At 40.1% G+C, this 144,179-nt stretch overlaps 1 protein-coding gene and 2 long non-coding RNA genes across 8 annotated transcripts in view; 1 reads left to right on the top strand and 2 right to left on the bottom strand.

The window, feature by feature from the left end:
• MGMT (O-6-methylguanine-DNA methyltransferase) overlaps positions 1–20,457 on the bottom strand; it is a 308,225-nt gene extending 287,768 nt beyond the window's left edge. Inside the window, exon 1 of one of the 2 annotated variants that reach the window (XM_039481178.1) lies at positions 20,270–20,457. The gene's annotated coding sequence lies outside the window, so the exon portion shown is untranslated. The remainder of the gene's footprint in view (positions 1–20,269) is intronic. The other variant, XM_039481180.1, reaches the window with a different exon arrangement.
• A 24,747-nt stretch (positions 20,458–45,204) lies between these two features.
• On the bottom strand, positions 45,205–68,711 carry LOC120368733. 2 transcript variants are annotated; one of them, XR_005582751.1, is made up of 4 exons: positions 68,668–68,711; positions 62,423–62,566; positions 50,604–50,732; positions 45,205–45,303 (listed from the first exon to the last, which is right to left on the bottom strand). It is a non-coding gene; the product is annotated as an uncharacterized LOC120368733 (long non-coding RNA). The 2 variants fall into 2 exon arrangements; XR_005582752.1 differs by lacking the exons at positions 45,205–45,303; positions 50,604–50,732 and adding an exon at positions 50,781–50,909.
• A 4,541-nt stretch (positions 68,712–73,252) lies between these two features.
• Positions 73,253–107,367, top strand: LOC120368728. 4 transcript variants are annotated; one of them, XR_005582746.1, is made up of 5 exons: positions 73,253–73,698; positions 83,896–84,087; positions 85,102–85,259; positions 100,428–100,530; positions 106,936–107,367. It is a non-coding gene; the product is annotated as an uncharacterized LOC120368728 (long non-coding RNA). The 4 variants fall into 4 exon arrangements; XR_005582745.1 differs by lacking the exon at positions 83,896–84,087; XR_005582747.1 differs by lacking the exon at positions 83,896–84,087 and having other exon boundaries at positions 73,256–73,698; positions 85,102–85,159.
• The last annotated feature ends 36,812 nt before the right edge of the window (positions 107,368–144,179 follow it).

Below are 144,179 nucleotides of genomic sequence, written 5' to 3'. Positions count from 1 at the left end.
GGGCTCCTATTAACTCTGTTGTCCGCAATGGATGAAAAATTTTCACAGTTCACTAGGAGGCCTCGCCAGGTGAAGAGAGGTAGAGCATATTCTAAGGTTGCTGCTGTCCTCCACTGCAATCTGCCTCTGATCAGCCAGTCATCCAAGTAAGGGTAGATGTGAACGTCTTGTATTCTCAAGTGGGCCACTACCACCACAAGGCATTTTGTGAAGACCTTTGGCGTTGTGGAGTTTCTGAATGGCTGTATTTTGTATTGGTATTGGCCCTACTGTGAATCTCAAGTACTTCCAGTGGGAAAGCATGTTTTGCAAGTTGAGAGCCACAAACCAGTCTTTAGCCCGAAGAGACAAAATGATGGAAGCTAGCTTTACCATCCTGAACCTGCAGCAGTATATATACTTGTTCAGTCTACTCAGGTGAAGGATAAGATGAAGACCTCCTTTCTTCTCCAGAAAAAAAAAAGTATCAGAAGTGGAAGCCTCTTCCCTTGGACTCCCATGGAATGTCTTCTATGGCTCCTAGACAGAGCGAGGCCACTACTTTGTAACTGGCTCTCATGAGACATAAATGAATGGAATAGCCATGGGCAACCATGGCTAATAACCACCATGTCTAGTTTGTCCAAGGTATCACCTGATGGAACAGGGCAAGGCTGCTCTCAAAATTAGCTCCTGATCTGTCTGAAATGATTCCCAATATCCCCATCAAATCAAGTGTCTGGATGACTTGTTGAGGTGAGTGACAGACACGATTCATGATGGGCACCTCCTTGAGTACTGCAATCATTTCTGCAATGTGTACGCTGGCTGTTTGCCCCGACAGTACAGGTGAGCTCACTGTTTCTGTAGGGTTCTTTGTAAGTGAATGTCTCCCCAGGTCTGAGGTGACACTCATCGATTGCTCGAGTAAGTGTAGTTTCAGCTGTATCCCCCTCAACTTGTACTCAACAAGAAGGATTTACATACGGAACACGGGGCGACATGGCTCAGACAGAAAGGCATTGTCTATACCAACTAAGGAAGCAAGTCCATTGCATTTCAGACAGCTTTTAAATCCTGAAGGTTTAGAGTCTGCCATGGGAGTTGGCTTGAGGTGCCTCACTATACTGTAGAGAAGAGTGTATTGGAGTCTTTCCCCCCCCCCCAGGAACATATAAAATAAAGGAGGGTGAACGGTTTTCCTTCATGAAAATTCTCTAGAAGATGAGTTTGATGCTTGGAGAACAAATAGTGGGATGGACACTCACCAGGTTCCATCTGATTGCCATGGGTGGCATTAAATATTTACCTTTCTAGCAATATATATTGTTAAATTCACAATAAGGTGAATTTATTAAGTGATTCTAATCAAGGTGTATTTCAGTAAGTATGGGACAGAAGAGCATAGGAGTACAGTTATAAAATCACTAGTAGTAGTGACAATGTTGAGACCTGCTTATACAAAACTGATAATTATTGTAAAAAAGTTATTTATCATTTGGTGAGAAACTATTTGAAAGAGGACTATTTTTGTGTATTGTAGAACTCTTAGTATACTGGCAGTTCTAAACAAATACAACAATCTGAATAAAAAAGAATTGCAAGGTGACAAACTAGTTGGAAGAGAAAAAAATAATTTGAAAGAATGAGAATCAATTTGAAGAAATTTTACAAGTAACAAATGGCGAAATACAACATTAACATGCTTTTAGTTAACTATACATCACTCTGCAAGATGAGAAACAGAACTGTCGTCTGTTTTCACGGTGCTTGAGCTAAACTTCATTTAAATTAACTCCTAAATTAAGTTTTGATTTATACTTACAATAAGTGTTAAAAAACATTGTCACTACACTTACATTAGTGTAGAACTACTACGAAACTAGAGCATGCCTATTCTTGCTCAGAACCTCTCCTTACAAGATACTCTTTCAGTCCACAGAAATGTGTACATCTTAGCAGGGAAAAAAATTCACACTCTTTCCCCTCCCTGCACTCAAATGTGGCACTTGAAGCTGGGTTACTATAAAGTGGGAACTTCACAGAGGTCAAGTGTTGGATCTCAAGTGATAGGAAAGGGTGTTCTTTCTTTCAGCTCTCCTGCTGACTAATCCAGAGAAAAGCATTGTTTTGCATTCTAGTAAGATCCACTTGCTTCCCTATCTTCCCATTGGGAAATAAAATGTTGCAGAGACAGCAGCTGCTCATGGCTGAATGAAGGGCTGCTTTAATATGTCAGGTAAGCTAGACAACAAGCATTCATTCTGACTGAAGAAGCTTAGAGCTGAACAGATAGCTCACAAACAGAAGTGTATGGGCCAAATCTATTCAGGAAACAGTTAAAATCCTTCTAACAGAAAACTTTACATATATTTATTAAAATTTGAATTACAGCATGTCCACTTATATTAATTAGATTTACCTGCCTCTCTCTCAGCAGGCCAGAAACCTACATCAAAATATGATTAGCAAGAAACAGCTCAAGCAGCAGCAAAGTACTTATATTGATATCTAAACACCTCAAAATCTGAGCATTATACATAATTAAATGGATCTCTGATTCTCTTTATCCATGCCCCTGCCACTTCTTATGATATTGCAAAAAAGCCAGAGTGAAGATGCAGATTTACATTTTTGTTCTGAAGGAGCTAAGGCTTGTAGTCATTCTAATTAACCTCTTTTGTCAGCAAGTTCCACAGCTACTGGGAAAGCTCCTTTTCCCATGTACTGGGACAAAACTTTTTGTTTCAAAAAGTTGATACAGTAGCCAAAGAGACAGCAATTTTAGGCTTGATTCTGACCAATAGTGAAAACTCAGTAGCAAATCTGAAGGTGGGAGGCAATTTGGGTGAAAGTGATCATGAAATGATGATTTCATGATTCTAAAGAAAGGAAGGAGTGAGAGCAGCAGAATAAGGACAATGGACTTCAAAAAGAAGTAGACTTTAACGAACTCAGAGAACTAGTAGGTAAGTTCCCATAGGAAGAAACCCTAAGGGAAAAAGGAGTTAAGGAGAGGGGGCAGTTTCTCAGGGAGACAATATTAAAGGCACAAATGCAAACTATCCTTATACAAAGAAAATACAGGAAGAATTGTAAGGGACAGTATGGCTCCATCAGGAGCACTTTAATGACCTGAAAATCAAAAAAGAATCCTACAAAAAGCGGTAACATGGACAAATTGCTATGGAGGAGTACAAAAGAACAGCACAAGTATGTAGGGACAAAATTAGAAACACTAAGGCACAAAATGAGTTACACCTGGCAAAAGGACATAAAAGGCAATAAGAAAAAAGTTTCTTCAAATACATTAGGAGCAAGATAGACGAAGGCAAGTGTAGGATCTCTACTTAGTGGGGAAGGAGAGCTAAAACTGATGACATCAAGAAGGCTGATGTATTTAAGGCCTATTTTATTTCAGTATTTACTGAAAAGGCTAATGATGACCAGATACTCAATAAAATTAATATTAATAACAAGGAGGAAGGAACACAAGCCAAAATATGTAAAGAACTGGTTAAAGAACATTTAGATAAATTAGATGTATTCAAGTAGGAAGGGTCTGATTAAGTTTATCCTAGGGTACTGGAGCAACTAGCTGAATCAACCTCAGAACCGTTAACAATTATCTTCAAGATCTTATGAAGGATGGGTGAGGTTCCAGAGGACTGGAGGAGGGCCAACCTAACATCTACCTTTTAAACTTCAATACCTAGAAAGAACTGGAAAAAAATTAAATAATTATAAGCACCTAGAGAATAATACAGTTACAAGGAATAGCCAGCTTGGATTTGTTAAGAACAAATAATGTCAAACCAGCCTAATTTCCTTCTTTGACAGGGCGACTGGCCTAGTGGATAAGGGGAAGCAGTGGACATGATATATCTTGATTTTAGTAAAGCTTTTGACAAAGTCCCACATGACAATCTTATAAGCAAACTAGGAAAATATCACAGTGATGAAATTACTATAAGGTGGGTGCATAACTGGCTGAAAGACCATACATCAAGGGTTCGCTAGCAAACTGGGAGGGTGCATTTACTGGGGTCCTGCAGGGATCTGTCCTGGATCCAGTACTATTCAACGTTTTCATTAATGACTTGGATGCTGGCGATATAAAATCTGCAGATGTCACCACCTCAGAGAGGTTGCAAGCACTTTGAAGGCCACAATTAGAATTTAAAACAACTTTGACAAATTGGAGAACTTATCTGAATTCAACAAGAAAAATTCTATGAAGACAAATGCAAAGTACTTCACTTACAAATATAAAAAGTGGTAATGCTGTTGAAAAGGATCTGGGAGTTATAGTGGAACAAAAATTAAATACAAGCCAATGAGGGTGATGCAGTTGCAAAAAAGGCTAATATTCTGGGGTGTATTAACAGGAGTATGTAAGCAATGGGAAGTAACCCTCTGCTCTACTTGACATTGGTGAGACCTCTGCCAGAGAACTGTGTCCAATTATGGGTGCCATACTTTAAAAACAGAGGTGAACAAACTGAAGAGAGTTCAGAAGAGAGCAACAAAAATGGATAACAGGTTTAGAAACTGATCTATGAAGAAAAGTTAAAAAAACTGGGCATGTTTAGTTCTGAGGAAAAGAAAACTAAGAAGGGACCTGATAGTTTTCAAATATGTTAAGGGCTGTTATAAAGAGAACTGTAATCATCTGTTTTCCATGTCCAGTGAAGATAGGACAGACAAGATGTAATAGGCTTAATCTGCAGCAAAGGAGATTTAGGTTAGGTATTAGGAAAAACCTCCTAATTATAATGGTAGTCAAGTTCAAAAAGAGGTTGTGGAATCTCCATCATTGGAGGATTTTAAGAACAGATTGGACAAAAATCTGTCAGAGATGGTCTAGGTTTACTTGGCCTGCCTCAGTGCAGGAGGCTGGATTTGATGACTACTCAAGGTCCCTTCCAGTGCTACATTTCAATGATTCACTCAAGTGATTGCAAGTGCCATTGTTCCAGAATAATATAGCTGTTATGGGAGGTCACCTGCAAATAAAGCGAAGAGAAATTGTAGGTATCTTGGGCCAAATCCATTAAAGGCTTTGGAGATCATGACGAAAGCTTTAACTTCCATTCACATTCAAATATCACCCACAAAACTTCATCAGGAAGCCAACCTGATAGTTCCTCAAACCAACACGCACTGGGTTCAGGGTTTTAATAAAGGCTTTGTGTTCAGAAAGCAATACACTGTCTAAAATAGTTCAGTAGGGTGTGATTCAGCATCCATTATGGAAAAGTAGAATCTCTTAGCTTCTGTCAAAGCAGAGACTTATAAGACTTGCTTGTGCTAAAGTCTGTATCTGCTAATTTTTTTTGTCATTGGTATTTCAAATCTTCTTTCAGGCTTTTCATGTTCCAGTTCACCTAAAAACTGCAGAATCTGCAAAGACAACAGGCAGACAAGGATGTCTTGGTGTCAGATGATTGATTGCATCAGTCAGTGAGGGGTCAATGTCTCACAAGGTCTCCTTCTGCTTGGCCTCATGGTTAAGTATAGTTTTAAGGATATTTTAGTAAATCATGCAGAGGCCACAGCTTCAGAATCAGGTATCTTTGCCAAACCAGTTGAGATTGAGTGCATTCTCTGATCGCTAGATCAAGGAATGGTGTTGGAATCCATTCCAAAGCAAGCTACAGTTTTGCTTTCACAGCTGGATGCTAGAAGTCACAGTGGCAAGTTAAGTGAGATGTGTGTGTGGAAAAGAGTGGTAAATAAGGTTAAAACCAGAACCCACTTCCACGCTCTTGAAAACTTCTCAAGACATATTATCAAGCCATCATTAAACTGCCAGTTCTGGTACTTTATCTGTTTTACCTTTCATTTTACTGCTCCTTAATAGAAACCATCTCCCACAGACCCAGCTTTCTTATTGTGAGTATTACATTCAATGACAGCATTGTGCAGTATTTGAGACACCACAATGCATAACCATAGACTACAAAACAAGGTGATGTATTCTTTTGTATAAAATAAGTTTTAACAATTAGTGAGAGGGGAGCTGGGAGCAAACTTTATATTTAGGTTGCCTAGCCTTTCCATTATAAAGGGTTATTATGACCTTTATTAATAGTTTCAAATGCCTTCACTTTTTACAGCAGGTCTTTGCAATTAAACAAGGAGGTTGCTTATTTTACCATCAAGACAGAGCATAAGTATGTGTATCTCATTATGCTAAGAACCCTTGTGGGGGTGATCTGATGAGCAACCAGGTTATCCTGTTAGTGTGCAGTATAGCGATAATGCCTGCCACCATTACTAATTTAGAGAAACTATATGCCATTAGTTCTATGCTCCTCTACTAAAGAGGCTCCCATTGGCAGTAGCATGCAGAGCAGGGCAAGCATCTAGCTTCTAAGGCGAAGGAAGGATTCTTCAGAAAGGGACTCAAAGCACATAGCTGCCAAATTCTGTGCAGCTCCGTGCATGACATTTCAACAGTACTAAAGAAATATGCACTGATTTCCCCTTCAGGGACCACCTGAATAACAAGAGGCATGGAAAAGTCAGGAACTTATTTCTCTTGCCCCTCATTGAGGATAAAAGGAACAGTTAGAACTAGAGTACTGGACTAAGGCATCGGGGGTTGCTAGAGGAACAGAAGGAGTGATACACCCTGGCACTTCTTTGGGAGGGTGATTGCAGCTAAGTCTGGACTGGGGATGTTGAGCGTGTGTAGTAGCCTCCCTGTTGCGGGGTTGGTACACCCCGTCATGGGTGCCGGCTCACGTATGGTGAGAAGAAGGCACAATTTCTTAGGCCTGGTCTACACTCACATCTCTGAGCACTATAGCTACCCTGATCTAATCCCTAGTGTAAACGCAGCTATGTTGATGGAAGAATGCTTCCATCAACCTAGTTACCATTGCTTGGGCAGGTGAAGGTCCTACAGCAAAGAAAAAAACCCTTCCATCACTGCAGGAAGTGTCTACAGCACCGATAGTGTGGCCACAGCCTTAGAAAGAAAAAAAAAAAGCAGCATGCTTCCTTCTTTGCATCTAATCAGCTCTGCTGGCCAGTGAGGGCTGGAAGGGCCTGCTTCCTCAGTTTCCAGAAGAAAGTGATAAAGGAAAGCTCACGAGGATATAGCCTATAACCGTGCCTGGTAGCTGCTTTGGGTGCAGAAAGAAAGAGTTCTTGCAAAGCCTTCCTATCTGAGGGGCCAATCACAAGTTGGCTCATCTTTCATTGATCATCTGGGATACGAATAAAAAAAATTCTTAAAATCTATTGTTTACTTTTAATAAGCCAAAGTCTGTAAATCATTTTAATAGAAGCACTGTGATAAGCGCTATTAGAATAATAAAAAGGTATTTTTCTCAGTTCATCTTCTCATATATAGATGTTAGTAGTAGATTTTCCTTAAAAGGAAGTCTCAAGGATCCACAGAATTTAATGCTGTCTGATTTTGGTACTGGAATAAAAAACTATTATATCAAGTCAGTATATGAATAAATTCCATATGAAAACATTTAAAGTACATTAGATTTTTGGTCAAGATGAAAGACTGAAAAAAAAATCAAGCAATCTATTCTAATTGGGTTCCCATGGTAACTGTACAATTGGGTTTTTCAATATAACATCCCAAAGGCCCAATGCACACTTGTAAAATATACTTCAAACAGCCTGAATTGTTTTTACATTACAGCACTCCCAGGAAGATCAATTACTACACATCCCCACCCTAACTATTAGTGGCAGGAGATGTTAACACTATTGGCCATATTAACATAAAAGTCATGTAAGAAACCACCACATATCACAATAATTATATAAAACTAATCACACACTTCAGATTCATCAAACATGTTCTAAGTAATAAACCAATACTAGTCTTGTCACAGGATCATGTTTACCGAATGTAAGAAATCAACCCCAAATATATGCCAAACCATTTTGCTTCCTATATTGATTTCAAGGATAAACAGAATCAATCATTAATAATTACATTATAAGATGACCTGCAGGGTTAATCATATTCTTAGAGACTCTCACTCTGGAATTATCAACAAGCATAGCTGCACTAAAAAAAGGTAGCTGAAAAGAATTCAAATCCACATTTTAAATATTAATAGCACAACATAAAACAAAGTGCATTCACTAACATGGGACTCAGTTTTATTTGCACTAATTATAGCAGCAATCTCTCACTATTCTATTTAAGACGGAGTGTTTCTATTATAAAGCCTTATTTTCAGAGGTTGATAACTTAGCCCTGTTGGTTCCAGGATGAAATTTTTATGCAACTGTTCTACTCAAGAACATATTTCAGTTACAGCATCACAGTGTAAATAGACATCACTAGTTTAAGTTCCACCAAGTAGTTTGAGCTTTCATTTTGGAAGTATTGTGCTCCCATCTCTGCCACCTTCAACTGGAGTTGTGGATGCTCAGCCCTTCTGAAAAGATCAGGCCCGAAGTGGTAACACTTTTCTTTAATGAGGAAGATCCACACATTCTTGGAAAGTGTTTTTGGAAGAAGATATAAGCTTCTTAACTCTGAGTGCAAGCCCATCTGCTCCTACTGAAGAGCCCGCCAGTCACCTAGTCTTCCAGAGCTAAAACGGAAATGTTGACACTTCCACTCCAAGACACAGGACTCAACATCAACCTCTTTTCTTTCTGCAATTTTAACATGTTATGTTAATCAAACTGGTCCACCGTATTTTTTCATGTTCTTGAATCAACATGACCAGAATTCCTCAGGTATCAGAGTCTGTGGACCTGTCTGAAAGAAAATTCACAATTGTCTACACACATTGTACGAAGATGATCAGAGTACTGTAACAGCTCTTCTGAAGCTAGCGTGATCCAAGTTAAGAGTTCTCAAGTTATTTCAATACGAAGGCACTTCTTAACAGAAAGATTGTGGAAACTATCATGACTAGAATGGGGAAGAGATCCAAAGACCATATCCCCAGCTCACTGATGACAAATTAACAAATTTATACAATTTGTGTAGCTCATTTACAGTATTAGATGCTGTACATTCGGCCATGTAACTTCAGTCAAGTTTAAAAATAAATTAAAAGTAATTAAAGTTGCTTAATAATAAATTGGGTGTACTTTAAAATTAAAAAATAAACATTTTTATCTATACCAGGCAAATCCAAATTGCTTTATTCACATAAGTAATCCCACTCATGTGAGTAAAGCAAGCAGGATTCAGCCTGTTGTGTGCAACCACGTCTAGATTTTGCATTCAAGCTGATGGCTACAGGATACACACACATCATCCAGTGTCCTTCTTATAAAAATGGCCAGTGCAGAGGAGCTCACTCAATAGCAAGGAAACAATACATACACTAGAGTCCTGCAGTGGGATTGGGGTCCTGCAGGACCCACTGCTATAATAGCAGGAGTGAGTAAAATGTAGTTTGTTGTGGGTTGAATTGGGTGGGCAAAATAAAAAAAGAGACTGCAACATTCAGCAGAAAAACACTAAATCTCTCATCAGTTTATCATAAATAGAATTTCAGTGATATAAAGCAAGGGTTTTTTTAAAATAAAGGTTTTAATACTTAAATTTAAGCGAGGAATAGAAAGATTTGAAGTCTATTACAACACGAGTTAAAGTATTCTTTTACATAGTTTAAGCGAGACTTGTTTTATTCTTTTAGTGGTAAAAAATGTGTCTGAATTCCATTTATGTATACGACAGTAATCCTTTTTTGGTTTTGGTTTTAGTAGCATGGGGGAATCTCTCTCTCTTGCGGGATCTTAAGGTTTTTGTGGGTGGAAGCAGGATAAAAAAATGCAAGAAACAAGGTAGGCCTGGGTACTGCAGAGTGAGATTTAAAAAAAAAATAGTCCTGTGCAGGGCTCTACATAATACCACTAATAACAACTGAAAAGGTATATTGCATTTCAATGTGCTAACTACTGAAAATAATTATTTCATTGCTTGCATTTTACTGATTGATCCAGGGCACAGACAATTTAAATATAATTATAATAGCAATTGATTACTCAGCACCATCATTTACAAGGCAGCACTAGTATATGTTATTTACTAACAAGAGCTGGCTGAAGGGAACAGAGTTTGCACAGGCAGTGTGTAGTTAGCATGATTTAGAAGCCAGCAAAACAAATCTTAGTTATTAATTCCTTAGTCAAACTGGGCTGTATCTTCCTAATGCATGCTATTTTAATAAAAAATCTTTAATTCCTTTATGTGATCTGACCTTAATGCACTAAAAACTGGCTTTTGAATACTGCAATTTAGCTTCCAGTATTTCAGCCGGAAAGTGAGAAAAATCAAAACCATTAAACCAATGAGCTGCCTTAACCAAAAATTCAGCTGAATTCAGGTTAAGTTCTGGAATAGGCTTTCAAGGGTAGTTGTGGAATCTCCATCATTAGAGGCTCTTAAGAACTAATTGGACAAACACCTGAGAGGGAGGGTCTAGGTTTACTTGGTCCTGCCTCAGTACAGGACCCTTCTTAATGTCCCTTCCAGCCCTATGTTTTTATGATTAAACTATACATTTAAACAGAAAGTAGGAGTAAAAGCTAGAACATAACATGACCCCAATCCTGCAGCCAGATACATGTAGCTAAACTCCTATATCAATACAAAATTCTAATGACATCACAATCTCCACACAGACTTAGAGGTCAGTGCCTGCCGAGGCAATTGCTTAGTGTATGCATGTATGTACAGTATAACCATGTCAATGCTAAATGTTCTTGGAACCTCAATTTCACATTCTCTGACTTTGTGATACTAACCATACAGCTTGAATATTGTATTAATTTAAGGTTTTTGTTGTGCATTTAATCTGGGACTGTCAAGGGACCCAAGAGAGAAGCACCAAGATAAGAGAGAAGAGAAAAATCAATGGGATTTGGGTGCCTAAATCCATGAAACACTTTAAAACTTAAGTTTCCTTGAGAGCTTTTGTTTGTTTTTGTTTTCTTTTTAAGTGGAAAAAATAGAACTGGGGCTAATATACATTTCTGGCTTCCAGGTTACGTGGACTTAGCTTTACAAATAGGACTTGCCTTCACAAATAGGACTTATTGGTTCAAAGACTCTGCAAGTCTGCACTTTGTTATACAGAATGTGTGTGCACACTTAAACCTAAAAAAGTGTTCTTTAATCTCCAAGCTACATCATTCCATGTTCAACACTGAGCATATCTGTTTCAAACAGCCATATCTTTGTTAAATTAAAACCAATTTTTTTTTTATCGAGTCAGACTTTAAGGCCAGAAAGGACCATCATGATCATCTAGTCTGACCTCCTACATATTGCAGGCCACAGACCTTTGCCCACCCACTCCTGCAATAGACCCCTAACCTCTAGCTGAGTTACTGAAGTCGTCAAATCATGATTGAAACACTTCCAGTTACAGAGAATCCACCATTTACACTACAAGTGACCCATACTCCATGCTGCAGAGGAAGGCGAAAAAGCCCCAGGGTCTTTGCTAATCTGACTTGGGGGAAAATTCCTTCCCAACTCCAAATATCAATTAGACCCTGAGCATGTGGGCAAGAACCACCAGCCAGACACCCAGGGAAAAATTCTCTGTAGTAACTCAGAGCCCTCCACATCTAGTGTTGCATCACTGGCTGTTGGAGATATCTGCTGCTAGCAGTGGCAGATCAGCTACATGCCATTGTAGGCAGTCTCATCATACCATCCCCTCCATAAACTTATCAAGATCACCAAACTGACACCAAGATCAGTACTGACACCAGTTGGGTTTTTTGTCCCCCCTATTCTTCCAGTACTTCACTTCTCTGATGGTTAGAACCTTTGCCTAATTTCAAGCCTAAACTTATTGATGGCCAGTTGATATCCATTTATTCTTGTGTTCACGTTGGTGCTTAACTTAAATAACTCCTCTCCTGTGGTATTTATCCCTCTTATGTATTTATAAAGACCAATCATTTCTCCCCTCAGCCTTCTTTTGGTTAGGCTAAACAAGCCAAGATCTCTCAGACCAAGGAAAAAGCACCAGCCCTCAGTAAGCCACCCCCACCACTACACACATTTTCTCATCTTTTCCATAAGTCATAAACATATGCAGGAATCATCCTTAAACTGTACAATGCTAAACAATTCCAGATTTAAACAGACAACAGGTATAGAAAATTGCATCCTAAAGGCTAAACTAACTATGGTGTCTAGGGCAGTGGTCCCCAACCTTTTTCGTCTGGTGGGTGCCAGACAACGAGCCACAGAGGACTGTGTCGGCGAACGAGTATCTGCCGAAATATCACTGACAAAACAGCAACACATCAATAGGCATCACCGCCAAAATGCCGCCAACAAGTAGCGTCATCCAGAGGCGTCACCGCCGAAATACCACTGAAAATCGGTGGCATTTTGGTGGCAATGCCTCTGGATGACACAGCTTGTCGGCAGCATTTCGGCAGATGCCCGTCCACCGGCCAGTACACGGGCGCACTTAGACACCCCAGCGGGCGCCATGGTTAGGGACCCCTGGTCTAGGGTATTAAAGCACAAATATTTGGCATATGCTCCTGTTAGCCACCAAAATACACCACTGTCAGTTCTTGTGCTGTGTTCTGGTATGAAATAGATAATAAGCAGTGAAAGTTGACCTGAAAAGGATTATGGATTAGTACCAAAATGATGGTGCATGTTGGTTTTTTTAAAACTCCCGCCCCGCAATTACTTACCATCCAATATTACTCAAAGTGGAGCTGCAGGTTTTTGCCTGGAGCTGGAGCAGAGCCGAAGAACAACTCCAAAGCCCTGCTTAAAAATGTATACTTTCTAGTATCAGAGGGGTAGCCGTGTTAGTCTGGATCTTGTAAAAGCAACAAAGAATCCTGTGGCACCTTATAGACTAACAGACGTTTTGCAGCATGAGCTTTCGTGGGTGAATACCCACTTCTTCGGATGCAAGGCATGTATGTATGACTTGACTCTCTTGCATCCGAAGAAGTGGGTATTCACCCACGAAAGCTCATGCTGCAAAACGTCTGTTAGTCTATAAGGTGCCACAGGATTCTTTGTTGCTTATACTTTCTAGTTATGGTCTTACTTGAGTTCTTTTTTAGAGTGTACTTTTCAGCGACCTGGAGCAGATCATCACACAAGTAATATTTTTTGCCAGAGACTACTGGAAGAACAATATTTTGGGGAAATAAGTCAGCGCATATTAATGCTATCTTCATAAGATATAACTCAGTTTCCTGTACTTGCATGTATGTATGACTTGACTCCTGCAAAACCATGGCCTACTTTGGGGCAATAAACGTGGTGATCAATTTAATTCTCTGCTTAAAATTACAAGATTAAGGCAGCATTTTTGGTGTTCATGTTTTTAGGTGCAAGTTTGTTTTATTAGACTTTCACAAAGCTCAAATATCTTTCTGTACGGCTGTGCCAGTTTCCTTGTGGATGGTGTACTGGCGTTCTACAAGGCTGCACTATCTCCATTAGCAATCTGGTGCATCAGTAGGAAAGAGAGTTTCCAGACCTGGAAGACTGAATTTATGATGCCAGGACAGGTCAGGTTTCTTTTCTTGATGTGACTTCAGTGAAAAATTTCTAGAGAGAGTTAAAAAGTTTGCAAGAGTAACAAGGAAATGTAGCTGTGTCCTGTCACTTCCTTACAGATTTCAACATTCAAAAATTAGAACTGTTGTCCTACATTTTCCCATTAGTTACATTCTCTTCACCAACCCAGATATCTTATGAACACTCAGTGAACTAGAGAATTGCACAATCTGTCAATAAAGTAAGCGTATTTTGAACTACTGTCCATATGACTCAATTTGTCAGTAAAAACTGCCACCAGCGCTGTGCTTGCAGAAAAATGTCCATAAATGCATTATTGCGACTGGCAGATCGATGTCTATAATAAAAACAAATAGATTTAACAAGTGCTTGCTTTTACGACTTATGCTATTGGTAGAATGTGCATTCAGTTTCACCCTTCGACTTCTGGGAATGGGCAATGCAGGCTGTGTTGGATACTTGCTGACTACACTAATGTTACAAACAGGAAATATTTCTAACACAGGAAATCTTTTAAAGTATTAGGCTGAATACATCTAGGATTTAGCTCATTGTTCTAAACATTTTTTTCTAAAACCTGCATATTTAAGAACTAAAATAATGAAAAGAATTATGCAGAAAACTGAAACTTATTTTTAAAACAATTGATCCCAGGCAGAGTGGCTTACTACTTTTAAGTCTGTTGCAGAAAGACTGTATTTTTGCTCCCTAGGGGCCATGATTCAGCTACTATGCCACTAATCTAATTGAGAATAACCATGACTGTTTACACAGTTTCAACATTCAACATGTGGGCAAGGGTGTCACCTTTTATATCAGCAGCCTCTGGGGTAGCGTATTGCTTAGCTAGAGCGTGACTGGGTGTAGTGGCTGTCACAGCTTGGTTTAACTTTTAAGGATTAAAACTGTTTTAGCTCTACCACATTCTTAACTGTGCACTTAAGTAAAGGACAACATTAACAAAAAACTACCAGCTATTTCCTAAACCTGTTCTTCTTTTTGCTGTATATACCTTTCCAGACTATTAGGTTTCTCCTCTTTGCAACTGAAGTTAATTTATTCTGTCACCTAAATCTACACTTTAAAAAACACTGTTAAATCCCAGCTTGCTTTGGAACAGTCTTTCCACATTATGCAGTTTTCCCAAAATGAACTGCCCAACTCCCTGATTTTGCCTTTTAAGTAAACCCCGATAGCCTTTCCAAAGGGCACAAGCTTCTCCTTCAGGCTACTATCTCTTTAGTGATGCCATGAATTGATTCTCTACATATGTTAAGTGTTAAACAGTGGTGACAAGTTAATTATAGATTTATCAGGAGATAAAGAAGTCATGGTAACACAAGTTACAGTAGAACTACTATAGTTTCCTATGGATCTTCTGAGTAGTTGCTGAATAAATGGTGTAATTAACTTGTCATGGATTGGAATGCAGATAGAAGCTGCCAAACCCATCCTTACAAGCCCCTAAATACACCTATTTGGCTACACTGATGACAAAATCTTTGAGTAAAAGTTGCTTCTATCCTACCAAATACAAGCAAGACTGTAGGAAAGTTTTAGTGTTTAGGGTATTCCTACTTATAAATCTAATCAAGTCTATGAGCAAAACTATAGTTTTATTTTTACTAAATGTTGATAAACCTATATTGTATGGATATAGAAGGCACTCAAAAAACACTGTTGAGAAAAAAACAAAATACTGTAAATAGCAACTTCAGAACTTTTAGAGTGAGTAGCCTGTATTTCTAGGTAAGTAGGAGAAATATCCTATGATATTAAGGAAATCATTTTTTCCCCCCAACTCTAAGACTATTTAAACTTGATAGACATGATGGCACTTAAACAGGCTTTCAAAGGAAACCACTGGAAAGGCACTGCTCTAGCTAGCCAAATTTAAGAATTTTCCGCAAAGAATAAAAAGCCCTCTACATTTTCTGGAAGAGAAAAATCAACTACTAAAACTAGTAATTATGGTTTGAGACAAGATATTCAAAAGGTGTGAACACTGGTTAGGGAACCAAAGCCAAAGTGCCCCATTCACTTCTATGGTGGAGTTAATAAAAACCCTGCAGATCTCAGCAAGTAGGGCAGGAGGCAGGGCTGGATGTAAAGAACATGACACCTCTGTGAACTTCTTTCACCCTTCTCTCCAGAGATCCTGCAGAAGCACTGCCAGAGTAAGGGATTCATACACAAGGAGAACATGCTCGCCACAACTGAATTTGGTGGGACAGCTGAAAGAATACGGGTGATTGCTCTTTTAATGGACCCATTACCCTTGGGTTACCAGGGGAGGGAAAATAGACTGTATCTGAGCTAAGCCAAGGGAGAACTAAAGTGCCCAGTTCAGGTGGGGACACAGAACCACCTGGTGCATAAGGGATGAGGGCAAGGGGTATTTATACCTTGTCTCCTCCAGACAGAACTCTGTCTCATCACAAACAGCATCCTTCCACACGCCACATATCCACAGGATCAGGGGCAGCTCCAGGCACCAGCATGCCAAGTGCGTGCTTGGGACGGCAAGCCATAGGGGGTGCTCTGCCGGTCGCCGCGAGGGCGGCAGGCAGGTTGCCTTCGGCGGCATGCCTGCAGAGGGTCTGCTGATCCCCCAGCTTCGGCAGACCTCCCGCAGGTGTGCCGCCAAATCCGCGGGACCGGGGACCTCCCTCAGGCAAGCCGCCGAAGGTAGCCTGCCTGCCGTGCTTGGGGCGGCAAAATGCCTAGAGCCACCCCTGCACAGGATCAGAATAAGGATTGTGTCTTTTATGATCTGCTGTGAGTATTGCACTAGTTGCCTTTTTTCTTTTGACACTGAGAAGAAAGTTTTCCTTCACCACCAGATTGGCAGAGGCAGGATGGGTGGGTTTTGGTTTGGGATTTTTTTTTTTTTTTTTTTTGCCTTCCCCATGGCGGTTCAGGGACTCATTAGGGTAGGTCAGGAGGTTAGCTCAAGATGTCAGAACTTAGTAAGTAGCAAGTGTGCAGTGCAGATTTCATTCCATAAAGGTTTGATTCCCTTCTAAACCAGGTTGGAAGTGGATTTAAGGGAAGACATTCTCTAAGAAAGCAGGGGAATTGGCTCCTAATATTTGTACACCAGGGAGAGAAAGCTTCCTTTTTTTCATCCCTGCCCCTTAACAAGGAAAGAATAATTACATGAACTGTACAATTTACTGTTTGTTATACCCAGATGTAAGAAGTTTAAAACGCTGTGACTTAATTATACCACACATATTTCATCGTGTTTTTCTTCCTGAATGGACCAGACAAGGACTGGGTTGGTAGGAGAGGGGCATCAGCTCATTAAATCTCCATGAGAATTACTTCTGACTCAGCTGAGGAATCTGCCTCAACAGGCAGGGAGGAATTTTTCTGTGGGCAGGCACCAACAGTAGATTCCATACTATGGGTCCACTGAAGCTACATTTGCTATGCAATCAAGGGAAGACTAAAGGCCATATACACAGTTCAGCAGCATAACATTTCTATATAGTTACCTTGGTCTCCAATGGACTACCAACATTCAAAGGGTTCTCAGTCGAAAACGTTCACACTTCCACAAAAGGGTTAACCCTAGCCCCCCAAACAGAATATTCCACAAGCAATCCCATGGAATTTCTAATCTGACATATGTTTCCCTCACGCTCCTGCATTGGGACAATTTGGACTCAAGAATTAATCAACTCTGCCACTAAGTGACCTTGAGCAAGTCACTTATTCACACTGTATCTTTATTTCACTACTTGAAAAAAAATGAAGATAGTCACCTGTGATACAGAGTGAGTGAGGATTAATGCTTATAAATTGCTTTGAAGATTTAAAATACTACAGAAGTGCAGCATTCTATCATTTAATAAGGTGAAAGCAGAAACCAAAATACAAAAAATTAAAAAATGAAGAAGATGCAGAAATTAAAAATAACTACACTATGACTTGCTTGGGAATGATGAAGTAGCAAACAATGAGGATCTTTATATTTACTATCGATATTTTTACTGTCTGTATTACATACAGAGCAATAAACAAATACTCCTTATTAACCTTTATTTTGCCTCATGTTAAAAAAAAAAGGGTGACAAATTTGGCACCTTATTACCAAATATTTTCTACACAGGAAACAATTATCCTCAGCCCAGATTGAGCAGATGAGAAGTTCTGGAACATAGTTCATTTTGTCTACAATATTACTTGCATCCCTTTTTTTCCACCATAGGGAGATTTTGTATGACAGAAGTAGATATGGGGCATTTAAAGGGTTTAGTTTTGTTGTTGTAGGACAGGCCTTAAGGAGTCACCTATTTGCTTGACATAACAAGAGATCTTGTATTTCCATTTTATCTCAGATCCAAGATGATGAAAATACTAGAAGGCAAACAGATCTCCCAATTCACTGTAGCCTGAGGGAAGGGAGGACAGGGGGACCTGCAATAAAACAAGAATGAGGAGAAAAACTGAAATATTTAGCAAAAAGAACGAGGAGTACTTCTGGCACCTTAGAGACTAACAAATTTATTTGGGCATAAGCTTTCGTGGCCTAAAACCCACTTCATCGGATGCGTGCAGTGGAAAATACAGTAGGAAGATATATATATACACAGAGAACATGAATAAAATCGGTGTTGCCATACCAACTATAACGAGACTAATCAATTAAGATGGGTTATTATCAGCAGGAGAAAAAAAACTTTTGTAGTAATAACCAGGATAGCCCATTTCAAACAGTTGACAAGAAGGTGTGAGTAACAGTAGGGGAAAAATTAGTACGGGGAAATAGTTTTTACTCTGTGTAAGGACCCATCCACTCCCAGTCTTTATTCAAGCCTAATTTAATGGTGTCCAATTTGCAAATTAATTCCAGTTCTGCAGTTTCTCGTTGGAGTCTGTTTTTTAAGATTTTTTGTTGGAGAATTGCAACTTTTAGGTCTGTAATTGAGTGACCAGAGAGGCTGAAGTGTTCTCCAACTAGTTTTTGAATGTTATAATTCTTGACGTCTGATATGCCCATTTATTCTTTTGCGTAGAGACTGTCCGGTTTCCCCATGCTAATTTTTCCCCTACTGTTACTCACACCATCTTGTCAACTGTTTGAAATGGGCCATCCTGATTACCACTACAAAAGTTTTTTTCCTGCTGCTGCTAATAGCCCACCTTAATTTATTAGTCTCGTTACAGTTGGTATGGCAACACCCATTTTTTCCATGTCCTCTGTATATACATCTTCCTACTGTATTTTCCACTGCATGCATCCGATGAAGTGGGTTTTAGCCCACGAAAGCTTATGTCCAAATAAATTTGTTAGTCTCTAAGATGCCAGAAGTACTCCTCGTTCTTTTTGCTGATACAGACTACCACGACTACCACTCTGAAACATGAAATATTTAGGATTGCTCTGTTCCAACCTGCAGATTCCAGATGCAGAGGCCTACTGATACCACTAGTTTCGGAGTGCTTGCATCCTTCCACTGTAGAAAATACTCAGAGTCTGGACCCAACTCCACAGTGCTCATGAAACTAAGAACCCCATTACTAGGATTTTTTTTCTAGCTGTCTCCTTCATGTATTGTAGGATTGTACAGTGTATATTTCAGTGAGCTATTTAAAATGAGGTTTTATTTTTGAAAAGGGTTCACAAAAATTGGCACCTTCTTACTCATCAAGTCTGCTTTTGGGGTGCATTAGTCATATCTCATTATTCAGTGATGAGAATGCAGATTTTTAAAGCTGCTTCTTACTAGCTGGCCCCGAAGAATCAACACTGCTCTGGGAAAGCCTAACTTTATTTTTTCCCAGCCTCACCTAGCCACAGAATTGTTAACTAAGTTCTGCTTTTAGTGCCATCCACGCTGACCCATTTTGTCTTCAAATTATGCCCTTAAGAACTTCCCCTAGAAGCAGTAGGTTGCAAAGGTGCAGCCAAGGGCATAATTTGAGATTAGTGGGATTCTACAGGTGTAAAAGAGATTAGCATTTGGCCAACAGAATCTTTACTACTGTGAACTTGAATTTGCAGGCAGGCCTGACAGCTAAGAAAAGCTCTCTTTTTATTTGTAAACTGAACAAATGGGATCTGGAAATCACTGAGACGCAATACGTGTGGACCCCCACGATGCCTTTTTCAAAGAGTCACTTTGGGAGAAGCAGCACACTTTCAGTTTCATCTCATTCTCTTGAAAATTTCCGATTCAGAATGTCCCAGCTGGATACCACCCTACACTAGAGAAATGCACAGCATGTTGCAAAGCTTTAAAAACACCCAAACAAACAAAGGGAGGGAAGGGGAAAAAAACAAACACTTCAAGCACTTTCCCAGGCTGTTCAAAGGGGAACTGCAGGCACAGCAAAAAAAAAAAGTTTGAAGAGGGGACTCTTAAACCTGCTCTCCCTCCCCGACTTCTGTTTGTTTGTTTGTTTGTTTTTTTAAACTACACTGGGGGTTTCAATGACTTTCTAACAAATAAATATGCTGCCCAGCTCCCTTGTACGAATAATCCTAAACGAGCAGGCCCAGCTATTCTGCATGTGTCAACCCAACCCCCACTCCTAAATACGGCCGCAGCAAAGGGAGGAGCCCGGGGAGGCGCTTGCATTTGCAAGTCACTAAGGCCTCCGGAGCTTCAACACGAACCCCCTGACGTGGAGCAGGGGGAAGGAGGAGAGCGGGGGGCTGAAAACACACCAGCGCAGACTCTGCTTTGCCCGCCTCACCCGCTTTATACCGCCATCGCTGGCTCTGAAGGGGCCGCAAGAAAATGCACCAGCACTCACCGCTCTGCAGAAGGGATTTAAAAAAAAAGAAAAAGCCACCAAAAGCCCCTAAGACGTCACCACAAGAGCAAACGCAGCACCCCGCGCACGCAAGTTGGGACAGCGGCGGCGGCAGCTGCTGCTACGAGCCCGCTTAATTTCCTCCTACGCAATTTGCACGCGTTAGCTTCAGCAGCGTCACGTGCCGCAGTCCGCCTCCCCGGGCCCTGCCGCGCCCCGGCGCACCTGCCCGGAGCGGCCGCGGCCCAGGACGGTGCCGTAGCCTATAGCTGAGGGGAGCGGGAGAGAGAGTTGTTGTACGAAGGGGGAAACAGGCCACCGGGAGGGTCAGCGAAGGGCCAGGCTAAGGTGGGAGGTTTCCTGCGAAATTTGCAGGGAAAAGGTGAGAACCGCATAGATTCCGCTGCTTTTTTTAGGTCCAGTCAACATAAAGAACAAGCATCGTTGCTCCAACTGCATCAAAATAAAACCCAGACCCCCGCTAAAGGACCTTTGTGCATGAACCCTGAGGAGGTGGGAGAGGGGAGGATAGATGTGGTACCCAGATCCAGGTGGATCTTGGCACTCTTTGGTTCCAACCCCCCACATTGTACCACTAACGTGGAGAATGAGCATAGCTCCTACTGCACCAAAAAATCTGGCCCCTGATTCATCCTGGCTTACTTAACAGTGGGAAAATGTACCTGTGGATTCTGGATCCTGCCAGTTTTTAGCCCTACTATTCCCAAGTTCTAAACACCATAAAATGTAGTAGCTCCTAGGGCACCCAAAAATGCCAGATTGGTGTGCAACAGGAGCTGAATCCAGACAGCATTTGTATTCCAAACCCCAAAATTCTACCAGTTAAATCACAAATATGTCTGTGGTACTATCTGCCCCCCCATCACATCTGAGTGCCTCACAAATCTTTAATGTATTTATCCTCATAACAGTCCTGTAACATAGGGCCCTGCTGTTATTCCCATTTTATAGATGGCACAGAGAGCCTAAGTGACTTGCCCAGGGTCATCCAGTACATGAGTGCTGGAGCAGGGAATTAATTCCAGGTGCCACAAGTTCCCAGCCCACACTCTAATCTTTCCTCTCAGAAAAAAGTATAGCTGTCCCAAATTTAGTGCAAACATCCGGACTCCAGTGTATCCTTATATAATAAATAGACCCACAAAAATACAGGTTGGGGATGTAGGCTAAAAATTGTCTGGATTCAGATGCTGGGTATGAGTTCTTGTGACACTATGTCTTGTTCTTGAGTATGGGTATGAGTTCTTGTGACCTATGTGTATTTGGGCATGGACTTTTTGGGTGGATTAAAAGTAATTACACTTGTTCTTTCTTTAGGTAATAGAATTTGGATAATTGCTGCCAAAATTGGTAGTATCCAGCAGGACCCATGAGCTGGATCCAGGTTTATGCACCCCTCATATGTTGAGATATACCCAGGTTTGGATTTTCTTTGCTACAGTAAAAGAAACTAGACCTATGTTCTGTTTTAATAGCTTTTGGGATTGATGGTCAAAGACTGGCGGGATCCAGACAGATCTAGCTTCTACACTTTTCTGACTTTGTAAAGTGGAAAGATAGGGCGGAAGGGCAGGTCAGTGAGTTTATAAATAGGAAGTTTGCAAAGTGAGATGTTTAGTGTTTATAAAAGAGGCAATATGGCGTGAGGAGGAGGGTTAGGGTTAGTGCATCGGAAGGCAGGCTGTAGGGTGAGAGTTAGCTAAGTTTATAAACAATAGAGAGAAGGCAAGTAAGGGGAGGGTTACTAAAGCTTACAAGGAGGTGGAAGCTCTTATTTTTAATGAAATGCAAAAATATTTTTGGGAGGACAACAACATTTCAGTATATGAAGCTTAATCCCAAATTTATTGGGCCTAATTTTAAGGGTCTTTACATTTAGCTGAGAGATTTTCAGAGGGTGAAAACCTGGAGGCTGTCAAACAAGGGAGGCATCCACTTAAATGGGAGAGATTTTAAATGACTCCTTGTGGTATTCTACAAAATTCTTCTTTTTAAGAGAAATATGTTGTAAATAAAAATGCATTACTTTAATTCCAAAAATGGTCTGGTTCTGCGGTCTAAAACTTTCAAGCGTTTGCTTGAGTAAAGACTCCAGCATAAGGACAAGAAAGGAGTTCTTTCCAACTAGGATGACCAGATGTCCTGATTTTATATGGACAGTCCCGATATTCAGGGCTTTTTCTTATATAGGTGCCTATTACTCCCTCACCCCGTCCTGATTTTTCAAACTTGCTATCTGGTCACCCTGTTTCCAACTGACAGCACTATAATATTGACCTCGAGGCTGAGTTAAAATTTGGTAACTGCTGACTAGACTACTTCATTGCAGAACTCCCAGTACTCCTAACTTTTTTAGGAGCGATCTTTCTGAACACCATACCTAACTCTGCTGTATGCTCTCTAGCCCTTTAACTTTAAAACTGCTTAACAGGTCTGAAAGTAGCATATTTGCCATAGGTATGTTTGGCTTTCGTTCCCCTCTGGATAGGGAAAGTGTATTTTAATTTTGACTGAAGAATCACTACTAAAATAGTCATCAAGTGGTAAAAATGTCCAGATCTCCAAACTATTTCCTGCTGTTAGCTGCCACCCACAAAGAAATTGGTTTAAAATGACAGGCTTAAGTGATCTCAAGGATGAATGGCAATTAATGTAAATAGTTTAACAATATATAAATCACATCCACGGAGCTTGATGTGAACAGTTTTTTAATGAAACATTTGCCTTTGAACACAAAATACCTGTATTACAACAGAGAAGAAAAATGGAAAAGGCATTTTGTTGTTTGCAATAGGTTGTAACCAATTAGAGAAATGTGGTTAATATGTTCTGATATTTTTGTGCATTGAGAATTAATCACTGTTACTTGCCTCTGCAGCAGCCATTAATGAACAATCTATTCTTAGAATTGTGTTAATTTATTACATGAAACTATTGGAGAAATATATTTAGGCATGATAATGGGCTACACATGCTGATGAGACTGGATTTTTTTAAATAGGATATGTTTTAAGATAATTTTAATATAGCCCAGGTCACTTGTAAATGAAACGTTATTACCATTGGGTGGTCCAAAACACATTCAGGGGCCTTGTGAAATAAGTGATCTGAACTCACTTCTAACGGCCCAGTTCGGTTCTTAGTCAAGTCAGTGAAAAGAGTCCAAATAGGAATTGCAGGTATCCACATCACAGAATTGCCATCATGTTTTGACAGCAGCTGGCACTCTTATTTGTATCACAGAGAGGCTCAGGAGAGTCTGAGTTAGGCCCTGATTACTCTCATGCTTAAAGTTAAGACCATTCATAAGTGTTTGGAGGATTAGGCAGAAGATTGAACTATTGTTAAGGCTGGTCCCTCCATGTTTGAATTAAGATCCCTTGGGGATGCAGTGTGGGGGAGTCATCCTTGCTCTACCTGTTGTTCTGTAGACAACTTTATTTTCTACCCCTGTCATTCTGACGTCTTTCCCTGACATGAAATTGTGATGATGTAAAAACAATGACAAACACGTTAATATTTTTTGTTGCTGTGTTAATTGTGCTTCATTCAAAATGCATGGTTGGGGGAAATCAATGTTTTGACCAAATATAAAAGCACATTATAGTTTAAATATTTAAATTTTTATTATTGTATATGCAGGGCTTGTTCAAATGAATGGCACATACTGGATTTTCTCTGAAAGTACTGTCCACCTAGCAAACATCATTACATAAAAGCAATATACTTTTCAAAATATCTTCAAGCAATTATTACACATATTAACCATAATGCATAATGATATCCCCTATATATCTAAGAAAGTAGATTTCACAAGTACAAATACAGGAAAAGGATACCTAAACTTCATGAAGATGGGTGCCCCTGTCTTGCAATAAGTTCTGTGCAGGCAGGCCTTACACCCATGCAGAGCTCATTGCAGGATGAGTTCCCCATATTTGCACATAGAAGTTGAAAAGTATCACATGACCTACTAGAATAATTAGCATGAAATGCTTGGCCTGTCTCATTCCCTCTCATTGAAAAATTGTTTTGGTAATTAGGTGCACAATACTGTCTAAGGTAGAAGGAGCCTTAAAAGCTTTGGCCTGTTATTTTCCTATTCTTAGATGGTATTAGAAACAATGTAGAGGGTTGTTTTTTAAAATATAGAGTAGGGTTTTTTTAAAGAAACTCTTTAAACTCCCTGACTGTGTCATTTTTAAGCAACTAGAGTTCTTTGAGAAAATTAGCAAAATTATGTATGAAAGGCTTGCAAATACTTTTGATAAACAATCTCAGACTTTTGTGGAAGGACATTACTGAGCCAATGTCTTTAATTGTATTTGGCCAAACTTGCTTTCTAATAAAATTGGGCTTTGTAAGGGTTTTGTGATACAGAAGATTTATGCCCAGCTATAGTAATATAGACGTGGCTTGCTTTTTAAGTCGTATCATGGTTTTGGATCTAAAAATGACTAGGAAATAGGATTGAAAGAATTTGATGGTGGGATACCCCATGTATATTTACTGTTTTTAGAACGTAAATGAGGAAAAGTCTAATTCTCTGAGTGCAGGAATGCTTTCTATTATAGACTCATAGACTTTAAGGCTAGAAGGAATCATCATGATCATCTAATCTGACCTCCTGCACATTGCAGGCCACAAAACCTCTCCCACTCACTCCTGAAATAGACCTATCACCTCTGACTGTGTTACAGAAGTCCTCAAATCATGATTTAAAGACTTCAGGTTACTGAGGGCTTGTCTACACTGGCACTTTATAGCGCTGCAACTTTCTCAGCACGGTAGCGCTTTAACATTGCCAGTGTAGACTAGCCCTGAGAATCCACCATTTACAGTAGTTTAAAACTGCAAGTGACCCATGCTCCATCCTGCAGAGGAAGGCAAAAAAAAACCCCAGGGTCTCTGCCAATCTGATTTGGGGGAAAATTCCTTCCTGACCCCAATTATGGCAGTCCGTTAGACCCTGATCAGCTTGGCAAGACCCACCAGCCAGGCACCTGAGAAAGAATTATCTGTAGTAACTCAGAGCCCTCCCCATCTATTGTCCCATCACCGGCCATTGGAGATGTTTGCTGCTAGCAGTCGCAGATTGGCTGCATGCCATTATAGGCAGTCTCATCATCCCCTCCATAAATTTATTAAGATCAGTTTTGAAGCCAGCTAGGTATTTTGCCCCCACTATTCTCCTTGAAAAGCTGTTCCAGAATTTCACTCCTCTGATGGCTAGTCTAATTTCAAGCCTAAACTTATTGATGGCCAGTTTACATCCATTTGTTCTTGTGTCCACGCTGGCACTTAACTTAAATAACTCATCTCCCTCCCTGGTATTTATCCCTCTGATGTATTTATAGAGAGCAATCATATCTCCCCTCAGCCTCCTTTTGGTTAGGCTAAACAAGCAAAGCTCTTAGAGTCTGCTTCCATAAGGGCTCATCCTAGTAGCCCTTCTCTGTATTTGTTTCAGTTTGAATTCATCTTTCTTAAACATGAGATATCAGAATAGCACACAGTATTCCAGATGAGGTCTCACCAGTGATTTGTATAATGGTACCAACACTTCCCTCTGTCTACTAGAAATAACTCACCTGATGCATACTAACATTAGCTTTTTTCTTTACCTCATCACATTGGTGGCTCATATTCATATGATCAACCAGTACACCAGTCTTTGTCCTACTTTGTCACTTCCAACTGTTATGTCCTTAGCTTATAGCAAAAATTCTTGTTGTTAGTCCCTAAGTGCATGACCTTGACCTTTGCACTATTAAATTTCATTCCACTGCTATTACTCCAGTTTTCAAGGTCATCTTGTAAGATATTCCAGTCCTCCACTGTATTGGCAATACCTTCCAACTTTGTGTCATCCACAATTTTTTATTAGCACATTCCTACTTTTTGTGCCAATCCCATTAATAAATCCCAAGATTGATCCATGGGGAACTCCACTAGTAACCTCCCTCCAGCCTGATAGTTCATCTTTCAATATGATCCACTGTAATCACCCCTTTAACCATTCCTTATCCACCTTTCAATTCTCATCTTCTCCAGTTTAACTAATGATTTCCCATGTGGAACTGTATCAAATGCCTTACTTTAATTGAGGTAGATTAGATCTACTGCATTTCCTTTGTCTAAAAAATCAGTTATCTTCTCAAACAAAGAGATCAGTTTGGTCTGGCCTGATCTACCTTTTCTAAAATCATGTTTTATTTTATCCCAGTTACCATTTACCTCTATGTCCTTAATTGCTTTTGCTTTTAAAATTTGTCTTCTAAATCTGATATTGTTCAATGTGTTAACGAATGAATATTTTAAAAATTGTAATCTGGACATTTGCCAATGACACCCAAATTATTTAAATTAATGTAGTTAGGAAGGATTGTGAGGAAACATTTAAGCAGCTGGGTGGCTGGGTTCCCATGATGGCAGATGAAACTCAGCATTGACAACTGGAAGGCGATGTACTATGGAAGAAATAAGTTAAACTACTGAAACACACTGATGGGTTCTGAATTAACCTCTCAGGAAAAACATCTAGGTGTAATCATGAACATTTAATGAAGGTGTCTGCTCAATGAGCAGCAGCAATCCAACAAGCAAATAAAATGCTGGAATGTATTAAGAAAGAGTCAGGAAATAGCACATTAAAAAATGTAATGGCATTATATAAACTGGTGGTATAGTCTCACCTGAAATGCTATATTTAGTTATGGTTGCCTCATCTCAAAATGGACATAGCTGAAATAGGAAAGTTCTAGATAAGGGCAAGAGGAATGGTTAGATGCACAGTAGAAGGGGCTTGTATAACAGATAAGACCTTTAAAATGTGTATTCTGTGTTAGTTTGTCAAAGAGTCAAGAAGGAATGTGCTATACGTATACAGAGGTATAATAATGAATGTGGGGCTAATCAAATGGTATAATTAATTATTTAGATGTATGTCATTATACAAAAAATGCCTGGCCTTAGCTTTGCTTTGGCTTTTGCCTAAAATAAAAATCCAATTCAATTAAAAGTAGAACTAGCAGATACTCAAGACCCACAAGCCTCAAATAACCAACCATTATAAAAACCAAGACCAATGATGCTCTCCATCCCCCACACAAACATTGTCCCCTAACAAAAGTGTTTCCGTCCCCAAACATAGATAGGCTATTCTGAACAAATCTGGGCTACATCAGACTAAGGGAGCATATGTTCCAAGGCTGAGGTCTTCCCTCAGAAAACACCCTGCTGGCTCAAGTGCTCCCTCACAAGTACCTCCACTGATCACAACTTTGACAGCATGTGGAGAACACTGGTCTGTCAAGCAGACAGATCTTAAGTTGTTCAGGGCTTTCTAGGTCAAGACCAACACCTTAAATTCCGCCCAGAAACTAATAGAAAGCCAGCACAAACAGACTCCAGATTGCTAATACTGTTAAGATATGCTGCTTACTGAGCAGACTGTTGCATTTTTCACCATCTTCAGTTCTGGGTTGGTTTAAGATCTAGCCCCATGTAGAACAGGTAACCATAATCAAATCATTAGATGAAAAAGGCCTGATTCCCAGAGTTTACATTTGAAAGAATTAATCATAACTGATTACTAGCCTAGCTACTGGAGATTTTAAGAGTGACATCTGGTATCAAACCTCATGTTTATGGGGGTAACTTGATCACTAGTGGGATCCAGGAATGAATGTTTTCCCCCTTTTGGTATAGATATATACCAATTACACAATTTACCAGATACTTGAGGATTTACACAGACCTGAGAAGTACTGTGCATAGGCCACTCTTATTGCCAGTAGAGTGGATTACATAGGAGTCATGGTGCAGTAGTCCAATGGATCCCAAGTGCCTCTTTAATGTGTCTCCTACAGCTCTTTCTGGCACATATTAAAACACCATGTGATTTAATTGTTGACCAGTCAGGATGCTTATTAACCAATTGTAGTTGATAAAATAATAATACTTGGTCAGTCATTTTGCTGTGAGAATTATATTAAAAAACTAAATATTTCCCCTGTCATACTGTTTAAATATGAATAGTACTATAGTAAATGAAACAATGAATTCACATTACTGTGGTTCTTTTGGGTCATGTTTATTGCTATTTGGCTCCTCAACCACTAAGGTCTGAGTATCACTGCTTTAGACATTTCAGTCTAATGCATTTCCTCTTTAAATAAGAAACTGATGTATTATGAAAATATTGGAGCACAAGATTAAAGGAAAAGATTTGCCATACATGGATCAAATGTTTCATCCATCTAGTTTGTTATCTTTTCTATGGAAGTGACCAATACCTGATACTTCACAGGAAAGCAAAATGCACTTAAGCAGTGTTGTACATGGAGGGGAAAAATCCTTTCTGACCCTCCACAGATAATCAGTTTATCCCCTGAAGCATGAAAGTTGATTACCCTTATCATTATTTTAGCTTGTATTGTGACTAATTTTAATAGTGATTGTAAAATTATCCAGCCCTTCTTAAAATCCAGCAGCAGCATTTGCCTTGATAGCTTTTTGTGGTGGTGAATTCCACAGGCCGTCTGTATATGGCATAAAGAAGTATTTTTCTTAATTAAAGGACAGAAAATTTAGAACCAATAGAGACACATTCTCATATCAAACAGGGTGAAAAAAAAGAGCCATGATTAGTTTTCACTCTGCCCTTCAGAATTATGAACCATTCAGGTCTCCTCTAACTCTTCTCTCTTCTGTTTTTTGGAATCTTTCAAAGTTCAGTATCATTAATGTCAATACAACATTTAAAATATTTTCTATTCCCTATTCACTTTTTAAACTTCTGTGCCCTGTCAGACATCTTCATTGAGCTGGCTACAATAACTGCCAAAGGTTTTTCCTCAGAGGGTCCCACATATTGAGGTCATCAGTATGTATAACAAATTTAGTCTGGTTTTGCCAATATTACAGCTAGTTAGGAACCTTTGGTCAGATGGATTTTTCAATGAAAAATGCAGTTTCTGCAAAATCAAAATTCACATTTGCCAAAAAGTTTAAATTTTCCATTAAAAATTGAAATAATATTTCACTTTGGGTTCGTTTGCCATGAATTGGAACATTTCAGTTTTTTTAACTGACCTAAAATGTTTTATTTTGATTCAGTTCAACATTACATTTCCCTATTGTGCTGCATTGCACAGGGAACAGTGGGGATGGTGTCCCTAGTATCTGTTTGCTGGAAGATGGGAATGGGCGACAGGGGGTGGATCACTTGATGATAACCTGTTCTGTTCATTCCCTCTGGGGCACTTGGCATTGGCCAATGTTGGAAGACAGTATACTGAGCTAGATGGACCTTTGGTCTCACCCGATGTGGCTATTCTTATGTCCCATTTTCTCCTATTGGCTGTGCTGCCTGGCTGGACTACATCTCCCATCGTGGAGTACTGTCTCCACTCTCCCTAAGCTGCATGGTGCATCATGGGAGATGTAGGCCAGGACATAGGAGAGAGTTAGGGCATGAGGCTCCCAAGAAGCAATGCAACACCATAAGGAAATGCAGTTTAATGTTGAACTGACTCAGATCCTCAATTTTTTTTAAATCATCCGGAGTTTCTCATGATTTCCCAGCCTCACCAATATTCTGGTCTCTTCCTTTTTCCAAACCATCATTAATTACTGTATATTAAACAACACTTAAACAACAATGCTGACCTGTGAAGTAAACTACTTCTGTTTTTTTTTTTCCAAGTTGGTGGAGCAGCTATTCACTATGGGTTTTGAGGACCAAAGTGAAACTTAAATAATGTATAGGCTTTGTGTTGGTCCTCTACACAGGTTTGAATTTCATCCTATACCTCTTGCTTTTTAATCCATATCAAGACAATACTTATTGGTTCCCACTGATTATTTATTAGTAGTACTATTATTTATATTGCAATCCTCACGTAACATACTCTTGATTGTGTACAAAACAACAAATTCCCCCAAATCAGGAGCCTCATCAATGCAGTCTCCCCCCTACCACCATACCAGACCCACTTACTTGTGAGAACACAAGAATTAATACCAGGAGACTCAAGTGCCGCATTTAATGGAAAACCTGAACAAGGAGATGCCTGTTGAAGGTGACCAGGTTTGAATTCACAGGTATTTCTTGCTAGAGGAAATTCCAAAGGTGAGAACCAACTACTGAAAACCATCTACCTCCTGCAAAAGCCACTGCTGGGACAGACTCGTGGGCATTCCTTCCATAAGCACCACTTGACACCTGGAGCATTCCCCAAAAGCAAACAAAATGGCAGCACTAGGGGAGAGGGATATTAAAGAAAACTGGAACCTAGACCATTTAGGACTTTGTAGACATCAAATTTCACCCAAAGGAATTCTTCGAGCCCAGAGATTGGAGTACAGGTATTTTGTTTTTGCCAGGGTGCCTTACTGAAAAGATGGGCTGCCAAACTCTGCACTAGTTGAAGCATCTACATGGCCTTCAGAGGTGCATTCCTGAGGTAACCCAGGCATGGATGACTGGTGGAGCCTGCAGCAAAGGGAAAGGCACAATTGCTTATAGAGCTGAGGATGAAAGATGGAAGAAAGTAATAATTTTTTTCCAACTGTGAATCCAGGAGCAGAGTCAAGTCTAGTGAAATCCTGCAAAAGCACAAACCACTTTAACACAGATGGACAAAGTTACTCAATGTACAAAGTCAATGGTCATAGACTCTTTTGGGGGGGTGGGGGAGGGAGGAAGAGGCCAGTTTGCATCACGTTTGAGAGATATTGGCAACAAAACAAGTAATATGTCCTTGGTGCTTGAACTTCAGTGCAGGGTTTGTCTCTCCTATGAGTATACACAACACCTAGTACAGTTGGGACCCTGATCTTAGCTGAGCTTCTGTGCACCAATGATAAATAACAGTACTATGGACATGCACTTGGTGTACATATGTCTGGGTCAGATTGCACCTCTCCCTGCAAGAGCTGTGAGGTGCATAGAAACTACTAAATTGCTCACCCAGTCTACTCCAGGAACACGAATCATCCAAAACCAGGCGTGGAGGAAGCCTGGATATGGCATGCTTTAACCTTCACTGACTTATAGACAAAAGGGTGGACATTGTAGGAGGAACCATCATTCTCCCCCTACATGCTGGGGAAACATGAGTCACAATCCTGCCTGGAGCAACTGGGTTTGATGTAGCCCCAACTGCCTCCTACTCTATTGTGGATAAAAGCCACAAAGTAGCCCCATGTGAGTTCCTTTGAACAAGTAAATAAGCATTGCTTTTCACATTTATAGTAATCAATCAGAAAAAAATAGCTACAGGAAGCCAGAAACTCTGTGATTTCATTTGCCAAGACACTTTTATTTTCTGAACAGCAGGGATACATTCTGCAAATGTAAATCTGGGAAGTTCATGTCAATACATATTTAGCTATTTTGTTTGTGCACATCATGTGAGTTAATTGGTCCTGTAGGGGGTGGATGTGTGTTTGTGTAAGTGTAAAAGTACTTTGAACTTGATTTCTAAACAGTTTTTTAATAATATAAATAATCTCTTCACCTAGACTCTTTTTTGCAGCACATTATTGGGAGTTTGCCTGTACATTTTAATTGGTGTGAAGTGCTGAGCAGCGCACACCTGTGTCACTAGAAAGTATGGCATATATTTGCGTGTGTCTGGGAAATTCATAAAGAGTTAAATTTTGATGATGTGAGATATGATTTGTGTCTGCTGGCTGGGAAAATGAAAAGTGAGCACTGGGTGAGAAAGGAGGGAGAGAAGATGGGGGATGGTTACCACAGTGCTCGTTGTTGGATTTGGATGAGATGAGACATTCTCCTGAGACATTTGAAGGCCTATGCATTTAAGAATGGCCACTAGCTGTAATCACTATCTGGAGGACTGTTATGAGCATCCATATTATACTCTTGATCGATCATTAACAGTGATTTTCTACAGTGACAGATCATTTAAGAAACTTGCTACTGTAGTAATGGGGCCAGATTCTCCCTGCATTGAACCTTGTGTAGTCATTTATGCCTGTGCAGAGTGCATGTTCAACAACCAAATCATCATGGCATAGATGTGCATCACTACACAACTCGTAAGAGAGTAGAAAATCAGGTCCACAACATATATATCCAGGGTTTGGGAAGTCCACTTGCCTGTGTTGAATAGGAAAGATCAGTTTCTTCATGGCAGTGCAGGTAGCTTTCAGTCCTCAAGCTAGTAAGTGTCAGGCACATTTTTCAAGTCTTGTATAACTCAAAAGTGTGAAACTCTGATTATGGTAAGCACTGGATTATACATCTCTTCCCATGCAGTATAATCAGTAAGAGGATGGGACTGTTGTTGTAAAAGTGGAGAAACACAACAGGAGTGGGAAGTATTACAGATGCTGGTGAGCTGTGGAGTTCAGTAACCAAAACATTGAAGTTGAATATTTCTGAAGTTTAAGGAAGTTTAGATCTGGATTTGAGGTTCTTAACTTGCCACTGTCATCGTAATGGACTAAAGCCAAAACCATAGATGCAAACTCCCCTAAACTTTCTGAAAGTTTGGATTTGATTCTACATTTGAACTTGGAAGCTTGGGCCCATCTCTATTCTAAACAAAAAAATGAAGTAAGGAATCTGGAGGCATCCAGCAGGAACACAAATGACCCTGGGATGGGAGAGGAAGGAAATTGGGTGGTTTGAAGTGTAGAATTACTGGTAAATCGAGAAAATGAATTTTAGTAGGCGAACTATTTTCAGTACTTATGTTTATCCAAGAGGCTTGCATAAGGCAGGAATATCATTTCCTGTAATAGGGCGTTGGGAATTGTTTGCCAGCCACTAATGCCTTTACGGAAATCTAGTACCAACACATGTACTTTAAAGGGATAGTAGTAGAAATTAGCTTCATTTTCTGGAAGACCAAAACATAGAAAAGTTATGGTGGTTGATATTCCTTGCCTTTGGTTTGTTTGCAGTCTCACAAAATTATCTCTTGGCTGCCCCATTCCAGACTTTACTGGAAAATGCTTATTCGCACTAAAGATGAAACTAGTCATTGGAACTCTTTTATACCTATCATATCCTGTATCAAGTATCCTGTGAAAGTATCCTTTGTTTGAATTGCACAAACCCCTGTCCCCCCCCCCAATAATTTATCAGGATTTTGGTGAAATAAGGCAGGTCACTTCACGAGACTTGGAGGCCTATATCAAATGGAGCTTTTGTAGCTATTTCCAACTTCCAATAGGGCTCATGCATTTTGTACATTTGTTAGAAAAATCACTTTACGTTGTTGTTGGTTTTTTTTTTGCTGCTCACATATTAAACATATTTACAGTAGTGTATATCCTTCACAACTGGTGTTACTGCCATTATACATTGGTAGTCAGTTTGGAGACATGCCTATCTTTGTAATCTTAAAAATTGCAATTCAGTATTCTTTTTCCAAATGAATAACCTTTCATGTAAATCATATTGGTATCAAAGAACTGATTTGTTTTATTTCATTCAAAAATCTCCCTCCATTAATTACTGTGTTTGGACAGATTTGCTTCTTCCTTCCAAATGATCCTACACCTCTCATCATGGAGCGCTGAAAAATAAAGCCTGTTCATTCTTTTAGCCTTTTTAGCCACAATATATCTATATACAGCTATCTCTTTATATATTAGAATCACATACTCTAGTCTTAGAAATGAAGCTACTCAAAGTTGGTACTAACCTGCCTCTTGCATCAGTGGAAATGGATATTGTGATTGCTGTGTTGAAACATGTGCTCAAATGCATTGGGAGTTTTATACTATTTTTCAAACTGCCAAATAGATAATGTCAGAACATTTCTGAAATGGGATACTAACATCAAGATATACTGCACCAATCAACAAACATCAGGCAAAATATAGTATAAAACTACCGATCTAAGAGACTACTACAGAATTTCCATTTTCATTTCCTATGTCAACAGCTTTGTAACTTACCTAGTAGATTGTTTTATGTTTTCAGCAAATTCTCAGTAGACTACAAGCACAACATTCAACTCAGCCTTCAGAATCCAAAGAATTAGATATTCTGTAGTTTATGAAATAGTTGTTTATGAAAGTATCCTTTGTTTGAATTGTTCAAAAACAAAACATGAATTCAAACTTCGACAGAGTAAGCAGAAAATAAGAGGGTCATAGTCATATCCCAAATGTAGCCTTAACTACTGAGGTTCTCATATTGAAAATGCAATTTTGTGTCTAGATGTTTATGGATGTCTTCAAATTCCCTTTCATAACAGCCCCTCTTTGACAGACCTTTTTTCAGCTCTGAAATGTGAGAAGCAAGATTGCTGCAGAATACTGTGTATGCCATTACAGGAGGCACACCCAATGTCCCTCAGTCCAACAGTTTTCTTATGGAAGTCAATGATGACATAGGGATGAGTAAGAGGGTGGCTGACTCTAAGGCTATGTCTACACTTACAGTTGCATACACTGAACTCCTTTTGGCACAGGTATAAATGCCAGTGTAGACAGTGAGACACTGCTCAGGTGAGTAGAGTAAAGACACCATACCTTTAGTGTATATACCTTACACAGCTCTTTACGCACCCAAGCAGTGTCTCCCCCATTTACACGGCTGCTTTTAGCAGTGTAGTGTCCTGCTGCCTCCCTGGTACTAGAGCTTTCCCCTGCTGCAGGGAAAAACTCCAGCAGTGGGAAAAAGTTCTGGCAGAGGCTAGGTAGCAGGGAAAGGGAAACTCCCTTCCTGCTAGAACCTTTCCCTGCTGCCTCCCCCCAACCAGAGGCTTTCACTGCTATGTGTGTGTCCAGTGTGAACACAGCATGCTTTTCAGTGCAGCATGCACATACCTACATGTACCCTACATGTCGCCGCCTAAGATTTTGTATAGCAATGTAGGGCTTTTCTTTTGAGTTACTCTGGGCTTAGGTGCTAAAATTTGGTGTGTCTGTTTAAGGACTCAGTCTTATGAATTCTGATTTCATGAACTCTAACCCTCAATGTGTATTGAATCAGCCGTTTGCTAGCAAAGACTGGTCATGTATCACAGAACGGGTGTGGAAGCCACAAGCCACTACAGGACAATCAAAAATTTGTAAACTTGGAATTACTCTGGCCTGGTAGAACTATGCTAAAGAGAGTGGCCACCCTCAGGAAGCTGGTTCACCCAAGTTGCCTTCCGAAGTTGCAGTTGGAGCAATAGAAAATCCCCATCAGTAAAGAAGGAACAAAAAGAGATGTGTTAAAAGCTGCTGTTAAAAAGAAACCTGACCACTCAAGCTTAGGGGAGCTTGTTTTACGAGAGAGAGGGAGACCCTGGCCAGAACCTGAAGGCTAAGCAAGAGGAGAGGGGTACAGAAGGACCTGAGACCCCTGAAGGGACTGACAAAAACTGAAAGGGCTGTATGGGATGGGGGAGGATGCTGAAGGGAGAGGGGGTTGCATGCAGTTTTTGTTACTTTTCTGTAGATCTATGTATCTCTTGTGCCCTCTATGAGTAAAGTATGTATGCGTTTAGAAGTTCTTTTCCAGAGTCTGTGTTACTTGCTTACACTGTGGCATGGTTTCCAAGAAGGGAAACAGTAAACCAGAGGGTCCAAAGCATTAGTGGAACTCTGAGAGCATGCAGCAGGGAGGCTTGAGAGAACTGATACTAGTTTCAGGGCCTGGCAATCAGACCATTAGGTCTTCACATGTTAAGAAGGTTGGTAGAATGAGGGTGTGCACCTACAACATTTGCCTGGACGCCCAGAGCCAAAGAGCCAGTGCTTAACCTCTGCCCATCCCCAGCAAGCCAAGAGTATGTGGGATCCAAGGTTTGAGTCCCGTACAACAGCTTAATGAGTGTCCACAAGGGAGAGCTTATCAGGGTTGTAACATGTGGCATTGAGATGCAGAGTCATTGCTTCTGAGTCATACTGAAAGGTGGGTCTGATTTATCACCTATGCGAATATAAAGGAGATGAGTGTTTCTTTGGAACAATGGCAGTTGTCCCATTGAGTTCAATGAGAGTAGTCATATCAGTAAAGATTGCTAGATCAGACCCGTTTTATAAGACGTTAAAACCTGATCCAACACCCTTTGACATCAATGGAAAGATTCCCATTTATTTCATTGTGCTTTGGATCAGGCCAATAAATAATGAAAAAATTACTCACATTTTTTCCCAATTTCCATAGAAAAGGGCCTTTTCTAAAAGCACCTGATCTTTAAGAAACTTGATAATGTTCTTCTTATGGGTTTGTTTTTATTAGTCCTCTAAAAGAAAAAGAGATTTTCCAGAGTGCTGCAGGCGAAAAAAGCTGATATAATTCTTAATTGCTCTATAATACCTGTATTACACAAGAAAGTAAAACATCAAAGGATAGCAATAGACCAGTCCAAAGAAACATTTTGGAAGTTTGGTTAATAACATGGCTGCAAGAAGAGAAGGTGGGCACTTGGATAGTGAAGGTGAAAACGTGTAATCTGATGAGGTCCGGAGTTTTCTGAAACTTACTGTATTAGTGACTATGATGAAAATGGGAAAAGCATCAGCAAAGACAAGACAAAAGGAAGCCTGAAGAATGACAAGGGGACATACTAGTCTTAAAGAAGTAATTTGTATTTTTAACAAGCGATATTTTTATGAGCAGTTCCCAGAAATCAGGATGAGCTAATCAGCAATTGCTCAGTGTCCTAGAATTGCAAATCTCATTTTAGAAGTTCCTAATTTTTGTTCCAATGTTTTGCTGCCTCCTGTAATAGCACTGACTTCTTCTGTCATTTTAAAAGTGCCAGTGATTTATAGAAATGGAAAAGAAATATTCAATATAATTTCACACAACTTAATAGAACTAATAATTTAAGTCTTAAACAAAAATAGAACCAAAATGTCTCTGCAATACTTGAAAAGAAGTCAATAACATTTTAATGATCAATAATATTGTTGATTACTGAACAGATACAAATATTATACCTAATTCTAAGGACTATTTAAAAATCCTTTTGCTGTAAACTCAAAATATTTTCTTCCCAGATATTTTGGATTTGGGGTTTTTTTAGCTAGGTTTTTGTAAAAATGTGTATCCCGTCAATTCCTTAATATAGTCTTTTCATGTTGCCACTGAACTGCCTTGATCTCTAGATTGGAACTGATGCGCTTTAGCTTCCTTATTGCTGAACTCTGCCAACAAACATTCCAACTTATGTGTCTGTTAAGTCATAAAGAACTCTAAAAGTATGTGCAAATAACAATCATGACATGATGTTCCTAACCTGTATTGGCATGATTTCCACGTTATGAAATACTGAAAAAAAATCTGTTTTCCTACAATTTTGAGACACACAAAACTAAGACATTTTACAATTCTTCTCTAACTTTTTTCTGTCTGTCTGCTTTATTTCTTATATATAGTATTACTGTTAAATGATTAAAACAAATTTTCTAAGTACTTACACATCTAATTTAGGACCTGATCCAAGCACAGAACATGCTTCTCACCACTTCACATGGAAAGAGATATATACCTATCTCATAGAGTTGGAAGGGACCTTGAAAGGTCACTGAGTCTAGTCCCCTGCCTTCACTAGCAGGACCAAGTACTGTCCCTGATGCTTTAGTTTGGTTTTTTGAGCAGGCCAATGCTCAAACCACTGAGATACCCCTCCCCACAAAGGCAGCATTTCCCTCTTTTCCTGTACCACCTCTACACAGGTATGGGGCTCAATGTGGGGAATGGCTGGCTGGGGAGGAGGAATGGCCTGGGGGCAACATGAATTGTCCTCCCACTGACCTTGTGCCTTCCATGCATGCCCTCTGTGATGTGCCCCTTTAAATGTGTGGAAGAGCATTCAAAGTCAGCCACCAGCTTGGCAAGCCCTGTTAGTGTGAATTTTCCCTAAGATCAGATTGGCAGTGACCTTGGGAGGTTTTCGCCTTCGTCTACTGCATGGAGGGTGGCTCACAGGTCAGGATTATCTGGATATATCTGACTTAATCATTTCCCTGATATTGCAGAGGCCTTGAGCATTAATGCATCTCAGACACTTTTATTCTCTGCCTGTGGCACATAATAGTCTAGTATCCTGTGGGTTGTAATACTTTACTCTCATTTTGGTTGTTGGGTTTAGGGTGCAGGTAGTATTGCTGGCCTGTGATATACAGGAGGTCACTCAAGATAATCTAGTGGTCCCTTCTGGCCTTAAACTCTGACTCCATTGTGGGGTGAGGTAGGTGCTGGCGTCCCAGCATGGAGGCAGAGAATCCATAGGGATTGGGGTGGGGTTCATGACCCATTCCTGGTGGTGGTAAATTTCCCTTGCCCTTCCCTGGATAATTTTAGGAGGAACTTCATGTGGTACCGTATGATTGAATATGACTATTTATAGCATTAATATTACTACCCTTATTCAGTTGCAATAAATCTTGTACAAAGTACGTCATATAAGGTGTCAATGGAAAAGTTATGATTTGCTAAGTATGATTATCCTGTTTATATGCATGTATCATTTTTGTATCTGAACTTATTAATATTGGCTATGTACTGGCATCATACACATGTTGTATTCCTGGGTAACATCCACCAGGTAAAATTTACATTAAGGCCAGACAGCTATGTATTGATGACCCATCAAGGACACTTAGCTCTCAAAATGGGCCATAGAAGAAACTCATTCCACTCAGCTCTTCTTGTGGATGCCTCAGACTCCAAGGAACCAATGACTACCCCCTGTGAGTCATCAAGCCATGTAAGGACATGTGATGTGCTCAAGTGACCTTGGACTCCATCTTAGGCCAGTAACTTTCCACAAACAGTAAATTTCCAGAAACATGGCAAAATATAAAAAAGACTCCTGACATATATCCATTTAATCTCTTTCCTGCCCTGATTCTCTGGACTGTGGATTTAGGAGCATTTTGAAGCATAGACTGAGAACCTTCCAATCTTTTGGAAGTTACCAGAGAGACTTTACAAGGCAGCAGTCTATTCGATCACTGCTACAAACCTGATATAAGGATTTAGCAATTTATTTGTATGTGTATGATTTATTAACCATTATTAACTCTCTTCTTCTTTTCTTCTATTATTAAACCTTTAGTTTTTAGTTACTAAAGGATTGGTATCAGCATGATTATTGGGTAAGATCTGAGTTAATCTTGACCTGGCTATGTGTCTGATCTCTTGGGATTAGAAGAACCCTATGTTTGATTAAAGTGATTTTCAGTAACCACTCATCAGAGTCTAGTGTCTGGGCGCAGCAACCAAGGCTGAAATGCCTAAGGAGACTACATTTTTTACTTCTTGTTAATCAGTGTGATGAGACAGAAGTTTACTTCTGTTACTGGCTTAGTGTAATCTAATGAGAGAATAACCACCAGTTTGGGGTGAGTCTGCCCTATTTTTCAGCAGTTTGTCCTGAATTTGGCATTCTCAGCTGTGACCCACTGAGGCATGGTGACACTCCATGAAGGAGATTTTATTTTTTTGGCAGTTAGTATCAATCATATTATGTAGTAGCTCTGAAAAACACCCTAACCCCTTCAGAAGCCCCTGAACCATTCTCTTTACTTTAACTACTGCTTGAGCTTGCTAATATGTTTCAGGGAATATTATAAAATAAATAATATGCCATTATCGCATCATACTAACTTAAGTCATGATCTCACTGTGTCTGTGGGGGTCCCAGTCAACTGCTGCTGCCCTGTTCTTACCCAGTGGTTCACTAGTAACTGGTTGATGAGACCATGAAACCTGAAGCTACACCAGGGAGGCTTCCTTTGGGCCCTGACTGGAGGAGCAGTGGGACTGCTAATTGGTCAGGGCTTCCTACTTAAACTGAAAAAGAGGCACAGCAAGTTATCTGTATAACTGGGTGAATTCCTGGTTCGCTGCTACATTGGACTGTGCCTTCTTGCTTGACTCCTGATTCCTGACTCTGGTCCTGACCCTTGTCTTGACTCCTGATGCTGACTTTGGCCCAGACTGCTAGGTTTGACTGCCCAAGCCCTGGTTGAGATGCTTAGACCAAACCCTGCATAGTTTTGTTCTTGTGCATTTACTTTATTTAAAAAAATGGTAGTAAAAATGATACTGTGAGGTTTATGGTATCTATTGGATAGTGAGTTCATTATGGTAAAGTAGTAATCTCTTGAAACATTTTTATGCTGGTTAAACAACTGAATTCTTGTGAGTTAAGGTTTTTTTTTCTTTAAATCAGTATTAAAGCACATCCATAACATTTTTGTTATCATAGTTTCAGTGCAGCTAAATATTTTGAGTACAGTCCTCTTTTTAAGTAGTGACGGTATAGCAGTTACAGCAAAGAATGAGCAGCTAAAATCTAATCTGACTTTACTCATTGATTCACTCCCTGACCTTGGGCAAGCCTCTTGACCGCCTTGTGCCTCAGTCAACTCAGCTGGAAAATTGGGTAAAGAGCAGGGCCTGCTGGAAAACCATCTTCAATTTGAAAGAAGATTTCCTGGATACTTAAAAAAAAGAGTGTAGTGCTTCGGCACAGATGTAATGGATGGTGGAGTGTACAGCAATAACATCCTGAGCTGTGTGACCCAATTGGTGACATATCCTTTGTTGTTCAGGATCTGGGTGGTCTCTGCATTCAGAGACTAATCCCCATTTCTTGCGTTTGAAGCTTTTCAATTATGTAGCATTAGTTTCTGTCCCAGGCAACCCCTCTGTACCTGCCCTTGTTAGGAGCACGGACCAAGTACTGCTTGACTCTGAGAAGGGACTCTGAGGTAAATTGCAGTTCCTGTTGAGTTTAGGGGTTGCAGAACTAGATTATTCTGCCCTAGATTTATTGCAACCAAAGGTGGCATCAGTTGTTGCTGTATCAATAAAAATGGCATCCATTATCACCCCAGTATCCACAATCCCTTTTCACAATGTCTTTGCTATCCCAAATTGGGTTTCATATTATCAGTCTGTAGCCAGACTTTGCTTTAATTGAGTTGTTGCAGATTCACTTTCCTTTCCATACCCTTTTATCACGTTGCAACTCCTAAAAATAAGCATAAATATTAGTGTAAGCAGGGTCTGAACGAATTTTCCCCTGACAGCTTGCTGGGAGGGGGAGAGATTTCAGGAGCAAACTGTATTTACATGAATACACCTACTCTGCCAAGATATCCAGCAGATAGAGGTGTGTTGCTCAAAGTGATCAACTTTGGCTGGCGTTGGGTTACAAATCACTTTAATACTGAGTGCAGGGGTAGTGAAATGCTGTTATCAATGTTGTTGTCTTTACTGTAGCAATGAAAGGGAGTGAATCTGTGGTTAACCTGTCCCAAATGAGGAGGTTTCCATCAGCAGAAAGGACCTCATTAAGCCAGGGGCTTGAATGCCAGACCCCTGTGAAAGTAAGAGGTGTGGGGACAGGTGTCCCAGCCAGGAGTTGTGGACCCTCCCTTAGGGTCCCCGGTCTGGTTTAACCTGTTCCTCCCCATTGTTCAAAGATAGAGCTAAATAGGCTTCATTAAGAGCCTTTTGTTATTTTAAAGTGCTCAAATGCTGAAATCACTTGTGAGACAGCAGTTTTGCCCAGCCTGCAAAGAGCTGAAAATTACTAGGAGACTGATCTGCAGAGATCACAGCAAAGAGGCAGGCGGCAGCGGTGAGGTGGCTAGCTGATAGGGACGAGCGGCTGGCAGGGCAGACTGCCAGCACAAGTGCTCAGATGGTGGCGCAAGCAAGGTGCTTTCTTCCCCAGGTGGGGACCAAGGACAACGAGTGGGGTATGGTGAGGGAGCAGGGGGGCACAGAAAAGGAACTGTTGGTTGTAGAACTCAAGACCATGAGGCAGAAGACTCTGCCCCAGGCACTCTGGGCTGGGTGTCCTGCTCACAGTTTTATGGTTATGAATCCTGCTTGTGGCATTTTCCCCAATTAATGTCAGGTGATTTCTCTCCTTTCATTAAAAGTTTATTTTCTACACTCAGTCTGTGCTTGTGAGTGGGGAAATATTACCTCTCAGAAGCACCCAGGGGTGGTGTGTAATTTTCCCAGGTTATTGGGTCGGGCTCGAGCTGGTTCTGTGTTGTATTGTTGAAAAGGAACCCCAAGATATTGAACCCTGCCCTGGTTGCTGCCAGCTCCATTCACACTTTTTCCTGGTTCATGCTGCATACTTTCTGTGGTGCCCCTACAGTTAGTACACTGCTGATTGCTGTCTTCAGATACACTCATCCTCAATCTGAACAGTTTGTCCAGTCCTTCCAGTTTGCTGCTGCAGCAGCCTTTAAGTGCAAGTGTTGAAGTCTTATGGATCAAAGCCAAGGGCATGAAAATGGCATGTAGATAACCACTTGAAACTGATGTGCAGGCAGCAAGTGATCACCCACATGCACAAACAAAGCGCCATCCTCTCATGAATTTGGCACTGTATGAGCTGCTTGTGCCAGCATGTTTAGACTGCCCCGAACCTGCTAATCCATTCTGCATGACCCAAATTGGAAAAATGGCCATTTTATTTTCCTAATCCCCCATCTGCTATTTGTTTTCCTGTCTTTATCTTCCCATGATTTGGGAAGGAATTCAGGAATGCAGAGCACTACCGCTAATGTTGAGTGGCATATAGCTGATACTGCTTGCATTGTCTCAGTAGGTAAACTTGCTACATTGTTTTCACCCTCTAAATCACACCCACCCTTCTAGGTGTTCGCAACTTAGAAAATGATTCATGAGATTCCCACCAGCCCATGATGATTGTGTTTAGGAATGTCATCTCTGCCAGCTGTATAGCAACAGCAGGAAGGACCAACCTCTTCTCAGTCAAATCTAACAAATACTGCAACACCTGTCCTTTAAACAAGTCAATATTTAGACACAGTTCTCTGGATCTAAAGGACAGAAGAATAGTTATAAGTGGATACTGTAGGCAGTAACATTATATTTGATGGCTACATTATTCACAAGCAATTCTCAAGTGTTTCTTTTCCCAAGTTGTACAGGGACATGAACACTGTGCCTTAGTTTCTTTTCCTGTATTTTCAGGGAGGGTTCTGAAACATTGCCTGTTAAAATGAATCAGAGTATTGACTGTCATTATTGTTCCATGGGTTGTGCTTAACCTTAATATTTGTATTCTGCCACAAAAATCTCAAAAGGTCACCTACAACAGCTTTAATGAGATCAATAAAAAGGAGACTTTGCTCACTTTAAACTGAAAACCATTACCTTGCCCCAAATTATAGTCACAATTAAGAAAAAATATTTCAGAAATAATAATATCCAGCTCTTACATAGCGATTTTCAGCACTGGATCTCAAAGCACTTGACAAAGTAAATCAGCAGCATTATCCCCATTGTACAGATGGGGAAACTGACACACAGGCTGAGGAAGTGACTTGCCTAAGGTCACCAAACAGCAGATCCAGAAACGATCTAGATTTCTTGAATTCCTGTGCAGTGTTCTAGCCACTGACTAGACAACTAACTAACTCCCTCTAACAACCAAATTCCACACACTTTTTGAGTGCACAAACCTACCAGTAAATTATGAAGGGAACATATTAGGTGCAAATTTAATTGATTTTAGAAGAGCTTTTGACACACATTTCACAAAATCCTACTCCAGAATTATCTTGGATATCTACAAGGTAGGTTCCTATAAAAAACTGACTGAAGGACTACAAAGTTGTAGTGGTAAACATCAGCAATTTGAGTTGGGGTTGGGTTTTGGTAGGATACCATAGAAATATTAGGTCCCTACTTATTTAACATCTGCATTAATGATCTTGCAAATGGAGTAAATGGTTCATTAATTACATCCACCAAAGATACTAACTTGAGAGGTTTTATAAACACCAGTGAGGACAGAGAAATTATGCAAAAGACCTTGTTAAGTTAAAAATATGGTCAATCAATAAAGTTAATTTTTCAGGAGAAAATAATCTAGAATCTATGTATTCAACTGGGCAAAGGATTTCACCGATCAGTCACAAAGCAGGCATGTTCATAATACTTCTCTGTGTGACTCCTGTCTAGATTGCACCTGGAGTGTGTTTATTCAGTTTTGTGTTCCTCATTATCACAAAGATATCAGCAAACTCTAGGATGTTCAGCAAAGAACACCAAAAACAATTAAGAGGTGGAGGTACTGACTTATTAAGAAAGAGTAAAAACTATTTATGTATGATGTGACTAATAACTAAGGAGAGATACAGTAACTATCTACAGATATTTGATGGATGAATCACCAAGTGTTTAATAAGCATAATGGAATGAAAGTAAGAAGAAAAAAAGAAAATCTTAACCTGAATATCTGGGAAAACTTTCTATTAGTGATGTCTTGTAGATTGTTTTCCTTTGTCATTTTAAAGTTAATGACAAGGTAGTGTTTTCCCCTGAAAGTGCCAGAATGAAGGTACAGAATGTAAGTATAATGGTGCACAGAACTGAATGTAAAAAGTGGTGCCCTGACTTGAAGGCAGGATTCTATGTGCAGTCTAGCCAGAGCCGCATAAGAAGCACTACCAAACTCCCTCTTTTGCGACATGACATCTGTCCATGCATCCAAAATGTTTACCTATTTTAAAACTCATACACAATCTGCTATCTGTTATCACCCAGAGATTTCTCTTGGTATTACTTCTTTCCAGATTTCCTCCTACCATTGAGGACCTTTGTTTCAGATTATTTTTCCCTAGATATATTAGCTTGCATTTTTCAAAGTTAAATCTCATGTGTCACTATTCTGTCAGAGGCCATACATTCCACTTTGAAATACTCTCTGATCATTGAGGCCATAAGACTGGGTTATCAGAGAAACATAGAAGTTAGAGATGAAAAGTTCTATTAGGTCATCCAGCCCATCTCCCTGCCAATGCAGGACTGTTCCACGGGTCTGACCAGTTCGTGTTGTACTGACAGCCTTCCTTTGTCAAAACAGAGTCATAGTGGTATCTTGGAACAGCTCTCTTTGGACCTAAACTCAGTCTTTGCTGTTGTAGACAGATAAGTTTTCTCTTTCATGTCAGTGTGCCATCAGAAAAGAAAATTCAACACATTGATGCAATGACTCAGACATCGTTAGTAGAAGATCCTGCACAATTTCAAAAGATATTATATGTCTAAGCATCAAAGCACTTGAACGAAAATAAAAACAGATTGGCTAATTCTCTGGGTAGGATTCTTATTCTGTCAGTTTTCGGCATAGAACAAAACAAACATAGAAGTGCGTGAACTACAAAAACACATTGTTTTGTGCTTAAACATGGAGTAATCTCTTTGTTTATGAAAGATAGTAAAATGGCACCTACTCATACAAAAGTAATCAAAATTAATATTTTTAGCAGCAAATTGCTAATACTAAACAAGGACCCGATCATTTCCTCATTGAAGTAAATGGAAAACTCTGATTTCACTGGGAGCAGGATCATACTGCAAAACAAAGATTGGATTACTTGAAACTATAATTGACCCCTTTTTGTAGTGGTAGGGGTGTGGGTGGATGAGGCGGAGGGAAAAGGACTCCTAACCATCTTCAGTTTCTTGGTATATCCAGACTCAACTGTTACTACCAGTCTGTCTGTCTAATGTACTCTTTCCACCTGCTGGGATATTCTGCTATATATGTTAATAGCATTCAGAATTGCAATAAAGGCAGTCCTGGCTGATGTTCAATTAGATTAAAACCAGTGAGTTTTTAGTGCTCTTCTAGTTCTTTCCAACACGTGGGTGCTTTTTTGTTTCTTCAGGGGGAAAAAAAGTTACCTTTATCATAGTAAAAGTTGGAGCAAAGAAGAAAAGACCAGACTGGAAGGGATTTAAATGTAACTAAAAGAAAACAATAAAAAGGTTTTGTTCTTTCCATGTGTAGGTGTAACTCTTATGCAGGCTAACTGAATCTCAGCTGATATACACATTGAGGGGAGCATACGCACCTGAAACAAAAGCATTTTTCACTAGAGTCAAAGACTGTCTTTAAACAATTATGTGACATACAATAGCTCTTAAACAATTGTGTGACATTCTTTTGTTGTTCTACTTGAAATACAAACAGGCCATTTCCTACAATATCTACAGTATGGAGATTTTCTGTCTTATTTATTACTCTCTGAAATATAGTTTTTTTTTGCTGACCTAATATATTGCAAAAGGACCTTCTGTTCTTCCCCGATGGGTCTCAAGGCTCTTTGGGTCATTTCAAATACATTGCATATCTTTGACCAAGACTTTCAAAGGGTGTGCTCCATTTCAGGGAATGTTATATAACTCCATAGAAAGAAGCCTTGTCTGTAATTAAAATTCTATACAAAATAACAAGATCTTCATCAGATTCTTTATATTCATATAAAATCTGTTGCCATGGGAGCTAGCATTGAATAGCACGGTACGCAAAATCAGTAATGTTACATTACATTTGCCCTGTAGCCACTGGAGGGCCCCTTAAAATAAAGTCACCTTTTATCTCTGCTTTCGGAATAAACATAAAACTGGATTTTTAGTGCAAAATCCTGATTTCAAGGTTATTGATGCCAGACTAAATTAATACAGTCTGTGCGATAGCATACAAAATCCCCAGCAAAGCCCGGGATACTCCTGTCTTTTGAAAGCTTGACATTTGTTTTTCATCATGAACTTAAAGGTCACCAGCTACAGATGAATCAGGACACCTACTTGAGTTTACATTTACATGCATTTTATTTTATTCCCACATGTACTTTTTTATAAGATTCCTCACTGGAATAAAACAGTAGTCCTCTCTTATTACCCAGGTTTGAAAAATGAAAAGAGTTGTCATCCTACTATCTTTAAGAACAAACTAGTTGTTTTTAATCTCATTATACTGCAGTTCCAAGAAGTACGTTTTCTTTTACCTATCTGCTGATATTGCTGCTTACACCAAACATCACAAGTCTCTATAATCAGCTATAAACAATGTTAAAAAAAGTGATAGATTAAGCCTAAATCACTAATTTGTTACTTTTATAATCTCACATGATGATTGCTAAAATACTGTCAATGTTGCATTGTCAAAGTAATTGAAAATTGATCTGTGTGTACCGGTACTTGTTTAATTTTTACTTCATTTCTGGAGGGATACGTGCAATTAATCAAACTGCAGGATTCAGAATTTATGATGAATCAAAATGTAGGATTCAGAATTTTCAACAGATGTGCTCCATCTCTTCTGCATATGAACATTTTTGTTTTTGTTCAAGATAGGCACGTGACCTGTATTGCTGCACAGATTTTGTGAAACCAAATAATATTTTATATTTTTACCAAAATACCTGTGGAGCTGACAGAGCATGATGCATTCATTTTCCTTGATTTTGTAGTGAGGGAAAGGCTAGCATGAATAATTCAAAAATAATGCTGAGACTGTTAAGATTTAGTACTGGAGAGGTCATCACAGTTGGGAGAATGAGCTAGGAGACTATTACTATTCCACGATCTTTGAATCTCAAGGTGACATCATTATTATTTCTCTATATCTATAATGTGGTGCAGCAACCAACTTATTGCAGTGTTTCTCATGTAGGGTAGAAAGATCAATTACATACAGACCTCAAAATGTGAACTATAAGCATAGTGTCCAATAAAACTGTCATTAACAGTCACCACAATTTTAGCTGTATGCTTCCAGGTCAAGCTGTTTTAAAAATGATAACTGACATTGAAAGGTTGAATAAAGAGCACTCATTCTAAAGGGAGCAATTTTTTAGCCAAATAACTTAAACTCTTTCATTAACAAATGTGTTAATTCCTTCCCTGATGTTACAAAAGTATTTAATCTTTACTTTTAAATGCTCAAGGCCCCCCTTTTAAAAACAAAAAAACCCATAAGAGTATTTAGTCTACCCTGGAAACACAGAGGTTTGCTACATGAGCAACATCAATGGTAAGTATTATTGAACACAGATAAAGCATCCCCATGCAATCTGATTTAATTTATTCCTGTTTTCAACAAGAAACTGAAAGACACTACCCAAAATGGAACTTATATAAGAGTAGTGTTTACCGCATTACATTAACTATTTCCTCACCTTCTCATATATTGGTAGCTAAATCTGTTCCCCACAGAATACATGGTATCCAAAATAATTAAGGTCACCCACAAATATTCAAAAGTAATGTGTGACAGCAAACATCCTTTAGTACTGCAGAAGTCTCTCTCTTTTGGATAAACACTGATTTGTATGTTTAATTAAACATACATTTACCCTAGAGCCTATGCCTCAAGAAGCATAACTCTTCCAATCAACTCTCTTTCTATTTTTTTGTTTTCATTTTCACATCAATATTTGAATTATAAATTGTAGTTTTGAAATAGGGGGATCGGGTGGGGGATAAACCATGCCTCCAATAATGTTTTGATGTTAATAGTTTCAAAGTTATTCTAAAACTTGTGCTACATATTTAAAGCAAAGATTACATTTTGTTATTCAAACAAGCAAATCACTCTTCTCCTTCCTCATTTCTTTCATATTTTTCCCCATAGATTAAGACCAGTGTGATGATCATTTCATCACCTTTTTCTCATACTTCTTGGTTACTTTCTTCAGTGATAGGTGAGCACTGACACTTTCCCCAGACAGAAACTAAATGCCAAGTTGGGGAAAAAATTTGTTCAGTAGTTCCAGCATCTGACTCCTTGGTAGTCTTCACAGGCAATTGTGTGCTGATGCCTGCGAGTCTAACATATGGTTAGGTTCCAAATAAGCTTGTTGGCTGCTTTATACTTCTGAATTCCATCTTCCTTTCATTCATCTCGGACACTGAGCAGCTTTGGCAATTAGATGCTACACCAAAAAGTATTCATACGATGGCTCAAGTGTATGCAGGGAAGACTGATTAAAAAGAAAGACCCTTTTATCACTTTGTTTGCAAAGATCTTTGGATGAGCAGAGCCAGAAAGAAAGGAGACTGTGATTGGACCATGGAATTTACCCTAGCTAAATCAAGAGATGAAGTAAAATGAATCAGAGGGATCAAAGGCTAATAGGTATATATGCTGCTCCCATCAGAAACATAAAACAGTTATAAAACACAGAGCCTTTTTAAAAATCTTACAGGTAGACTACAGGTGAATTAAAAAAATAAAAATAAAAAGAGAGAGAATAAGATGGTGGCCTTCTAAACCAAGCTTTTTTTTCTGGCTTGACCAAACATTTATGCACCAATTTTTAGGCATGCAGAGTGAAGTTGACCCTTGTGTAGATGGCCAGCACAAGACTTATGCATGATTTAAGTCCCACTTAAGCCTCATTTTGAGAGCCTAAGTGAACTTAAATGGTGCTGTAACCCTTTTGCTGGCCATCTGTGCCGGATGGATTTAGTTCTTTAGGGTAGATGCGATCAATAGGCAACAAAGGACAAACTGCTTTGAGGATTGTTTAGGACAGTAACAGTGTTCATGGTTTCACTGTGAAAGTGGCCAAAAATGTGAATGTAGCAGCTAGTAGGAGTTTGTATTCTATCTGCAGTGTAATGAAACCCAGGTGACTACTCTCACAGGGGAGGAAAGATGGTCTTACAGTAAAAGAACTTAAATGGGACCCAGGAGACATGGGTTCAATTCCTGGCTCTGCAGTAGACTTTCAGTATGAATACAAGCAAGTCATTTAGTCTCCCTCTGCTTTAGTTCCCCCATCTAAAAAGGGGGATTGATAATACTTCCCTAGGTCACAGAGATGTGATGAAGATTATTCATATTTGTGAGGTGTTAGGCTATTGTTATGATGGGGACCATATAATTAGGTGGAATGTCTAATCAATACAGATAAAGCACAGTATATGGAGGAAGTATGGCCTAGTAGTTAAGCACAGGACATGAAGTCAAGCAATGTGGGTTCTATTCAGCTACAGACTTATGTGACCCTGAGAAAATAAAATTGTCAAATTGTGGCATAGTTACAGTAAAGCTGAAATAATTCTAACTTATCTCACAAGGTTGCTGTGGGGCTAAATTACTGTTGTAAAGCTATGTCAACTTACACTAGCTGAAAATCTGGCATAGAGTATGGGGACATAACACAGTAATAAATATGTTGTAAGCTAAAGCCATCTTGCTCTCCCTGATACCTCACTTGACAGCTAAATAACCATCATGCAATAATCAAGAGATACTGTAGGAGGAATTTGAGCTCATCCCCATACCAAAGAGCGAGGAAATCTGCATGCCAAAGTGCTCAGAACTTGTGACCTTTCTCTTTAGAAATAAACCCCCCAATTCCTTCAGAAAATGAAAAGCATGTAACACCTTAGGCAGTAGAAACACAAAAACCAACCAACCATTCTCGATAGATTTGTTCAACACCTATCGTGGAAACTCAGTTGACTAATTATAGATTTATTTTTTTAAGTGATGAACTATTGCATCAATAAGAAACAAACCTCTAGAATATGTTTATCATCTTCCACATTAAACGAAGTCCACATGACCCGATAGCTCCCCTATTACGTTTAATGGGTTGCTTCATGAGAAGCAGCTCATTAATATGAATATGAAGAACATGCTTCAACCTGCAAAGTAAATAACACAGATATGAGTGTTTACCATAGGCACATTTACTCTTTTAAAAACGAACTACTTCAATAGAAATAGGCTAGGAATCAGGTATCTTGTTTCTGTTCACTGCTGTATAGACTTGTGGTGGACATTGAGGAAATCATTTAACTGCTTTGCGCCTGTTTCTGCAACTGTTGGGGAAAAAAAAGGAAATTATAATACTGTACCTATGTCACATGGCTATTGTAAGGCTAAATAATCAGCATTAATAATATTGGGCGAGACAGTGACATTACAAGCTGCCCTGAATATGGGACAGCATGTAGTGTGAGCAGCAAACATGTGGGGCTAAATTATTGTTGTAAAGCTAAACCCCTTTCACATGCCAAGGAAAAGTAATCTGCTCCAGATCTGTTCTGGTTTCAGATTATTTCTTCGTTTGTGCTGGTGCAGCTTTGCTCAGCCAGTAGTTTGTGGGTGAGCGAAGGTCAAGGTTCCACCCATTCCTTGGCCATACCAACCTACTCCCTGCTTGCAGGAAGAGGAGTACTGGCCCTACGGAGGCTACTCTCCCCACTGCACTGTGACCTGTGATGTGGGTTACCTGCACAGGGGAGTAAAAGGGACATCTTCAGTCCCTTAATTCCCTGTGTGCAAACACAAGACAAAAGACAACCTTGCTCATTATTGAAATGTTTAGATGCCATCATATGTGCTTAGGTTTCTGTTTGATTTACTTACAGTAAGTTATTCAGTGCAAAATTAACAAAATCCCACATAATGTTACACTGAAAATTTAAACAGAAAAAGGTCTAGAAACACGGAGGTTATAGCTCTCATAGGAACATTTACCCACATTGCTCACATTGGAGTCAGTTTTTGGAAGGGCAGCTTCTTTTTTGTGAGTTCAGTTTCTGCTCAAAAATTAACATGCATTTGTGAATTGCAGGCATAGTTTTGAGGACTGGCACCCTCAGAACTTGATTTTATTCATTGTTTTTGAGTTATCAGTAAGCAAAATTCCCTTTATATATTTTAGCTGAAAGAGTTTATTCTTTCTACCATTGTTCATAAATAGCTACAGGGATTGTCCTCAAATTTTTCAGGGCAATTAATCTCTGGGTTTAGACCAATCTTGGAAAGCTTCAGGCTCAATAGTGGAAAAGAAAAGGTTAACTGAAGCCTGAACCAAAAAAAAAAAATAAAAAAAAAAATCAGGCCTGATCCTACAATGAGATGTGACCAAGTGGACTATTACACTAATGCAGTGGTTCAGTGTGGACCACTGAATTCAGTAGGGCTTTGCATCTGTTCACAGTGGAGACACTCCAATGGCAACAATCCTGTGTGGAAGAGTGGCGTTCTTTTATTGTAGTGGGGAAAATTCCCCTTTCCTTGTACTGTTTAAAGCTTAAACAGTAACAGAAAAAATAGGATTTCCCCCACAATTTCCATAAAATACAAGTCTAAAAACTTGAAGTATGTGGAGTTCCACTGAAGTCAATGGACCTCCACATGATCCCAGGTGTAGCCACATTTGAAATACAGATACATAGTCAATATTTATAACTTCAAATACAAAAATGATACATGCACAAATAGGATAATCATATTCAGAAAATCATAACTTTTCCAATGACACCGTACATGACCTGTCTTGTACAAAATGCATGATAATTATGCCATAATTGTATCATAGTAATATTACTATGATGAATATGGGATGTAGTGTCACAGCATGTGCTCTGCAGGAGGAGCTCCAGAAAGGAACTGTGACCCTCAAGACATCCTCCTGAGTTACAGTTCCTTCAGTATACCTATTTTGTGCAGGGAGGGAAATGTGCTGCATCAGCCCGTTACAGTAGGCAGCAATGCCGTCTGCAGCATGGGTGGGTAGGAGCCATGCCTTTATCTACTACACCCCTCTCTCCACACCCTCTCCATGCATTTGTTTGGGGGTGGAGAGGGAGTATCAGGGATACAGACCCTGCTCTCCCTGCTGTACCTGGATTCATGATCTATGAAGGGTCACAAGGTGTCAGGGCCTTCATTTCCTGCATCACAGTATAAGGCTGGGTCACAATAGAGGCCAAAATAAATACTTTCCTAATAATAGTTATCAACTCAACAATAGAGTTTGCCATCACGATTTTTTAAATAATTAAATATTTTGGAGTGGAATTAATTCAAAGTACTTAGAAAAGTTGGCACTGTTTTGACCTACACTCTGCTCCTTAATGCATACAAATGCAACGTGTTGGGTATTGCAATAATTTTTTACACTTTTGTTCCATTACACGTACTCAGGAGGACCTCTTTATTTCAAATTTAAAATAGTCTATGAAAATCTGTATTGACGTAGTATCTTATTAGGCTACTTGCAAAATATTCCCAGAACTAATTTTTAATTAATATAGTTCACTGAAAACTTATAAAAGATTCATACATAATATGATAAAAGAAATAAACATCTTCAATAGCATGTCATTTTACTTTTCTAATTTCTTTGTAAAACATTGAGGTTTTTTTCCTCCTGTGTTATCAGAACTAAAAAACCTAGTCTTGTGAAATGACTTACACTTGTATTTTGGCAGATCTGTCAAATCTGACATGTTATGATAAACAAAATTATATTTATTAAATCAGGGCCCAATTCTGTCACTATTACTCACATTGGGTGGTATCCCACTCCACAAGTAGTCCTATTTCTTTCAGCTGGAGTTCTTGTAGAGTAAGATACTACTCCTCAAAGGGCTTGATCCATAGCTCATTGAAGTCAGTAGAATGGATTTCATTTATACAAACTGTCTTTGGATCAGGCAAAAAATGATTAAGGATGGCAGAATTGGGCCCTTAATGTCTGATCCTGCAAATATTTACTATTGGGACTTTTCATGGTAGAAAGCACCACACCTGTAATTAAGTGTTTGTAGGATCAGGTCCTTAGAGAAATAAAAAGGGCATACTCCTGTCTTTCAGTAAGAAAGACTCTATGTGCTCTTTGGTACATTATATTTAAATTATGTTCGGACCAAGGAGTTATGCATCAGAGTCCATGGAATATTGTGAGACTGCTTCAAGAAGCCCTCTCCTTACCCCTTTTCCTCCCCCGGAGTCCTGACCAGGAGAGTATCAATATCTTGTGATATTTATTAAATTCTACTTATTTTAGTCTGCTCCCAGATTTCCAGTTTGCATCAGAGTTTTATATTACAATATTTTATGTTACTATAGAAGTTGTTGGGGAGGAAAATCTGGAGATTTTGATAGCTGAGCTGGGCAAAGCTCTGGCTTTTGGTTGCCAGAAAAGCGTAGGAAACAGTTTTGCTTTGGTGTATTTTGGAAGCAGTTGCAGGAGGCCTTTGGTGCTGAGATGGGACTTCATCTCCTTAGCCCTTCTGCTTTTGGGCAGGGGCAGTGGTGGAATTGGATTTAGGGGATGGCAATCTGCATTCCTCATTTCCCACATCAGTAGTATCTAGTTTTCCTATTATTTGCCATTACATCCAACAACAATGGATGAGCCTATTTGCTCTATGATTCTTCTAAAATGATCAGCAGTAAAATAGCTAATGTTGATATTTACATCATAATAAGGTTTCATTCCCACTGATATGGAGGAGAGAAGTTGACACTTGTCCCAAAGCTATGGTTTTAGACTGTCTGCAGACTCAGGCAGACATCAGTGTAATTTGTGTATATGCGGTGTGTGTGTGTGTGTGTGTGTGTATATATATGCGGTGTGTGTCGGGGCCAGCCCACAAAATTTTGGAACCTGAGGTGGGGAGCTCAAATGACGCCCCTATGCCCCCTCGCTTGGGCCAAAACTTTGAAAGGTCTCAATTCTGCCTTCTTCCTGTTCTTCTCTCATGGTGCTGCTCTGCTACCTACCCCAATAAAGGAGAACTAACAACTTAAAATGCCTTGTTCAGAAACTTTAAGTAACACTTAACTTTCAAATGCCTGAACAGCAAATGCAACTTTTCTTCTCTGAATAGTAAACACTGGCATTTTTATCCGTTTGAATAATCAAAGTGATGCTTTCCGTGCCTTCTTGGTTGCAAAGATTTGCACTGCTTCCTGAAGGTCCTCAGTCTGGGCCAGCTCATGCTTTATTGAGATGGTTGCAAGGCTGACCAGCCTCTCCTGTGTCATTGTGGAGCATACACGTGTTTTTATTAACTTCAGCTTGGAGAAGCTGTGTTCTCTACTGGCAACTGTTACAGGAAGTGTTAGAAGTATGCCCAGAGCAACAAAAGCATTTGGAAAGAGTGTGGTCATCTTATTTGTGCACATATATTCCAGAACAGCCTTTGGAGTTGATCCTGCTGAAGTGTTTCTTGAAAGGGCTTGCAGTTCATCATCTAAATCACTCGCATCAATATCATGCATGTCATCATGTGTCAACACTGTCTCTAGTGCCCTGCATTGCTGGTGTAGGTCTTCTTCGGGTATAGTGAGGAGTTTTGGAATATCATACAACATCCCAAATATACTGCTGTGTTCCTTGAGCTGCATGAAACATTCTGCAACTGACTGTATTGCACAATCTAGCACCTGGTTAAAGAATTCAACTTTGAATTGTTGTTTGGGGTCTCTTATGGGACCATCCTGTGCCTCGTAATCAAAATGTCTTCTTCTTCGGTGACTCTTGTATTCTTCAATGGGTGGGAAACTAGCTTCAGTGTGAAGTTCCTCTGCCAACTTCTGTGCACTCTTCAAAATGTTTTGAAATCCCTCATCTGACCGGTAAGACTATAGGTATGACTTTGCTTTGTCCAGTTGTTCCATTGCTCCAGATATATCAAGGTCAACACTTTGGAGTCTCTTGCTTACAACATTTATTTCACACAGTATGTCATGCCACAACACTAAGCCACACAGAAATTTGAAGTTATGTATGTTTCTGGTGATTCCATTTCCCTCTGCCACTGTTCTCCCATGAACAGTTCCTGTCATAGCATTATCCTCCATAATGGCAATTATGGCATCATCTATCTTCCCAATTTGGTGTTTGATAGGCTTTATTGCCTCCACTCGACTTTCCCATTGTGTGGCACTCAGTGGTTTCAGTGTCAGAGAGGATGTTCCCAGATGTTGCTTCAAACTTTGCCATCGATGAGTTGATGCAGAGAAAAATACATAAATGCTTTGAATTACATTAAAAAATTCAGCAGCCTCACTAGAAGCTTATGCTGCATCACTGACCACTAAGTTCAATGAATGAGAAATGCATGGGACAAAAAAAGCTTGAGGGTTTAACTCTCGGATCCGTGTCTGCACTCCTCTGTTCTTTCCCCTCATGTTGGCACCGTTATCATAGCTCTGACCTCTCATGTCAGCTATCGCAATTCCTGTATCTTCCAGCTTTTTAAGAAGCACATTTGTCATAGCAGCTCCTGTAGTATCATCAATGTCAATACTTTATTGAAAATGCTCTGACAGTCACCATTGCAGGGACATTTTCACTAGGTTCTGGTGTTGTTACAAAACACACCATTAATGTCATTTGTTCTGTATGACTGAAGTCAGGTGTGCATTCCAGAATAACAGAGTAATATCTTGCTGACTTCAGATCTGCCACAATCTTCTGTTTGACTTTTGTTGCCAGTAACTGTATGATCTCATTTTGAATTGTTTTTCCAAGGTAGTGGTGTTTGTACATTTCTTGGGTGGTGACTGTCCTTAGATGCTCCTGGAGTACAGCATCAAACTCAGCCATCAGCTCCACAATTTTAAGGAAGTTTCCATTGTTTGGCACATACAACTGATCTGAAGTGTCACGCAGTGCTAGGTTTTGGGTAGCAAGCATTCTCACAATGGCAATGAGCCTTTTCAGAACATTTTGCCAGTAAAGAGACTCTGATGCAATCTTCTCTTGATGCTGATCAGCTATGGTGGCCTTTAACCTTAGTTTCATCTCAAGCTCTTTCCACTATGGAATGCTCTCTGGTGATTTGCTGCCTTCTCATGGCATGCCAGATTTCTAGCCAGATTTTTCCAGTCCTTTGTTCATGTAGAACCCAATGTGGCTGGAAAATTAGACTGGAAGAGTTTGCAACATAAACAGTATGCAGCATTCTGGATTTTTGAGTACATAACCCAGGGCCTCTCCACTTTGTCACCATTGGAGATTTCACACCAGTAATGTGTTGGATGGAAACTTCTATTTTCATTGTCTTTGGGGAACATGAAGTTTTTCACTTACTGTGGCCCATGCAGTACAAGGAAGTCCTTCAGGCTACTGCTCAAGTGTGTCCACGGTCCTGGATCATCTCGACTTAAGGAACTAAACTCAACAGCATATATTTCTTGCGCCTCCACCACACTCTTCTCCGATCTACACTTTTCTTCAGGAATGTGCATGGTTACATCCATTTGAGATGGAGATATGGATGCTGCAGTAGCTGCCATGTCACCTGCACTCTGACTAACTGGAAGATCAGGCATCTCCTCACCACTCACATCCTCACTGGGGCCGGAAGGCTCACCATGAACATTTGTGTCTTTGTATCTCAGGAGAGCTCCTTCCTGCTTAGATAGAAAGCAAAGGAAGCTTTTCTTTCTTTTTCTGAATGCTGTCCCAGAGGGGTGTTTTCTTCTTCCACTCATGACTGCTGTTCTATGCCAGCTATAGTGGCTCTCAATACTCAATTGAAGGGGACAAATAAGCAGGCTGGTAGCAGAGCCTGAGTGAAGGAAGATATCAGTGTCTTAAGGGCCCAACTGGCTCCTACTACTTCAGTTGATTGCCTGTTCTCCTCACATGGGTTCAGGGAAGCAGCAGGAAATAGGAAGTTCCCCGAGAAGCTGGTGTTAATCAGTCCATGTTCCGCGGGATGCTAGAGAGGTACATAAGAGGCACCTCCTCCTTTCTCTCCTTGCAGCTGCTGCTGCTTTCTCAACTTATTCCCTCTCACCTTTTCATAGAATCATAGAATCTCAGGGTTGGAAGGGACCTCAGGAGGTCATCTAGTCCAACCCCCTGCTCAAAGCAGGACCAAACCCAACTAAATCATCCCAGCCAGGGCTTTGTCAAGCCTGACCTTAAAAACCTCTAAGGAAGGAGATTCCACTACCTCCCTAGGTAACCCATTCCAGTTCTTCACCGCCCTACTAGTGAAAAAGTTTTTCCTAATATCCAACCTAAACCTCCCCCTCTGCAACTTGAGACCATTACTCCTTGTTCTGTCATCTTCTACCACTGAGAACAGTCTAGATCCATCCTCTTTGGAACCCCCTTTCAGGTAGTTGAAAGCATCTATCAAATCCCCCCTCATTCTTCTCTTCTGCAGACTAAACAATCCCAGTTCCCTCAGCCTCTCCTCATAAGTCATGTGCTCCAGCCCCCTAATCATTTTTGTTGCCCTCCGCTGGACTCTCTCCAATTTATCCACATCCTTCTTGTAGTGTGGGGCCCAAAACTGGACACAGTACTCCAAATGAGGCCTCACCAGTGCTGAGTAGAGGGGAATGATCACATCCCTCGATCTGCTGGAAATGCCCCTACTTATACAACCCAAAATGCCATTAGCCTTCTTGGCAACAAGGGCACACTGTTGACTCATATTCAGCTTTTCATCCACCGTAACCCCTAGGTCCTTTTCTGCAGAACTGCTACCCAGCCATTCGGTCCCTAGTCTGTAGCAGTGCATGGGATTCTTCCGTCCTAAGTGCAGGACTCTGCACTTGTCCTTGTTGAACCTCATCAGATTTCTTTTGGCCCAATCCTCTAATTTGTCTAGGTCCCTCTGTATCCTATCTCTACCCTCCAGCGTATCAACCACTCCTCCCAGTTTAGTGTCATCTGCAAACTTGCTAAGGGTGCAGTCCACACCATCCTCCAGATCATTAATGAAGATATTGAACAAAACTGGCTCCAGCACCGACCCTTGGGGCACTCCACTTGATACCGGCTGCCAACTAGACATGGAACCATTGATCACTACCCGTTGAGCCCGACCATCTAGCCAGTTTTCTATCCACCTTACCGTCCATTCATCCAGCCCAGACTTCTTTAACTTGCTGGCAAGAATACTGTGGGAGACTGTATCAAAAGCTTTGCTAAAATCCAGAAATAGTACATCCACTGCTTTCCCCTCATCCACAGAGCCGGTTATCTCGTCATAGAAGGCAATTAGGTTAGTCAGGCATGACTTGCCCTTGGTGAATCCATGCTGACTGTTCCTGATCACTTTCTCCTCCTTTAAGTGGTTCAGGATTGATTCCTTGAGGACCTGTTCCATGATTTTTCCAGGGACTGAGGTGAGACTGACTGGCCTGTAGTTCCCTGGATCTTCCTTCTTCCCTTTTTTAAAGATGGGCACTACATTAGCTTTTTTCCAGTCATCCGGGACCTCCCCCGATCGCCATGATTTTTCAAAGATAATGGCCAATGGCTCTGCAATCTCATCGGCCAACTCCTTTAGCACCCTCGGATGCAGCGCATCCGGCCCCATGGACTTGTGCTTGTCCAGCTTTCCTAAATAGCCCCGAACTACTTCTTTCTCCACAGAGAGCTGGTCACCTCCTCCCCATACCGTGCTGCAGAGTGCAGCTGTCTGGGAGCGGACCTTGTCTGTGAAGACAGAGGCAAAAAAAGCATTGAGTACACTAGCTTTCGCCACATCCTCTGTCACTAGGTTCCCTCCCTCATTCAGCAAGGGGCCCACACTTTCCTTGACTTTCTTCCTGTTGCTAACATACCTGCCTGCCTGTTTTGTCCCTTGTGCCCTCCTTCCTCCAGCACATCACTCCCCTATCTCTGTGCATCTAAAGTAGAGAGAATACATATGCACAAGCAGCAGACACAATTTTCTACACTCTGGGTCCTAGTGGCACCCCTCCCCCCACCAGTCTGGCCCCTGAGGCGGCTGCCTCAGTTCGCCTCATGTAAGGCCTGCCCTGGAAATGCGGGGTGGTATTTCAGGAGGCCATACAGGACGTACATACTCTCTTGAGTGGCACAAAGCCTAGGGTGGGTGGGTGAGGTTCTGTGGCCTGTAATGTGGGGAGGTAAGACTAGATGATCATGATGGTCCCTTTTGATCTTAAAGTCTATGAGTCTAAAGGACTCCCTGCACAGCTGTGTGAAGGAGGGCATGGGGAAGTGCTGGGTAGGGTAAGGAACAAAAGAATTTCGTCCCATGAGTGAATGGATTTTAGGGCTGCAGAAACTACTCCAGCCAGCAAAGCTACTTGGTAGCCTGGATGGAAAGATTCCTCACCTTTTATCCCTACAGACATCTTCAGTGACAGACCCAGTTTCTTAGGCGGGGTGGGGGGAAGGGTGTTGCTTTATACGTAGTTTTTTTTAAAGAGCTTTAGTGACATTGTTAAAAATATTAATGATCACATCCCAGAAATCATGAGCATTGCCACAGAAGAGTGACAGGGTTTGACTCAAAGAACTATGTAGAGTCTAAACACCTATATAAGAAATGAGGTAGGTCAAAATTTGGGGGCTACCAACCTGGACAGTATCTCTTTACTTACTTCAACCAGGGAAATATTACAAAAACAACAAGACCATAATACAGTAATAATATCAGCCATCTCCATTTAGGCCTCCCTTAATTTCATTTTGTTGGACATCTTTGTCCAAGCCAAAGTAACCCAGCATCCTTTGCAGGGTCCAATCCTGCAAGGTGCCGAGCACCCTCAACTCCTGTGCTATTTTAGCCACTCAGCCAAGTCAATGTGAGTCTTTACATCAACTTCAATGGGCTTTGTATCAGGCCCTAACTGTAAACTGATACATTCTCATGTAGGTAAGCTAAAGTAATGACATTATTTATTTAAACATATATTGTCTATGGTAATGTTATTTAGTTTAAATCAATAGTACTTCCTGATCCCTATGTAGATTTGCATAGTGCAATATTAACCTTTCTACTAATGATATTGTAGGTCTGGGTTTTAGCTTATTTTAAATTTCATCAAAAGCACCATTGGGTATTCTTTAATGTTATAGGAAAGGAATGATTAATTTAAGGTTCAGGTGCAAGACAGGGTCAGGAAAGAAATGTTACTGGTTATAGTGAGCATTTCAAGATGAATTTGTGGTTTGAAGCATCCTTTTATGATGCATTTTCTATTTTGTTACCAGGGGAAGTATGATGGGTGACATGCGAGTGATCACAGTGTTTTGGTGCAATGTTCTGTGATGGGCTTTTCATAAAAATTAGCTGACAATGTCATGAGTATACAAGTAAATTTATAGCTTTCATACTGGACTACCATTCCCAAAGCAATTTCCAATCACTTGGGCTTTTTATTAAGTTTATTGTTCTTTTATTGTTCAGCGGAGTGTAAGCAGTGAGATTACAAATAAATGTAAGTTTCACTGGGTATGAAGTCAAGCTTGTAGAATTAGGAAAGAAGCAAGTGAAGGAAAGCAAAAATTAATTTGAATCATCATTGGTGATATGAAAGACCACATTTTGACTTTTCTTGTCAAATACACATACTGTATACAGCGTCTGAAGTTGACATACTGTTCATGTTAAAGTTGAAACAGAAAATTCAGAAACCAGTGTGTCATTTATACTCAAAATATATTGATGAAGCTTTTGACTTTCTTACTGAAATTCATCATTGATTTTTTTCCCAGTTCACTTCCTGCCTTCTTTGTTCTTATTTCTCACTATCACTTGCTTGTAGCATAACAGAAAACAACAAGAGAAGGACAATGAACTTTCTCACTTCAGTATCATTCTCATAGTATCTTCAGCATGAGACCTTCAGCATTTATTTCCTTCTACCTTTCCCTCCCTCCAAGAATGAATGCTTTATAATTTTGGTTAATATCCCAACTAGCAGAGCAGAAAATCAGACTTATAGCTTTGAATGACACATTTTCAACTGCAAGTTAGTAAAAAAAAATCATTTTTATGTGGGTCTTCAATACTTACACAGTTTTCAGGAAGCTTAATTAAAATGTGTGTTCTTTCCTTGTTATTACTACAGTGGACTCCACTTAAAACTAGATGCTGTTTGTCTGGACAATCAGACAATAACTGGGATCCAAAAGCAAATCGATTTGCTGTGTGGCTTGTGCTATTACTTAAGTTATAAATAAAATGATTTTTTTCCCCAGATGGCTCCCCGATGGCCTTGCAGTCTTCCCAGTACCAGCTTTTTATCCCTGCTTTAACTCCCCCATGGCTTCCCTGATCCACTTGCCCCTACAGCCTTGTTCTATCCCCTCTCTGACTCACTGAAGTCTTTCCCCAAATGGCACTTTGCTTCATATGGAAAAGAGCCAAGCTTTCAGTGGTGGAAACAAGTTCAAACACAGTTAATGCAGCATCCAAGATGACCGTAAGATTCCTAACAGATTCAGCCTCCAAAGAGATTTGCAAAACCACTATCCTGTTCCTTTCTATGACTGAACAGTAGCTTTTTATTATTGTTAATATTACACACCATTCAAGAGGGCGCTTTAGTCAGACAGCTAGATAATATTAAATGCTTTGCATCCCAAGAGTAAGGAATTTGAAGTTTTTCCTTTTTCAGTGCCAGGTAGAGAAAACTGACAGTTGAACAAGAGTTTGGTAGGAGACAATTAGTAATGGCCCACCCTGTCTCTGTAGAGGCTGTCTCGCATCTACCATGTATCTGATATTGAAAGCCTCACATGCCAATTGTGCTTACTCATGAACAGTCCCATTGATGGGACTACTCGTGATTAAAGACTACTCACCTAGAGAGCAGGCTCAGGCTGCACGTTCATCTTCTAGTGTGTTTTGCTTAACTCCATCATTTAAAAGACTGAAAGGCTGACATTTTTCTACCAGGCCTGTTTATGTCATGGGTGAATTATGCCTTCAGATATGTGGAAGGATTCCTGTTGAAATCAATGGAAACCATACGCTTGATAAAGTTCCTCCTCTACCTTGGTGGGTCCTGCGCTTATTGGCAGATTTTGCTAGCCCCAGAGATCTTCCTGTGTTGGATCAGGAGTTGGGAGGTTTTGAGGGGAACCTGGGCCTGCCCTCTACCCTGGGTTCCAGACCAGGGCCCTGTGGACTGCAGCTGTCTAGAGTGCCTTCTGGAGGCTACTTCCCCATGGCCTCCTCCCAACACCTTCTTTGCCCTCACCACAGGACCTTCCTCCTGATGTCTGTTAGCGCTTGTACTCCTCAGTCCTCCAGCAGCACATCCTCTCACTACTAGCTCCTTACACACACCTCACTAACTGGAGTGAGAGCCTTTTTATACCATGTGTCCTGATTAGCCTTAATTAATTCTAGTAACTTCCCAATTGGCTACAGGTGTCCTAATTAGCCTGCCTGCCTTAATTAGTTCTAGAAAGTTCTTGAGTGTTCTGGAATAGTCCCTGTTATTTTACCCAGGGAAAAGGGACCTGCTTAACCTGGAGCTAATGTATCTACCTTCAACCACTCTCTTGTAGCCATCTGGCCTGATCCTGTCACAATACATATACAAGAGCAGAACATGTCATCTTATCAACTCTTTATTCTCTAACTTGCCTCTTTAGGACAGCTAAAATCAGTAATTTTTATACTTTTTGTGTGTGTTTATTTTAGAAAATTGATAAGAAGTAGTCTACAATCACACAGAAATAGTAATAAAAGGAAAACAAGAAAATGGTAAGACTAAAAATGGCCCATATTTTTGCCATAAACACAGTGGAAGTATATTGAGAAGTATAAGCAAAAATCAATAAAAAGTAGAATGTAAGAGCTATAGAGTTCAAACAAAGTGCATTCACTCCCTAGTTCATAGGAGGATTTGCCGATATATACATGGAAAATTTCATGAAAATCAGACTGTATTGTCATCAGTAATAATGAAGAACTAGCTATGCTTTTTCTCTTCATTTTAGCTATACAATTCTCCATAAATATACCACCTATGTGAAGGACTCAGTCTTGATCCTATTAAGTCAACTGCAAATCTCCAACTACCTTTGATGCAGGTTTGGGCCCTAGAAAATTTTTCTTTATACATAATAAAGTGATATTTGTGATTTGATGTGAGACTGTCTCTTGAAAAATGCACAAGAAACAAAATTCCAGTGTTTGGAATTATCGGAGGTAGCCCCAAATCCCTATCAAATGTAGTTCTCGCTAGATAAGAATGGCAGTGCTCTTTTTCTGACTTGATTCTCAATTTTACGTATATCTGAGACCAGTGTGTTGTACAAAAGTTACTCAGTTGATAGATTCAATGCATATTCACTGTTTGCTACTGAAAACTGTTATTTTCTAATTTTAAATGCAGTGGAATTGGCTCTAGGACGACTCCATGCAAGACCCAGGGCCATTTTTTATTTCTCCTGTGTTATTCCTCCCTTTTCTTTACATTACCAAATCTAATTTATACTGGACTTCTCTTACTTCTTATGGTAGTTGCATCTTCTCTCTGTCTGTCTGTCCTCCTATTGAATCTGAATACCTCCCAATCCTGCATTTAATTTATTGCTAATCTTATCAGTATGTGATTTCTAGCTACAATGAAAAAAATGCTTTGTAAGGGTCTGATACAAAGCCAACTGAGCCAATGGGGATCCTTCAACTTATTTAAATGGACTTTGGATCTGGCCCTACATGCCTTTCATGAACAATGCAGTAGGGAATCCAGTCTATCTTCGAGTCTGTTAGTTTCACAATTTTTTTAAAATAAAGTGTTTTTATTTTGCTCATCAAAATATACAGGAAAGGCTAAGAATGGAGACATCCATTCTGGCTCCAAGCCAAGATAATTTGGCCAAGGAACAAGTTTCCTATAATTTAAAGATTTGCTATAAAAAATAACCCATTGTTGTTCCAGTCTTTATTTGGCTGTTTGCAACTTAAAAAAACCCCAAACCATTACTTTTTAAATTAGTTTAGAAAAAAAAATCTTCAAACTTTCTTTCCCAGAAGATAGGCTGGCTCCTAAAAGAAGTTAGTCATTACAAACACACTCTTGATACAATGGCTGGCTCCAGAGCAGCAACCTTAGATCCAGTTTTGCAACTCCTACTCATGTGAGTAATCTTTATTTATGTCCCACTCACATGTGTAAGGATTACTTATGTGATAAATGGTTGGAGGTTCTGGCATCAATGGAGGAATGAATTGAGCAACCACTGTAAAACCTACTGTTAGTGACTCTATGATGGATGTATTTTACAATTATTTTGGTGAGGTAATGATGTACAGCAATGACACTGGATTTTAATAAGTAACTAATCATGTCTTTCATTGTCTTTGGACCCCTTGTTTTTAAAATGACCATATTAATTAAATGAAAATATGCTGAAAAACTATCAAGATGGCAGAAGCAAACATTTAAATGGGTAGGGAGCATGGGATGGGGTGGGGAGAAAGTTTCATACTGTAAAATGTACCAAATATTTGAAAACTCAGGCTGATTGTAAAACTTCAAGATATTGATCCAATCCTGCAAATCTTATATTTCTTCAAAAAGGTTAGTAGTGATTGGATGTCTAACATAGTGAATGCCAGTGAAAATGAGGTAAGATCAGAGGCTAAAATAGGAAAAGAACTAGTTAAAAATTAGTTAGATGTCACAAGGGCCTGATGAAATACATCCTAGAATACTCAAGGAGCTGACTAAAGAGATATCTGAGCCATTAGTGATTATCTTAAAAAAGTCATGGAAGATGGGTGAGATTCCAGAGGACTGGAAAAGGGCAAATATAGTGCCAGTCTATAAAAAGGGAAATAAGGACAACCCAGGGATTTACAGACCAGTCATCTTAACTTCAGTACCTGGAAAGATAACGGAGCAAATAATTGAGCAATCAATTTGCAAACACTTAGAAGATAATAAGGTGATAAGTAATAGTCAGCATGGAGGTCTCAAAGCAACTAAATTGTGTCAAACCAACCTAATAGCTTTCTTTGACAAGGTAACAAGCCTTGCGGGTAGGGAGGAAGGGGTAGATGTGGTATATCTTGACTTTAGTAAAGCTTTTGATACAGTCTTGCAAGATCTTCTCATAAACAATCTAGGGAAATATGGGATGGGTGCATACCTAGTTGGAAAACTGTTCCCAGAAAGTAGTTATCAGTGGTTCACAGTCAAGCTGGAAGGGCATATTGAGTGGGGTCCTGCAGGGATTAGTTCTGGGTCCGGTTCTGTTCAATATCTTCATCAATTATTTAGATCAGCGGTTCTCAACAAGGGGTCCGCAGCCCCCTGGAGGTCTATGAGCCCTTTCAAGGGGGCCGCGGGTCCCCACAGCTGAAATCCTGATCCAGGCGCCCCGTTTCTCCCCCAATTTCCTTTCCCAGGGCAGGTTGGAGGAAGGAAGCTAGAAACAATGTAGTGGCACAAACAGCTACTTGACAGAAGAATTTCCTATCTAGATTGTACTGAGCATGCTCACCCAAACTGAGCAGGCTCAGTAGGTAACTGCTATTGGTGGGAAGTTGTGCCAGCTGCTGTTTTTCCATTACACCGGGCCATGCGGGGCAGCTGCTGCTCGGGCAGGTGCCATGGAGCAGGCAGCCACAGCGTTCCCTCCTCTCCTGCTGGAGGAAATGCTGGTGCCCCGGGTTGAAGCTGCTGTTCAGCTCCCGAGTCCCAGCCTGCTTTGCTCCCACAGAGGCAGCCAGTAACAGCCCCCCCAGGTGGGGCTCCATGGTTGGCAGATCCCTCTGGGAACAGGAACCGCAGGGGAGTCCTCCCAGCACGCAGCCCCTAGCTGCACCCTGGGCTACCCCCCCTGCCTGCACACAGCCCCTATTACTCCTCTCCTTGCACCCTGAGCTACTTCCTGCCCACACACAGCCCCTAGTACCGCCTCCCTGCACCCTGAGCTACTCCCTGCCTGCACACAGCCCCTATTACTCCTCTCCCTGCACCCTGAGCTACTCCCTGCCTGCACCCTGAGCTACTCCCTGCCTACACCTGGGCAGCCCACTCCTCTCCTGCACCCAGGGCTACTCCTGCCTGCACACACCCTGAGCAACCCCTCCCTGCACTCTGTGCTACCCCCTGCCTGCACCCGGAGCTACTCCCTGCCTGCACACAGCCCCTATTACTCCTCTCCCTGCACCCTGAGCTACTCCCTGCCTGCACACAGCCCCTAGTACCCCCTCCCTGCACCCTGAGCAACCCCCTCCCTGCACCCAGGGCTACCCCCCCTCCCTACACCCTGGGCAACCCCCTCCCTGCACACAGCCCCTAGTACCCCTCCCTGCACCCTGTGCTACCCCCTCCCTGCACCCTGTGCTACCCCCTGCCTGCACACAGCCCCTATTACTCCTCTCCCTGCACCCTGAGCTACTCCCTGCCTACACACAGCCCCTAGTACCCCTCTCCCTACACCCTGAGCTACTCCCTGCCTGCACCCTGAGCTACTCCCTGCCTGCACACAGCCCCTATTACTCCTCTCCCTGCACCCTGAGCTACTCCCTGCCTACACACAGCCCCTAGTACCCCTCTCCCTACACCCTGAGCTACCCCCTCCCTGAAGCCTGGGTTACCCCTCTGCCCACACACAGCCTCTAGTCACCCCCTCTCTGCATCCACAGCCACCTCCTGTGTGCACACAGCCCCTAGGTACCTCCTCCCTGCACCCTGTGCTACCCCTCATGCCCGCACACAGCCCCTAGGAAAGATGTGGAGAAAGTCCAGAGAAGAGCAACAAAAATGATTTAAGGTCTAGAAAACATCACCTACAAGGAAAGATTGAAAAAATTGGGTTTGTTTACTCTGGAGAAGAGAAGACTAAGAGGGACATGATAACAGTTTTCAAGTACATAAAAGGTTGTCATAAGGAGGAAGGAGCAAAATTGTTCTCCTTAACCTCGGAGGATAGTACAAGAAGCAATGGGCTTAAATTGCAGCAAGGGCAGTTTAGGTTGGACATTAGGAAAAACTTCCTAACTGGGTAATCAATCACTGGAATAAATTGCCTAGGGAGGCTGTGGAATCTCCATCATTGGAGATTTTTAAGAGCAGGTTAGACAAACACTTGTCAGGGATGGTCTAGATAATACTTAGTCCTGCCATGAGCGCAGGGGACTGGACTGGATGACCTCTCGAGGTCCTTTCCAGTCCTACAAGTCTATATTCAGCCAAAACTCTCATTCATTTTGGTGGTGGTTTACATTAGTTAGCTTTGCCTGTCTATCTGTATTTATCAACTTCTGACAATATGTTTAATCAATAAACAATATTTACACAGATTTTCACCTTTTGCTGGTTCTGCCTATGAGAATCTGAGTTACTAGGACTGAATCTCAGGAGGACAGCTTTATTTCATTAAACCTATGACTGCAAGCCATTTTGTTTCATGTGGAGTCTTTGGGAGTTCTAATATGTTTCGAGTAGGTAATGTTTCCATGTGTTGTGATCCCATTCATAATCCATTATTTGGATAATTCCTCATTTGTGAGACCTGGAGAAATTATGGTATGCACAAGCATTTTTTGAATATTTATATAATGTCATAGCAGAGCTTGGGGTATCAGTTGTCTTGAAACAAAGAGGCAAGATCCTCAACAGTTCTCACATTTAAGTGCAAGTTTGATTCTTTGGCAAAAATGCAAATTGCAGTGTTGGAAGAAAAGGCATTATTGAACATGAGGATTATATTCTAAAGCAGTTGATTTAAACAGCTGTTGTCCTTAACAGGGCATCTGAATTTAGCATGAATATAATTTTACTGACAAGAACTACTTTGCAAGTTAAAAAATTTAGCATGGTTTAAAAAAAAACACTTAGCGTCATATGAAATATTTCTGTTTTTCCTGAACCATTTAGATTAAATGTCTTCATGGCAGTTAGAATGGTTGCAAACTCGTAACTTAAAGTTGTTCCCATACATAGCAAAGATAATGGTTCTGGTATTTATAATGAAGGCTTATATTGAGCAGCAATCTGGTCTGTCTGACATATATAGTCCCATGTGGTCAAAATACAACATTCCTGGATGTTTTTCTTGTACCATTATTCATATCATACCTGAAATTCCCACTGTAGATTCAGCTGTAGAAGTTAATCTTTACTTCCATCTAAAAACTATTGAGTTTTGTTGCTGGTATAAAATGGCTGCTAGCTGAATTTCATTGGTGGGTGAATTATCCCTATATATTGTGGAATTCTTTTGTACGAAAGATCTGAATATTATTATTACTTTGCACCCATGTAGCAATTTTCATCTGAAGATGTAAAAATAATTTACAAAGCTAAGAATTATTCATCCTATCATACAGATGTGGAAAGTGAGGAACAGAGAAGTTAAGAGATTTACCCAAGGTCATACACCGAGCCAGTAGCCAAACAAGGAGTAGAACATAAATCTGTTAAATCCCAATCTCATGTTACTAAGTAGTAGGCATTTCTGCCTGTAATATAAAGTGTAAGATTATGACATAATACTAATGTATAACAATAAAAATGATTATAATAACAATGTGCCTGAATTTCTCAATGAATAAACCATTTTAGACATCCAGGCATACATCATTAATATATAATAAACAGTAGCTTCAGTTCAGAATTAACCTTAAGGCTTTTTCTTTCCTCCTGGTTACTGGAATCATGTCGTGACAAGAGAGTATTTGGACTGGGGGGGAGAGAGGGAGAGAAAGGAGAATGAGAACTATCCGCTCTGTGAACTCTGTGTTTCATTGAATTTATGAAGAAGTATTGATTTTGGAGGCCATTTGCCCTTTTGCTCTCTGGCAGTAAGATGTAAATATTATAGAGAGGCATTTTGTGGCATTCGCTTTATTAAGGTGTTGAAATATTTTATTTAATACTGGAAATATTTTATTTAATACTGGAAATATTTAAAATACTCCATTTTAAAGATGGAGGTGAAACTCAAGGGGTTTTGGGTTGGGATTATGCATAAGAATAGAGAACCCATGGTTGGATATATGTGGAAAGACTGAGACGAACAAAAGGTTTATCAGCTGATCTAATAATAAAACTTCTGCACATATTAGTAAGCAAAGTGTATTAAACTAATTTGCAGTGCAGTACAGAACATATTGGAAAAGGTCTAAGTTACAATCAGGTATTTTTCATTCTTGGTGCCAGAACATGCTTTCTTTACTCAGTCAAAGAATCTTCACCTTCAGTGGTAATTTTGCTTTGACTGATCTGAGTCATGTTAAACCCAGATTCAGCAAGGTGCTTAAGCATGTGCTTCACTTTAAGCACAAAATTACTCACATGCTTAAAATTAGGCACGTGTTTAACAGGCTTGCTGAATTTCCAGTATTGCCAGCTCCTGCTTGCATTGAAGTCTTTGGCATAATTCTGTTGATTTCAAAGGGATCAGGATTGGGTTGTTCCACTGAGGAGACATCTGTTTTTTTACAGCATAAGTTTGTTCTATGGAGCTTGAATATAAGCAAAGCAGTTTTTACGGAAAGAGTGTGATGTTGCTTGTATTGATTTGGCAACTGGGGAGACAGTGTTAGTGGGTGACCTTGAAAAATGTGATAAGTGGCAAGGGTGCTGAAAGGTTGAAGCACAAATGGGATGGTTAAAAGCAGGGATATTTCTAGCCTCTACTGACAAACAGGGGTCAAGACTTCCATGGAACTCTTCTCCATAAGAAGAAGCTTTTCAGTAGCCATGGAATATCCACCTCATTCTTCTCAGCTTCACAGACAAAATATTCACAGCTAAAGGGGGATCACGTAAAACTTTAACCAATACTACCGCTTAAAACAAAAGCAAAGAAATGAAAACCCTAAATCCAATGCCTGTATTCTCCCTTTTCTATTAAAAAGATGCAGAAGGTGCTCAGATCATAATAAAATTATTACAAAAAATGTAATAAATTTAGTGGGACTGACTAGAAACTCTCATTAAAGAGATTAAAAACTGCACACACTAGGTTGAGGATGATGTGAACAACTGTACTACATGGCAGACTCTATAGTAAGGAGAAACAGCATAAGGGAATGTTTGGAAATATTTGCTACACATCTTGTCATGTGAGATGAAGCAAACATGTCCCCACTGGTTCCAGGAAGTATGTGCATTCTTAAGTGCTTGTAGAAATGTTTATATTTTGCCAGACTGAGGCACAAATTTTGGCTGGTAGTAATTTACTACTCTCAGCGCAGCATAAATTTACTATGGTTTTTTTTGTAACTTAGTCCCTGATTCTGGAAAGAAAACTCTGTGGGCAGATCCCTGCACAGCACAGAACCCCACTGAACACAGTGGGACTCCATTAGGTTTTCTTTGCAGAATTGGGGCAGAATTCTGAATTTGCAGGGTAACCTACTTAGACTAGTATTCCTGAGTCCTCAAATATTTCTCCAGTCCATACCTCATGTTTTTGGAACTTTTAGATATTTTGCAGATTTCCTGCACTGAAACAATTTTCATATTCTAAATTGGCATGGCAGCAAACCAAATAGGAAGTTTTAGTTTGTGTGTAGAATTTGGAAGCAAGTTTTGTAGTAAATTGCTCCATTTTTCAGCGTGAAAATCATGGGAACATATGGCCCTAAATGAGGATTAATAGAGTGCATTTGCTTCCTCTTCCTCTTAAGCACCCAGTGTAGCCCACTATCAGAAACCTGGTGTGTTCTATTAGGATAATTTCTAGGTAGTGGTGTGTCATCGATAAAATAAAATAAAATAAAAGCAATGAATTCAGCCTGAAATAGCTGAGTAAAAGAGATCATGGTGAATCCACCTGCAACAGAAATGAAAACTGCTATGGTGAATGTTAAGGAGTCCATTTATCTTGGCCAGCTATTTGGGCTAATTAAAATCTAGCAGGAAGATATCAAAAGTACAAGCAGATGAGAAGAAAGCATATTTGATAGTATTGGTGTCACATTAGCAAAAAATATAGCAAATACTATAAATTTAGCATTCATTAAAAAAATTAATCTGCTACTGGAATTATTTCCATTAGAAAGGAAGGGAGTAATTCTATAGCTTTATGCACTATTGCAGTAGGAGAGTATCATCTCTTTATGGATCAGAGCCAACAAGAAGGAAACAGGAAACCTGGGGGATGGGAGATAGAAACTTCAGGAAAGAATCAGACTGTGTAACTCTTCTTGCTGAATCATTTACATAAAAGACTGTTGTTTAACTGATTTCATATGCGCTGACTCCTGAGATGACATACTAATGTTTGGACATCCTGTATTATCTAGGATGGACCCTAACTAGTCCCAGGAATTATAGGGCAGACAATCAGGAAGCAGGAACAGAAATGTATCATTGTAAGTGGTTCCTAGGTCTCTGAGAAAAACAAGACAGTTCTGCCATTCAGTAATAAGAGAATATTCTACAACGAAGACCTTTCTTCTTCTCTGTGGCCTAAAAAACAAAGGAAAAAAATCCAACTGATTGAATATTTTTGTGTTGCAAATGAGGAACAAAGCTGGCCGTGTCTGTGTACATGATTTTTAAATACTGTAGCAAAAGTGCCCTAGGAAATATCAACAGTCTTTATTTGATAGCCACGATTTTTCCATCAAAATATTTACCATGTTTCCATGTTGTTCCTCCAAAAACTCTTGTACTTCCAGTGGAGTTAAAAGGGGTGTCCCCATTTATAGCTTTCAAATGTTGACATGCGCTAGCACCTGAGATAGCCTGTTGAAGAGCTCTGGGAAATGTTTCAGATAAAACCAATAACTCTTCACAATCAACTAAGCAATTGATAAAATGTACTCTGATTTTTCCTCCCTGTATTTTAGACATCTCCTTCTGAGGGACAACCTCATGTTTATCAAAGAAACATTCTTCCTGCTAAAGAAAACAAAGAGGCATTCCTCAAAATGTTTCTTGAGAATACCTGCTCTCTAAGGGGTTAATCTCAAGAGAGTTTTTTAATAGCTGAAGGACTGGTCCAGCTTTCATTGAACGTGATGCGGGCCCTACCAAATTCACAGTTCATTCTGGTCAGTTTCATGGTTATAGGATTTTAAATATCACAAATTTCATGATTTCAGTTATTTAAATCCGCAATTTCACGGTGTTGTAACTGTAGGTGTCCTAACGCAAAAGGCAGTTGTTGGGGGAGGGGGTCGCAAGATTATTTTAGGGGGGTTGTGGTATTGCCATCCTGACTGCTGGCAGCACGCTTCCTTCAGAGCTGAGCTACCAGAGAGTGGTGGCTGTTGGCTGGGAGCCCAACTCCAAAGGCAGCACCACTGCCAGCAGCAGCAGCACAGAAGTAAGGATGGCATGCTGTGGTATCGTCACCCTTACTTCTGTGCTGCTGCCTTCAGAGCTGGGCCATTAGCCAGCAGCCACCACTCTGCAGCCACCCAGCTCTGAAGGCAGCAGCGCAGAAGTGAGGGTGGCAATACCACAACCCCTGTACAATAACCTTGTGACTCCCCCCCACCACAACCCTCTTCTGGGTCAGGACCCCCAGCTTGAGAAACGCTTGTCTCCCCTGTGAAATCTGTACAGGGGTAAAAGTACAGAAAAGACCAGATTTCACCTGGGAGGCCAGATTTCACAGTGCATGACACATTTTTCACAGGTGTGAATTTGGTAGGGCCCTAGACATAATGGCAAAGCACCCACTAACTCAGTGGGAGAGGGACGGGGCCCCTGGTTAGAAACTGCCATTTGTGAAAGGAGTTGGGAAGAGAAGGAGCTGCAGGCCACAGCAACAGCAGCAATCACAAAGATTGCAACCTGTGGGATTAAGAGGGAAAGGAGCCTCAGCAATGGGAGGCCAAAACAGCAATGGGAACAACAGAAGCTGCAGCTTGTGAGAGGAGATGTGAAGGGGCTGCAAACATCATAGCTTCAGGAGGAACAGAGACTGCAGCCCATGGAAGTGATTTGGAGAGGAAGGAACTGCCCACCACAGCATTAGCAGCATGGAACACCAGAGACTACAACCTGTGATAGGCTCAGAGAAGGAGCTGCAAGTCAGAGGAGCAGCAGGAACAGCAAGTAGTAACCAGGATTCTGAGGAAAAAGAGCTTTAGGCCTCAGGAGTAGTAGTACTGAAAAAAGGAATCTTAAAGAAGACCAAAGAAGCTGGTAATAATGAGTTAGACTTAGAAACTGGAGTTTGGGGTATTTGGAGCTGTTTTTGTCAGCTGTGTGGCTATCTGTCTGTTTAGTATTATCAGTGACTTATTAGCTGGCAATTGTAACTGAATTGTTTCTTTTCTCTCAACTTTTCAGTTTGCCAACCCCGAAGGGTTCCAAATCATAAATCAGCCCCTCCCCCGTCCCCCGGTCATGAGATTGACTTAAAAACTCACAAGATTTTAAAAAGAATATATTTCGAGTCCTTTTTATTTGCCTGCTAGTTTTTGAGCTTTTAGGGTTCATGTTTTCAACCCCCCCCCATGACTATAAAGATTAAGAATTTTCCTTTTTTTATTTTAAATGACAGCTGAGATTCTCTTGCCCTCACCTGACTCTATGAGCTAGGACTTTGAGGAAAACACCAAATAGCATGAGAGTCATGATAAAATCTTAAGCCCTGGAAACACGGTTACTTGCAGTATATTTTCATATTTAAATAAGCACTGCTTGGGCCCCAAGTAGAACATTCCTTTAAAGCTGTGTGATATAGGAGTACTATGCTTCTGGGTGGAGTTTAATTAAAAAAACAAAAACTAAAATTAATCTCTTCTAGACATGATACTTATTTTAATCCTAACCATAAGCAAAGATATGTATACACTGTCCTATTCAATACATAGCATTGTTTATTTGAAGAACTTTCATTAATTACCACTTGAATGCATGTTTTTAAAACTTCTCACTCCTGGAAATGATTGAGTTACTCTCCTCTACCTCTCTGCCACTGAATGTAATGAAAATCTCACACACAGCTATAATTTATAGTGCTAGAGGTAGGTTAAATTGAGGGGTTGAACTTCTTGGGTGCATTGCATTAGTATTTCTATCACTACTAACAATTTATTTTGAACCAAACACAAATATTAACGATGAGTGAATAAGTATAAAATGGCACAGACAAAGCTGATATAATGAGTACAGCTTTTTTCCCTGTGATGTTCTTTCCTCTGCTCTCTTATTCTGGGGTTCTCAAAAATGTGAAACTAAAACATCTGTAGTTGCCAAGGCTATTTAAAGAATTTCTATGTTTTGCACTTAGTTAATGAGAATGAGTTACTTTTCTGGTACTGTCAATTCCTGTTCATTTCAAAGCAGCATGTTCAGAATTAGTTCGGCTGTTCCTCTGTGGTGTAGGTCAATATGAGTCAATATTAGTGCTTTGTAGAACCTGTTCACTGTGTCTTTCACTTTTCATGTGAAACAGCATTGGCAGATAACAAATATTTTCCAAGCCAAATCTGAAGATAAATACAGATTTATTATTTTTAACCCCTTGATCCTATTGTGATCCTAGCTACATTGAATCTCTTTATTTTGTGGTGGTTGTAAATTGAACTCCATCTCTTCTTCATGTAGTTTTGGGTTCAGATATATCCTCACTCATATTTTAAATTATCTGAATTTAAAGACTGTAGTCACATATAAATGAGGCATGTACAGTAGAACATGTGAATTACCCCAAACTGATTTGCTTAGAAATTTAAGGGTAGGGTTTTTTTTGTTTTTGTTTTTTTCAGTTTCAGGTGCAATGGGCCTTAGATTTACAAATGGCTTAAGAGTAAAATTTCAGGTTGGAACTTTGTCATTCATGGTTTTGTGTAACTGTGCATTTAACTGAACCTCTTGCTCACAATTCAAATCAGGCCCTGGTCAGTGGCTATTCTAAGGTGAGTAGGTGGCCAGTTCCTTCACGCCAGGACAGTATTTTCTTTCCCAACTTCTTGCTAATACTGTCTTCCTGTGCCACTGTCCCTTGTGTCATCCAAAACAACTATATTCCTTTTATACCTAAAACACTGTAGAAATGTTGTTTGATTGTACCCGTTTATGACAGCCTTTTCCTGTTTGAAAACGGGGATGACATTTCCAGATCCTTCCAATGCATTTGGCACTTTGTAGAGGTTTCCCATTCACAATCCCTAATGTATATTTCCGTTTACTCAAACAAAGCAGAATCCAGCCAATTCACATCTCCATCAATCTCAAATTACACCTATGAAGAAACTGATTCTCCTTGAATAGACACTGAAATTTCAGTGGTCTTCATTCATTGTTGGCTGCATTGAAATCAGACGTTGTGTTTAAAACTTTCTTCTTTAAATGTGAAAAAAACAAGAATCAAGTGGAGCTGAAATATCTACTATCTCTTCCAATGTTTCCTCCTTCCTTTCTAGTTCATCTCCAAACCTTAAACTCTGCAACTATGCATTAAGTATGAAAGTATCCACTAGTCTCCAAACTTCCTCTGGGTCTGATTCCAGCTACCAGCACACATAAGGTCCTTGAGGCAGGAATTGTGTGTACCCATGTGTTTGTAAAACACCTGGCATAACAGGGATCAAATCCTGAGTAGGATCTACCACAATACAGATCATCAGTCATAATCATTGCTGGATTGAATCAGTATATCTGGGACAGCAATTCAATCTAACCAATGCTGCTAAGATCAGTGCACCTTCTAGGTCATCACTGTCCTCCCTTGTGGTATCTCTTACTACAGGACCTGCAGACTCTCCAGACTGTGGTGAGCTGGACACTGCTGGGTTGGTGGAATCCCTCTATTTGCTTTTTCTCTACCAGGATCTTTTTCATCTCCACAGACTGATAACCTTCAATGTTATCAGTCAACTCTGAAATATAGTTTTATTTAAACCAGATGAAAGACTGAGCCAAGAACGGAAATCAAGAAAAGTGCCAACTTTATTCTTATCTCTTGGGAGTCCTATAGAGGAGGGTAGTATTCTCTACAGTGATACTATGGCAAATGTCATGAGGAATGGATAACAACATCCAGGCAATTGTAATTTACAAACTTGAGCCTAGCCATCTGTCACCGTCACTGATACCCAAATCCTGCTCAATTTATGCAAAACTCTCACTGAAATCATGAAGGTAGAGCTACCTTTAAGAGCCAAACTCAATTTGCCTTATAATCACAAAAACTGGGAATTTTGCTCAGAAAAGCCCTAAGAGCTTGACTAGGACAAGTCCATCCATCTCCTTGAATTTGTATCTTATCCTTGTTGCATCAGGTAACAAAACCAAACCAAACTGCAAGCATTTTGGGAGCGAGGAAATTTTGAATTAAAGATTGCAAGTGTGATGGCTGCCTTCTTGGCTGACATGTGGAGATTGAACTGGGGGCCTCCAGAGTTAAAAGCAAGAACTACTACATCTTGAGCTAAAGCTCTGTAGCTCTGTTACACCTCTATTTTCTGTGAACTGGCACAGAAGGGGACTTGTAACATATGCTCACCAATAGGTTACCCAAGGATTTAGCTTTATTGGATGCTGACCCTCACCTAACATCATATACACCGCTGAAAAATGGTAATTTGCTGTTTAATGTATGAGAAATAGGTTATTACCAAAGGCGGATTAGACTTTAATCCAGCTTGTTTTATTTATGAGAGACTGTGTAACATATTACGTTGTTATGGAAAATCTGCTGGGAGGACCATAGTTCTGTTCTGAATGCCACCCCAGGAACGAATTTGCTTGTTCCTAATGTAAAACCTACCTTCTCTGATCTTGATGTTTTTTTATTTACTACTTCATCTTTTTGGAGCTCTTTGTCAATAGGTTTGCAAATACTGTCTGTTTAGTGAGGAATTCTTAGGAGGGTTTTTTATGTGGGATGTTTTCAGTTATCCTTGTACCTACTACTTAATGTGCAATGTTTATTTATTGTTGTGTTGTATGATTGCAATAAACTATTGTAGCTGTCTGTTTCTCCTGATTAAATACAGTATTTGTTAAATAAATAAAATTATAATAATGAACTGGGCCATTCTCCACACATAATGTATGGCTTTCATATTTCTGACACTTTGGAAGATATATGAAATGCTGATATGCAAGAGAAGGTTTCTAAATCAAAGGGAGCTGGAAAAGATTTTGATTTGCTTTCAGGCAGAGGGTCATCTTTACTATTACATAATCTGTGGATGGTTTTGACTTCCTTTTGGGCATAGAGGTACTGGTCTGAATAGGCAGCTGGGCCCAAGGGGTCTTCATTAACAGCATATGAAAGAGATTTTAAGAGGGATGACTCATCATCCAGGTGGAAGGATTTGTGTGTACAAATACTGGGTCAAGGTGCATATGCCCTTCAAGATTGCATGTGGCATCTTCATCCACATTGGCTTTAGTATAATGATTATTGGTCCCCTTGATTAAGGCTACAATCGAGGTGCAATGATTTTTTCCTAATCTGACTACAGACATCCTGGCAGCATAACAGTATATATTGTCATTTGTGCTGTTTAATTAAATTATTGTTTTCATTTTCATGCAAATTTAGATGTTATTTTTGCTCTTGAGTTGTGCGTTTAATAATGCCTCAGATTTTTATAGACATGAAAGTAATATGTTAACTTCAGTTGCTGGGGATGTCACTGTAGCAAAGCATTTCCAAGAGCTTCTGCACAGCAGAGCCCAGCAATTCCCACTGATTCAGTAATTCATGTGCAAGGTACTCTCATACCTCCTCTTCATTTTATTCTCAGTATTCCACAGAGCAACCTCATCTCCACCTATCAATTACTGTGGTATTAATTTCTTTTGCAGTATATATCTCTCTGACTTAGCTGTTTGTCACGTGTTTAACATACTTCCCTGAGTAGGTTTAGGCCAGAATTTAATATTGTGGGTTTCTTCATGTGCTAATGCCATAACAGGTATTTTTTTTTTTTGTGGGCTGGGGGCGGTGTCTATAGGAAGATTTCTTAAATAATGAACAAAAATAAGATTTTAAAATATTGTCAGAAGAGTACCCACCAGAAACTGTGCAAACAGGAAACCTTTTGATTATGTTCGCTGGTGCAAAATTAGTAAAGAGTTTGAAATTGTCTTGTGCTTACGGATTCTATTGTTTCAAAGAATAATTCCATCTATTTTAACATTTTCAAGTATAATTCCATTGGTAATAGCTCTTCCTTTGATTGTGAAGTACGCTAATTGAAAGGTGTGGTGCTGTGTCTGTTTTGGCAGTTATGCTTATATCTTTTGTTTAAAAACTCAAAGTGTTGGCTTTCCTGTCCAGCCTTCCTTAGTATTTTCTGTTTTGGTGATGTGATGACAGACTTACAGTGTGTTTCCTTGTGTGTATGGTAACAGATGTTTATGTGAATAACAGACTTTTTTATGAAGGCATACACTTTATAGCCAAATACTAATTAAAAATAATTGCATGTAAGCATTTTTGTTTATTCCCTGTTGTGCATCTTTAATCATTTGAAATCACCTGCAGTTGAAAATTGAGGCAAAGATTTGATACTGCAATTATAAGAGGCCATCTGACTCTGTATTAGAAAGGAACAGCAACATATTTGGAAAGAAAATTGTTATAAAATATGTGAATGCCTGGCCTCTTTGAATTTGCTCTTATTGGGTCAAAATATCAATGCATTATTGTGTTAAACTAACAGGAGTTTAAGGTATCTTATCTTCTAAACCAATGTTTCTTAACTAACATCCTGTTCGGGACATATTCTGTGCCCTAATAAGCTCATTACAAATATATTTTAATTAGATGAGTAACAGATGGTTCCGAGTAAATATGGGCAGTAGTGAATATAGTACTTTTTTTTAAAGAATAAAATATGCAGGTTCTTTTTAAAGACTCAGCATCTTACTTTGTTTAACTGAACCAGACATTATGATAAAAGCCAAAGTGGAAACTATTGACAAGGGTACTCAAATTGGTAAAAGAGCAAAAAACCAAAAACTGGGTTAACAGAGCTTTTCTGGTATATGACTGGCTTATCTAGTAGCCTACTTAGTATTGAAATGAAGCACATGTGGTCTCATGATTCAAGACTATATTAGTCTCTGCATGTAGTTGGGCAAAATTTTATTTCAAAGCTTGCCCATTGGTGAGTGACAATGGGCTTTGGATCAGGCCCATAAAGTAAATGAGAAAATGTTTATAAGGGACACATTGTGGCATTTAGCAACAGGTTTGCTTAATTGCGGTGTGGAGCCACAGTACCCGGTGGATGCTTCCTGAAGGTGAAACACCACCTCCAGCAGCCCGAAACGGAAGGGGAATTACCCACAGCTACACCCTTTCTTGCAGTACTTCACACATTGCCCAGGGTGGCAGCCCCATTCCACTTCATTCCTCCCTGTTCCCTGGGGGCATATGAGGGAGCAGTCCTCAACACAATCCTCCATTGCTGGCTCCAAATGTATGGTTCCTACAGCTATCATACACTGTTCACAAATAATATGGCAGATGCCATTTAGAAACATTAGGGTGAAATTATGGAGTTGCACCACCAGGGAATTTAGCCTAGCGATTCTAACTGAACAAGTTTCCTGTGCTTCACACATTATACATTGTGGGAGAGGAGTGAATGGAAAGGCTAGATAAGCAACTCTTTTGGAGTTTCATTGCTAAGTGAAAGATTCTATATGTTTGTGTGCTGGGAAGGGGTTGAGGAGAAGGAGACTTGGGGAGCATTGCGTGACTGAATGCATTATCATTTGTGGGGAAAAGTACCAATCTTTTGTTGACTTTGGCTTTACTTAGAGAAATCTTGTGTAATTGTGGGTTTTTTTTTTCAGTTTAAACAAACTAAAGCTAAGTCTTACGTAGCTGGAACTGTTATTTTCACTATTGAAATAAAATATGATTGGCTAAGACAGAGAACAGCATCTGCCAAGTTTATATTTCTTGCTTTGATAATCATGCTGCTGAGCTTCGGGTTGGCAATGCAGATCTCAAAACAATAGGGTGGAAGAACTCCATATTGCAAAGGAATGATGATGAGAAAAAGAAGAGCTGAACCAAACTTTCATTGACATAGTTCCACTCTTAGCGATAAATCTGCTGTGGGGCAGCTCTCAGACAGATTGATATCAGATACTCAGTAGAACTGAAGAATTATTTTGGCCGTAATGTAGAAATGTTAATCCTCTGTATACTTACAAGTTCCTATCAGTGTTTCCGACTGACTCCACCCCAGCTTTAAGTTGGGGCAAACAGATCTCCTAATGGATGCAAGACTTGCCAAAAAAAAAAGTTTTTGTTGTTAACTCAGCACTCCAAATATTTGAATTAAACTGTGCTGACATTGGATGAAATGACCATTTCAGGCTCAAAAGATATTATGTCCCTTAGAAGTAGAATAGTTGACACAACAGCCTCCTCAGCTATGGAAACATCTGTTTTTTGGCTGTTGTATGATACCTGCTTTAATATGGGCCATCTCTTAAACTAGCAACTGTAGATGGAAAGCAGTGTCATGAGTCAATACATGTCATTTAATTTACAAGCACATGCAACAGGCTATGAAATTTTGCAGCCCTTACTGCTATCTTTTGGAACCTAACATTTTGGTAAACATGACTTGCTGGAGGCTCCAGCAGAAGAATTGCATAATATTTGGCCTTTTGTGACATAACATTTCTGGAAAACTTTATTTCAGATAATCCCTCCTGGAACAATATTTTGGATTAACTATTGTGGGTGGCTCGGTTCATTCAGCACAAACATAAATGTGCTTTACATCATGTTATTGCCAGTTAATATAATATTGTCTGCATTTGAAGAATAATCACAGGCTCCATCTTATGTTTGGTAGCTGCCACAAAAACAAGCAAGACTGCAATCTTAGAGCAGGCAGAACTAATTTATCACTCACCTACCTGGCCAAAAGGGATTGTTGTAGTAACTGGATCCTCTCTGTTTTCCTGACTTGGCTGGAAAGGGAAAGAGGATAACCTTCTGGATGGCCCTGGATCTCTCTTCAGGGATGAGAAAAGAATGGAGCTTCCTGGCCCCAAACCATTCCCCATACATGGGAAGAAGGAGAGATAGTGTCTAGTCAGCCACTGAGGGAAGAGGGTGACTCACTGAGCATGTGTGTGAGAGTGTTAAAAGCAGTGGTGAGCTGGAGCCGGTTCCCAAGAACCTGTTGCTAAAATTAGACCTCCGTGGAGAACCAGTTGTTAAAGGGCCATTAGTGTCCCATTAACATAGTGACTACTTCTCCGTTTGAAATTATTTAGTGGCTGGTCTGAAAACAGGATATAATAAAAGCAATATTCTTGCCAATAGCTGATGGAGATATTCTGTTTGCTCAAGTGGTAGCTACATATATTTCTGGAGAAGGCGCTTCCTTACATGTTAACAAAGAATCATGTTGCTTGGCCAGGGCCCAGTTTTAGGTCTCGTACAACCCCTTTGTGACACTCTGGTGGTGCAAAGGAGCCATAATGATGGCTTAATCAGCTACCTAGGAATTACCCCAAATAAGAGGAATTCTTGGACATGTAGACCTGCAGAGCCGGTTTAGTGAATCTGTGCTACCACCATTTCAGTCCCCTGCACAGGGGGCATGGCTGGGAAAATGGTGAGTGGCTACTGCACCTGTGTACTCCAGCTATTCCTGGCTACCAGAGCACACTTTTGGGCCAGGCTGCTTTGAAATAGCGGTGGGCTGAAGTCCCCCCCGGGACAGCCCCAAAACTAGGTTCTGCACTGTGTCCATCTAGGCCAGACCTGAGAATTGAGACCCAGGCATTTTATTTCCACAACTAAGCTACATTATTAACTCTAGAACTGTATAGAAGAGAGATTATATTTTAAAGATCTGTATATTTTGCATATCTCTATGGCAAAGGTAGACAACATAATTTAAAAACCTTTTTTAAAATGTGTCTGATTTGTGAACTTATATGCCAATTTCCCCCTCAGTATAAATATAAATGAAAGTGTTACAGGACCCTTAAAAGTTGGGTTATTATAAGGGAAATGCTAACAAATTCTCAAGTATAGTGGCATTGCTGGTCTGGTCTTCTAATTTAAAAATAGCTAGGAATGACCTTACAAAGTTGCAGCTGTAACATTAAATGAAAGTAAAATTTGTGCCGCTATTGCAGAGGGCACTCTGCACAGTTTTGTTTATGTTGTGACCTAAATTAAAACAGCAATTTGTTTTATTTTGGTTTGTTTTCTAATTAGTCAGAGCTGGTGGGAGTAATTTTATAACAAAACATATCAGTATAACTGAAGCACAATTGCTAAAAGAAGATCTGATTGTTAAGGTAATTAAAATTTGAGGTCTTGAGGTACTTGACCATGTCACTATTCAGCCTATTTACAGCAGTATCCATGTTTTCAGGAGGAGTAATTTACACTCTTGCATTTTTGGAAAGATTTCAATTATTTTTTCCTAGCTATGTATAGGCTTACAGCGTTCTCTGAACCATGAACAGTTTAGCTGGCCCTCCTGGACTATGAGCCTTTAAGTTCCATAGCTGAATTCAGAGAAATGATGTACAAAAGCTTTATGGACGTATAGAATGTTTTTAGCACATTTAATGATGCATTGTTATCTTTTATGCTGGGTGCCATTAATTTAGTAAGCAGATACCTACCTTCTTTTCCCACCAAGAGCCATATGTACAGGAATAGATCCTGGAAAAACTTCAAGCATGTTTTTTTTTTTCTATTTGTCATAATTTCAAAAAGAGCAGAATACTTAGGATGGAATTAAAACATGACCTCAGAGGAAAGCAAAATTAGAATAAGTAGGTGCCGAGACTGTGCCTTCAGTGCTTTGAAAGAATGCTATATCAAATGTGCTTTGTGTTCCATTTAAAAACACAGGTGCTTAACCCGATTTGAAAATTGTAAATAAAAATGCAATAATATTTGAGACGATAACAGAATACGTGAGGGAGAAAAAAAACTCATCACAGCCTTGCCCAGTGGCTCTGTTCTAGTGAGGGTTGGGAGGGACCCTTCCTCCTGCCAAGGTAGTGGCCACAGTTGCAATCCTTCTGCTTCTACCAGCCACTAAAATGAGGCAGGGAAAGGCAGGATTTAGGGCTTTGAACTTCCTCCCACCTTGGCTCCAGCCAGTGCAGTTTGCTGGTCATGTGTAAGGGAGTGAATGCATCATTCACACTGCTCCTTCTTAATGCTCCCTTTGGAGCTTTGCATTTTCCCCTACACAAAGGTGTGTGTAGTGGTACAATCTGTTCCTAAATATTTTTAGTGTTCTGAGATCTGCAGAGGGAAGGTGCTATATAAACGTAAAAAAATATTGTTATTATTTAAGGAAAAATTTGCATCAAGTTTTTAGGAAAGTCAAATTTATTGTTGTTTATTGTTTGTTTATTTTTACATAGTGGATAAGACAGGAAGGTGGAGTGTTTGTGCCTCTCACGCAGAAAAAGAACATTATCGAAGACTTTTGCATAGAAACATCTAAGTCATCGGTTCTCAAACTTCATTGCACTGTGACTCCCTTCTGACAACAAAATTAACTACATGACCCCAGGAGGGGGGACCGAAGACCGAGCCACCCGAGCCCCACCCGGGTGTGTGTGGGGAAGCTGAAGCCCAAAGGCTTCTGCCCTGGGTGGAGGGCCTGTAACCTTATCCCTGGGCGGTGGGGCTTAGGCCTGGGCTTCAGACTTGCTTGGGCCAATGGCCAACCCCAGCCTTTGGCGACCCCATTAAAATGGGGTCGTGACCCACTTTACAAACCCCTGGTCTAAGTCATATGGTCTAGTTTCTGCTCCCTCACTGTCTTTTACAACCTACTTCCGCATCGGCCTAAAGTTAATTTCAAATTGTTACAAAACATATTCAATCTTGGATACATGCTTGAAATGTAGTTTTTGCAAATATCCATAAAAACAGAGCTGTTGCATAAATGTTTGCAGAGAGTGAGCAATAAAAGTTTTGATTCAGTTTAATTTGAAACCGTTTCTAATTTGGCTACCTGCCCTTGAACAGCCTTTTGCAGTCTTCCACCATCCAGAGCCTTTTGTTTTTAAGGGATGAATTTGCTTTGAAGCAAAGCTGCACTCATATTCAGCACAGCATTTGGAAAGATCACACTATGTGAAAACACTTCTCCACTTCATATAACATTTTTAATGAAATATTTGTAATATCCGGAAACAATCAGACATCGTTAAGTAATTTCCATCAATGGTATTGACATCACTGGAATTGTCAATGGGAATTTTCTGTTATGGGGAGCAGAATTGCTTTGAAGTGAACCATTGTGTAGGTCAGAAAGAAACACTTTTCCCTCAAGCCATATCCTTTTGTTTTGAACTTTGCTCAGTACTCCAAATTGCATGAATTTTTTGATATCGTTCATTTGACCAGATCTACCATTTTTAGTAACCTATTATTTTAATAACTTTTATACTACTTTGACATCTTTGTCCACATTGATACCTTTTCCGTTTGCTTATTATTAGTTATTGTAACATTATAGTAAAAGTCAGTTTTATATGTGAACAGCTTCTTGCATGTTCTATTTTTTTCCAAGCAAAAATGTATACATTTCAATCATATTTAAATTTCTCTCCTTCCAGATGTGCCCCGACTTGTTTTGTGTGCCATGTGTGGCTCAAATGAAGACCAGTATTTCAGGTTTATTTCTACTTTTGCACGCTGTTACCCATCCTAGATATTCCAGCTGTTCAGTGCATCAGTCCCCTTTTATATTTTGCATCATCTGCTTCTGACCCAGGTTTGATACCATCACTGTCATTTACTATGATCTGATCTTCATCACACATCTAATATTAACAAAACAAATGTTCACAGTGTGATAGTTGCAGTACTTACAACATTCGAGCATATCACAAGATGCTGATCATTCTCCCACTCCTTCATGGACTGAATTAGGTATTTATGAAGATATAATCTGGTATACCGTATTCTGAATATTGTTTTTATTACATAAATCTTGAAGGTGAATGCTGAGATTTGTCAGAGTTTTTGATTGCCAATGAAGTTGTGGTGAAACAAGACAGTAAGGAATATGCTTTTATTCTGTTGGAAATAAAATCTAAATGGTATTAAATTCTTCATGAATAACAGTTGGATACAAGATTGATGATTAACTCATTTGTTTTTATTATCTTATGTTAAAAAAAATGCTAGAGACTAATTTAATTGTTTAACAGTAAGCATATCATCTAATTCTTCATCAGAGTAATTATTTATCTTTGACAGAAGAGCAGTAACAGTCTAAAGCATAGTATTTAAATTTGTGTTCATAGTCATAGAAACCAGAGACGGAAAAGACCTATTTAAAGTCATCTTGCCCATCACACTGCTAGGACAGGATTGTTCCTTACAGTGCATTTTCTAATACTTTCCCTGCTCTATTTTCTAAAAAGCCTTAGTAATGGTGCTGTGCCTGTTTCTGTTAGGACACTATTACGCAGTAATAATGTGTATGCAGTATTAGTTCCATTAAACTAATATTATGCTCTGGGAAAAAATGTAGTTTTCACTGTTTTCTTCGTCTGATTACCTATCTTCAAATAAATATTATTATACTGATTTAATTCTGTTCCTTTTTCATTATTTAAGCAAAGTTACACTGTTCAAGACCATTAATCTTGCATTTTTTTCATCATACTGTAATAGCTCATGCTGCCCAACAATCATTATCTTAGTGCCACTTGTCACAGAGTTTTCTATCCATCAATCCCACTTCAGAGTTATGGGTCTGCATCAGCACCCCTCATTCCACTGGGGCTTCTGGCCTTCTTCATTTTATTTTAGTGCCAGATCTATTGGGATTCTGCATTTCAGATCACAGCCCTTTCACTGCTGTATCTTCAGTGTGTTTAAGGAAGAGCCTGAGTGAAAAATCCTAGAAATGCTCTACAGCCAATTTTCTCATTCTTCTATGCTAAGCTAGTGTTTGCTCTTCTGCTCTCTGATATTGTCACTCCATACACTGCCATAGAACACAAAAAGCCAGTGATAAGACCAAACTCATAAAATTAAGGCTTGAAAGGTCAAATACTTAGATTACAACTGTAGAGCCTAATTCTGTAAAGTACTGAGCAGCGTCAACTGATATTTAAGTCAATAGGCCAGATTCTGCCCTCATTTTCACATAATATAAAATCCAGAGTAACTCCATGGACTTCAGTGGAATTATTCCAGATTTACTTCATATAACTGAGAGCAGAATGGGGCCACTCCATCCTCTGATGCTTTCAGGCTCCATTAGTAGCTAGCAACTTCATGTGTTGGTGATGGGAATGTATTTATATTCCCATCACCAACACCAATACAGCCTCATGCAGCAAAGTATTTACAATGTTTCTTGCCCTTAACCACAGGGCCAGGGAGGATCAGACATCTCCCTTCCTTGAGATCTCAGCACATACTGGGATCCACTTGGTCAGGTCCTCCCAGCTTACTTCTTTTCTATGTCATCTTTTATACCCCTTAACTACTCCTGGGGGAATTCTGCACCAAAAAAATAAAAATTCTTCACACAATATTTTCAAATTCTGCAAAATTCTGCATAGTTTGTCAAAATAACACAATATAATCACAAGATGATTCACCAGTTTAAATGATTTTTGGTCATTTATTTAAAAAATACCTGTCAGCAAGTAAGTCTGTAACAATACCAACAACAAAAAAGATTTAGGATTTTTCTTTTTTTTTACAAATAGATTCCTTACTAGGCATATCAGTACAGAACTCTGAGGGCTGGTCTACATTAGCGGGGGAACAATCTAAGATACTTCAACTTCAGCTACGCGAATTGCATACCTGGCTGTCCTCACGGCGGCGAGTTGACTGCCACGGCTCCCCCATTGACACTGCTCACTCCTCCTGCCAAGGTGGAGTATGGGCGTTGATTCGCGGGTCGATTTATCGCATCTAGACGAGATGCGATAAATTGATCCCCGATAGATCAATTACTAACCGCTGATCCGGCGGGCAGTATAGACGTACCTTGAGTAATAATTCATTTAAACTACAATACAGAACTATATTTCCTGCACCCCTCAGAAGCAGTGCAAAGGCTTGGGGGAGTCGGGTAACAGAGGAGCTAAGGGAAAGGGAAGTAATTGCTGGGAAGGAGCCTGGGTATGAACTTGGAGGGTTGTTGGGTTTGGGTGGGAAAAGTATGGAACAGGTTTTTGGGGGGAATGGGGAGGGATTGTTAGGGAGCTTCCCCCATGCAGACCCTGGCTGACCCCTAGCCTTTCCCATTCAGTCAGGCGCATCTGCACCTGTCCACGTGTCCCACCCCCCCCCCACAGACACCCACTCCCCCCATCCCATGTGGCCCTGCACCCCCTCACCCTGTTTCCATGTGTCTCTGTGCCTCCACTCGGCCACCACCTGTCCTTATGTGGCCATGCACCTCTTTCCCCTCTCATGTGGCCCTGTAACTCCCTCCCGCCTGTGGCCCATCGCCTCCACTCCCATTCAGCCCCTGCCCCAGTCTAGTCCTTTTGAGCCTCTATCTGATCCTCCAGCAGCCCCACACTGTCTGTTTCCCCATAGCTGCTGTTTCCTGACCTGGCCTTACAGGTGCTGTGAAGAAGGCAGGCTCTTTCTCTTCCCTGGCTGGCTGGGAGCTGCTGCTCTGTCCATTCACCACAGCACCCCTGGTGGGCAAAAGGCAGAACTGCAGCAACTTTCCAGCCAAAGTTATTTTCTGCTGATGCTGCTCTGTTCTAGCATAATAGTACCCTCTGGTGGACAAAAGTGGAACTGCAGCAACTTTCTGGCAGAAGCTTTTTCCTGCACAAAAAATTTAAAATGTGCATGGCTCATTAATTATGCACATGCACAGTGGTGTAGAATTCCCCCAGGAGTACCCTCATCTGATGACAATTGGTTCATTAGCTCTCCCGGACTGATCATCTAATTAGCTGCATATCTGGAATCAGCTTCCTCCAGTGGAGCTGACTGGTGTCTAAGTGACCAGAGTGCTGGCTCACCTGTTTAGTTTCCAGCACAGGGGTGCACAAGGAGCTCTGCAGGGAGTGGTTAACATTTCACATGAGGTGTTCTCCTTTCCATACTACTGGTCTGTCAGCCAGACATCATATCAGCTTCACAGACTCTTGGCCTTTCTTTCTATTCTGGAAATTCCTTACTATGGATATTTTTTCTGTCTTTATAATAAATTTCCTAAGAGATACAGTACTGTCAACCTCAAATATTCAATAATCATGAGTCAGGCATGAAAAAATGTGAGTTTTGCTTAGAAATAATGAGCTTTGTTTTAAAAAATAATTTTTGAGCTCTCTTGGTTTTTGACTCTTTCAGGGTTACATTTTCAAGCTTTTCTCTTCAACCATAAGGGCTAGAAACTTTCTTTAAAAAAGAAAACTGAAATTCTCATATGATCACTTGCCTCCAGGAGCTGGGACTTTAAGTAAAACATTAAATATCATGATACTCATGATAAAATCACTGAGGATAGATACAGGCTATACTTTAGTATGTATTGTATCCTGTTGTGTTCTAGTCCTTACAGCACTCTTTTTTGAATTCCATTTTCTATTTCAGCAGAAAAGATACCCTTACCACAGTCAGCGATACAGAACTTTATCTCATTTATTCTGACTAGTCCTCACCATTAACTCCATAACCTGGATAAAATATATTGGAGAAATAACGCATCTCGTTGTCTTGCAAGCATCCTGCTTTCACCATGTGATTTAAGCATTCTGCTAGAAAACTTCATCTTCCCTAATTGTTATAACTAGAAAAAATATCAACACAATCTCTAGGTACTTTTGATGTAAAAGTCAAAGGAAATTCAATCAACTCATTGACTATAAGGTCATGTTTTCTCAAAGTTCAGCCACAAAACCAGTTCTTTCGTTTTGTCTTGCATCTTCTTGCACTTGCCTTGAACATCTTATTAACAATTTGTGTAAGTATCTTATCCAGAATATTATTACTATACTAGACTGTTGACTCCAATTTCATAAATGTATAAGAAGTGAGCAAATTAAGTAGTATGAACTATGACAGTCCTCTGACACTGACAGTGTAGTGTATTGGCCCACACATGCTGTACAGCATAATGATTACATTACAATCTTGTGATATTATTCAAAATGACTTCAGATGAATGATAAACTAGGGGTTATGCTTCTTTTATTACAGGGCTGATAAGGTAGCTAATCAGTGTCCAAGTATATGTCATTACATAAATTATGAACCAGAGTTTGATGTGTATTCCCAAAGAACCGGAGCCTGAGTGTCATCTGGTATAAGACTACAGGCTGAAAAATGAATTCTGAAAACAACAGCCATTTTTGCTCCAACTGTATTAATAAATTACTAATAAATAAGCTTAAAAGGTTAGGAGATGGTCTTTTCATCCATTAGCAGAATTTGTGTGTGCTAAATAACTCTAGATTAGTGTGTATATATATAGAAGATTACTTTTGCAGGCAAAGATTCTACCCTTGTGCCCACTTAAAAGGAATGATCTTTTGGATAGTTCTGTAGAGGATAGATAAACAAAGCGTAGGGATTGCTTTTCCTTTTTTTGTAAGATGTCTATAATTTTGGGAAGGCTAATTATGGCACATGCTGTAATAGCTTTATGTTCAATGTACTGCTTCTGAGTCTGACAGCCCACTTCAAGCTAACTGATCAGCTGATTTCTGAAGCAAAAGGTGACAGGTGAAAGAGTTGTAGTTGAGAATGGTTATTCCCGCCTTCTCCTCTCCATCTATCTTGTGAAGAATAGCAAGCTTAATTATTAAGCCAATATGCCAGTTCCTGGTTGATATCTAGCATCTAATAAATTGGCTTTGGAAGATGCATTTCATAATACAAATATTCACTTGTTAAAGTTTCTGTATACTGAAAATAGAATTTATTCTCATCTTGGATTCTTCAGTTTTTTTGGTATGTTCAAATGTATATATTCAGCTTCATAACATTCACCATAGGCCCGGGAACTAGAGGTGAGGAAGTGCTGCAGCACCCCCAGGGTCCCGGCTGCTAGCTTTTTGCCCCGGGTCCCAGCTGCCGGCCCTGTGCACCCGGGGTCCCGGCTGCTGGCCCTGTGCCAGGGGCTCTGCTGCCAACCCTGTGCCCGGGGTCCCAGCTGCCGCCATGGTCTAAGTTGGAAAATGATTTTTTTTCAGTGAAAATGAGATTTTTCTTTGGATTTTTTTAAGATCTTTTTTGTGTGGGGAAATGAAAATCCAAAAATGGAAAAAAAAATTGTCTACTAAAATGCAAAATTTTAAGGAAAGAGATTTGGTTTTTGTTTTTTCAAAAAAATAATAGATTTTTGGGTGATAATGTCAAAAAGGTGATTTTGGGGTGATTTTGTCAAAAAGCCATTTCCTGTATATAAACAAAACAAAAATGTTGATAGAAAATTTTCAGCAGATCGACTGAGTTTATAATGGACTCCTTAGACGAGCTTGGGGCCAGGTTCTGTGCTCACTTCTACCTGTATAAACACAGTGAACTCAAGTTTACACATTTGACGGAGAATTCAAGTCTGAGTTCAGCTGAGCTGAAATTGAGTTAGAGTCCTCAGGTTTATGGAGATTGTCAAGAGTTTACAAAGTTTTGTCAGTGTTTCATCCATAATCATACATCTAACAGAGTTTAATTTAAAGCATAAGTTTTACTGCCAACTGAAGGCAAACCTGCCACTGTGATAATAGTGCTGATCACTAATATCACAGCTTCTGTTTGTGCATGCACAACACTGAATTTACATGCCCAAATCTGAAATATGGAACTTCTGTGAACTACCACAGGATGGTAGTGATTTCTTTGAACTACCATAGACCGAATGATTCATCTTCCCAATGCCCAAGGTTTTTCTATTTGTTTTGTTAGGTTTTTTTAAAATAACTCTGAGTTATGTCCAGTCTTTTTTTCTGTGAAAACTACTACATGACTGAGTAAAATCTCTGTTCCTGTCCAGAGCCTGGGAGAATAATATGAAATGGAAATTTGTCCCAGACAGAATTTGAGCACCAAAGGAGGTAGTGCCATGTAACTGATATGGTATATGGTTCTTACGTGATTACATCAACAACAGTCATTGGAATTCCCTTCCCCACCTTTTCTACACACACACACACACACACACACACACACACACACACCCCTCTCATAGGAAATGCCTGTGTGTGCTCAGCAGATTCTCCTCACCTTTCGTCTTTGGCAGTCACCAGTGGAATAGTGCATAATGCCTAATGTAGCAGTCTGCTGCCTTCCCTGGGGAACAGTGATTATCCTTCACAGCTGTGGAGACCAGAAGGCTTGAGAAGCTTTTGTGGGCCAGCAAGCATGGAAGTAGGTTTTGCTGAATCGAGCCCCATGTAATTAAATGGTCAACATTTATCTTGTAAGTAAAGAATAATTACATGATATATGTTTCCTCTAAAAAACAACAGCAAGCCTTTTAGCAGGTCTTTAGTTCAATGAGAAAGCTAAATGAAATAAATAATCTATTGAAAAGTGGGGACATATGTTTGTCCAAGATTAATGTAAGAAGGAAGGATTTTTATTAAAATAGAATTCAAAATATCAAAAAGTACAAGCATTTTAATGTAATACTTAACTTCCACTAAATAACATCATAAGTGGGGGGAAAATCTGAGATGAGGAAAGCATATATATTAAGCAGACTATTTCAGTATGGGTTCCATTTGCCCCATTGCTAAAAGAAAGGTCACATTTTTCCTTTTTCCTGTTAAAAAATCCAATTACTGAAATTAAATCAGGAAGGAAGATCCTGCCAATTTGACCCAAGTCCATGTGCACTAGTAACCCGTGACCTCATGGGAACCTGACGACTGTCTTAGTATACAGAGTGAGGATCCACAGGGCGAGGACCTGGGTCTGTGAGTCACTGCAATATCTGCGCCACCACTGAACAACTCTTGCAGAGGAGCCATTGATGGGCTGTGAACCTTGTGCGACCAAGGATCACTGGATATGCTGCCCACAGAGGGCCTGATTGGCAGTGCTTCTATCCCTGATTAGTCCAGTCACACTGCTTAAGCCTGGAGGGAATGCCAGGAAGTTGTCTGTGCAACTAGGTGGCTCTCTAGCTCGCTTCTATGACAGACCCTATTTTTTTGCTTAGCTCTGGTTCCTGGCTTCCAACTTCAGCTCTGACCCTTTGCCCTAGTTCCAGTTTATGGCCCTGACCCTTGGCTCTGGCTCTACTCATTAGGCCTGATTCCAGCTTCAACTACTAGGCACGACCACCCACACTCTGGCTGTGAAACATGGTTTGTGCTGTAAAACAGCTCTCCTCTGTACTAGTTTGGTAGGGTCAGCTCCCTCTGGCAAGGTGTGGGCCTAGGACTTGCTACATGTGCCCTAGCACTGGCCCAACCTAGTGTGTTGTACAAACACATAGGAGTTTTCCCCTATTCCATTTCAGATTATGAGGCTTTACCCTGAGGATGGGGGGCATGGATCAGCATTCATGTTGCACTCCCTGTCAGTATCCGGGCCGGGGAAGCTAATGATCCAACCAGCAGACAAAATTGGGTGATAAATCCTGATCACATGCCACCTGAGGCACATTGCATCTATGATAAGATGACCCTGAGGATGCTCATGTGATTAAGATCCGATCTGGCACACTATCAGGGGCAGGTCACTTGATGCTGCTGCTTACCTGGATCATGCTCTGTTGGCCTACCCAGGCAGAAAATAGAGCAGCGATTCACAGACTGCATGAAATATGTATCTCTGTATTTCCAAGGAAGGCAAAAACCTGTTGGAGGGAAGAATAGAAGTTGAGTGTGTGCTGAATTAGGGAGGAGAAAACTAGCAGGAAACATCTTCCTGGCATCAGCAATGGCCAGATGTAATCTCTGGCCTAGTCCACGTGAACACAGTGTGGAGCAATAAAATGAGACAGTGAAATGTGGTACAATAGCGTCTTTCAAAAACAAAAGTCATTCACTGAGGATATCATATAGCAGCCAGATAAGCAGCAGTAATATCCAGACACAACTCTTGCATAAGGGATCTTTGCAGGGGTTACAAGACACAGGTTTTTTTTCTCAACCCTAGCATACCAGTACCAGCACTCCACACCTGGCACTTGTGCTCACACTAGTAGCAGTGAGGGTTGGCTACTTGCTCTGTATAGTCTCACACCCAGTGGTCATGCCCCTGCCTTGCCTCCAAATCCCCTCTGCAGCTGTGAAGGCTGCTGTGGAGAGAACCACCTCATATTCTTCTCCACAGCATATGTTGTGCAGAGCCCATCTGCATTTACTCTCCATAGCTTACCCCCATGATATTGCACTTTTTCCAAGGGTTAGGATGTTTTACACCTATGCTGTGGGATAGAGGCACGTTCTTCATTAGAGATGTTAAAAATCATTTGACCAGTTGTGCAAAATCTTATAGTATTTCTAGATAGTAGGCCAAATTCTTCACATGCAGCCTAGATTGTATGGGCTGGGCTGTTAGGAACTGTATCTTTATCACTCTGTGTTTAGCACCATTTGCACCAATGGCACTATATTCAAATGTTAAATAACAATTAATTATAATTAATCCTGGTGTAACTACATTGATTTAAATAGTTACTTCAGGGAGTAATTTGGCCCAGTATGTTGTCACTCATTGCATTTCTAGTGACTTTGGGTTTTTTAAACATTATTTTTTATAAATTAATTTGAAAATTAGGTTTTGACTTGCAAAGCTAAACTTTTGCTCTGAGGATTCCCAAAGTGTGACCCCACCCTTATTTCTCTGGAAACATTTATGATCAGAATGACAGAGGATGTTTGCAGTAATACAAAAGAACCATCAGAACCATGGTGACTGGAGGACAGTAATACTTTCTAAATACTGTGCTTGTTTTAAAAGATATATTGCATATGGTAGATAATATTATAGAATAAATATATAACGTGTTCAATAAGGGGCATGCAAATATGCTTTCATTTTTTTATTTTGTTAACTGGTATGCAAGGTTCTAAAATGGATATTTTTTTAAAGAACATACTACCGCTTTACAGTATTAGATCCCAGTGTACATATTTGCTAACAATCCCCCCAAAACAAACCCCAAACCCACCACTACTGTATCCATACCAGTGAAAAATCTGCCAGAAAGTAGCTATTTGATATTCCTTTTTATTACTGCAGCTGCCTTGTTTTTTCTAGTCAAAATAAAAGAAAATCACAGGATCCTTAAAATAATAGGTGACAGCAAGTAGTTACTGAGAAATGCACATCCCTGGCTCTTAACTTTGTAGCATCCATCCAGATGGCAGATTAGAGGCTGGGATCTGCGGGGTGGTGACAAATACATGGGTAATAGCATTCAGCTTGCCTAACTGTAAAAGTGAATTCACTATTCCTCTTTGATAGTAGACCTGACATGTCAGATGAGAAGGATCTCTGGAAGAACCTGCCAAAGCAACAACACAAATAAATGCCAGATACAAGTGCTGCTTGATGTAGAATTACAAACATTGTACCTATCATCGATTCAAATTTAGCTGATATGTAAAGTCTGTGTTGTTATTACATCAGGCAAACAGTAACCTTGGAAAGCTACCTGGTATGGTTATACAAAAAAAGTGTTTAAACAGAGTAGTCTCTAGTGACTTCCTCCAGTAACACAGCTTTAGCTATTGTTTTCTTATGGTGAAAGCAAAGATCTTGGATTTATATTCACAACATATAGTTTAACATGCAGTGTTTGTCAGGATCCACATATCACCCCTGCATACCCCAAACTCATTGTCAATCATTTGAATTTTGTACAAACAACATCACTGATCTCTGGCTTTTGCTGAGGGGTACAAAATGTAACGTGGGAAGGGGATGATGCAAAGATGGCTTCTACTGGCCTTTGCATTCCCTGGATCATGGGCTGACTGTGTGCTGGGGTGGTCCCCTGGTGGGTACATTATGTTGACTAATAATGACCCCAATGAGCTCATACAGCAGCTAGGAATTGCTGGGGTGCAGGGGAAACCGTAGCCTTGCCTCCTACAGTGAGTGAGTGGGGAAGGCATGGGAGCCATTAAGCCAGGTCTATACCATCAGAGGATCCCCCTGTAGTGAAGTGATCCAGCCAGGACCAAAAATGTTGGCTCTAGAATTTCTTGGTGCCAGTAGAGCAGTCCCAATGTACCTGTGGATCAGGATCTTTCTATTTCAGTTTCTAGTGCTTGGAAGAACACTGTGAACAGGGAACCATCAGCTTTCCTTACTCAAATGAGGTGAACAGGTTTTGTCCAAAATATTTCTGTGCCACTTGCTTTGGGTGAAATACCCTGCTTTAAATTGAAAAAACGTCAAAATAGGCAATCCTTTTTCCTGGTATCTTTGTATGTCTTTATGACATGACTAGCAGCACTGGTTCCCCCTCCAGTGTGCTCAGAAAGATGCAGGCAGAGAAAGCCTTTACATCATAGTGTTAATGATAGTTGCAGGTTACACTCCTACAATTACTCTAAATTCGTATTTTTTACTACTTTCTTCTATAGCAATAATTTAAAGTGATACATATGGAACTTATTTTTGAATAGAGTTTCTATATCTCTCAGGGAATATCAAGATTTATTCAACAGATGTGCAAATATGATAGCATAAAGAAGATAAAATAAATTAAAATCTATTAGTTTAAATAGACAAAATGAAAATACAGTTATATTTTTTTCTGTTTGTTTCCAAAACATCTATCCATTCTATGCTCTTAACATGACCTGTAACAATCACTCCTTTGTTATTCCATTTTACTTCTCTTTTTGCTCATTTGTAATTAATATGTCATTACTCTTCAAAAGAGTATACGGAAAGGCCAAACAATAAAAAATATTAGTCTGGCAGTTTACATTTAAAAAATCTGTAATGTAGGGATTAACTGCCAAGAGCCAATTTATAGTATATATTTCACATAAGAAATAATCCAGCTGATATCTCCTTTGTCTAGAGGAACTTCAATTTTAAAACCAGTTCTTCACAAGGTATAATAATGTCAAAGTCCTCGGACCAAATTCTGCTCTACATTACACAGGTTTAAAGATGAGAATATCCACTTATTTCTGTGGATTTAAACCAAAGTAACTAGGAGCCAGAATCTGGCCTTGCATCCATAATTTTTCCCCCTCAAAATTAAAGCTCAGCCAAGTGAGAATGAGCTTCTTTTGTATTAAACTCTTATCTCCCCAATCTAAAAAAGCTTTTGTAGATCAGGCAGAGCTACAGTTTCATCCAGGTTCCTATCAGGCTGTTCTGTGTTACTACAGTCAAAACCCTTGGATTATTATATTTAGATCAACATATTGAAAAGTAATATAAAGACATCTAAATCTTAAATCTTTTTAGAGGTTATAGGTGAATAATGAGATTATCTGTAGATTTCTTGCATTGGCAAAGTTTTAACATTTCACTCAATGTGTCTAAAGGTTATATCTATTATAGATTTATCATATCTGAAGACAGTATTTCAACAGCTCTGGTCTTACAATATTTAGGGGGCAACAAGGTTTCTTAATCACGAGTTTAGCTGTTAAGAAAGATTGATTCATTGCATACAATCCTAAATATTGTTATACATTTTCTCCAGATAATATTGATGTTCAAATCATTTTACTTATCATTGTTTAAGCTAATTATCTAATGATTTGTTTACATAATCTTGTTTATATTAAGTAGATAGCAACAATTAACTTTGTTTTAACTGTAGTTATTTGAAATACAGTAGTGGTAATATCTGCCAGAAGCAAATAAACATATTAGCAGGAAATGCTTAAATGATCTGGATAACCCTATGAGCCAGCATAGCAGGTGGTAATATCCTGTTTTTAAATTACATTTCAGCAAGTGAACATAATAAATCCTCTTGTGTTATATATTTCGCTGGTAGCAACTTATACTCACATTATTCTATTTGACCTCATTACTGCTAATCATTATCACATTTTTAATAGCTGCCACAGTGAGTGAAACAGTTAATACAGTATTTCTTGCCGAAAGAGAGCCTGTCAGGTTATTGATGACAAATTAAAATTAATAAAGAAGATCTGTGTTGAATTTGAGGGAATGGAATAACTACGAGCATCCAGATGATTGGAAAGGCCTCTGGGGTACTCTGTGAAGAATAATGTTTTTGGTGTACGTGTATTGTCTTGAAAGGAACGCTAAAACTGCCAAATCTCTGCTTTTGCCTGGAAGACTTCCTGAAATAGGAGCTGTATTCTTTTGGCCCTCATCACATGTAATTTATCCCTCAGAGAGTTATTTCCTGTTCTGTACACCTTAGCTCTGTGCTGTAATAATAGCATGTTCCTAAGGTTCTACAGTTTTATTTACCTCAGTAAGAACCTTTACAAGAACAATCATAGGCACATACTGCAGGAGTCCAGATGATATAGTAAATGAGTAAAAGTTCAATACTGCATTTCTTCAGTACATACAGTGAACCTGCTACTCAGGAAATAGAGCCTGTTACTATTTATTTTAAACTTTCTGTGGTGATATAATTTTCTTTTCAAATCACTTGTTTGTTAAGGATGGTAAAACAATTATAGACTGTCCAGGAATTCTATGTCTCTGTATTTTTATCTATGCTAAAGTGAACTAGAGACTGGAATGTAACTCACTTTATGAAATGTATACATATATTTACATATTTTATATGCTTTGTGTCTATTTTTAAATAGTAGTGTTTATTAAAGGTGCACATACCCTAGGGAACTGGGTAGCTAACTGGAGAGAGTCATTCACCATCTGGGACTATAGATCAAGGCCATCCTGAGGTCCTGAATTAATTGAATATAGTGGTATTAGTTCAGTCCTTAGTAGACAGTAGTCCACATCACAAAATCACAAGACATAATTTTGACTGTGCCCAGGAGGCATACCAAGAAGACTGAATTATCCCTTACCAAAAGAGAAAGTAGTCCTTGGAGGTCAACATTAGAGGTCATTGGTGGGTCAGAGTAGAGAAACACCAACACTAGATCTGCCCTAAAAAGTGTGTGTGGGGGGAGAGGAACATGTTCCAATTACAGTATGCAAGCAATTCATGCAGAATTTCTTTACACAATGGGTTTTTAGAGTATGAACAAATTGGCAAAGTCAGTAGCAGAAGTATGAGTTCATGGGAGTACTTAGATGAATTTTTGGAAAGGAAGAAATACAAGGTACAGCTATTAACTACTTTGGAGCAGTTAAGCTGCTAAACTACTGTATATTGCATATATATTCCTAGGTGTATAAGACGAGGCCCAGGTGGATCATACGTTCTTCAGGTCCTTAATATTCATGTATTTTTTTGGAACTAAACAGGATATTTCAGTGCTAAAGCCTAGCCATAACAAGAGAGAAGTAATTGAAAAATAATTAGGCAATTTTTTAATATTGAAGTCAATATTATTAGCCTTGTTTCAAATTAAAGATCAGAATTATCTGAATTTTAGGGAATTGGATCAGATCTGAAGCTTATAAACTTTGTCCAAAGGTTCAATAACAACAAAATAAATTGTGCTTTATGCATCTCTTATAAAGTCCCAAAGCAGAGTAAATGGCCATGCAATTAATATCATACATTTTACAGGCTTACATCTGTATGTTGAAGTGTAACCTTCCTTTCATATAGGATTAAGGGGCTGTTAGGGGCTTAAATAATTAAGATAAAATGTTGTGTATTTCACATGGTTGACAAATACCAGTCAAATTGCTCTGTATCCCTGAAATGTAAAAATGAAAATATAGAAAATAAGGAATTAATTCAATTAAACATTTTCCCACACGTATTTCACCTTTCCTCACTCCTCAAGGGAATCATTCTTGAATTGTATTTCACTAGCAGACTATTTTTACCATTATTTTTAACTTAATGAGTATACCTTACACATCAGAGAGAAAGTACAAAGGTTAAATTTTACATTAAGAGCACATCACAACATGGTATGCAAATATCCCTATGCAAATGTAAAACCACTAGAAGATAAATGTGTTATATTTTTAACCAGTTAACTATGACTGTGAAGTATGGTGTGAGATATTCAGTGGTTTCATTTTTATATCTTTCTTGTAAATAATGCATAAAGTATGTAGATGTTGTCAAAATATGATTAAGCTATTAGCTTTATAGTTTTCATAGTTAAGAATGTGTTCAGCATGTAGCTCATAATAACTCATTTCTAAATGCAGAGACCATTATAAACTATTTCTTGTTCAAGTGAATGTTATCATGTGACATAATGATTTTGCTTAAAACCACGTTAAATGAGGAGTAAAATTAAACAATATTGCATGAATTGTGTTTGACTAATTTTGTGTCACATTATATTAGCCAAGCTTTCAAAATATGTGTTAATGACAAATAGTGTAAGCCCCTAACATACTTTATATGTCTGTAAAATCACCCTTAAGTCATTAGCTTTTAAAAGGTTCATTTTGTTTGCAGTTTTTTGTAGCCAGTGGCTTTTTAGTGATTACTTTTGTCTACGAAACTAGACATGATAAAAAAAAAAGATATTTTATATACGACTTTGGGACTTATTGCCATACTGTGGAGGCATACTGTGTGCATTAAAACAATATCAAATAACCGATGAACTTTACAGTTTTGAGATAAACATTACTAAGGGCGCATTTTTAATACTGATATTGCATTTACATAAGCAGCATGCTGAAAAGGACTAACTAAGCTTTTAATCAACAGTTTGTTTCTCTTAGGTTCTGATTTGTGAATTGCCAGTCACACAAAATTTACTATACTAGTATTTAATATTCAATGTTAAATTATTTTAATTCTCTAGCCAACTATACTTTTAAAATGCCATACTTTCCTATAATAGATTACTCCTAGCTTGTTTTTATTTTAAATAAATGCCACTGGAATTCGAAAATGTTTTGTTTTTATTCCTCCCAGGCAAATATGGTTATCCGCTAGCCAAAATAGCTATTCAGGCTCAACTTTGTCAGGATAAGGATATATGAAGTGGACGTGAACTACAACATTTAACCAGCACAAGGTAAAATACGTAGTGTTTACATTCATTGCTTGGAAATACTGTTTGACCTTCTGTTGGAGGAGTGGCAACCTTTCTGTAATTATAAAGACAGTCTTCATGGGTCATACAAAAAAATTTAAAGTGTTGCAAAACTCAAACAATACTTGGTGTCATGTTTGGAGTAATGAATGTCCAAATCCTGCTGATTTGACTCACAGGAGTAGTCTCATTGGATCAACTACTTGGCAGGGAGCATGTAACTTGCAAAAGGTGAAGTATAATGTAGGGTAGCTGCAAAGCTGGTGTAAATCATGAAGGATGGTGCTAAATTTGCACACTGTGCCCACTTAGCAAAGCTGCTTCTAGAGACTCTTCCTGGGGTCCACTGAAAGTGGAGCTGGTTCTGATGGCTCCAAGTGAACAATCAGGTGATAAAAAGGGTCCTCAATATTTCTTGCCAAATAGTCTCAATATTTTGGAGAGACAGAGGGAGAGAGAGAGAGAGAGAGGGTACGTCTACACTACGGGATTATTTCGATTTTACATAAACCGGTTTAGTAAAACAGATTGTATAAAATCGAGTGCACGCGGCCACACTAAGCACATTAATTCGGTGGTGTGCGTCCATGGTCCGAGGCTAGCATCGATTTCTGGAGCATTGCACTGTGGGTAGCTATTCCGTAGCTATCCCATAGTTCCCGCAGTCTCCCCTGCCCCTTGGTATTCTGGGTTGAGATCCCAGTGCCTGATGGGGCAAAAATCATTGTCGCAGGTGGTTCTGGGTAAATGTCGTCAGTCATTCCTTCCTCCGGGAAAGCAACGGCAGACAATCATTTCGCGCCCTTTTCCCCTGGATTGCCCTGGCAGACGCCATAGCATGGCAACCATGGAGCCTGTTTTGCCTCTTGTCACTGTCACCATATGTGTAATAGATGCCGCTGACAGAGGCGATTCAGCAGCGCTACACAGTAGCATTCATTTGCTTTTGCATGATAGCACAGATGGTTATCAGCCGTTCTGTACCATCTACCATACCCTTGTAAATTGGCTATGAGATGACGGTTACCAGTCCTTTTGTGCTGTATCCTCTGCTGCTGTCATAGGTGCCCCTGGCTGAGATCGGCCGGGGGCGCAAAAGACAAGCAGAGACGGTTACCAGTCATATTGCACCGTCTGCTGCTATCATGGGTGCCCCTGGCTGAGATCGGCCAGGGGTGCAAAAGACAAAAATGGGAATGACTTCCCGAGTCAATCCCTCCTTTATAGTATCTAAAAATAGAATCAGTCCTGCCTAGAATATGGGGCAAGTGTACTAGAGAAGCAGTGTATCAGAGAACCAGAGAGCCCAGCCCCTCCATGTCAGATCCCGTAGAAATGATGAGCTGCATGCCATTCACAGGGGGTGCCCCTGCAACAACCCCACCTGTTGATTCCCTCCTCCCCCAGCCTTCCTGGGCTACCGTTGCAGTGTCCCCCCATTTGTGTGATGAAGTAATAAAGAATTCAGGAATAAGAAACAGTGACTTGTTAGTGAGATAAAATGAGGGGAAGGCAGCCTCCAGCTGCTATGATAGTCCAGACAGGACATTAAGCAGTGTGGGGGAGAGGAGCCCAGCATACCGCTGCTATGATAGTCCAGGCAGTACAGAATCTTTTCTTTACACATGAAGGGCGGGGGCTGATGGAGCTCAGCCCCCTATTGCTACGATGAAGATGGTGACCAGCCGTTCTGTACCATCTACTGGGAATGACCAGGAGTTTTTTACCCAGGCGCCCCCGGCCGACCTCACCTGAGGCCAGCCAGGAGCACTCACGGGCTGATGGTGCTGCACAATAGGACTAGTACCCGTCCTCATCATCTGCCACAAGGCTGATGATGAGGACCGTTACCAGTCATATTGCACCATCTACTACCAGTGAGGGGGAAAGAGGATACCGCAATTGAGTGCCGCAGCATCGCGTGTACCAGCAGCATTCAGTAGACATAGGGTGACATTTAGAAGAGTCAAGAGACAATTTTTTTCCCTTTTACTTCTGGGAGTGGGTGGGGGGTGTAAATTGACAAGCTATGCCCTGAACCATTGCGGACAATGTGTTTGACCCTACAGGCATTTGGAGCTCAGCCAAGAATGCAAATGTTTTTCGGAGACTGCAGGAACTGTGGGATAGCTTGAGTCCTCAGTCCCCACTCCCTCCATGAGCGTCCATTTGATTCTTTGGCTTTCTGTTACACTTGTCACGCAGCAGTGCGCTGAGTCTGTCTATGGCGTCTGTCTGGAGATTTTTTAAAAATGCTTTGGAATTTCATCTTCTGTAACGGAGCTCTGCTAGAACAGATTTGCCTGCCCATACAGCGATCACATCCGTACGGTCCATGCTGGAGCTCTTTTTGGATTTTGATTTCGGACTGCATCGCCACCCGTGCTGATCGGAGCTCCACGCTGGGCAAACAGGAAATGATATTCAAAAGTTCACGGTGATTTTCCTGTCTACCTGGCCACTGCATCCGAGTTCAGATTGCTGTCCAGAGCAGTCAGTGGTGCACTGTGGGATACCGCCTGGAGGCCAATACCGTCGATTTGCGGCCACACTAACCCTAAACCGATATGGTAATACCGATATTAGCGCTACTCCTCTCGTTAGGGAGGAGTACAGAAACCGGTTTAAAGAGCCCTTTATATCGATATAAAGGGCCTCTTAGTGTGGACGGGTGTGGCGTTAAATCGGTTTAACGCTCCTAAAACCGGTTTAAACGCGTAGTGTAGACCAGGCCAGAAACACAAAACCCTGCAGCAATCTGTTATAAAGTACAGGATTACTAGCCCATCACAAAGATGTTCAAATACATCCATAGATTTCCCCCATCCCACCTGTTTGCATCCCAGCATATCTTCCTTTTAGCTCAAGGAATGTTTGCTGTTTGGTTAGAGTTGGAGTGGGAGTGGAGGGAGGAACTGGGATTTAGCTTTCATATTCAAGGATGCAAATCCTTCCCTTGTAGCCTCCATGGTACACAGATGCCTGACACTGCAGGGATCCCATTAGGCCAGCTCAAAGATTTAAGCAGCAGCAGTACTCTGGCAGCTGAGTTTCTGTTGCTGCATCCTGTTGCATCTCTAACTTATGTTCCATTGGGACTGCAACTACACTTGTCCAGAGCTGGCTTAATGTGCCTGCTGCTCTCCACCCACCCTGCTGTGAGTAGAACTTGGGCAGTTGGCACACAGAGCCAGAACTGAAAGCAGAGTTGGAAAGAGTGGCAGGAGCTTGGCTTGAATTGCTGTCTCCTGCATCAGTTGCAGAACCTAGCTTTGTAGATTAAAGAAGAGACAGAATCATGAGGAGGAGCCCATCTGAAAGCAGGGGCAAAGAATCATAAGGTGAGGGGTGATCACTTGGGATGAGGGGAATTTGGGGTGATGAGATGAGAGGGAGTAGAGTTTGAAGGGCGGAGGAGAGATATTGGGAAGGAACTAGCAGTGAGTAGGAAGAAAAGAGGGAAAACAAAACCATAGAAAGATAAATTCCTCAACAGCAACAGGAGAAAGAGGACAAATTACAGAGTCAGATGGCATGAGGTGAGAACTCTGCCATTTTTAAAAAGTAAAAGCAGAGAGAGGCTTGTGAATACAGGTAGAAAATAACAACTGGCATTGCCATCAGTGAGACCCTGCATGGGTGCAGCAGTCCCATGTGCTAAATTGTAGGATTGGAGTCTAAGGCCCTGATCCTGCAAATATTTGGGCATATGAAAGCGTGCCTGCATGGGAGGTGGTTTGGCAAGAGTGAAGAGACAACCCCTTGTCTTTCCTAAAGTGATGGGTCTCCAAAAAAAGTTCAGAAAATTCAAACAGCAACTGATCCTGCACCACTGATGTCAATAGGAATGTTTCCACTGTGAGTTATTTTCCAGATTTTAATTAATATCATTGGGATTTTTTTTCTGTAATACCATTTCCAGGTGATTTTCATTGTGTTCGATGTTTAAGCCTTATTTGCATATTTCTTTGGTTTGATGTCACTGTTTAGGAATCCTATGTAAATTAAAATATAGCTTAATTTGAAATACGATCATGTTACAGCACTTTGGGAAAGTGCGATCCCAAATTTACTGTATAACAGCTAAACCACTTAATGTAGATGTATGGACAAAATAATTAGATAGCATGTTGCCAGTAAAAGAGAACTGTCCTCTAATATTAAAATAGATTGCAATTAAATTAAAATAGATTTAACTCTTTCAACAAGATAGCCAAAATTTCAATTTCCAAAGTTTCTCTTTTCTATCTTTGTTTTTATTATTATTGCTGTAATCTCAAATTCATACTATCCTGTATGTATCCTGTATCACTGGGATTTAAATTCACTAATTACATAGGGTCATCACCATAATGAATTAGTATGTTAATCTCTAGTAAACTAAAACAGGATGTTTTTGATTGTGGAATTATAGAATTCTTTTAATGAACAACTGTTATTAATGGCGATTTGCAACCACTCTGTGTGTCTTATTTAACTTCAGTATGCTTTGATTCATAGTATCTGTTGTTAAGTGCAGAAAGTACAGGGCTTGCCAGAATCACAAACACACCTCAGTGAAGCTTTGATTTTACAATGTGCTCCATGTGGTCAGATCCCTTAGCCTGCACAGACGTTAGTACCACGTGAATTCAGAAGTCCATCCGTATGTTCCTCAGCACAAGATCAGGGTTTATAACTTTCTAGAGCACATGATAGTAATAGTGGGTTTATTTTCCATTTCCCCCAACACACACACATGCTTTTAGCTTCCATAATTTTGGTTCTGGTCCTAGACAGGACCAACATGGTAAAAGCCCATAAGAACCTAGACAGATAGATTGAAAGCTTCCATTGAGAGGCCTTAAAATAAGAGTCCTGTTGTGTAATTTTGAAAAACATACAATAAGAAGAAACTAGATTTGTCTGTGAGATGATATATTTTTCTTGAAAATGAAGTCACATGGTTTTTTAAAGCTATTTTTAATAATACTGTAGGCCTAAATCTGGCTTGGTTTATACATATGAATTTGGTCTGATATGTAGAAATCCTGGTTGGCACAATAATTAGTATTAGTGAATTCAGTATATTATTGTTTAACTACTACATGGGTTTCTGATCTTAGTGTTTGAATGACTGACTCATGGTCTTGTTATATTTTGGTTGTGGCACAAAGCTACTCTTTACTGGCCAAACAGATGAGCTATTTGGAAATGTTCTCTGTGGTCGTTCTTATTGTTTTTCAGTCAGTCAAAATTTTGCTTTGGTGCATCCATATCAAATAATATTAAACACTTTATACTTGCAGAACGTGACACATATGTTAGCTAACAGCTCATGTCAAGTTGATAAATACCACCCCTATTTTACAGCTAGAGAGACTGGGACAGAGGTGGGACAGAGCCAAGGCCGTGCAATGAATTAGTCACAGTTGAGATTAGCTTTTAGGAATTCCTCACTGTTCCTCTGGACCAGAATATTTACACAAACCTGCATTATTCAGCAGATGAACAATCTTCTTCCAGAGGCATGTATATACCGATGCTGATATATGAATGGATAGTACTCAGCTGTGGCTTAACCCAGACCCCAATAGCAAGACTTTCTTTCTTTATTTAGCTCCCTTGCTGGAAGTACTTTTCTGTCCTTTCTTTTTAACTATTGTCATTGTGAGACTTTAAAGTTCAGAAGAAAGGTGAGCCTCTCCCACCCAGTTGGACTCTTCTGCTTTGTAGATTAGATGCCTTAAAATGTTTCACTTTTAGAAACACAAAATCCTCCTTTGACATGAAAGTGTTCCCAGTAAATCCAGTCTGAGGATACTGTGTCAACTCTTGGACCAGGGGTAGTGCTGGTGTTTTAACATGGTGATTTACTACTTCTATATATATTTAGATAGCTGAAAGCCCCGCAAAGGCTACTGTGGTGCCGGTGATTGGACAGGATGGCAATGAAATAAGGACAACAGATTGGAGTGGGGAAAAGATGCAGACACAGGAAATGCTGGGATTTCTAGTGCTCCTGTGCTCAACTCCTTTGATAAAATCTTCATGATACCCACCCTACCCTTATGACATAGAAAGCTACAGCTTTATCTAAAGCATTTTCCCTCTGGACACTTGTCAGAACAAAGACTATAGACTTTGCATATAATTTATACTCGTGTATATGAGGAGCTTGTCACATCTTAATGTTGAACCTCACCAGAGAGCAGACCTCTTAAGCACTCTGTATTCTGCAGAGTGCTCTGCATTTGGGTGGGAAAATCAAAAGTGCTCTGCAGCTCTACCCTCTCCCTCCCCCATGTGCATGCTTTGTATTTGCTGCCCAGCCACTATTGTGGTTCTGGCTGCAATCACTGCATCCTTTTCCTGACTGTAACAGTTTTCCTGGGTTCTCTTCCCCAGAGCATAAATGTGTCAAGGAGGGGAGAAAGAAGAATTGGGGGAAGCATCGAGGCAGAAGGAAGCTGTGAGGAACCTGGGAGAAGGCACATTCAGGATTCCAGTTGTGAGGCAATTGCCTGATTGGGGGCATGGGAGAATAATGCACATTAAGTGGGACATTTTATACATTTGATATGAAAATAAAAATAACTAGATAAATTCAGATTTCCAGGTACTTAGCAATTGTTGCAGGAAGGAAATCATAAAGGACTAAGTTATGGCATTATAAAGCTAATTATTGTTCCTCTGGCCAGTGCAGGAGGAATGGGTCCACATCCTCCCCCTTCCTTGTCCAGTTTCTGTATTGCCAATCCCATATGTTCAAAAGTTATGAGTCAGACCCAAAATTCAGAAGACTGGATTATAATCAAGAGTTTTTGAAAAACAATAAATATGGGATCTTTTTATTTGCCTTTAGGTTTTTGCTTCTTTACGCTGCACATTTTCAAGCTGCGCCTCACAATTATGAGGGCTAGAAACTAGGGGCAGAGCTCTTCTTGACCTGCTGCTCACAAACTGGGAAGAATTAGTAGGGGAAGCAAAAGTCGATGGGAACCTGGGAGGCAGTGACCATGAGATGGTCGAGTTCAGGATCCTGACACAAGGAAGAAAGGAGAGCAGTACCTGGACTTCAGAAAAGCAGAGTCAGGGAACTGATGGGCAGGATCCCTTGGAAGAATAACATGAGGGGGAAAGGAGTACAGGAGAGCTGGCTGTATTTTAAAGAATCCTTATTGAGGTTGCAGGAACAAACCATCCTGATGTGTAGAAAGAATAGTAAATATGGCAGGCGACCAGCTTGGCTTAACAGTGAAATCCTTGCCGATCTTAAAAACAAAAAAGATTTGTGGAAGATTGGACAAATATTGCTCAGGCATGCAGGAGTGAAATCAGGAAGGCCAAATCACACTTGGAGTTGCAGCTAGCAAGAGATGTTAAGAGTAACAAGAAGAGTTTCTTCAGGTATGTTAGCAACAAGAAGAAAGTCAATGAAAGTGTGGCCCCTTACTGAATGAGGGAGGCAACCTAGTGACAGAGGATGTGGAAAAAGCTAATGTACTCAATGCTTTTTTTGCCTCTGTCTTCATGAACAAGGTCAGCTGCCAGACTACTGCACTGGGCAGCACAGCATGGGGAGGAGGTGACCAGCCCTCTGTGGAGAAAGAAGTGGTTCAGGACTATTTAGAAAAGCTGGATGAGCACAAGTCCATGGGGCTGGATGCACTGCATCCAAGGGTGCTAAAGGAGTTGGTGAATGGGATTTTAGAGCCATTGGCCATTAGCTTTGAAAACTCATGGCAATTGGGGGAGGTCCTGGATAACTGGAAAAAGGCTAATGTAGTGCCCATCTTTTAAAAAGGGAAGAAGGAGTAGGATCTGAGGAACTACAGGCCAGTCAGCCTCACCTCAGTCCCTGGAAAAATCATGGAACAGGTCCTCAAGGTATCAAGTCTGAAACACTTAGAGGAGAGGAAAGTGATCAGGAACAGTCAGCATGGATTCACCAAGGGCAAGTCATGCCTGACTAACCTAATTGCCTTCTATGATGAGATAACTGGGTCTGTGGATGAGGGGAAAGCAGTGGATGTGTTATTCCTTGACTTTAGCAAAGCTTTTGATACGGTCTCCCACAGTATTCTTGCCAGCAAATTAAAGAAGTATGGGCTGGATGAATGGACTATAAGGTGGATAGAAAGCTGGCTAGATCGTCAGGCTCAATGGGTCGTGATCAATGGCTCGATGTCTAGTTGGCAGCCGATATCAAGCAGAGTGCCCCAAGGGTCAGACTTGGGGCCGGTTTTGTTCAAGATCTTCATTAATGATCTGGAGGATGGCGTGGACTGCACCCTCAGCAAGTTTGCAGATGACACTAAACTGGGAGGAGTGGTATATATGCTGGAGAGTAGGGATAGGATACAGAGGGACCTAGACAAATTAGAGGATTGGGCCAAAAGAAATCTGATGAGGTTCAACAAGGACAAGTGCAGAGTCCTGCACTTAGGACAGCAGAATCCCATGCACGTCTACAGCCTAGGGACCGAGATGCTAGGCAGCAGTTCTGCAGAAAAGAACCTAGGGGTTACAGTAGATGAGAAGCTGGATATGAGTCAACAGTGTGCCCTTGTTGCTAAGAAGGCTAATGGCATTTTGGGCTGTATAAGTAGGGGCATTTCCAGCAGATTGAGGGATGTGATCATTCCCCTCTATTCGGCATTGGTGAGGCCTCATCTGGAGTTCTGTGCCTAGTTTTGGGCCCCACACTACAAGAAGGATGTGGAAAAATTGGAAAGAGTCCAGCAGATGGCAACAAAATTGATTAAGGGGCTGGAGCACATGACTTATGCGGAGAGGCTGAGGGAACTGGGATTTTTGAGTCTGCAGAAGAGAAGAATGAGGGGGGATTTGATAGCTGCTTTCAACTACCTGAAAGAGAGTTCCAAAGAGGATGGGTCTAGACTGTTCTCAGTGGTAGCAGATGATAGAACAAGGAGTAATGGTCTCAAGTTGCAGTGGGGGAGGTTTAGGTTGGATATTAGGAAAAACTTTTTCACTAGAAGCGTCGTGAAGCACTGGAATGGGTTACCTAGGGAGGTGGTGGAATCTCCTTCCTTAGAGGTTTTTAAGGTCAGGCTTGACAAAGCCCTGGCTGGGATGATTTAGTTGGGGATTGGTCCTGCTTTGAGCAGGGGGTTGGACTAGATGACCTCCCGAGGTCCCTTTTAACCCTGATAGTCTATGAATTATTTAAAAAAATGCCTACAAATAAACTATATTAAGAAGGTATTTAGGTTGCAAATTCAAGCACATGAAAGTTAGGAAATGCCAGATTTACTGTTGCCTGTGCAATATTAAGTCAGTCCCACTGTGCATTTAGCATGTGCGTTATATGAGGTGAGTAGTATGCAATTATGTAATTAGAAGCTGTATCATAATTCATAAGCATAAGGGAGACAGATTAAGGTTGCATGAATAACTGACTTTCAAAAGCTTGACTTTTTAACCTAAATAACTATATTTTAATGAAGATTTTTGTATGTAATTTCCCGTGTCCTTTTTAAAAAGAAAAAAAACCCCTGAATTATATTACACATAACTAACAATCCTTTCATAAAGCATCATCATAGGGGTTGAACCCTGAACCTTCAGCCCTGTAATGCAGATGGCTACAAATCGAGCTAGCTGGTAGAAGAAGGCTGTTATCCCAGAGCAGAGGTGGACCACAGGTGACAGCTAGACTATGAAGTGGTTAAGGGGAGCCTGGCCTGGCTTTCTTTTCCCTCAACTCCCCTTGGGAGGTGGTGGGGTCCTGCCCCCTCTGTTGCCTCTCGAGGATGTGGGCTGCTGAGACCATATATTGTGTCCGGGAAGGTTACAGAGGGAATCCAGCTCTGCTTTTTCACTCTCCTTTTCTCCAGAAGTGGTGGAATCTTGTGGTCTATATAGTATCTTTAGGGCAGGAATGGGACCATGTGTTGGATCTGGGGGCGGTGTTTTGGGTGAGTGGGAGCCTGGCCCGGTTCTCTTTCCCATCCCAGCAGATCCGGAAGCTCCTATGTATTCCCAAAATACTGTCTGCAGGACTTTCTACTGCTATTTTAGCTACAGTGTGGGACCAGTTGTTTAAAAGGTTTGTAGTCAGTTACTATTTTGGCAGGTTGCCAACATCTTTCCTGAGAAATGCAAGAGAAGGAAAATGATAATTTTTAGTAGTTTATCACTGTGCTAAACCTGAATGTGCATGTAATGAAAAAAGGAAAAGGCACTTCCCTAGCCTAAGGACTTTCTCCCTGCCCAGAATCAACAGCCTGCTGCAAACAATGGAGGTTTTACAGCTAGCTTCTGAAAAAAGGCTGCAAGAATCTTTTGGAAAGTGTTAGGTAACCATAAAATAGGGGTCACTACCTGCTATCCTTATAATGAAAATTGAGTCTCATGTAATCCCATGACTTCAGAAACTGAGGCTTTAAGAACAGCACAAATTATTATTAAACTCGGGATAAAATCATGAAAGGTGGCAATTCTTCACTTTGCAGACACTAGTACTACTATAGCTTCTAGCCTTGTGCAGTCCTCTGTGCCACACCTACCCTTTGCACATCCACGTAAGGCTGTGCAAAATCTGCACCCACAGATGTATCCTTTCCAATGGTGTAGCACCACAGTTGTATGTGAGCATGGGAAAAAGTGACTGCTGCCAATTTGGGCCCTTTATTCTACCTTTGCAGGTCTCTGCTACACATTTAGGGTCAAATTTTCATTTCAGTCCCTAAACTTCCCTCTGTTTTGTGTCTATGAACATTTCACCCTCATTTCCCACCTATAATAAGTAATTAGATATTTCACTCCTAATACTTAAACCTGCAATTCTGTGCAGCTGCAACCACTTGCAGGTGCCAAATTGTATTTGCAAAATCAAAGGCCAGTGGTAAAAATCTGAAATGTTATGTTTAGAAGATTGAGAGGTATGTAGAAAGCATAATGTTCAGAGGCCTTACTGGTGTGGACAGTGTAAATGATGTGCTGACCATATTGGCATTCCTTATTTGAGTACCGTTGGCATGCAAGAGAATCAAGAACTGGTCTCTTCATGATGAGGGACAAATTCTGTGGCAATTTGTGCAGCTAGGAGGCAGGATGGTCTGGTGGTTAGGAAGGGAAGGGGTATTTCAGCCTTTAGGATACCACCCTGGCACCACCAGCATAGTGGAGTTACAAAGCCTAACATAAAGACCCCTCTAACCCAAATTCTGTGCTGAGCTCAGCTCAGCAGTGATGAATTCGGTTCTCAGTCCATAAGGTTATTTTTACTTGGCATGGGGGTTACTAATTCCAGGACTGTGATACCTACACATGCTGTTGGGATAAGAAAAGAGATGGATACTGTTTGTATGTATGAGTACAATTCCCATGTTCAGTGTTGATTTGTCATGTGTAAATGAAGCTTTTATACATTATCCAATATATTGGACATAATAGTGTTCAATATATTGTTTTAATGGTGTATGAGTAGAGGGAAGTGTGTAGGCAGATGTGAGTCTTACGCAACTTGCTTTAAGGCACAGCAGAGCTACTTCTTAACTACACAACTTTAGGTTAATGTACCCTCTTGATAAAGATGTTAGATATCTAGTGAATCGGAGTGTCACAAACATCCTGTTTATAGTAAGAAAACAAATGACCCCAATTCTAGTAGCTGAGGGGTTAATTGTATATCCTGTTCAAAAAGTGTTTTTATAGTTGAAAGAAGTCAGTTTCTTGTGTTGCAGTGCCGGTATTGACTACAAAGAGTCAATAGAATTACTCTATCCACACAATCTTTTCATTGAGTTGAAGCTGTACTCGCTTCGTCTAAGGCATATCTCTCTGTGAACCCCCATGCTCAGATAATGTCAGTACATCTAACCAATTATGTAGTTCTAGTTATTGAAGAGGTTCATTTAGGTTCACTCTAAGTATGAATAAATTTGCAAAGATGAAGGTGGAGCATATTAAATAGAAAATTAATACTCACTGTCCTCTGGAAAATAGCGTACCATTATTATCTTCCGAACAAGTAGGCCAAAGTACAGCCTACTATACTGCACTACAAAAACTTGAATCCACAATTGCTTGTGCTGCAAAATATATCTGAGAATACTCAAACATGACCAAAATCTCCTAGTTACTGGGCTTACAGTGACCATATCAAATGTTTTTTGCCCTTGTGGTTTACATCTGGCAAGGCAACAGGCTACATTTCAGAATTTAAAAAAAATAATTAGACATTCATTGCAATGTCATGGAAAACCAAACCCGCTGAATAAGGTAACTATTCTTTATACAAAATTCAAACTGGACTGAAGTTTCTCTGCGGTATGGTTTGATTTGAGTTTGTTTGTTAGTTTTGAGGGCAGGGGTTGCTGTTACTTGTCCAAAATAAAAAAAAATGTTGCACTAGACTGTTTTATCTATGTAACTGAAATCATAGGCTATTTTAACTAGAGATGTTCATGAACCAATATCCCAGGCCTGAACAATGCCAAACTTTAAGGAAGTTTGGATTGAGATCTGGGTTTAAAATGTCACAACTGGGCTGAGCCAGGTTTGTGGCTCTGAACATCCTCTACCTTGGGGAATAATCCGTATCTGAACTGTATATTTGGGCTATCTCTAGTTACAATTTCAACATTTTGGGGTCTCTCTAGTTTGCTCCCAGATTGTTAGGTTGTGGATGATTTTTGGACCAGGCAGCCAGGAAGGCAGCTCTCTATTCAAAGGGAACATAATGCTAGATCCACAGTTAGTCCCTTGTTTCACTTTAAGCACATACTTAAATTTAAAATTGTGAATAATCTGATATGAATTCAGTGGGACTCCTCAAGGGTGGTAAAGTTAAGCACTTTCCTGGTTGCAGGATTGGGGCCTAACTCAGCTGCTCAGACTTCTCCACTTTTGATGAGCAGAGGCAATCTCACTGCCATATGGCAACAAGGCTCGTGATAATTGGTGTGCAAAAAGGATGGGGGTGGAGTGGAGGATCTAGCCTTTTGTATTCAGGTGCTGGTGTTAGCTTGCAGGTATTCTGATCCTACTGGTTGTTCCGGTGAAGAACAAAAGATTTTTCAGCAAAGTTATTGTGTGATGTAATGATTTCATTCTGAACATCTGATTATAGTTTTATCAGCATGAGGAAGAGCCATTTTGGTTCTCTTATTCTGCAGATTTTTCAGTTTGTAATAGACGTTGGGTATTATTTTTTTGGCAGATTTCAGAAACATATTATCGTATTGTAGAATAATGTGTTGACTCCTGACTAATATACCAGGTTAGTCCAGCAAAGTGCACCTTACAATGTTGCCAGGTGTACTAGTTACAATTGATGAGCCATTGATTTCTATAGATTTCAGTGGAAGGTCAGGAGAAAACTAGCAAAGCAGGTGGAATGGATGGCCTGCAGTGAAGCTGTTTAAAAAATTATTTCAACAATTTGCTAAAATTCAGCTTCCATTTGAATGTTTCATTTCATGTACTGTATTTAAGTTCACTGCACTTGATACATTAAGATGAATTATTGCTGTGCTGTAGTAATGTATTTGTTTTTAACCTTGGAAAATTATTATTATATATATACCCATACCTGGGAATGCTCACTCTGTAAATCATTTTGAAGAATGATTTAGAAAATATTGTAATTCCTTTGGACCAGATTCGGAGTTTATTATACCGGTGTAATTCTGTAATAACTCCATTTTCTTTACTCTGGCTTTACACCACTGTATTGAGATCAGAATCTGACCCACAGTTTTAAAAAGAGAGCCTTTTTAAAAGTGAGAATCTTTAACTATAAAAATGCTTATTTAAAATATAAAGAATAATGTTTGAATTTTCTTTTTTAGACTGGTATAATAAGAGTACTAGAACAATAGAAGGTTGATGTAATAAAAGGAAACAATGTTTCTATTAAAATGAAAAAAGCTTCTATTTTTCCCCAGGAATTCAAGAGTTATATCTGAAGGAAAATGTTTAACATTTTAAATTCAACAATGTTCCTCCCACCTTCTAATACAGCACAGTGTATATTTTAAAAGGTCTTCTATTTAATTAAAAGAAACTAATATCAAAGCAGATTTTGGATTTAAAATTCATGTTTAAACTTCTCATAGATTAAGTGAGCTTAAACAGTTGCTATTCCTGACTTTAACAGCATTATAAAATACATTAGAGATTGAGAGGATAAAATTCTGCCATGTTAGGTTATAACCTAACTGCTATTTGCAGTTGTAAGGACTACTAATGGCACAGGGACAAGATTTATTATAGTAAAGACATCCTGCTTAACATTAGCCTTGTCATTCCATTAATAATGACTGCTTATGAGCCATCCCGTTGGCATCTTTGTTGTCCTGAAAACTTAAAACTCACAGCACAATTCTTTACGATGTGCTACATTGCCCCCTCTGGGTATTCCTGACCATTATCCCATTTGGTTATATTCAAAACTGCTGCCTCCTGAGAGAGCATTAGGGCTGACCTTTAACCCTGCAATATTCTTGGTTCAAATGGCGTAATAACATGTAGTGAATATTTACAAGCATACTTATACTATAATAGAGTACTGCTGTGAACATTAGCACATATTTTCTGCTCAATCAGGCTTTGATGTAGAGCTTGGCTTGTACCCTGGAGAAAATGTAGTCCCCAATAAGCTATGCTACTAAAACACCCTTGAACCTAAACAGCTTACATAACATAAACTGACTAGATGCAGATTAGCAGGCAAACATATACATTTGAAATGTTGCGAGTCCCAGTAGCATGTTACTGTGCAGCATAATGTCTTAAAGAGCCTTCTCACTAGAGGAATAAGTGGGAGGGAGGCACAATACATTACTAAGTACCTGGGATTGTAGCAGTATAGTTAAATGGATCAAGAAAAGGTGATCTTATCCATGAAAAGAAAATTAAAAGCAATAAGCCATAATGACAATAGGCAGACCATTTCCCTTTTTCTATCTTCTTTCTGAATGGTTGTGGAGGTAACTGTGCATCACACCGCTGACTTCTAGCACTTTCAGTTTCCTGCTTCTCTCTTCATCTCTGTCAGTGACATCCTTACACAGCTATGCCGTGCCTTGCCAAGGTTCCTGCCACACGTTTTCTACGATGACATCAAAGAGCATTGGCAGCAGTCGTACAAACTGTGCTTGCTTCCAAATCACTCTCTTAAATCACTCTCCCTTTCACAGTGTTGTAGTTTCTGCATCATTGTATTCTGCACCGTGTCAATACTATACTCAGAAACTTTTGTAGAAATTCACATGCTCTTTGTATAACCCACTGTTTTCTCTGCTATATGCCCTAAATCTTCTACATAAAGTGGTGACACCACAGTAATTTCACAAGTATCATAGGAATTGTATGTTTTTGTGAGATTTATAGGAAAATATCTCAATTTTTTTCAATGGGACAAAATGTTTTCATGGTCACATGATTTCATATGCTATAGCTTGTGTGGTATCTCTGAATTTACTGCATGTTACCACCACACATCACAAACCAAAGGCACTTCAGGCTTCAAATTTTCCTCTCCCTTGAGCTAGTGATGTGATTCAGGTCATTTAATCAAATCCTGCCATTTCTTCTTCTACAACATATTGAAATTCCATCTTTATTTGGGCAGCCAGAATGCTTGTCCACATGTTCATCAAAACCCATCTTGGTTATTACAGCCTTCTCCTTTCTGGCCTCTCTGATGCAAACATCATTTGTCATACACTTATAGATTTTAAGTTCAGAAGAGACCATCGTGATCATCTAAGTCTGACTTCCTGGACATTGCAGGCCACGGAACCTTACTCACTCCTGAAATTTACCCCTAACCTGTGGCTGAGCTACTGGTGTCCTCAAATCATGATTTAGAGAGTTCAAGTTACAGAGAATTCACCATTTACACTAGTTTAAACCTGCAACTGCCTATGCCCCATGCTGCAGAGGAAGGCAAAAAACCCCCAACCAACCAAACAAAAAAAAAACCCCAAGCCCCCAGAGTCTCAGCCAATCTGACCTGTTGGGAAATTCCTTCCCAACCCCAAATATGGCAATCAGTTAAACCCTGAGCATGTGGGCAAGACCCACCAGCCAGACACCTGGGAAGAATTATCTGTAGTAACTTGGAGCCCTCCCCATCTAGTGTCCCATCTGCAACAGTTGGGGATTTTTGCTACAGGTAGTCGTTGAGGGGCCACATGCCATCATAGGCAGTCTCATTATATCATCCCCTCCATAAACTCATCAAGCTCAGTCTTGAAGCCAGTAAGGTTTTTTGCCCCCACTGCTCCCCTTGAAAGGCTGTTCCAGAACTTCACTCCTCTGATGGTTAGAAACCTTCACCTAATTTCAAGCCTAAACTTATTTATGGCCAGTTTATATCCATTTGTTCTTGTGTCATAACTGGTGCTTACCTTAAATAACTTCTCTCTCTCACTGGTGTTTATCCCTCTGATGTATTTATAGAGAACAATTATATCTCCCCTCGCACTCGTTTATATTGGGCTAAATAAGCCAAGCTCTTTGGGTCTCTTCTCATAAGGCAGGTTGTTCATTCCTTGGATCATCCTAGTAACCCTTCTCTGCACCTGTTCCAGTTTGAATTCATCTTTCTTAAACAAGGGAGACCAGAATTGCACATAGTATTCCAGATGAGGTCTCACTAGTCCCTTGTATAATGGTACTAACACTTCCCTCTCTATACTGGAAATACCTCACCTGATGCATCCTAGGACTGCATTTGCCTTTTTCATGGCTACATGACATTGACAGCTCATAGTCATCCTGTGATCAATCAACACACCCAGGTCTCTCTCCTCCTCTGTTGCTTCAATTGATAAGTCCCTAGCTTATAGCAAAAATTCTTCTTGTTAGCCCTTAAATGTATGATCTTGCACTTTGCACTATTAAATTTCATCCCATTTCTATTACTACAGTTTACAAGGTCATCCAGATCTTCTTGTTTGATATTCCAGTCTTCCTCCATATTGGCAGTACCTCCCAACTTGGTGTCATCCACAAATTTTTTTAGTGCGCACTCACTTTTTGTGCAAACGTCAGTAATAAAAATGTGAAATAAGATTGATCCCAAGACCGATCCCTGAGGAACTCCATTAGTAGCCTCCCTTCTGCCTGACATTTCACTTTTCAGTATGACCCGTTGTAGTTGCCCCTTTAACCAGTTCCTTATCCACCTTTCAGTTCTCATTTTAATCCCCATCTTCTCCAATTTAACTAATAATTTCCCACGTGGAACTGTATCAAATGCCTTATGGAAATCCAGGAAGCTTAGACTTATTGCATTTCCCTTGTCTAAAAAAATCAGTTATCTTCTCAAAGAAGGAGATTGACTTCCACCTTGGATGTGGTAATTTCTACCTCCATATACTTGTTGCCATTATTAACCCTGCCACTGCTCCTAAGCGCTTCATTAGCCTCATTCAAAACTTGGGCAAAGTATTTGTTTAGGTCAGGGGTCAGCAACCTTTCAGAAGTGGTGTGCCGAGTCTTCATTTATTCACTCTAATTTAAGGTTTTGCGTGCCAGTAATACATTTTAACGTTTTTAGAAGGTCTCTTTCTGTAAGTCTATAATATATAACTAAACTATTGCTGGATGTAAAGTAAATAAGGCTTTTAAAATGTTTAAGAAGCTTCATTTAAAATTAAATTAAAATGCAGAGCCCTCCCGGACTGGTGGCCAGGACCTGAGCAGTGTGAGTGCCACTAAAAATCAGCTTGCATGCCTCCTTCGGCACCCGTGCCATAGGTTGCCTACCCCTGATTTAGGTGTTGGGTCATGCCTAGATAATCTTTAATCTCCACCCCATTCTCAGTGGTTAGTGGTCCCACTTCTTCTTTTCCTCTTACTTATATGGCTAGAGAATCTTTTACTATTGGTTTTGATTCCCTTTGTAAAGTCCAACGGTGCTTGGCTTTTGGCAGTTCTCACTTTATCCTTGCACTTTCTGACCTCCAAGAGGTAGCTTTCCTTGCTGATCCACCCCATCTTTCATTTCTTGTGGGCTTTCTACTTTCTTTTAATCACCTGTTTGAGATGCTTGCTTGATTTACAACCCTTCCCTATGATTCTTTCCCCCTTGCTTCTGATGCAGGCTTCAGATCCTTGAGTTCTTCAGTCCAGCCCACTACCCTAACCCTGCAGAGCTATTTTTGTTTATCCTTCCATTTAGTTTAAACTGAATTAACTCATGATCACTTGAACCAAGGTTGTCCTGTACAACCAGTTCTTCTATGAGGTCCTCACTACTCGCCAATAACAAATCTAAAATGGCATCACCTCTTGTTGGTTCAGCAACTATTTTGTGAAGAAATCTGTCAGCTATCATATACAGGAAAATCTGGGCCCTATTGTTATTAGTAGCACTTGTCTTCCAATCTATATCTGGGAATTTAAAGTCTCCCATAATCACACAATTCCTAGTAGTATTTATTTCATTAAAAACTTTAAAGAGATCTCTATCCATATCCAAATCAGATCCTGGTGGTCTGTTACACACCCCAAGAACTGTAACAGGGGAACCTATAGTAGCTTTCTTCCCCAAAGTGATTTTGTTCCAAACAGACTCTATCTTATCCATTGCATCACTTCTAATTTCTTTACAGTCTATTTCATCATTAATATACAATGCTACTCCATCATCTTTACCAGGGATCGGCAACCTTTGGCATGCGGCTCGCCAGGGTAAGCACCCTGGCGGGCTGGGCTGGTTTGTTTACCTGCCAGGTTTGGCCAATCACAGCTCCCGCTGGCCGCGGTTCACCATCCCAGGCCAATGGGGACTGCGGAAAGTGGTGCGGGCTGAGGGATGTGCTGGCTGCCGCTTCCTGCTGCCTCCATTGGCCTGGAGTGGCGAACCGTGGCCAGTGTGAGCCGCGATCAGCCGAACCCGTGGATGTGGCAGGTAAACAAACCGGCCCGGCCCACCAGGGTGCTTACCTGGCAAGCCGTGTGCCAAAGGTTGCCAATCCCTGATCTTTACCTTTTATTTCTGTCTTTCCTGAACAGCACATACCCTTCGATACCTTTACTTCAGTCATGACTACTTTTCCACTATGCTTCTGTTATTCCTATACTATCTGGTTTCACTTCCTGCACCATTAGTTCTAGTTCCTCCATTTTGTTACCCAGGCTCCTTCCACTGGTGTACCAACATTTTAGTTGTTTCTGGTTGGCTTTGTCCAGGTTCCTCACCTGATTGGGTACAGTCATTCTAGTGCCAGTATTGCCTACCTGACTGTTAGCTTCATTGGTGTGGGCTCTATCTTTCCTCTTAATGTCCATTCTCCTATCCACTGCTGTTCCTTTCTCCATTGCTGTATCCTCTCTTACTTGATTTTCCTTCTGCTCACTGTTAGGATCTGGTATGGAGATTACATGGGCATCTCCTAACCGTCTCCCCTGAGTTCCTAGTTTAAAGCTCTCAATTAGTTGTGTCAACTTCCATTTCAGAAGTCTATTTCCCTCCCTACTCAGGTGAAGTCCATCCATGAGAACAGTCCTCTGTCCATGAATTACTTCAAGTGGTCAAACATCCCCAAACCCTCCTTATAGCACTACTGCCTAAACTATCTGTTGATCATCATACTTCCTCCTGTTCTTTCTGGCTGCAAGTCCTCTTGTCTGTTATTCTCTCTTGCAATCTTCTGCAAGTCATCCTATATCCTCCTGGGGCTCTTAACTCTGCATATCTCCATTGGCTTTCTCCTCTTCTTACAGGACTAGCTGCTCTTCTCTTCTTCCTTGCCCTCCCTCCTTCGTTACAGCCTGCTATGCCCCTTCTTCATTTTCCAACTCAGCAAACCAGTTACTGGGTTCTAATTCACCTTCACTATCTGGTCTTTTCCTCTGCCTGGTTCTTGTAGTCACATACTTCCACTTCTCTCTTTCCTCAACCAGCAGTCTTCCCTCCAGGTTCTTCAGTCCAGCATATATCTGCAAGTCTTGACTTTTCAATTCAACCCCCTTCGAAACTCAACCATAGTTTCCACCTGCATCTCCAAGCTTCAGATCTTCTCTTTCGTCAGCTCTATCAAGTGGCACTTCATACAAACAAAGCTCTTTTCAGGTACCCACTCCATGATCATGTACATCCCACAGCTTCCATATCCGGTCATCTTCATTGTCTCTTCCATGGCTTCGGTCACTACCACTGTTGCCTCTGTAACTGTCATAGCCTTCCCACCTAAATTCCTGCTAAGGACCTCCCACTCCCTGCAAAAAACAGAACCCTCCCCCACATAACACCGACAAAAACTCACTCATTTCCCTGAAAGACCAGGGGCTTGTTCCTCCCATCTCCCCCAACAGAACTCCTACTCAAACTCTCCTGTTTACAACTCTGTTTGTTGCACTTGTGAAACTGCTCCTTTCCAGTTAATAAAAAATATGGTCACTAAAGTTGTCTCCTTCATCACTTGCAACCTGACATGCCTTATATCATCTCCTTATATCACTCCACTGACTCTCCCTTGCACCCCATCAACATTTTCCCTCTTCTATCCTACAAGTGCAGAATTAGGAGATGGAAAAGACTTACTGGAGTGTGGCTGTGAAAGCTGATTGTCCAAAGGCTTTGGGCATTTCTGATGATGTCACACCACTGTTTTACTAACTAGCTGCAATGCACAGCTGAGACCTAGTTGATAAAAGGAAGAAGAAAATCCCTAAGACCATTAGGCAATATGTTTAAATATTGATTTGGGATTATGTATCATAAATTTGCTCCTTTAAACAACTTCCTGCTGCTTCCTTTTCTTGAGAATGAGGTTGTTATTCTTTGTGTAGATATAAGTAAATAGCTTTTAAATTTCTTTATTCTTGATTGCATTGTTCATATCTTTACACGTGGAACAATAGGCAATTTATTACATATTTAATAAAAATATTTATTTTATTAAAGCCTGGTGATGGTAAACTTTCAACTTCCAGGTGTTGGGAATGGCTTTGTGCCTGAGAGACTGCATATCTTGTGTTGGTTTACTGATGTGTAGTTGCTCTGTTTATGTATTATTCCAACTAGAGGGACTGTCTTGTTAAAGACTAGGAGAACTTGAGTCTAAACAAAAAGGTTCCATCATTATCAAAAAGCTTCACTTGGCTATGACCTGCCTGTCTAGCTAGAGACAGAATAAATCTTATCATCACAATGTTCTTGCTGTACCATAGACCTGTTTCAAATCTGATATTAAAATCTTCATAGACAAAAAAGATGTCCATTTTTGATATTTTATTCATAAGATCCCTCAAGGTGTCATTGAAATTCTTGCAGTCTTTCATCAGTATGATCTGCTATTGGAGAGCACACCTGCACAATAGATGAAATGGCTATCCTCAGAGAATAATGGCAGCCATTCTGATATTAATTGGGTTCCAAGTAATTATCAAGTTCATATCTTGATGTTCACTAGGAAACTTTTTTCCTCTTTTTTGAGTCTCCTCTAAATACAGTCAGTAGTCTTGTTTTTCCTATTCCAGACTCACTGTATATAATAGTCCTCCTTAAATTCTCATTGCTAACTTTACACTGATAGAGTAATGTACATTTTAACTGACTTGTCTTGGAATTGTTAATATTCAGTGTGCAAAGATTAATAACCTGCTGTGTACAAATAATTACCTGATAGATGTAATTAATTTTCTTAGATAATAGGGCCTGATTCTCCACTCTGTTATATCAGTGTTATACTGGTGTTTTTCTACTGATTACACTCCTGTGTAATGGAGTGGCAAATCAGCCCTAGAGCCTTTTGTATAACTTCTCTAGGTCATTTAAGTATTTTCCTGAAATAATAATACGAAATGTGAAGTCTCTGTCGATATAAATTGGCACCTCTACAGTTAGGAGTTATTCAGTATTTAAGAGGTTACTATGCAGGTGACTTTCTCACTTCCTCTAAGACACAGTCCACCTGCCTCCGTCCTACCCCTTTCTTAAGGTTTGGCTTTAAAAATGAGCTGGTTGGAAAACATTGCTGAAAACGTTTTAGTGGTTTTCCTTTAACTGGTTTATTTTGTGTTAACAGTATGCTAGGTCCAGCCAAAGCCTCCTCCTGAGGTGTAGATGCTCCTAGGCTTCCTAGAAAAGGGCTGTTCAGCCCAACCCTCAAGTCCTCTATGCCTCAGACTCAAGATCTCTCTGACAGGACAGCAACTCTGAATCCCGTTTCTCTCTTTTTATTCTCTCCAACTGCAGGGCCTTCTCACTAGGTTTCATATCACCAGCAGGTGTCGCTGGCCTGGTTTCAGTCCCCCTGTCTAGAACAGATCATTAACTTGGTCAGCTGTAGGTACTGATTGTCTAATCACAGGATTATATAACAGTCATAACAATTTAGTCATGGTTTAAATGCAATTTCTCTACCCAGAATAAAAGTTTATTCAGATTTTCCAAAACATATCTGGGCTCCTTTATTTCTGAGTGCTTAACAAGAGAGAGTTACCAGTTTCAGGTGCCCTATTTGCATCCATGTTACAAAATATCTCAACTTTTAAAGGACTGTTTTATTAAAAACCTGTTTATTAGATAATGTGGTCTATTCCCTTCTGAGATTTTTTTTTGAGGCAGTTTAGTAGCTGAAATTAAAAAAAAAAATCAAACCAGATAAGATATTTAATTTGACAAGTGGCTACTGTGAATAAGTACTATTTAAAAACCCTACTTTTGTGCATCTGTAAACTTACTGCTCACAAAGGGAGCCTGCTTGACAGCCCTGGAGGAGAGCAAAATCCTCAATTTATCACTAAATCAGTATGGCACGGGTAGAGGCCTTGCTTCCCAATCAGTGTGCCACAACCATCACCTGTAGCAGACCACTGTAAGTGAGAAGTGAGTTCGTTCTCCCTGGTCATTCAATCCTTGTCCTTTCTGCTGTGATTGCCAGCAAGCTGTTAATGAGTGGTAATTATTATGGTGCTGTTTAAAATATGTATATTATATAATGGATTTCCTAAAATGGTAATAAACTGATACAACTGAGGAGAACGTTCAGGGCAAGATCAGAAGTATTTCTGTACATAAATCTCAAAGACCTTTTTAAAAATCTTGTAGTGTCTTGGAAAGACCTCAGTGCATCCAAAGTGAATTGTTCAACAGCAACAAAAAACTTCAGCTTCTCAAAAAGCCATTAAATTTAAACAAGTATGATAATACCCTCAATGGCTGAATTATGTCCTCCTGTGAAAGAAGAAAAGGTCTACAAAGTTTCAAACATTTGCTCTCATAGATTCAGATAAATCAATCACTTAGGCAGTTTCCCCACTTAAAGTTCTTAGACTGAGGTGGTAAAAACACATTGGCATTATCACAATTAAAAAAAAAATCTACATTCTTATCTTTAAGTCTCAGCTAATTGCAGCTATGCAGCAGTGATATTCAGGATATCTCAAAATACACGCTACTGTGGTGGTAATGTAGCAGAATGTTTTCAGTGTTATGTGCCCTACACTGGAAATTAGTATGGGAACTTTAGTGCTTGTACATGGCTGTTTGGGCTAGAGCCTGGCCTTTGAGATTTGTGCACTTTTGTCAGGGGTTTTTTTTTTTTTTGGTCGTCTGTTCTTAAATGATTTCAGTGCCAGTGGAGGGGAATGAAACAGAAGAGCTGTATTTAGACGTGGGTACGTGGGTGCAATGTGAGTTAAAGCTGTGTTGTTTTATTTTATGTATGTTTTTATTAGGAAAACCTATTTATAGGGCCTGATTGTGGCTGGTTCTCATGATCATACACACTGCCTGCCCCTTCCTTGCCAGCCACAGTTGCAGCCCAGTGCTTTCCTGAGAAAATTACTAATCCCTTGTATGCTGCAAGCTTTCCCCAAAGGCCTATGCCTTCCTCCCCGGTGTACCATTCTCCAAAGCTGTGAGGTGACATGGTGGATATGCTCCCCCTGTATAATGAACTATGGGAGGCACTGTGGATCGTACTGGAGTGATATGAAGGGGGAAAAATTCAGTTGCCAAAATCTGGCCCTGAATATTTTCCATTATTTGAGATTGTCAACTTCTTTACAGTTTGGATTCAGACCCAAACTTTTCTCATGTGTGCTCAAATAATGAGTTTTGATTCGGACTCAGCTTTGGGTCTGGTCCTTACACTGGAGCACAATAGTGTGGGGAGGGTATAAAGAGCCTTCTCCCACTCTCTTGGGCAGCCTGTATAAATAGCCAGGCAAAGTTTCATCCCTGTGCTCAGGAAAGTACTAACAATGCGCCTCCCAACCATTGGGGCATGTGCTACTCCAAAGAGCGCAGGGAGGAGGCAGGGAGCAATGTTTAAATTATTAGGAGCTTCTTTCTTGTCTGCTGCCAACCTGCCTATGTTTCGTGGAAAGCATGCAACAAAGTTAACGCTTTCCCCAACTCTTTCAGTTTATTTCTATATTTGCATAGCACTTTCCACCCTACCCATTGGCAGTAAATCCTTAAGCTGAGCCATCCATTTATTACTGGTTGGCAGTAGTTCAAACTTCCAGTCTAGAGTGATCTGTTTTTTAGCTGCCAGTAATGGAGCATTAACAAATCTGTTCTGATATTTATCTGAGGCAATGTCTTTTGTTATATGAAGAATACCAAGTTTAGGACATACTGTAGTGGCATTTTCATAGTATCAGACATGGCACTTAACACTTCCCTCCAATACTTTTCCAACAACGGGGAACAACTCCAGAACATGTGTATGAGTATTCCCTTATGTATTTTGAAGATGCTTCCTCATGAAGAGAGGCAACTTTTTCTGGGGGAACTGCCTTATATGTGGGTCTGTTACTGCAGTAACTTACAATTCACTGGAGACAATGAATAACATGCTTATTGGTCTGAATTCATCCTGTTTAACTGTCTGTCCCCTTTTATGTCCTATAGCCTGTGCAATACAGGAGATCAGACTAGATGATCACAATGCTTTGTTATGATTTTATAATCTACAAATCACTTATGCATGTTCACTGCTTCCATAACAGCAGAATTTACATATGCTAATGTTCATATTTTGGAGGATTTTAGGATGTGTAGGCAGGGCCGGCGCTTCCATTTAGGCGACCTAGGCAGTTGCCTAGGGCGCCAGGATTTGGGGGGGGGTGGCATTTTGCCGAGAGGGCGGCAGGCGGCTCCAGTGGACCTCCCGCAGGTGTGCCTGCGGAGGGTCCGCTGGTCCCGCGGCTCCGGTGGAGCATCCACAGGCACGCCTGCGGCAGGTGCACCGGAGCCACGGGACCAGCGGACCCTCTGCAGGGACGCCTGCGGGAGGTCCACCGGAGCCGCGGGACCAGTGGCAAAATGGGTAGAGTCGGCCCTGCGCCTAGGGCGCCAAAAACCCTGGCGCCACTCCTGTGTGTAGGGTTCTGTGGCCATCCCTCCCCATCAGTCTTGGAGGAAGGCCAAGCCCCTCCACTACTGCATGTCTATAAATGTAAGGCTCAATGGAGAATTAGTGGTCTTAGCACTCTGGCTGTCTGAGCAGGGTAGAACAATCAGCAGTCTATTGCCTAGTCTTCTGGCTCAGGCAGACAGCAGGTAAACACAGGCCTCTTGGCCTAAGGTGGGTAGATAGCCACCTCATGGTGGGGTGGCTGCAGGGGTAGGGGGACCCAGGCCCACCCCACTCCACCAGGTCCCAGTCCAGGACCCTAACCATGGCAGATGGTTCCACCAGTGGGTCACAATAATGATACTTACCTTGTTTGTAAAGTGCACTGAGATCTATGGATGAAAAGTTCAGGGATCCCACTGAAACATGCTGACCTGAACTCTGGCAACACAACTGGACTACTGTCTGGTGTCCCTTGGCTACTTCCTACTACCCCTTCTATATGTACCTCCATTTCCTTTGGGATTCCTTCATCTCCCTGGGGTACATGGCCAGCGGCAGTCCCAGTAGCTCCTCTGGGTACTGGTCAGTTGGCAGTCCCAGTGCCTCCTCTGGGTCCTCAGTGTGGCAGGCAGAGAGACATCTGCTTCCTTCTCTGGCTCTTGCACAACTGAGCTGCTGGGCCTGTCTTTTAAACTTCCTGTCCCACCCCTCTGCTTCTGGCAGGGGCATGGCTTGCCTGGGTCCACCCACCAGGGGGTGGAGAGTCGTTCCTCCCTGTCACGTAACCCATACGACAGGGCCCGGTGCTGTAAGGTGCTGATTATCTCCTATAAGGAGCTGAGTTAACTTAGCTATCATTGACTTTAATGGGAGTTTAAGGACACTCAGCACCTTGCAGAATTGAGCAGTTATCAGTTCACTTGCATAATTCACCAAGGCTGTCTCAGATACATAGGTCAGACTTCCTTGAAGACAGAATAAGAAAACCTCCAGTGATAATTATCATAAGAGCTTTGGAAATTTGATCTAGACATGCAAGACTTAATTGAATTAAAGGAGGACTTTTTTATTTGTGTCATAATGCACATTGTTAGGATAGCTATTTTATAACACAGTGTATTAGGTAACTGGTGGAGAGCTCTACATTTTTTTACAGTCAGGGAACAAATTGTGTAACCCTTGAAAAGAGTTCACATGATAACTGTGTTTTACCCTCTTCTCTGCAGAATGTTGGTGACTTAATTAACCTACTTGTAGCTGTATCAGCTAAAAGATACATTTCACAATACATCTACATCTCTTTCTTAGTCATCATATACTTAAATTGCAAATTCTCATGAACTGTAACCCAGTGTCTTATGGCTCTTGATTCTACATTTCCCTGTAGATCTTCTATCTTCAGATGTGTCAGAGCTGGAATATGTGGCTAGTTGCAAAAGGTATAGCTATATTAAACCTCAGAAAAAAACTGTACATTCAAATAATATTAAAGGTCTGATTTAAGACGGCAAAAGGCAGACAAATTTGAAATAAGAATGACACTCCATCCTTAATCCATTCTACTGTGCCTAGATATCATAGCACATTTCAGTACAGTCTATATTATTCACATGCACCTTTTTGAGCCATTACAATATAGGCTGTGCATATTTGATATAACTTACAGTGGCTATCAACTCAAAAAGTTTGACTTATCACCACATTCTGCCTTTACTCCATCCTCAGGCACCCAAGGTTGGAAATGAAACAGAAGCTATAGCTCTGGTCCTCTATTCTGTTCCTTGCACTGGGTGCAGGGATTTTTAAATCACTGGCTTGCCACAGAGCAGCACTGAGGGCAGTTCTCCTCGTGGGAGTACAGGCCAGGGCCAAGGGAATAGTGGGCCATGGCTAATGGGTGGAGCATGATTCCACTGGGCCAAACTCCCAAATAAGTGCAGTACAGAGGGTTGTAGTAACCAATCCTGCCTGTAGGATGCAGTATCAACTGAAGTCTAGGTGTAGACTTTGGCTTCTTTTTGTATCTTCATGGTTCCCTGATGCAAAGCCCTCTTTACTTGGGTTTTGTGCAGGAAAGGCTGGGATTTGGCCTTCATGGGTGATGCCACTTCATTGTAAAACAGATAATAATTATGGGACTGATCCTGCTCTCACTGCTCATTTTGCAATTTATTTTAGCGGTAGCAGAATTGGGTCCTCTTATACAGAAGTGCAAAACAAATCATCTAAAAGTAGTAAACATTCATTTATGTTTGGTGTGTTTTGCACTCTTACGAGAGTTTGTTCCATTTTCAGATTCCTTTGTCTTAAGTCAAGGTGAAAGAGCCACCATTATTACATGAAATATTGAATGACTATTTCCTTTGTTCCTCCGAAACATAGTTTGATTGGTGAAATTGCTATCTTTCCTTCCAATTAGTTCCCTCCGCTCCATAGCTGTAGAAAACATTCTCTGCTGGAGTTGGATCTTCTATTAACCAGATTCAGCCAGGAGAGAATTTGTATGGCTGAAAAATCTAGTTTTTCAAAGAAAACTCTTCACACACACTTAGTTGCAGTAACACTAGTGGTTGTTGCTATAATTATCATACTTGATAAGGAAAGGCCCAGTCCTGCAACATGCAAGTAGATGCATTCACTTCAGTGAGAGTTGTGGATCCTCTGTTGCTTACAGAAGGCACCTTGAGAGTTGGACAGTAATAGCAACAACAAGTTCTCACATAGCACTTTTCAGCCATAGATCTCAGTATGCTTTACAAGCAAGGTAAGTATTATTATTCTGATTTATAGATGGGGGAAGTGATGTACAGAGGTGAAGTAACTTGCCCAAGGCCACACAAAGCCAGTGGCAGAGCCAGGAATGGAACCTAGGTCTCCTGAGTTCCAAGCCAGTGCTCACTTCACTAGGCCAAACTGCCTCTCTAATATATATTACCCACAACAAAATGATTAACAAAACAAAATGATTAACACTGCGAAGTCAAAAACTCAAAAGTTAGGAGATGCCAGTATTAAGGTTTTCTGTGCAACCTTCCTCTGGTCCTCTTGGGTGCCTGCATTATGATGCAGTCCTTAATTACATGATCACATATTATTTTTCCACTGGATCCCTGCCTCATTCAGTGCACAGAATGGACAGTGCTCACTTAATGAGCAGCTATTCAATATTTTGTCTTCTCCTTATTGTTCAGTGTGTGAACCCAGGCCTTGTTTACTCTGCAAACCCTACTCTGATGACAGAATTATTAATTTCCTCATAGGTTTTTCTGTGGCGCTTATCACTGCAGTATCTAACTGCTTCACAAACATGTTATTTTCACAACATCTCCTGTGAGATGAGGAGTGGCATTGCCCTGTTTTGCAGATGGAAAACTGAGGCACACACTGCAATTAGACACCCTTTGCTGGCCTGTGCCAGCTGACTCAGGCTTGTGGGGTTTGGGCTAAGGGGCTGTGTAATTGTGGTGTAGACGTTCAGTCTTGGGCTGGAGCCCGGGCTCTAGGACCCTGTGAGGTGGGAGGGTCACAGAGCCTGGGCTGCAGCTCGAGCCCAAAGGTCTACACTGCTATTAAACAGTACCTTAGCCGGAAACCCAAGAGCCTGAATCAACCTGCCAGCCATAGGCTTTTAACTGCAGTGTAGACATACTGTAAGAAACTATGGTCAAAAGTATCCACTAATTTTGGGTGTTCAATCTGAGATGCCTAACAGCTGATGTTTCAGATACTTAGCATTAAAGCAGCACTTGATATGTTCAAAGCACAACTTCCATTGGCTTGAGTTGCAGCTGTGAGTGCTCAGCACTTCTGCAAATCAGACTCCAGGGTCTCAAGTCAGGCACCCAGAAAATGAGGAACACACAATTAGTGACTACACATGAAAAGTTTGGTTTAAGCGACTTGATTAGCATCACATAAGCACTTTGTGGCAGAGGCAGGGATAGAATCCAATTTTCTAGGGCAGTATTCAGCTGCCTTAACCAGGAAACCATCCTTTCTGTTCCTGGAGTCACCTGCTTCATTCCCTACACACCTTCCAATTTCTGCAAAAAATGAAGTAGAGATCTTACAGACAACAGTCTCCTTCACTGCATGTAGCAGGTCCATCCGTGTGCTGAGTCAGGCAGGGGTCCCGTAGAGAAACCATCATGATCATGTAGTTAAAGATGATGATATAATGCATATGGCTAAGGGGGCTGTTTTAATAATTGGGCCTACAAATTTACCCTAATTGTGAGCTCAATTGTGAAAAGTAAGTGAAAGTTCATAAAACGTCATCATAATCTATAACATATGTTGATGAGAAAAGGTGCAAAAGATAGGCAGATTGAATTAGTATAAACTAAAAAGCCTATTGTGTGTGAAGTGTGTGAAGATCATGCCTGATAAACAAGAGAAGTGTGGGTCCATAAATCAATAAACCAAAATCAGTGTGTCAGAAATTAGGCTTAACTGGTAGACAACTTAATGAAAGGACAGCCTATTCTGCCCATCGCTCCTTTTTGGTGTTCTTAAAAGAAAAGACTTTTGGGGGGAAATCTGGAAGTGAATGCTGGCTGATTAAAAGATGGGACAACAGGAATGAGTGAACTTCACCATTGTGGCTACCATTTCCTGGGACCCCAGGATCCACTCTAACACCATTGGGCCTTCATCCTCCTAATCCTGAGGAATGTCCTGACAGACTGCCTCATATGTGACATCACCCTCTCCACCAGCTCTGGCTGACTCCTGAACACCATCTGGGATGTGAGATTTTGTCACCTTCCACTTTGTGTCCTTTTCTTTTCTATCTCATTTCTTCTATTTCCTATCCCTCTCCTTTTGCCTTTTGCTTAATGTGAGTGTGACATAGCCAGCCAAGACTGTATCTTTTGCAATACAGTTGTGAGCCTGTGACTGAAGAGACAGCTACAAGCATTGCCCCAAATGGCCTGACTGGTACAAGTTTACTGGGTCTTGGAATAGCTAATAAGAGCTTGTGCTATGCCTATGTTTTTGCAGAAGTGAGACTGTAAGTGAAAGTCAATGCTAGAGACAGAAGCATCATTTTTTATATTTGCTTTTCTCTTCTTTCCCTTTTTGTATGCATTCGTCCTGTTTTGTGTACTAAGAACTGGGATTGGACTTTAACAACAACAGCAACAAGAAGTCCGGCCTATCCCAACTAACGTTTTCTCTTTTCCACAAAAAGGAGTTATTGTCATTGTTAATATTATAGAAAAGACTATCACTCTCACTACAGCTAAAGGAAATAGGAGCAAGGGGCATGGTTAAAATAAAAGCCTTATGTAATCTTTCACATTTCAAATGCTTTAATTGTTTTACCTTCTTTTTCTGTATCTTTAATAAGGTTAAAAAGGCTTTTTTATAGTGTATTTGCCATGGTACTAAACAGGTTGAGGTCTCTGTATACCAAACCCAGAACCTTATTTAAAACTGTTTAATGTTGGACAGTGACAGGGCAAAATTAACACCTTTGACTCTTTGGGTCCATACAGTCCATCAAAATGAATTCAATAGGGCTGAATCAAAGATGCACAAGTAGTCGTAATTCTGGCATTTCCTAACTTTTGAGTGCTTGACTTCCCAACCTTATTCTTTTAGCATATTTTTTGGGGGGTATAATTTCCTAATTAAAAAAAAAAAACTGAAAAAACAGAAATTCCATCATGTGGTATCATATTGACACCCACATGGGTCATCAGCAGGACCGGCTCTAGGCACCAGCAAACCAGGCACATGCTTGGGGTGGCACAATTCCAGTGGCAGCATTCCGGCTTTTTTTTTTTGCTTCATCAGTTGCGCTCTCGGAGGTTTTTGGTTTTTTTTTGCTTGAAGCGGCAAAAAACCTAGAGCCAGCCCTGCTCATCAGCAGGAATGGAAGCTTTAAATTGACCCACAGACCTCTCCCACTCTTGAACTTATGGAGTAAGTTATCATCCTTTGTGGACTACTACTAGAGGGGGATGGGACACTGCTGGTGGGTTTTGCAGAGATTTGCTCACAGCAGAGGAAAGGTCCGACTCAGGACTCTTAAGTTCCATTCCACTGTCGGGGGTGGGTGGGGAATGAGCTCTAACAAGCACTGACTCTTCTGCCCATTCCAGCCAAGCATGAACACTTCTGCTCTGTTCCCTCCAACCTGTCCTTGTCTCAGTCACATTCTCTTCACCTAGCCAGTCCCAGACACCACTCCTCCAGGCTTCTTGTCCCAGTCTCAGTCTTCTTGCTCAGCCAATCTCATTCCACTGTACTACTGGATCCTCATCTGATTTCTTATTCCTCCACTCCAGCCTCCCATCATACCCCTGCCAACATTCCTCACCCCAACTAGCTTCCAATCTCAGTCTCCCTCCAGGAGCTCCTCATCCAGTCTCAGTCCCTCACCAGCTACTAGCTCACAGTCCATGTCTCTGCTTCCCTCCCTGGCTCACTGTCCCAGTCTCCTTACCCATCTAGTAGCAGTACCCTTTTCTGGATCCCAGTCCTAATCTCCTGGTCCAGACAGTCCATGTTTCCCCCCGCACTCCAATTCCCAGTACCAGTTTTCCTTTCCCACCCTGCCAGCCTCCATCTCCTGTCTTTCCACTCTAAGCTACTTATCCTGATTTGTGCTGCCCCACCAACCCGGTCCAGCTATTGTCCTGTCTGCATACGAATCAGGTAGCTTCCTCCTCCATACAGCCTGGGTGCAGGAGGGGGATCAGTGGGAGAACAGCAAAGACAGGCTCCTTGCTTTGAGTTCAGGTGGCTGGACCCAGCAAGGCCTTCAGCAGCCCTGAGCTGCAATCACAAGGAAAGTTCTGCACAGCTGTGGGATGGAGTGTGCCAATGTGCCCAGAATCTTTGGGGAATTCAGCTACTAAAATCAAAGAAGTCTTCCGGAATATGTGTGAATTATGATTTTTCAAGGGTTTATAACTTGACAATATTTGGCCAAAATTTTATAGTGACCGTAAAATGCACAACCCAGACACGGAGGCCACCCTTTCCCCTCCACCAAATGTCATGTCCCAACACCAAAGCATGGAGATGTTAGAGCTGTTCAAAGAGAAGGTTGACAGAATTTTTAACTTGTTTAAAACAATGCAATTTTCCATAAATTTGTTCCCAGTTTTAGGCATGCACCTGGCATAGAAAATTTCAGACAAAACAGTTAAAATTTGGCAAAATTATAAGCAACTGAAAACAGAGTCTTCTAATGGGAAGTGACAGAGAATCTTAATAATAGGTGGTATTACTACCCTCCCTGTGATTTTACACTGAGAATATAGGCCCTGATTCAGAGATCATTGCAGTCCTGAAAAGACTTCCACTGACTTGAATGGATTTTGAATCAGACCCATGAAGTGAAAATCCAGAGAAACCACACTGACGACTTCCTTAAATTGATTCCCACTTTTAATTTGGAATATTTACATACCATAATACTAAAACACCTCTTATTATTTTTAATTGTATTTTTTCTTTTTCTAGTGTCTCCTACTTTCTTTCTGCAATCTCCATGATTCTTCCTATTCTCCACAATTGATTTACACCTTCTACTCCACCCTCCATCAGGGTGTCACATGGTAGCCACAGCCTTTCTGGCACTCCCAATATTGCTGATTCAGAGAGTGAGAGATCATGACCAGGGTCCACACTTAAATCTCCCACATGGCAATGGAGAGTACTTTCACTTAAAAGCATAATGTTTTGAAAAACAACAACAAAAAGCAACACAATAAAAGGTTCTTTCATTAGGGTATGGATTTCATTGAAGGCATCGTATGGCCCTTTTTCCCCTAGGGGTTTTGATATAGCTGATTATGCTAATATTTGTGAGAGATTGTTGCTATGGCACAGACCTTTCCATGAATTTAATGATGTATTTTACATTAGATACAAAAGTTTTCCTAATGTCATTAGAATAACTAAAAGTGCATTGAAAAATTGTTTATATACATATATATATAAAATGGACTTAGCTAAAATATTTGTTTACTTAGGTTATATAAATGTGTGCCCTTAGTTTTTCTTTCTTTTAAAAAAGGATACATATGTTCAGAAAATATTTTAAATTTCAGTGATATATAAATATTTCTTTTCCATGAGCACATAGTGAGGAACTACACAGCACTGATAATGTTATTCTGAATATACTGAATTTTTTAAAAAGCAACAAAAATAGTGTTGCATGTATTAAATTGCATATAGATTTTCAACAGATGAGTTTCAGATAATTTAAACTGATTTGATTTTTTCACATCAAAATCATTTATATGCACAAACCTTTATTTTATTTCCCCCTTTTTTGAAACTAAAAGCACATTTTCTATTTTTTTTTTGCTGTCACTTATTATCTACAAAATATTATATTAAACTTTATTTATTTAGGGCTCGATATACTGCAACTTGCTGACCTAAATACCTTCAGCTCACATAATCATTATTATTATTATTATTATTTGCATTGAAATAGCACCTCTGGGCCCCAATTAGGGATCAAGGCCCCATTGTGCTAGGCACTGTATATACACATAACAAAATGATAGTCTCTGAATGGGAGCAGAGGACCTAAAGCACGTTGCAGGATCAGTTCCTTTTAATGCTTCATAGATTCAGAATCAGTTAAGGTTTTCCTAGTGGCAACTCTTTCTTTAGAAATGTATCCATCTGCAGTCAGTTTAATGCAGATGAAACCATTACTACTTCACTCTTCACAAACTTTTTATGATTCCTAATTAAAGTCTTTGTCTGAACACAAAATAATTAATACATAAAATGAAGCACAGGGAAAGAATCAACTGTGCAACTAGTCACTCAGTTGTATATTTAAACAATATTTAATCATTAGAGTAACACAGTGCTTGCACTTTTGGAAAGAAAACAAGCCTTATGCTTCATGTTTATTTAACACTTTGACTAGTTCGTTCTTGGAGGTATGAAATGAGGCTTATTGAGTGCCAGAGTAGTAAATCAAACGTTCTGAAAATTACTGGGTCTTAAACAGTAGTGTCATTTTAAACTTAAACAGTTCAGTGGTACACGGGCATATAAAACTGACCTCTTATAACAACAACTACTGTTTATACTGAAAGGCAAGTAAAGGAAATAAAAACAAAACATAAAATTCAGTGTAGTAAGGATGTCATTTACTCAGATTTCTGCCTGTATTCTGAAGATATTGATACGATAATTTTTATGCAGCTAAGACATGAAAAATATGTACAGTACACGCACACGTATGCACATCTATATTCACGCACTATATATATAATCAAAAACTAGAGCTAGGTGACTACAGCAACAAATTTTCCACCAATATTTGTTCCAATTTTAAAACACATTTGCTTTGGCTGTGTGCTTGCCTGTTTTATGTTCACTTTCCACAAATATTCTAGTGAATGAGTTTACTGTTGGAAATGTTAATAGAAACAGCAAATTTTAAACAAATATTGAAGAATATTTGTGGAGAGCGAATTTTAAATTTGTAGGTATCAATAATAGCACCAGAAATCTGATTCTAAGAGTTACATTCATTTATTTAGGGAACATAAATGTACCAGGAAGCCTATATCACTGTTCATAACCAACTGGCTCAACTTGAATTTTGAATACTGAATACCTGCAAAGAATAGCTTGAGCATGAGCATCTTATCAAGAATTGTTCACCAAAATTATTTGCAATACAATGAATACATTTAAGAAAAAGCTGTAAGAAAAAGCCCAGCCCAGCTAGAATCATACATGCCTCACTTATATGGTATTTGCTACATTCTGAGGCTTTGATCCTGCAAACACACTTGTGACTAAGACTACAGTGGAACTGCGCACGTGTATAACATTTAGCACGTGCTTAAGTGTTTGTGGAACGGGACCTGAATTGTCAAAATCTTTCCTCTGAATGTAGTGAATCTGAAGATAATTTCAGTAAAGGAAAATACATGAAATTAATAGACCCTGCAAATGTATATAGTGAAAAATAACAGCTCTTTTACAGAAAGGTAAATAAAAGAGATTAAGTTGTCTCCGAGGACTGGTGATGGGTCACCTCTTTAAATCTAGTCCATTCAGTAGTGAACATAATTTGTTTTTATTTAGCTATTTATTGTTCTATATCAAATTAGTGGTGTCAAATGGTTAGCTTCCTACCCCTCTAGTCCAACCACTTGAGGGGAAGATTAGGCCTCCCTGTGATTTGCTACCTTAGGGCAGGGCTATGGGGCACCCCAAATCATGTAACTCCAAGTGTTTGCTAGCACCTACACACCAAACTTGATTCCAGTAGGTCAGTCTCCATAGAATGAATGGAATTAGAGCAGCTGTTTCTTCTTTTGAGGAACAAAAGTATAAAATCTTTGAAGAAGCATCTTGGTTAATTTTTTAATCTCCTTAACCCTGATCCTGATATTAGTTCTAGTTTATATTTCCTGTTTATGCAGGGCTCTTTCATAACCTGCTCTATTGTTCCTTTTTAGTCCTCTTTCCAACATCAAGGGTTGTGAGTTCAATCCTCGAGGGGGCCACTTAGGGATCTGGGGCAAGAATTGGTCCTGCTAGTGAAGACAGGGGGCTGGACTCAATGACCTTTCAAGGTCCCTTCCAGTTCTAGGAGATTGGTATATCTCCAATTATTACCTTTATTATTACCTTTATTAATGCTCTCCAAGGGCTTATATACCATACTTTACTGGGTCCCTGAGTAAATCCCAGAGCATTGTTATTGATGACCAGATTGTAACATCCTCACTCAGGCAAAACTTCCATTAAAGTCAAGGGGTCCTTTCTTGAGTAAGGATGACAGTATGTGGCTGCACGTTAAGATATTTTTTTCTCTTGCTTTTGCAAACACAACATGAGCCTAATGGACAGAGGTCAGCTGCTCAATTTTGAAGAGAGCCTAGAATGAGCTGTTTGTTAGCTTGAATCTCTGATGTATGGAACATTGCAACTCTAAGTATGAATCTTTGGGAAATGTGACCCTTCAATTAAATGTATTAATTGTGTTGTGGACTATCAAGAACTTTCATTATTAATGAACACATAGGGTTAATATTAGCTCATTTCATTTTGTTGTTCATGGTATTTATCACTTGGAATATGACTTTCTAGTTAATTATACAAATCATGCAGCATTCACTTTTGATTAATGTCTGAAGTTCATACAGTCTTTGTTAAACAAACATTCATTATGTGTGGTGCATTATAAATTAATAAAGCATTCTCTTTAGCTTCATGTTGTATCTACAAATGTTTTCAATATATTGAAAATGTTCCTTATGTGAGGAAACTTTGTATTAGTTATGAGAAAATAAATAAATTGTGTTAGTCCCCTATGTATTATTATTATTTTTATTTATTTTATTTATTGTGGTGTCTTCATTGTGAGGAGGTGGTCAGAGTTTGTAATATGTCATTTACAGAGGTCTACATATGTGGACCCTTCATTATTTCTGTGTAGCATATAAATCTTTACATGCAGGCTTGCTACTATAATTTTTTTTATTGATTCTATTTATACTCTGTTCCAACAGTATTTGAGAATAGGGGTACCATTCCCCATCCCTCACATTCTGAGTTGTTTCTCAGAGTTAACTTCTAAAGCAAAAAAGCTATAATTCTTCATCAGCAGTTAATGTCTTAAGTTTTTACATTTTTGTACATTGGGGCTAATTATCTAATGCTGCAATACTATTTACATTACTGCCAAACTGTTGAAAACAATGAAGGATTTCTACAGTTTCTTAATTTTGAAATATTCTGTTTCTAATCAGAACTTCCAAATATTGATATGTTTTGCAGATCATTATATTTATTTATCTATTAGCTAGACTTAAAGTGTGTGTGTGAGTTTGAGGATGGGGAGCAGAGTGGTCTTCCAATAAAAATTTGCCAATGCGTATCAGTTTTCAACCGGTAGGATCATCCCCTAATTCTGTAGAAAAAAAGGGTAGTGCAGGCACCATTCTTTCATAAACACAGTACTGCCAATCCTAAGCAATCAAAAATCATGGGATATTAAAAAATAATTAATGTATGGTTATTTTTATTTGTCTTCTGGTGTTGGAGACGTTAGAATTCAAGTTTTCAAGCTTTTCTCTGTAGCCACAGGGGGCAGAAGTGAAATGAAAGCTGAGATTCTCAGGTAATAACATGATTCCATCAGTTGGAGACTTTAAGAAAAAAAACCTCAAATCACAAGACTCAGGATAAAATAATGACAGTTGGCAACATTTAACAGGCTTCTTTTGCGAAGCAGATTGTTGTTAGAACTAAACAGTGTCAATTATGTATTGGTTTTAATATATGAACTAGAGCCCATCAGGAGTTGAACAGAATCTGTCAAAATTATTTTACCTAGGATTTCTTGCAGTAATCTGATTAGAATGATGTTCATCCCCTGTTCTCTAGATAAATTCAAACCAAGGTCTTGGAGCTGAAAGGCCAGTGACTAGTTTTGAGAACAATCTCGCCTATGAAATATTCCATTATTTAAGAAACATTATTATTTTTATTATTTTATTTTGATAAATGATCTGTCAACAATGGATGACGTTAACATTTCTTTTGGTCAATAAAGAAAATATTGAGGTTACAAGCTAAACAGTACCTAAGTTAGAAAAGATACAGCATACTTCAGTGTATTCAATTCAAAAATGCCTGCTTTAACTAGTTTCAGTGTAGCTATTACAATTTTCATCCATAATATATGATCAGTTTGTAAGAATTTCCTCTACATGTGTGAAACATATTTAATGTTAACATTCTGAAATTGGAGATGTTTATAAATAATGCACTAATAGATGTGAAAGAGTGTAAATGGTTCCTTTGTGTTGTACCTGTAAGACTGTTACGCTACTGATTTAAAAAAATAAACAAGACCCACCATATATACTCAGAGTACTTTCATCAAAGGGGTAACATTCTTTGTCCCTCTTTATGTAAATTAAAAATCTTTAGCTAGTTCTGTGTCAAAAATAAATAGTTGGAGGAGCTTGAACACAACATTTATTTTGTATGTACATTAATGGGCAACTCCATTTTTCCTGGAGGCTAGAATCCACTTTGAAATTCATGTTTGATAAATTCCCTGGCTTTCCGAGTAATTTAGCTGTCTATAGGGCTGTTGATCCTTTGAGTGTATTGCTGAACCATTGGGACTTGTGCACCACATCTGCATATCCAAGTTCAAATATATACTCAAGATGATTGGTTTAAACTTTAAGTTGTTGATTTTATTCCTGATAGATTTGTTAGATTGTCTCCCATTTCATTTCTAAAATCTGTGCGTAATCTTCACTAAATCTGTGCCTTAGTCCTTACTAAATTCACTGATTGAGTTAGTAAAAGAGGCATTTTGTAAGCATAGTGTGAAATTATTATTCAGTGTAATATAATAATCTTAAAACAAAAAGCAGTTCCATAGTGTGTATATTAATTAGAATTTGAACTGGCCACTTGCAGCTCAGACACTATTACATCAATATGCTTTTTTTCCAAAATATTTAGATTCTTTATGAAAGTATTGCCCAATCTTCTGAGCAGTCAAGGAAGGTTTACAGTTCTTGACGGTCAAGTTCTCATTGGGAGATAAATCAGTGGACAGTGATTCAATTTATATTTCCTAGTCAGTCTTACCAAGTCTTTAGACTAGGTATTGTTTTCTATGCAGTCTTTATTTAAAACATGCATATAGGGCTCATCTCCTATTGACTTTAATGGAAGATAGATTGGGCCTATAGTTCCTACTAACATTTTGAGCAAGAATGGCTAAAACAGCAGAAGCAGCAAGAAGATTTACAACCCTTTGAGAGTTCCAGTAAGAAACAGCTGTCTGCAAGTTCCAACCAAGTATAAGCTGTCCTGAACTGCTGTGCAACCTCTCAGTACCAAGTCACTCCTCTCTTGCCATATGGCATCCTTCTGTTGTAAATGTGCATATTTTGGCCAGGTCTGCCACATTTTGGGTGGTGGGCAACTGGCCTGTTTCTTTTTGGTCATGGTATCATTAGTTCTAATGTAGCATTGCTAGTTGTCTCTCTTATTATAAGCTGCTTCAAGTATAATTTGAACCCACTTGATGAGGACAGACACATGCATGGAATTAAGTAGCGGGCCACTACTTTTATTAAACTATAACACACAGGAGGAGCTCTACCCGCCTCTCACCTATACCAGGCATTTAATTTGTTCCAGGGCTCCTTATCATATAACTAGGAACTTGGTGTAGTCTCTGCTCAGCCTGCCCCCAGGACACAACACTCTCTGAGTCCTAGCACCCTCACCCTGTGAGGAAGACAGAGGGTGCAGGAAGGTGGGGACTTTGTCCCAGAAGGGCCCCCAAGGTCATGAGGTCTCACCATATCCCATGATCCCAAGGCCTATCACCAGATCCTAAATCTTTAACTTCTGGGAACTGTTCATTTTATCCTTTCAACAGCCCTGGAAACTGGCCTCGACTAGCTTGGTCATTCCCTTCCCAATCACACTGTCTGGTATCACAACTCCTGCTCAGTCCATTCCCTCAAATTCTGTTGCTGTATGTCAGCACCTCCATTTGACAAACATATGCCATCATCTCTGAAAACTTGAGGCTGATTGTAACAAATGTCCCTTCGCTGTATCACTGAGCCCCTGTTTCCTGTTCCTGTTTCCAGGAACATCTTGGTGACTTGCTTAGTCACTTTGTTTCTTGCCTGGTGCTTAAACCAATCATCTTGTGGCTCCACACCGAACCCACCTTGTGAACATTTCTGACCATATTAACCTCACTGCCAGCCATGATTGCCTAATCAAGAAAACATCCTTCTGGTTCTGTCCCTTAAGCTGACTCCTGTATAGCCCATGATTGTTCTCCTCAAGGTGAATAACTGGGACCTGAGGTGGATCCATGCAGTTCTTCAGTGAGTGCAGAAGTGGTATAAGCTGATTCATAGAATCATAGAATATTAGGGTTGGAAGGGACCTCAGAGGTCATCTAGTTCAATCCCCCTGCTCAAAGCAGGACCAACACCAACTAAATCATCCCAGCCACGGCTTTGTCAAGCCTGACCTTAAAAACCTCTAAGGATGGAGATTCCACCACCTCATTAGGTAACTCATTCCAGTGCTTCACCACCCTCCTAGTGAAGTAGTGTTTCCTAATATCCAACCTAGATCTCCCCCACTGCAACTTGAGACCATTGCTTCTTGTTCTGTCATCTGCCATGGCTGGCAGGGATCTGTTTTGTTGCATAGACATTTCCAGGAACTCCTCCTGGGACTGAAATATAGTGCATGGTCTAGCCATGAGGGAAACTGTCAGCCTGGCCTTGGTGGTGTGGGTTCTTGTATTTATATTATCTCCACAGAGATTCTGACAACAGCCTATCCTCCTCCCTCTTGGAACCTCCCTTCCAGATAGTTGAAGCTCTCTCCCCCCCTCCCTTCTGCAGACTAAGACTAAACAACCCCCTTCTCTCTCCCTCTTTCTCTTTCCCCATCCCATCCCCACCTCTAATCATTGCTTCTGCTGCTGCTCTCTCTCCAGTTCCACCACCCTGTCCCTGGGGACAAAACAAAAAAACATACTCCAGATGTCAGATCACCTGTGTGTGCTGTGTGATGGGAATCAATCCTTCCGATCTGCTGGCAATGCTGCTGCTACATGCCCCAATATGCCATTTGCCTTGCTGCATGCCCAACACACTGGCAACTAACAACTCATCACACCAACTCCACTGTAATTTTCTGGTCCTTTTCTGCTTGCCTGCTGTTCCAGCCCAGTCAGTCCCAGCCCAGTTCCTTCTCCTGTGCAGGATTCTCTGCACTTGTCCTTCCTTGTTTGCTTGTTTTCTCTTTTCTTTTCCTCCCATTTCTTTTCTTTGTTCCTCTCTGTCCTGTCCTCCTCTCTCCCTCCTATCCCTATCCTCTCCTCCTCTCCCCTCTGCAAACTTGTTGATGATCTCTGCAATCATCATCATCCATCATCCATCCATCATCCAGATCATTAAACAAGATGTTGAACAACCCCCCCCCCAGACCCGGCCCCTAGCCACTCCCAACATCGGCCACATCCATTGAGCCCCATTGATCCCAACACATACAATTCCAGCCAATCAGCTTCTTTTCCCCATCCATATATATCCATTTATTCCACTTACATCCAATCCATATTTGAGAGAATACTGGAAAAGAGTTATCAAGAAGATATCAAGAAAGACAGATGAAAGTCCCATCCACACACATGCACCATCATCCATCAGAGGCAATCAGGTTCATCAGGGCAGTCAATCAGGTTGAGTTGAGCATGACTTTGATTCCTGTTCAATTCCCTCTCCCTCCTCTCCTTCTTCTCCTCCTCCTTGGATTCCTCCCATGATTTTGCGAGGACCTGATGATTTTGCTGGAGACTGGACTGAGTGCTGAGTCTTCTAGTTCTTCTTCTTCTCTTTTCTCTTTTTTTTTTTTTTTTTACTCTTTTTTTTTTTTTATTTCATTCGCCATCGCCACATCATCCAAATTTTCAAGGATCTGGCCAATCAAATCAGCATCACTAACAGCATCAGCTCACTCAGCACCCTTGGATGCATTCATGTTGGATGCATGTGTCCATAACCTTCATTTTTCTCTTAATCTGCCTTTCTCTTTTTTGTTCTTAGGCCACTGCTCACCTCCCCTGTCCCCCCTGTGTGCCCTCCTGTGCAGACTGAGCTGACTGCTGCTGTCTGCTGACTGCCTTCTGCTCTGCCACGATTCTGGATGCACACTTGCTCCACCTGCCATTCTGAGTCCACCTGCCATCTTGAGTGCTCTTGCCAGGTCCAATGCACTACTCTGAGTTGGCCTCTGTGTCATACTCTCTGTGTAGCCTCTGAAACAAACAAGTGCATTGGGTAAATTTGCGTGCATTGGGTTCCCAGCCATCTTTTCTGTATTTGCCTTAATTGATTTTGATGCCCATTTCTTTATCTGCCACAGGCCCCCCCTCCTGCCACCACCCAACCTGCACCCACCCCCCTGAAGTGCCCCCCTGCAAAAACCCAGAGGATGCTGTGCCATGCTGAAGCAGTGCTGGTCATGGCCATGTGCCCATGGGAACTGCATGCTGTGTCCCTTCTTTCTGCCTGCATGCCCCTTCCTTCCTTTTTTTTTGCTCTTTTTTCTTTCTTCTTTTTTTTTGCCAAAAGAGGCAGCACATGGCCCCCCAGAAAGAGCCCCCCACCAGCCCCCCAGCCCAATCAGAGCAGAGCTCCCAGAGCAGGCCAGGCAGGATTGAGGAGGAGGTTCCCAATTATCTCCTTTTATTCCCTATTGTTGCTGCCCCTTCTTTCTCCTCTTCTGCCATTGTCTCTGTGGTCTTTTTTTCTATTCTGAAGTTTAGTTTTTTTCTTCTTTTTTTTTTTTTTAAATCTTTTTTTTTTTTTTATTTATTATTTTATTATTTTAATTAGCTATTTTATTTATTTAAAGCTTTCCACAAAAGAATTCCTTTTTTTTTAGGTAGTATAATTTGTGTTGCCTTTTTTGTTAATGTATATGTATGTATATTTTTAAAAATATATGTATTACTCTTTATCTTCTTGTTTCCCTTAGCCTGAATGTCCAGAACAGTTGAAAATCTGAACAGGTATATAATATAGTAGTTTTCACGCATGCAGTGTTGTTGTAGCCATGTTCATCCCAGAGTAGTGGAAAGACAATATCTTATAAAAGACATTACCTCACTCATCTCATCTCATACTACTTTTCAGTAATCCATTCTGGCATCTAAATCATTTCAACAACTTGTAAACTTCTCTTCCTCCTGACTTTTGGTGTTGCTTATAAGGAAATTATTCTAAATTATCCTTCTGTGTGGTCTATCAAGGTAAGACCCAGTAATTTCCTTGTTTTAGTTTATAAAACCAGTCTGACCAGTAGTTCCTGGATTCAAATTTACAGTCTCTAGAGCCACATTTTAATAGAGAATTTTGCTCATGTTAAAGCTTAGCTCTGGTATAACATTCTGATTCTACCACCAAGGTTTAACCACCCAAATATGTTAACAGAGCAATAAAAGTATTAGGAAAACTAAATCTCTGTTTTTGTTCCATGTATATACAGTACACTGCCCCCCTTTTAACAGTGATAATTTATAATCCATGGATCAAAATGCACATAAATGTCGGGAGAAGGGGAAAAGAAAAAAATATGGGAAAAAAGAGTACCCAGCTTGTATTTCTATATTCCTTCATATAAATTAAAACTGACTCAAAAGTATTGTCACAATATATATTGTCTAAGTTTCCTTGACCTACATTACTTTACTGGTAGAAATTAACAAATTTGGGCCCCAGTTCACCAAGTTACTTAAGCAGATGTGTAACTGTAATCACATGAGCA

This window comes from Mauremys reevesii, linkage group 7, assembly GCF_016161935.1.
Source record: "Mauremys reevesii isolate NIE-2019 linkage group 7, ASM1616193v1, whole genome shotgun sequence".
Lineage (NCBI taxonomy): Eukaryota > Metazoa > Chordata > Testudines > Geoemydidae > Mauremys > Mauremys reevesii.
This window is presented reverse-complemented; position numbering and strand designations above follow the sequence as displayed.